Genomic DNA, 144,179 nt, shown 5'->3' with positions numbered 1-144,179 from the left:
ATGGCTTACCAGTTAAGGTGCTTGCCTGCAAAGCCAAAGGACCCAGGTTCAATTCCTCAGGACCCATGTTAGCCAGATGCACAAGGGGTCGCACTTGTCTGGAGTTCATTTGCAGTGGCTGGAGGCCCTGGTGCGCGCTCTCTCCCTTCCTCTCTCTCTCTCTCTCTCTCTCTCTCTCTCAAATAAGTAAATAAGTAATATCAAAAAGTACTTTATTAATCTGCCCAAATGAAGCAGCGCTATAGCTTTAAGAATGGAAGAGGAGCATGGTGGTGCACGCCTTTAATCCCAGTACTCGGGAGGCAGAGGTAGGAGGATCACCATGAGTTCGAGGCCACCCTGAGACTACATAGTGAATTCCAGGTCAGCCTGGACTAGAATGAAAACCTACCTTGAAAAAAAAAAATTGGAACAGGAGGGAGTTCAGGAAGGAAGAGGAAGCTTGCTGCTGGCCTGGCCTGCAGGTGTACAATGTGGGTTGGAGGCTGCAGGTAAGAATGTTGATGTGTGAAGCGGGACCTGCGATCTGAGAAAGGAATTGGAGAAGAAAAGAGAGTATAAATGAGAGAAATGAAATAGAGAGGGGTGCACACATTAGCAGGGAGCAGAGATATACTCACCTGGAGCGGGGGTCAGAAGAAAGCAGAACAGAGACAGCAAAGCTGGTAGTGGAAAGGCTTTTATGCCCCTTGGGGCATGGGGGTGGGGGGGGGGCTGGCCAGTGGGAGCAGGCAGGGGGGCTGATGGAGATATGCTATGGGGCAGAAGAGGAGAGGATCCCTTGAAGGGACATTCCAGTTTCGAGTCGGGAGTGGGAGGGAGCTCTGAGACGGACAGCCAGGATCCATGCAGTGCAGGACAGCGCGCTACTCCAAAGGCAGGGCCCCACCCACCGGTGAGGTCTTCGGGCCAGCTGATGTCACAGCGGACAGGTCTCAGAAACAGAGGTGATGGATGTAATCTGAGCAGGAAGCCAGGCCTTGGCCCTGGAGGTCCCAGCTCAGCTCCTGCCAGGGGAGAGAAGAGCACACCCTGAAGAGCTAGTCAGATGTCAGGAAGTAGAGCTGGGTTTATGAGCAAAGCTGCGTTTATAAACCGCATAAGCTGGGCAAGGGTCATGGAGATTAGATGGCTAAGACCTGAGCGTTCATACCAGGCTGCTGGCAACAAGGCTAATTCTACAATCCAGCAGCCTGCCAAGACCCAGGGGCCACGCCTGGCTAAGACAGCCTACTCTGTGGGCCAGCACCGACAGCCAAGCATACTGAATAAGGAGAGATGGAGAATGACCCACAGAAGCCACCATCCACACTCAGTGGAGGACTGGGCTGTTGACAGCAAGGCAAAGCCATGTGGCTGTCTACAGTTTCCATGCAAGGAAGGGAAGGAAGGAAGACAGCAGGCTTTGGCATGACAGGTTTCATGGTAGCTGTGGTATCTTCTGTTATAAGAAGCCACAGTTCACACCGTGTAAGGACCATAGACACAAGGTAGATAATAGACAGGAAGACCTAGAGATGACCTGCCCCTGGTGCACATGTCCTGAGATATATATGATATGATATAGATAGATACATAGATAGATAGATGGAAAGAAAGAAAGAAAGAAAGAAAGAAAGAAAGAAAGAAAGAAAGAAAGAAAGAAAGATAGATATTGGCCTGGACAAGAGTGAAACCCTACCTTGAAAGACCAAAAATTAAAAATTTTTTTAAATTTATTTGTAAGCAGAGACAGAGAGAGAGAGAGAGAGAGAGAGAGAGAGAGAAAAGAGTGAGAGAACGGGCATGCCAGGGCATATTGCCACTGCAAACAAACTCCAGATGCACATGCCACTTTGTGCCTCCGCTTTACATGGGAACTGGGGAATCGAACCCAGGTCATTAAGCTCTGTAGGAAAACGCCTTAACCACTGAGCAATCTCCCCAGGCCTGTGCTGACTTTCGTGTGTCAGAGAAAGCATCCTTCAGATGAATCCCACAGAAGGGAGAGGAGCACCAAGACGAAAAGTCCAAGCCCCAGAGACTCTCCGAGTGCACAGGGCGCTTTGCACCAGGTTCTCAGCTCCAAACGCTCTGGCCTGGCTAACGCATTTCCTCCTGCAAATCAAGCGCCGTGCAGGGAGCACAGCCTCTGGACTAGCCCAGGGGGCCACACCACGATGACGGGGTGCTCTGCCAAGGCCACCCTGAAGCCACAGGGAACTCCAGGTCAGCCTGGGCTAGAGTAAAACCCTACCTCAAAAAAAAAAAAATTTTTTTTTTTCAGTATCCCAGCACTCATAAGGCAGAGGGAAAAGGATCGCCATGAGTTCAAGGCCACTGCGAGACTACCTAGTGAATTCCAGGTCAGCCTGGCCTAAAGGGTGAACCTACCTCAAAACACCAAAAAAGCCGGGTGTGGTGGCGCACGCCTTTAATCCCAGCACTCGGGAGGCAAAGGTAGAAGGATTGCCATGAGTTCAAGGCCACCCTGAGATGACAGAGTTAATTCCAGGTCAGCCTGGACCAGAGTGAGACCCTACCTCGAAAAAAAAAAAAAACACCAAAAAAAAAAAAAAGGTTAACTGTTATTAGTTGCATGGTTTTGCATGTGCACGTGCGCTGTGGTCCTCGTACGAGCGTGCACGTGTGTCTGCGGGGGCGGGGTGCCCTCGCGTATGGCCGTGTGCGTGCACGAGCGCACACGCATGCTCACTGTCTTTCTCACCCACTCTCTATTGTCTTTTCTGAGGCTGGTTGTCTCACCGAACCCGGGCCTTGCTGATCTGGCTAGTCTAGCTATCCCACTTATTCCAGGAACTCCCTGTCTGTTTCCTGACCACTGCAATTACATGTGACTCGCCATGCCCACCTGGCATTTTCATGGGTGCTTGGGGAGCCAAACTCCAGTCTTCATGCCTGCATCCATTAGTGCAGATAATTAACAGTTGACTTGATATTCTTTTTTTTCCGAGGTAAGGTTTCACTCTAGCTTAGGCTGACTTGGAATTCATTATGTAGTCTCAAGGTGGCCTCGAACTCATGGCGATCCTCCTACCTCTGCCTCCCCAGTGCTGGGATTAAAGGCATGCGCCACCACGCCCGGTCCCAATTTGATATTCTTAGCATAAAGGAAGAAAGAGCCATGCTTTGTTTGGGCTGACATTAAAATACCTCTTCATAAGCCTGTCTGCACATGTTAATTCACTCACACACTGGCGGACCAGACGCTGGGGTCAGAAGTGATCTGTAAGGAAAGAGGAGGGTGGAGAAGAAAGTGACATTTCTCTTCATTTTGCTTTTGAACATTTCCTTGACAACCTCCATACACGCAGACAATATACCATGATCATAACCCCTCCTGCCACCCTCACTTTCCCCTGCCTGAACCCCCCTCCTCTGAATCCCTTCTTCTTTCCAGTTGCTCTCTCTTCTGTTTTGACGTCATCATTTTCCCTTCCTATTATGCAGGTCTCGTAAAGATACCACCAGCCACTGCGAGGTCATGAACGCCACAGCCACAGCCACAGCCCTCCTCTCCTTCCTTTGGCTCTGACTTTCTTTCCACCACCTCTTCTTCAATGGTTCCTGAGCCTTGGGAGGTATGTTAGAGATTTGTCATTTAGTGCTGAACACTTCACTATCATGTCTACCTCTTAGACGTCTAGTACATGCCAACTACCAAGACCACTCAAGTAATGGCCACTCCGTGAGCCTGCTAAGACTCTCTCTCCTCATTCTATGGAGCTGGTACCGAGGCTCAGAGGTCACTTGCTCAAGGTCACACATTTGGTTGTTTATTTGGCTTGTTTTGTTGTTGTTTGTTTCTAAAATATTTAATTGATTTATATGGTAGGAGGCCCTGAATTTTCTTGCCTCATGCCAGATGCATGTCCCACGTTTTGGTTCTGGCTTTACATGTATGCTGGGGAATTGAGCCCAGGCCAGCAAACTTTACAAGCAAGCAAGCCATCTCCCCAACCCAACGTCACACATTTGACAGTGGTAGAGGATGACTACAAAACTTGGGTCTCTGGGCTGCAGAGATGGCTTAGCAGTTAAAGCGCTTGCCTGCAAAGCCAAAAGACCCCAGTTCAATTCCCTGGGATCCATGTAAAGCCAGATGCACAAGGTGATACATGTGTCTGGAGTTCATTTGCAGTGACTAGGGGCCCTGGCATGCCCATTCTCTCTTTATCTGCCTCTCTCTCACACACACACATATATATATATATCGTGTGTGTGTGTGTGTGTATGGTTTTTCAAGGTAGGATTTTCACTCTAGTCCAGGCTGACCTGGAATTCACTATGTAGTCTCCGGGTGACCTCTAACTCAAAGCGATCCTCCTACCTCTGCCTCCCAAGTGCTGAGATTAAATGCATGCACCCATCACACCCAGAAAATAAAATACTAAAAAATAAAAATAAAAATAAATCATGTCCCTTACTCCAAGCCTACCATACTGGCTCCTAGAAAAGATCTAAAAAACCCACTGGCATTAATAAAGTCCCCAGGCACCTTTCCAAGTCTGTCTTATACAAAACTTAAAGCCAGTCTCCTGTGTAGACAACCTTTCTTGCAGAAGTTCAGGCTCCCACGAACAGCAGAGGACCCCAGCCCCCAGACCCCATTGTGCAGTCATTGACAATAAGAGGCAGGCGTCCCCTTTCTTACCCACCACTTCCCTCCCCGCCCCATGGGGTCCTGCCAGTCCAGCACAATAGCACATTCTATGTCCAAGAGTCTCCACTGGCAGCCACAGACTTCTGCAAGTCTTGCAGACAATGGCAGGGCCCAAAAGTCCTGATAGCCGGTGACAAATGTATGTGAATGACCAGCTCACAGGAAGTGGCCTTCAATAGTCCGATAGCTTCCTGTATCCTGACATTGTGAAGGCCCACTTCCTGTGCTGTCTCTGAAAATACAGCCAAGCTAGGAGGGGGTAGGGACAGAGGCAGGGGTTCCCTGTTACCCCTGGCCCAGACTCCTACAGTAGTCAACTGTCCCCTAAGGACATCACCAGCCTCACCTTTTTGTGATTAGAGGGTAACTTCCTGCTGACCTCTGACCAAGAGCCGCCACCACCTCTTAGCCAATTCCCACCCAAGACAAGTTAGAACAAAATGACCTATTTTTAAAGATTTCACAGCCTTCTTTGGGCTCACATGCCACACCCCATCTTTCCAGGATCTCGGGCCTTTGGCTGCTGGGAAAGGCTTTTTCGTGTCCCCTCTGTGAGAGTGGCCTTCGAAACACATTTCCTGGTCACAGCTAGTCACTGCTTAGAATGGTAACCTTCCTAGGTTCGTGAAGTCTTCATGATGGCCCCGCATCTTCCTGGTGATCACCATCCCTTCAGCTTCCTGTGTGTTGCAAAAAGCAAGAGAGAAGCCAGAGATCCGAGCTGGGGGAGTAAGGAGCCCTCCTTTCTCTCCTAGCCCTAGCTGGGCCAGAGAAAAGGCTCTCCCCACTGTGTTCCCGTGCTGCACCGGGCCTCCTACAGAAGCTGGTCGAAAGCTCATGACCAGGGCTGGAGAGATGGCTCGGCAGTTCAGGCACTTGCCTGTGAAGCCTGAGGACCCAGGCTTGATTCCCCAGGACTCATGTAAAGCCAGATGTACAAGGTGATGCACGCATCTGGAGTTCGTTTGTAGTAGTTAGAGGCCCTGGTGTGCCCGTTCTCTCTCACTGTCTCTTTCTCTCTCAAAATAAATAAAGTTATTACAAAAAAAAAAAAAAAACCATAGCCGGGGGTATGGTGGCGCACGCCTTTAATCCCAGCACTCGGGAGGCAAAGGTAGGAGGATTGCCATGAGTTCGAGGACACCTTGAGACTACATAGTGAGTTCCAGGTCAGCCTGAGCTAGAGTGAGACTACCTTGAGAAACAAAACAAAAATATCATGACCAGCACCAACTGGCAGGAGCCACATTTTGTGAAGCCAGGCACTACGCCTAGGGCTTTCCCCACAACTAGTTGGTGAGGTAGGTGGCACATGTCCACACTAAAGGTGAGGACGGGTCTGGGCACGGTGCTTCATGCCTGCAATCCAAACACTGAGAAGGCGGAGGCAGGAGGAATGCCATGACTGCAAAGCCAGTCATGCAACCCACACTACTTACAGCTCTACTTGGCTCTGGGAGACAGATTCAGATAGAGGGAGTGAGGAAGCTGCCCTCCATCCCCTCCTCTCATACCCACTCTTGGGACCCTCAGCCCATGTTCCAGACTCTGAAAGTCGTCTCCCAACTTCCTGGTGCTGCAGAAACAGGCCTGGAGAGGGACAGGGCGGCTGTTCCCATTCCCTCCAGTAGCCTATCTCTAGGAGTATTGTTCGGAGCTTTCTAACACAGCAGACACTGAATCACCTTCAAGCCATTGTAGCTGGGGATGCAGCCAGGGTCAGTGGGGGAAATTGGACAGGTCAAGAGGAGAGGACCCTTTCAATCCCTCCCTCCAGGCCACGGGAACCTGATTGCTGCACAAGAGGGGTTCTAACAAAGGGGTCTCTGGAGACTGGCAACAGAAGGGGGGTGCTGGAGAGATGGCTTAATGGTTAAGGCATTTGCCTGCAAAGCCAAAGGATTCCGGTACGACTCTCCAGGACCCACATAAGCCAGATGTACAAGGTGGCGCATGCATCTGGAGTTCATTTGCAGTAGCTGGAGGCCCTGGTGTGTTCTCGCTCTCTCCATCTCTCAAATAAATAAATAAAATATATATTTAGAAAAAAAGAAGGAGAAGGAGGGAGCAGGTCTTCTCTGACTCGTCACCCTCACTGTCCAAGGAAAGGAGAGGCAGGGGGGTGCAGTGATGTCAGGAGGGACAGAAAGTTTTGCTGGGGGTGAAAGGGATATGCCATAATACGTAGTCCCCGAGCATCAGTTTCCTTTTCTTGAAAATAATCCCTGCCCTGCAGGGCTTTCAAATTGACTAAATATGATATAAAGTTTCCAGTCCAAACCTTAACTTAAATGAACCCAAAGAGTTTTCCTTCTTTTCTTTTCTGGCATTTGTTTGCCCCCACTTCCAGGCCAAAGAAGAAGAATGGCTACCATCTAGCTGTTTTCTTTCTTTTTTAATATATATTTTTATATATTTATTTAAGAGAGATAGTGAGAGAGAAAGAATGGGTGTGCCAGGGCCTTCGGCCACTGCAAACAAGCACCACCTTGTGCATCTGGCTTACATGGAGAATTGAACCTGGGTCCTTTGGCTTTGCAGGCAAGCGCCTTCACTGCTTAGCCATCTCTCCAGCCCCCTCTAGTCTTCCTCTAATGAGCAGGGAACCTCTATGATCAAGGGATCATGGTACTAGCAGCGAGTGCCTAACCTAAAGCATCCATCTTTCCTGTCCCTTCCAAGATCTTTGAACCAGAAGCCATATTAGACTCAGGGACTCTGATCTCAGGTGGTGACAGAGAGAGCTGGGGGAAGACAATGTCCCTTAGGTCACGTACTGTGGCTTTGTGAAAGAAACATGGGGAGCTGGGCGTGGTGGCGCATGCCTTTAATCCCAGCACTTGGGAGGCAGAGATAGGAGGATCACTATGAGTTCAAGGCCACCCTGAGACTACATAGTGAATTCCAGGTTAACCTGGGCCAGAGTGAGACCCTGTCTCGAAAAACCAAAAAAAGAAAGGAAGAAAGAAAGAAGCATGGAGAGATGGGCTCAAGGAGAAAGCAAAGTGCTTGCTGGTCATCTGTGGCCTCAGTCACTTCCCCCACATTGATCTCAGCTCTTACCCAAAAAACGTGGGTGCTCAAGGGGACATCTTTACTGTCAGTTAGAACCAACCTAATCAGATAGGTAAAATCTAGAGGGAAAAAAATAATAGAAGTGGTGTTTGTATTCTCTAAGCTGTTTCTACCCATCCCTCTCTATCTGGTGGGGTCCACAGAGAGTTGCGGAACTCAGCTAAAACAAATTTGTGGTGAGAGGAGGGGTTACCCTTCAAAATCAGCACGCCTCCACTAGGAAAGCCTTGGGGTCACAGCCTAGAAGCGGAAGGGCGTCAACGCTCTGATAAGTTAGGGGAAGGACAGAACTGTGCCTGCGGCCTGTTAACTGTTCCTTCACCCCAGAGACCACAGGGATAATCAGCTCACAGAGCCTTCTGGTCTTGGCCACATAGTTACCACCCTAAGGTCTCCTGGAGGTAGGAGGAGAACCAAGCACCAGCCAGCAGCCAGGCACCAGTGTGCTTGCTGCCTCTCCTGGGCAGGTTTCCCCCAAAGGTGCTACATAAGCCCTCCTGCCAGTGTTCTGGAATTTTGGGGTATCTTTGAGAGCATTAGAGCCTCTCTTGGGTGGACAGTAACTCAGGAGCTGAGGTGCCAGATGGTCCTGGCTACACAGAGCTTCCAGTGAGTCAGTGGCCTTTGGGATTCTTTTCCTGTGAATTTGATGAATGAATTTCATATACCATAGAAAGGTAAAATTTAGCTGGGTGTGGTGGCACACACCTTTAATCCCAGCACTCAGGAGGCAGAGATAAGAGGATCGCTGTGAGTTCGAGGCCACCCTGAGACTACATAGTGAATTCCATGTCAGCCTGGGCTAGAGCAACACTCTACCTCAAAACAACAACAACACCCGGCTAGTTTGGCCTCTTATGGGAAGGGGGATTCCTTCAGGGAAGGAAAAGCCAGGTCCACCAGGTTTCTAGATAATGGGTCTGGTTCCTGGGGTCTGGAACCTTCCAGGAGTCTTAATTCTCCCAGGAAATGATGTGATCTCCTCAGAAGGGGTAATTCTGGTTCAATCTTAATTGTCCAGGAAAGAAAGATAAGAGAAAAACCAAATTCTCTTTATAGGCTCAAAAACACTCCCTGTGTTTAACCACTCTGGGGGTCTGTTGCCCTAAGCTGCCTAGCCAGTTTCTCCTACCAAAAACTCCAAAACTGCTATGTTGAATCTCCAGGCGTCAAAAGCAGTCCAACTCCAGAGCTGACTTTCTTGGCGAGCTCCAAGGAAAGGCTGGGATTTGAGCCCATGGAGACCCTGGTACACTTCATCGAGGTGAGAGGTGGCCAAGGACAGAACTGTACAGGCAACAGCAGCAGAAGAGTCCCCCTGTCATCAATAGAGCGAATGATCGCACACAGGGTTCCCATCTGTGGAAAAGACTGAGACCTCCCACCGCCCCACACGTGGGGGAACAGCTTGGAGAGCATCAAAGGACCAGAGGTACCCCAAGAGTTGATCGTTAGTCTGCACTCTGGGAAACGAAAGCAGAGGGGATAGGAAAAAAAAAAAAACAAGCTACAGCCCACAGCAATGCTAAGTCAGGTCTGCCACCAGCCAAGGGGCTGCGGCAGTGACTGGCGGCCAGCAGGCGCTCCCGTGCATTTCCCCTCATCATCATGTTAAACACGCAGCAGGCCAGAAGCTGACCTTGGTTGGTCTGATGACAAGGGCAAGCTGGGAAGGGAGGGGGCCCAGCAGCAGCTCTGCCAAGAATCTCATGTTATCTTGGGTGAGCCACTTCCTGCTCCAGGCCTCAGGTCGTGTGTGTGTGTGTGTGTGTGTGTGTGTGTGGAGAGCCGGTGCCCCGCGTTCATGTGCAGTCCTCAGGGGTGAGGGACAAGTGAGAGTTTCATAAACACACAAGAAGTCGATCAGCTTGGGTTAGCGTTTAGTTGGGTTTTTGTTGCTGCTGCTATTTGCTTTCCTTTTGCCCTGGGGATTCCAACCAGGGCCTCCTGCGTGTATAGCAGGAGCTCTACCGCTGAGCCACCTTCCCAGTGAAAATGCAGATTGCACAGCCTTGCCCGTCCGTGTTTACTGAGTTAGAACCACTGAGGGGCGGCTGAGAAACCTGTCTCTATGCTGTCTTACCTGGGGCTGCGAATCTAAGCCAGTGCCTAATGGCAGCTTCTCCTCCACCTCCTCCATTTCTTCCTCCCCTTCCTCCTTTAACACAGGATCTCATATAACCAAGGCTGGCCTTGTATGCTGATCTCCTGCCTCCACCTCCGCGGTGTGCACAGCCGAGCCAGGCTGAACTTCAGCTTCCTGGCGCAATGAGGGAAACCTAAGCCTTTCCCTTGTCTTTGAGTCTCCCAGGACTCCCCGCCAGCACTCCTCACGTCTTGGGTCCTCAGCAAGGTGCGAAGGAGAAATCAAGGCCTTCCAGGTCAGCTCCCATCACCCTCCCCAGCCCGCCCTCCTGCCCGCATCCCTAGCTTTGCTTTCCTGGGGTTTCCTAGGAGGGCTGCAGGAGGCTGCTCCGCGCGCGCGCAGAAGGCGCCCCACCTGTTAAGTGCATTAAGTGGTTCCCTGGGCTGCGACCCAGAGCCTTGCTGGATTCCTTGGAGTTTCCCCATCCACCCTGCTGAGCTGCAGCAGGGCTTTGATCACTGCTACACGAAGGGCTTCCTGAATGTTTTCCTGAGGACATTGTTCCCCACTACAGAGTCATCAGGGTCAAATTCATCACGGGCTAAGCCGGCCCAGGTCTTACCCAGTGGGGAAACACAGCCCTCTGCCCAAAGCCCCAACTTCCCCTTGGAAAATTAGACCAGTAGTTTCTCTTAGAGAAAGCAAAGTGGTAACAAAACACGGCCACCCTTTGAGGTGCCATGCTGCCGGGTACCTCAAAACACAAACCTGTTGGCCCTGCTCCCTATCCTTCAGGAGAGCTTGTCTCCATGCCCAGCCCCGGTACCTGCCGCCCTACCAGAACCCCGCTTACGGGCCTCTTGATTCATCCGCCATTTATTCACAGTGCCTATGTGTGAGGCACTGCAAGGGACAGAGGTGAGACTTGGATCCTGCCCCTGGAGAAACTCATAGTCTCAGGTCACAGCTACCCACCAATCATGGCGCCTGGCAAAAAAAAAAAAAGGAAGGAAGAAAAGAAAAATGCTGTAGGAGAAGATTGAACACACACAGGGCTGAAGATGCTAAGAGGGAAGGTCCATCTCTGCTTGGGGGAGTGGGATGTGGTCCTATGTAATTTTCTTATTTTTAATGATTTATTTGCAAGCAGAGAAAGATAAAGAGAGGAGAGACAGACAGAGACAATGGGCGTTCCAGGGCCTCTAACCACTGCAAATAAACTCCAGAAGCATTTTTTAAATTTATTTATTTATTTATTTATTTGAGAGCGACAGACACAGAGAGAAAGACAGATAGAGGGAGAGAGAGAGAATGGGTGCGCCAGGGCTTCCAGCCTCTGCAAACGAACTCCAGACGCGTGCGCCCCCTTGTGCATCTGGCTAACGTGGGACCTGGGGAACCGAGCCTCAAACCGGGGTCCTTAGGCTTCACAGGCAAGCGCTTAACCGCTAAGCCATCTCTCCAGCCCTCCAGATGCATTTGTCACTTTGTGCATCTGGCTTTATGTGGGTACTGGGAATTGAACCCAGGTTATTAGGCTTTGCAGGCAAGTGCCTTTACCACTGAGCCATCTCTCCAGCCCTCATCTGCTAAATATTGTAGGATAACTAATTTAGCAGGTAGCCAGGGAGACCTAAAGCATGCCAAGGCCCCAAGGTTTGAATCAGATGGGAGTAATAATGTTTATTTTATTTTTAAAATTTATTCATTTGACAGAGAAAGAGTTAGTCTGAGCATGCCAGACTTCCTGCCACTGCAAGTGAACTCCAAACACATGCTACAAGTGAACTCCAGACACATGTGCCGCTTTATGCATCTGGCTTTATGTGATCACTGGGGAATCAAATCCGGGCCATCAGGCATTGCAAGCAATTGCCTTTAACCACAGAGCCGTCTCTCCAGCCTGTGTGCTGGCTGTTTATAAACACTATCTCAGCCTCACAGATCTGGAGGTAGACAGAATTAGTCCCACTTTGCAGATTTTGCTTAGAGAGTCTCAGTAACTTCTCTAGACACACAACTAGATTTCAGAGTTGGGTTTCACACCTAAGTCAACACATTTAACCATCATACCATATGGTAAGTGCAGGCACACATGTACGGGAAGGTGTTCTGATAATGTATACTAGGTTGTCACAGGGTGTAGAAGGACAGTCAGAACTAGATTCACATTTGGGAGTCATCACTGGGGGTAGCTTAAGCCACAGCTGAGAGGGAGACTGCCCAAGGAAGCAGCAGAGGCTGGAGAACACGCCCATTTAGAACAGGAGGCAGCCATTGTAGAGGAGAGCTGGAAAAGAACAGAGGTAGCCGGGCGTGGTGGTGCATGCCTTCAATCCCAGCACTTGGGAGGCAGAGGTAGGAGGACATGAGTTTGAGGCCACCCTGAGACTACATAGTGAAATTCAGGTCAGCCTGAGCTAGAGTGAGACACTTTACATTGAAAAAGAAAGAAAGAAAAGAACAGAGGTGGCGATATCAAGAGAGATGGTCACAAAGACAGTACCTCTTCAGAGGCCTAGATGTGACCAGGATCAAAACAAGGACACCAGGTTGCCACTGCAATAGCTTTTAGCCGAACCGTTTGGGCCCAGGAGCAATGGGGCAGGCAGTAAGCAGCAAAGGGCTGAGGGCGGGAGTGGCTATGGGGACTTCGGAGCTTTGTTTAAAAGAAGACCACCTCCAAGTCTCGCAGAAGGTGTCGCATCTGGAAGCCACAAACAGAGTGTCCGGCAATATGGTCAAGCTAACTGCTCCAGCCACACCTGGCTGCTCAGGCTCAGAAGCACACAGAGAGAACCCATGGTGCTGGAGGTGGATGTGGGGCACAGGGACAACGAGAGAGGGCATAAACCACACTTCCAAGACAGAAAAGCTGCCCTCACAGGGAGCCTACAGATTCATTAAAATCTCAATAATGTGCCTTAACTGCTAAGCCATCTCTCCAGCCCTTAACTCTCAATAATGTGGAGGGCTCATATGACTTTTTTCTCAAGCCATGGTTTACCTTTGTATTGTGTAAAAAGGATTTCACAAGCAGGTAAATAATGTTAACAGACTTAATTCAAAAAGAATGAACTGTTTCTAAGTAGATGAGAGGTGCTGCTGGAACAGGATGGAAACCGATCTAACAATTACTATTTATTCCTTATTCTACAGCGAACCCCCCAAAGACAGCTATTTAGCAAACACTTCTCAAAGAGAAATCAAAGGCCATTTCTTTATATTTTATTGTTCAGTCTGGCTGCCATCCCATTCAGATATAAGGGAGGCTTTCCTGGGTCATAACATCTAACACATGTCTTCAAAGGACCTGAAACTGATCCTCACTCCTTCCACACTACCAACAAGGAGTTATGTTAGCTTTCCCATTTTGCAGGTGGGGAAACCCCAGGCCACCTAGCTGTCTTGCCTCCAGGTCCAAGGTTCTGTCCTCCATCCATTCTTCTGACTTGTGACCTCTTTAGCATTCCCACCTCTAATTTACTATAGTCAGAAGACTATCTATATAGTCAGACTTAGTCTATACTCAGTCTATAGTCAGACTATAGTCTATAGTCAGAAGCCTATGGCCCACTGGCCAGCCTCTAGTCTACAAAGTATTAAGAAACCCTGGGGTTGGAGAGATGGCTTAGTGGTTAAGGCATTTGCCTACAAAGCCTAAGGAGCCAGGTCTGCTCTCTCTCCAGATCTCAGATCTCACCTAAGCCAGACACGCAAAGGTGAGGCAAGCGCAAGGTCACACATGCCCACTAGGTGGCGGTAGTACCTGGAGTTCAGTTGTGGTGACTGAGGCCCTGGCACGCTCTCTTGCTCTCCTCTCTCTTTTTTTTTTTTTTTAAATATTTTATTTATTTATTTGAGAGCGACAGACACAGAGAGAAAGACAGATAGAGGGAGAGAGAGAGAATGGGCGCGCCAGGGCTTCCAGCCTCTGCAAACGAACTCCAGACGCGTGCGCCCCCTTGTGCATCTGGCTAACGTGGGACCTGGGGAACCGAGCCTCAAACCGGGGTCCTTAGGCTTCACAGGCAAGCGCTTAACCGCTAAGCCATCTCTCCAGCCCGCTCTCCTCTCTCTTAAAAGGAAGGAAAGAAAGAAAGAGAGAGAGAGAAGAAATAAAGGGAGGGAGGGGGAGGGAAGAAAGGAAGAAAGAAGGAAAGCAAGCAAGCCTCAACCAACCACCAGGCTCATAAGGGACCCTGCTGTTGCCCTGCCAAAACTGCTCTTGCCTCTTGTTCCTGGCTCACTCACAGGGATCACATACAACTATTACAGGAAATGTAGGCTCTTCCTGCAATAAAATCACAGCAGCACACATATCTTCATCACCTGCTTGCCATAGATGCTCAAAGTTTCACAGACACTACCTTCTCTTGGTAACAACCCAGCAAAAAATCTTATCTGGCTCACACACAAGTACACCAAGTTTCAGAAAATCTCAGCGACTTGGCAAGATCACTCACTTGCTCAGGAAGCCTGCTAACCTCCAGATCCACTTGCTTTCCACTCTGCTGCACAGCCTGGCTCAACAGTCAGAGTATGAAGCATGAGCGTCCCAGAGCCCTCCTCCCTATCTCTCTCCCTTCCAACCTGGCCAGTCCGTAATTGAGACTTCAAAGGTTTCATTTCTCCAAAAGCGCTCATCAGGGGCTCCAGCCAGCCTGGCTTCTTCCTGGACCACCAGCCCACACCTCCACCCTTTCTTTGCAAGTTTCTCCTTGCCCCTTCCATTTGAGCTCACTCTATTTCTTTGGCTTCTTCCCGACCTATGGAGTATGGTCTGCCTCTCTTTCTCTCTCCCTTCTATTTATTCTCTCTTGTCCCCCATTCCCTCTCAGTTTCAGAGCGCCCCCCCCCCCACTACCATTCCATTCCCCAGCTGTGCTGGACAGTGGTGCTGGTCCGAACCTCACAGTATGGACCAGCCCAGGGTGGCAGAGGACAAGTGAAACAAGAACAGAGCCTTTCACTGTAGCTGCCTGGCTCCCAGCTGCCTCACGCCACTGATGGATGGTCCCGCCAGCCCTGAGCCTTGGGAGGCTGACAAGAGTCAAAGGGCGCTCTGGCAGGCTTGTTCTGGCTGCTGCCCAGCTGACTTGGGTGAACGCAGCAACAGGCACAGGAAAGGGTCTAGAGAGAGTGGAAAAGCACCAGACAGTGTGCCGCTGAGGGGACCTGAGTTGAGTGCTGCTGTGTTTGGACAGGATAACCCTGTCTGAAGCCGCCCCATCATGGGACCAGCAAAAGACCCAGAGAGGGCAAGGGACAAGCCAAGAGCCCCATGCACCCCCACTTCATGATGTGTTACAGTGAACTGTGACTGCTGGCCCAAAGAGAGGGTCACATGCCTTCAAGGTGAATCAGCAAGTGTGGAAGAAAACCAGTTTAGGTCCCGCTCGTCCCCGCAGCCCTGACCTGTCTTTGGCCACATGCACATAAGCCCGGCTACCTAACATCACCTGCGCAGAGCCAAGACCCTAGGCACCATCTTACAGCCGCTGCAGCCACCACAGACCCCAGCCACTGAGCAGGAATGAAAGGCCTAGCTGAGAATATTAATAGACTCACTGAAGGCAGAAATTCAGGGAAGACATGCCCTAGGAAACAAAATAACTTAAAAGGGACACAATCAAAGTGAGTCTGGAAGAAAGAAACCACTTGGATTTCCAAAAATAGGTCCTCACCGGCCAGGACCCGGTGGGAAGTAAACCAGTAGAGACAGGCTTATTCTAATATATCTAAAAATGGCCGTGGGAAAACGTTTTTGGTATTGTTTTTGCAGCTTTCTGTCTTCAAATGTTTTGCTTAGGTTGATATTAAGTTGTACATGTGCAATATAGCCTAAAGCTTTTTGTTTTTTTTGTTTTGTTTTGTTTTGCTTTTAGATTATTTTTAGTTTTTTGAGGTAGGGTCTCATGCTAGCCCAGGCTGACCTGGAATTCACTATGTAGTCTCAGGCTGGCCTTGAACTCATAGCGACCCTCCTACCTCTGCCTTCCACGTGCTGGGATTAAAGGTGTGTGCCGCCTCGTTCAGCTTTTTTTTTTTTTTTTTTTTTTTTGAAACGGGGTCCCACTGTGTACTCAGTGTAGACCCTGGGCTGTAGATGTGACTTAGCAGTTAAGGCATTTGCCTGTGAAGCCTAAAGATCCAGGTTCAACTCCCCCACAACCCAAGTAAGCCAGAAGCACATGTGCAACATGCATTTGGAGTTTGTTTGCAGTGGCTAGAGAGACCCTGATGCACCCATTCTCTCTCTCTCTAATAAGTAATAAAATAAATAATAATAATAATAATAACTGTTTTTAAAAAAGAAAAAGAAAAACCCCATCAAATTTCTAGTACCTTAAAGGAAAAGTTGGAAAATCTTGTGCTATTGGTGAACAGTATAAATGGAAAATTGAATCTCTACTGCCCCCTATTGGCAGGCCTGTGTTTTTTACTTTCCAGCCAGGCCAGTCTGGTGGCTCATTGGTCACCTGACTGCTTCCTGTAGGCACCAAGGTTGATGACTCCTGGTTTTAGCCTAAAGGAGCTATCCCAGGTCCAGTATGCTCAAGACTGCCACAAGGTGGCAGCACCAGTCTGTCACGAAGCGTGCCACTAGCTAAGAGCCTGTAACCAGAAGCTCTGCTCATCAAAAGCTGTCAAACCCAGAAATCTTTTCATCCTTACTTGATTGGTAGACTCTTGCGCCCAACAAGCCCCATCAGAGAAGACCCGTGCCTCAGCAGCAGTGGCTCAGCTCAACATCCCCCCTAAGCACAGGACTTGTTCCCTCCTCCAGCCCACCACCTTCCTCATCCTCCCAGCACCACCCCCCACTGGGCACCCGCCATCTCCACCCTTCAGGAATCCTGCCCTCACCCACTTGCTGCCACCCATCAGCTGCCAGGGCTACGAGTCCCTGAGACAGCAGGACAGGAGCCCTGACCCCTTTTCAAGGCCAATTCACTCCTGCATCCAATGCTCACTAACTCTTCCCTGTGCAGTTAGGTTCAACGCCAGGGTGCCTTGGGCAGCAGGCTCTGCCCCTCTTACAGCCAGCCCTCTGCTCTTGTTACCTTTATGATCTCATCAACACATCCTAGGAGGCAACGTGTAGCTCACACGACAGCCCTTTTGGAAAGATTTTTGTATCATGTAGGGAGACCCATTTCATCCAAATACCATTTGCTGTTCTACTACTGACTCCTGAAGGCAGGAAAACTTCCTGTGTCATTGCAGGGGCTGGGGACACTGCTGTCGGTAAAATGTTTGCTGCACAAACATAAGGATTTGAATTCAGAACCACAGCACCCACATAAAATGTCAGACATGGGGGTTCACACCTGTGATCCCAGCACTGGGGAGGTGGAAACACAAGACCAATCCCTACCCTAAGTCCCAGCTGGCTCTTGTCTAGCCCGATCATGAGTGAACTCGGGGAGACCCTCCTACCTCCGCCTTCCCGGTGCTGGGATTAAAGGCATGCCCCACCAAGCCTGGCCTAAGTGTTTTTGTTTTTGTTTTTGTTTTTTATTTACTTGCAAGGAAAGAGAGAGAGAGAGAGAGAATGGGTGTTCCAGGGCCTCTAGCCACTGCAAACAAACTCCAGACATATGAGCAACTTTGTGCATCTGGCTTTACATGGGTACTAAGGAATGAAACCCAGGCCATGAAGTTTTGCAATCAAGTGCCTTAACCACTGAACAATCTCTCCCACCCTCCAAAAGAAAAAACTTAGTATTTTATTTTTATTGAAAGAGAGAGAGAGAAAGGGAGGGAGAGAATGGGCGTGCTAGGGACTCCAGCCACTACAAATGAACTCCAGACACATGCATCACCTTGTGCATCTAGCTTACATGAGTCCTGGGGAATCAAACGTGTGTCCTTTGGCTTTGCAGGCAAACACCTTAACCACTAAGCCACCTCTCTAGCCCTAAAAGAAATTTTTGAGAGAGAGAGAGAGGCCTGGGAACTAGCTCAGAGGCAAAGTGCTTTTCTTGCATGCACAAGGCTCTGCTTCCATCCTCAGCAATCCCTCCGAAAAAAAACGATGGCAACCACATGGGAAGATGGAAAAATTATAAGAAATATGTGAAAAATAATATAAATATGAAATTATAGTAACTTTAGAGCTGCAGAGAGGTCAGTGAAACAAATGCGGACAAATGCTGGTGTTGGATTCGAGTCCTGGGGGCACGGGCCACCTTTCCTCACTCCCACCAAGTTTTCTCTAAGGTGCAAACATTGTCTTTCTTGTTTGTTGTTGTTGTTTGAGATAGGGTTTCGCTCGAGTCTAGGCTGACCAGGAATTCACTGTTCTCAGGGTGGCCTCAAATTAACAGTGATCCTCCCACCTCTGCCTCCCAAGTACTAGGATTAAAGGCGTGCGCCACCATGCCTGGCTCCCAAATACTGCTTTTTTAAGGGAGTGTGTGTGTGTGTGTGTGTGTGTGTGTGTACATGTGTGTGCCATGCCCCAATTTAGACTCTGGAGGTGCTACACCCTTATTGGAGTTATCTTCTCATTGCCAGCACAGAACATCTGACCAAAAGCAGCTTATGGGAGGAAAGAGTTTCTTTTGGGTTATAGGCTCCAGGAGAAACTCCATGATGGCAGGGGAAATGTGGCATGAGCAGAGGCTGGACTTCACCTCCTGACCAACATCAGGTGGACACCAGCAACAGGACAGTGTGCCAAACACTGGGAAGGGGAAGCTGGTTATCACCCATAAGCCCACCCCCAACAACACACCTCTAACAAGGTTCCAATTCCCAAGCTGCCATCAGCTGGGGGGTCCGGCATTTGGAGTACACAGGCTTGTGGTGGACACCTGAATCAAGCCACCACGAGCCTCCTGCCCGTTATCCTGGTGTAGGCACTCTTGGCCGCTACGGTCACTCACTCCAACTCACACACACATCTAAACTTCAAAGCCAGGCTCTGCACATGAGAGGACACGCAGCCAGGAAGCTGGAGAGGGGCTGTGGTGAGGGGCAGAAAGAAGGCTAAAGAGGTTTTAAAGGGGGAAAGGGGCTGGAGAAATGGCCTAGTGGTTAAGGAGCTTGCCGGCAAAGCCAAAGGACCCAGGTTAAATTCCTCAGTACCCACATAAGGCCAGATGCACCAGGTGGCACATGTATCTAGAGTTCGTTTGCAGTGGCTGGAAGGCCCTGGTGGGCCCATTCTCTATCTGCCTCTTTCTCTCTCTCTCTCTCTCAACTGAATAAACTATTTAAAGGAGGGATAAAACACATGTGATATGAAAGTAGAGGGCAGGAATAGTGAAGGGAAAGGTTTAAGCAAGGCCGGGTGGAAGAAAGGAGGCGGCAGGGAGGTAAGGCTAACCAAAACTAAGGATGTATAAAAACCCTACGAAAACTTACTACTTTATAAGCTAATTAAAAAATATAATTTAGGGGGCTGAAGAGATGGCTTAGTGGTTAAGGTGCTTCCCTGCAAACCAAAAGACCCAGGTTTGATTCCCTAGGACCCACGTAAGCCAGATGCACAAGGTGGCACATGCAACTGGAGTTTGTTTGCAATGGCTAAGGGCCCTGGCATACCCATTTTCTCTCGTAATAAGTAAATAAACAAATAAAACATGTATAATTTGGGGCTGGGTGTGGTGACACATGCCTTTAATCCCAGTACTCAGGAGGCAGAGATAGGGGGACCTTTGTGAGTTTGAGGCCAGCCTTGGACTATGGAGTGAGTTCCAGGTCAGCCTGGGCTAGAGTGAGACCCTACCTCAAAATACACACACACACACACACACAAACACACACACACACACACACACACAATCGAGGGCTGGGGAAATGGTTCAGTGGTTAAGTGCACCTTCTATGCAAGCATGAAGACCTGAAGGGACAGCCTGAGTTGGAATGCCCAGAACCCACATAAACAGCTGGGCATGGCCACACGTGCCTGGAACCCCCAGCCCGCAGAGGAGTAGAGCCCCAGGCATTGCCAGACTTGTCGAAAGAACAGCAAGCTCGCCGCTCAGTAAGACTCCAGCTCAAGCAAGAACGGGCAGAAGAGGGATGAAGCAGGACACCCAGGCTTCTGCTATGGTCACCGCAGGCAAGTGCACCCTGCCACCGGTGAGCACGTGGGGTGCTGCACGGACACATACATGTGCGCTTACATATACATACCACACATGCAAAGCACATACATACAAGCAAACACACTTTTTTTTTGAGGTAGGGTTTCACTCTAGCCCAGGCTGACCTGGAACTTCATCTGTATTCCCAGGCTAGCCTCAAACTCACAGCGATCCTCCTACCTCTGTCTCTGTAGTACTGGGAAGGGCATGTGCCACCATGCTTTTTTTTTTTTTAAGAATTTAAACAAGGGCTGGAGAGATGGCTTGGCAGTTCAAACATTTACCTGCAAAGCCAAAGGACCCAGATCAGATTCCCCAGAACCCATGTAAGCCAGATGCACAAGGTGCTGCATGTGTCTGCAATTTGTTTGCAAGGGCTGGAGGCCCTGGCACACCTATTCTCTCTCTCTCAAATAAATCTTTTTTTTTTTTTTTGGTTTTTCAAGGTAGGGTCTCACTCTGGTCCAGGCTGACCTGGAATTAACTCTGTAGTCTCAGGGTGGCCTTGAACTCACGGCGATCCTCCTACCTCTGCCTCCCGAGTGCTGGGATTAAAGGCGTGCGCCACCACGCCCAGCTCAAATAAATAATTCTTTTTGTTGTTGTTTTGGCGATGGGGTGGGGGGGTTGTTTCAAGGTAGGCTCTTTTTGCTCAGGCTGACCTGGAATTCACTATGTAGTCTGAGGGTGGCATTGAACTCATGGTGATCCTTCTACCTCTGCCTCCCAAGTGCTGGGATTAAAGACATGCACCACCACACTGGTTTATAAATAAAAAAAAAAATTAATGTTATAAAAAAATTGGAGGCAGGCACCCCACATGATTAAGTAAAGCTGCTACCAGTAGCCACAGGGTGTTAAGCAAAAATCTGTGCTGGGTGATAGCTCCCCAGGAGTTGTTGTCATGGAGGTCCTGAAGCCACACAGGTTGCTGTTACTGCTCTGGTTACCCCCTTATTGCTGAAGATGTGCTTTAGTTGCAGGACACAGGGAAGTCAGGCTGGAACTTCCTCCCCGCTGGCTGGCTTCCATAATGCCAGGCTACGCAGGCTGGTGGGGGGAGAAACCACCAACAAAAACCTTACCCAGCTGTGGAGTCTGCATGCTCTGCGGGTGACTGGGCAAGATAAACCCAGTCAGGAGACATGACTGTTATGGGACAGCCAGCCACTTTCTGGTTGGGTTTGAGATCCACTCTACAGGAGTGAATTCATGCCAGGTACTGTAAACCTGGTCAGAAACTCATGGCTGGGGAGGTCATAGGTGTTAGGAGGGAAACAATTGTTCTTATGCTAAGTGAACAGGTTGCCAAATTGCTTTCTAAAGATTTGCATTGGCCAGGCATGGTGGCTCCCGCCTTTAATCCCAGCACTCCACTCAAGGGAGGCCAAGGTAGGAGGATCACCCGAGATTTTGAGGCCAGCCTGAGACTACATAGTGAATTCCAGGTCAGCCTGGGCTAGAGTGAGATCCTATCTCAAAAGAACAAAAACAAAAAATAAAGATTTGCATTTATGCCCACAAATTAGCCCTACATTCAGAACCTATCACAGAAATTTCTTTTTGCAGTGGGCAGAGGTTAATGCAGATGCATTGCTGGTTGAAGTGCTGAGAGTGATTACTGAGTTCTCAGCCCTAATCGGGGCATCTAAACCAACCCTCTAATGATGAAGGAACCTCCTGGAAGAAAAGGCAAAAAAGAATGTCAGAGCCAGGCTGGGGCATGGTAACATACACCTCTAATCCCAGCACCCTGGGAGGCAAAGGTAGGAAGACTGAGGCCACTGACAGAACACAGTGAATTCCAGGTCAGCCTGGGCTAGAGAGAGACACCCCACCTCAAAACAAACTGAAGTAACAGCCAGAGAAGGGGGAAAGAATTAAGAATGCTGTGGAGTGCTGTCCTGTGCACCCAACACGGCCATTACACTCATGAATTTACACCAGCTATACATTCCTGAGCAAGACTGAGCCATCAACATTTCATCATGGAATGCATGGGGAAGGGGCTCATGGGGACCCATCCTTCCCCGAGTCGCTATTGGTGGTTAATGGCTGCTAGAGGAGAGGGGATCATGTTCCGTAGTTTAGCCACCAGTAAGCTGCCCATAGTCCAGTAAGTAAGTCCCACCCATCTTCATGCAGGCAACCCTAATTAAATTCCATGCAACACACACACACAGAGAGAGAGACATGAAACAGATTGGAGAGATGGCTCAGTGGTTAAAGGTACTTACTCGTAAAGCCTGATGGCCCAGGTTCAGTTTTCCAGTACCCATGTAAAACCAGATGCACAAAGTGTAGCATGTGTCTGGAAATTGTTTGCACTGGCCAGAGGCCCTGGTGTGCCTATTCATTCTCATTCTCTCATAGAATTTTTTTTAAATATTTTATTTATTTATTTGACAGACAGAGAGGGAGCGAGAGAGAATGGGCATGCCAGGGCCTCCAGCCACTGCAAACAAACTCCAGACGTGTGTGCCCCCTTGTGTATCTGGCTAACGTGGGTCTTGGGGAATTGAACCTAGGTCCTTTGGTTTTGCAGGCAAATGCCTTAACCACTAAGCCATCCCTCCAGCCCAGAAATATTTTGTATTTGTTTACTGAGGTAAGGTTTCACTCTAGCTCAGACTGACCTGGAATTCAGTATGTAGTCTTAGGGTGGCCTCATGGTGATCCTCCTACCTTTGCCTCCTGAGTGCTGGGATTAGAGACATGCGCCACCACACCCAGAAATACTTTTTATATTTATTTGAAAGAGGCACTGGGTGTGGTAGTACATGCCTTTAATCCTAGCACTTCAGAGATTGAGGTAGGATTGCTGTAAACTTGATGCCAGCTTGAGACTAATTCCAGGCCAGCCTGAGTTAGAACAAGACACTACCTCTAAAGACCCAAAAAAAAAAAAAAAAAAAAAAAGGCAGAGAGAAAAAAGAGAGAGAATGGGCATGCCAGGGCCTCCAGCCACTAGAAATGAACTCCAGACACATGCGCTGCCTTGTGCATCTGGCTCATGTGAGTCTTGGGGGAATCAAACCTGGGACCTTTAGTTTTGCAGGCAAGCACCTTAACCATTAAGCCACCTCTCCAGCCCAAATAATTTTAAAATATATTGTATTTATTTATTTGAGAGAGAAAGAGGCAGAGAGAGAGAAAGGAAGAGAATGGGCACACCAGAGCCTCTAGCCACTGTAGACGAACTCTAGAGGCTTGTGCCCCTGTGCATCCAGCTTACGTGGGTCCCCGACAGTCAAACCAGGATCCTTTAACTTTGCAGGCAAATGCCTCAACCACTAAGCCATCTCTCTAGCCCCCAGCCCCGAATAATATTTTAAAGACCTGAAATAGGACTAGAGAGATAGCTTAGCAGTTAAGACGCTTGCATGCGAAGCCTAAGGACTCATGTTTGACTCCCCAGAGCCAACATAAGCCAGATGAATATGGTGGTACATACATCTAAAGTTCGCTTGCAGTGGGTGGAAGCCCTGGTGTGCCCTTTCTCTCTCTTTCTCTTTTCTCTCCCTCTCAATAAATAAGTGAAAAATATTTAAAAATAAATAAATGAAAACAAATGAAAGTCCTAGCACTTGGGAGGCAGAGGTAGGATTGCTATGAGTTTGAGGCCAGCCTGAGACTACAAAGTGAATTTCAGGTCAGCCTGGGCTAGAGCAAGACTGTACCTTGAAAAACTGGGGGTGGGGGACCCAAAAACATGAAAGTAAGAAAGAGACTGATTGGGAAGAAGATATTTAGCAGGAGTGGAGGGGGCTAAGAGAGGGAAAGAGGGGGGTAAATATGATTAGAACACATTATATACATGTATGAAACTGTCAAAAAGAAAATTTAGCCAGGCATGGTGGTGCACGCCTTTAATCCCAGCACTTGGGAGGCAGAGGTAGGAGGATCAGCGTGAGTTCAAGGCCACTCTGAGACTACGTAGTGAATTCCAGGTCAGCCTGGACTAGAATGAGACCTACCTTGAAAAATAAAAACAAAAAAGAAAAAGAAAATTTGAAAAGTTTTGGGAATCTGGCCCTCTAGGAGCTTCAGTAAAGCAAAGTTTCCAGCTTCCCAGAAAGCCCTCAACACTGTGGGGTGTCCTACCCCAGACCACCCCTATGCCGTCTGGAGACAGGATTGGGTCGGTAAGGTTCTCACATGCCACTTTAATGGAGGTTTTCACTACACAGCGAGGAGGTGGGAGGCCGGAGCAGTTTCCAAGTGCAGCCCCTCCTGCCCCACGGTGGGCGGCCTGGGCTTCCCGCAGCAGAAGCGTGCTGCCCTTCCCTGAAATCCCCTTCCTGAGCCGACAGCGGGAAGAATGAGCGCCGAGAGGACAAACCAGTTGAGGAAGCCGGGGAGATCTCTGAATTCTTCCCAGTGCAAACGTGAACCAACAATGTGGGTGCCCTTCCTAATGGCAACACCCACATCCCGAGGACGAAGCTAGGGAGGCTGATAGCCCTCCTCCCTGCGGGCATCCGGGTGAGCCGCAGGGTCCGGGCAGGGACGGACGGAGCCCACCCACGGACGCAGCCTGCCCGGGCGGCTCTCCATGCTGCCCGGCCGTGCGTGCCCGCGGGGTGCAGGGGCGCCGGGGTAAGCAGCAAAAAATCAGGTAAGGCATCTGTTATGGGGCTGTGTGGACTTGGGGCGAGGGCTGCTCAAAGTCCCGTGGCCAGAGGGCCCTGGCTCCTCAGTTAATTCTTCTCTGGACGGTTTCTGTTGAGAACTGCTTTAGGGGCAAATTCCAGCTTGTCCTTCAGGCTCACCACCTGGGTGTGGTCTTTGCCCAGCAGCTCGTTCAGCTTGCGATCCTCCCGCCGCTCGGAGATGCTCTTCTCTTCCTCCACAGGCTGCGGCTCTTTGCCCCTGATGAACCATTCCAGGTGGTAGCCCACAGCCCCGACCACAAAGGCCACAGGAAAGGTGACGTAGGGAGCATAGTTACGCACGATGGTCCAAAACACAGGCCACATGACATCTGCAGAGGAGCACAAGGGGGTGGAGGGAGGGCGTTAGGAAGAAATGAACCTCCCTCCCCACCAAATGGACAACCCACAGGCCACTCGACTCCCCAGCCCACACGGAGCAGACCAAGAGGATGCTACGCTCTGTACAACTGTCGGGTCCCTGAAACACTGGAAAACTTTGAAGGATTCCACTGTTGGGTGGGGAAGGAAGTCTGTACTCATCTTCCTCCACAACTGTGCCCCAGTGTTCCCCACAAGGGAGCTCTGAGCCTTGGAAGAGAAAAGAGACTGAAATTTCACACGCAATCCCACTGTGAATTCTGGCTCTCCAGCCTGACCCACAGGTTTTGAGGCCAGATCCCTCCAACCTCAGAGCCTGTGCTTTCTCTAGTGGAAAGGACATCTGGCAGATGTGTGCGTGGTTTCTGCCCAAGCCCTGCACAGAGGGAGATCCTCCAGCAGTCCTTCCTCTTTATGTTAACACTTCATCTTGAAGCGTTCCCTTCTTGCAAATTCAAGATTATACCAAGAGGTTTGGGAAAATCCAAGATGTACACATTGTCAAAAGAGGAACCCGAGAAGAATCCCAAACCTAATATGTCTCCACCGTATTTCCTATTGCTTAAGTTGTGTCTTATGAATACCTTTCCTAAGTAGCAACTCAGCATTCAGATTTCCAGTTTGGGCTAGAGAGATGGCTTAGTGGTTAAGGTATTTGCCAGCAAAGTCAAAGGACCCAGGTTCAATTCCCCAGTAACCACATAAAGCCAGATGCTGCATGTGTCTGAAGTTTGTTTGCAGTGGCTGGAGGCCCTTCAGTGCCCATTCTCTCTCTCTCTCTCAAATAAATATTTAAAATTTTGCCAATTTGTTTTAAAATGTATCAAGCACAAATTCTCAACTAAATTCCCCTTCAAACATACAACCCTGCTCATATTCTAATCACTCTGAAACAATTCATTTTATTCATCTAGGGCAGACACCTTCTCTGTGGTGGGCGCTACGCTGGCTTATTCTACTTGTCTATATTTCTCAACACCTTCATGCCAGATGTGGTGGCGCACACCTTTAATCCCAGCACTCAGGATGCAGAGGTAGGATGAACACTGATCTTAAGGCTAGCCTGAGACTACATAATGAATTCCATCCAGGTCAGCCTGGGCTAGAGCGAGACCCTACCTCAAAAACAAAACAAAACAAAAAAGATCTTCAAGGGCTGGAGAGATGGCTTAGCAGTTACGCGCTTGCCTGTGAAGCCTAAGGACCCTGGTTCGAGGCTCAGTTCCCCAGGACCCACATTAGCCAGATGCACAAGGGGGCGCACGCGTCTGGAGTTCCTTTGCAATGGCTGGAGGCCCTGGCGCGCCCATTCTCTCTTTCTCTCTCTACCTGCCTCTTTCTTTCTCTGTGCCTGTCGCTTTCAAATAAATAAAAATAAACAACAACAACAAAAAAAAAAAAGACCTTCAAGTTCTAGGCAACTAAGGACGAAAGTTGTCCGGGCTATTCTATACCCTCTGCCCCGACTACTGCTTCTACCATCCCCGGCACAAAAAGCGTAAAGAAAAATTGCTGAACGAATGAATGACAGGCAGCTCAAGCAATTAATTCACTACTGTAAAACCACAGCACTTTTCCACCCACCCTCCAAAAGTGGCAGATACACAGCAGATGTCCCAAACAGCGCAAGACTCAAGTCATCCCCAGGATATCCAAATGAAAATAGCATTAGTGCCTCTAAGACCCTAGACGCCTATTTCCGGCCCAGCATGCAGGGGACCCGCCAAAGTGTTTGGTGCGAGTCAACTTGGCTGCCGTAAATCTGTCCTGGTGCCTGGGCCCGAGAGGCCCGGTGACATCAGCAGCTACCCTCCCGAATCCGAGAATTGCTAACAAGGACGGAAGTGGCCCAAGGCGGTGGAAGAACCGGCCTTGACAGTTACTCCAGGTCCGTCCCGGGCATGGGGGACATCGTGAGGTCAAGGTGCCCTGCCCCATCCCACCGTAGTGATGGCCTCGTCAACGTCCGGCCTCACTCGGGGGCCAGAGGCCGAGCGGTCCCGGCCGCAGCCCAGAATCGATAACGGGGCACCGGGAAAGGGGAGCACCATCCGAGCTGACCAGGGCCGGGACGGACACTGGTGACCACCCTCCCCGAAGTCAGAAGACCCGGGCCAGGCGCCGTCTCCGTGGGACCGGCTGCCGCTCCGGGGAAGGGAACCGCCCGCCGCTCCGCAAGCTCTCACCTGCGGCGCAACCCGCACTGCCCGGTGCCGCGCCGCCCTCGCCCCCTAAGCCTGGCGCCCGGCCAGCCGCCCGCGGGGCGTTACCCGGCCCCGCCCCCGGGCCGCCGGCGCCCTCGCAGCGCAGGGATTGGCTGAGCTCCGGCCCGGAGCCCGGACGAAGCGAGGCGTCTGCGCTCCGGCTGGCCGAGCCGAGGGGCCAAGCGCGCCCCCTGGTGGCCGGGCGGTGTCCCACCGGCGTCCCCGCGGGCTTGTTCTCGTGGAGGAAAGGGGAAGGTCGTTCGTGCGCAGATTCAGCCTGCGCTCAGCTGGCGTTTTCTGAGTTCTAGGTGAAGTATACAAAAACATAAGACAGCATCCCTGACTTCAAGAAGCTCCCCTTGCTGGACGTGGTGGCGCACACCTTTAATCCCAGCACTAGGGAGACAGAGGTGGGAGGATCGCCGTGAGTTTAAAGCCACCTTGAGGGCTGGAGAGATGGCTTAGCGGTTAAGCGCTGGCCTGTGAAGCCTTAAGGACCCCGGTTCAAGGCTCGGTTCCCCAGGTCCCACGTTAGCCAGATGCACAAGGGGGCGCATGCGTCTGGAGTTCGTTTGCAGAGGCTGGAAGCCCTGGCGCGCCCATTCTCTCTCTCTCCCTCTATCTGTCTTTCTCTCTGAGTCTGTTGCTCTCAAATAAATAAATAAATAAAATAAAATAAAAAAAAAAGCCACCTTGAGACTACAATAGTGAATTCCAGGTCAGTTTGGGCTAGAGTGAGACCCTTCCTCGAAAGAACAAAACAAAACAACAACAAAAAAAGCTCACCCTAAACCAGGCGTGGTGGCGCGCACCTTTAATCCCAGCACTCGGAAGGCAGCAGTACGAGGAACTCCGTGAGTTCAAGGCCACCCTGAGGCTAAAGAGTGAATTCCAGGTCAGCCTGAGCTAGAGTGAAACCCTACTTCAGAAAGCCAAAAAAAAAAAATAAAAAAATAAAAAGAAAGAAACTTAGCATGGATCTGAATCCCAAGTGCTGGGACTGCGGGCGTGTTCCACCACACCAGGCCTAATTTTCTTTTTTAAAAAATTTGTTTGAGAGAGAATGAGTACACCAAGGCTTCTTGCCACTGCAAACAAACTCTAGATGCATGGGCCACCTTGTGCATCTGTCTTACATGGGTACAGGGGAATCGAACCTGGGTCCTTAGGCCTCACAGGCCTTAACTGCTAAGCCATCTCTCCAGCCCTGTGTTAACTAACTTTCTAGCTGTGTGACTTTTCTGGTGCACAGAGTAAACACATTTTGCAGAGATGCTGTGAGGATATGGACTCACGTGTTGTGCTAGGCACAGGGAAAGTAGGGCGATAGTAACTATAACTGAACTGTAATGAAACTTCTCTACATGCAAGACCCCTTAGGTGGAGTGCCCACTCCCTCCTCTCTTTCCAGTTCCTGAACAGAAACTGGAAGCTTACAGATAAGAAGTCCTTGCCAAGCCTTTAATTCCTACACACAGGAAGCTGAGGTGAAAGGCCAGCCTGAGGTGTAGGATGAATTTCAGGTCAGTGGGGCTAGAGTAAGACCCTGTGGGGGCGGGGAGATCCCCAATTCCCAAGCCCCTTAATGTCCCCACATGGCCCTGCCTTCCCAACCCTATCCCAATCTTTGATCCCAGCCTGATTAGTCACAAAGAACCCAAAGCCAAGCTCAGCAGTGAAGACAGAAACTCTTAAGAAATATTTAGGAGGAACTAAGGAGATGTCTCAGTAAAGTGCTCACCTCACAAGTACAAAGGCCTGAGTTCAGTCCCCAGCGCCATGTAAAAATGCCACATGTGGGCTGGAGAGATGGCTTAGCAGTTAAGGCATTTGCCTGCAAAGCCAAAGGACCTCGGTTGATCCCCCAGGACCCACTTTAGCTGGATGCACAAGGTGCCGCATGTATCTGGAGTTCATTTGCAGTGGCTGGCGGCCCTGGCATGCCCATTCTCTCTCTCTCTCCCTCTCAAATAAGTAAATAAATAAATAAAGATGATGATTTTTTAAAAGTGCCCCATGTGGTGGGATGCATCTGTAATCCCAGCACTAGGGAGGCAGAGACAAGAGGGTTCCTAGCGTGGTGTGTTTCAGGCTAGTGAGAGAACCTGTCTCAAAGGCAGTAGATCCTGTTCCTGAGGATGATACCCAAGGTTGTCCTCTGGCATTCACATGCAAGCGCACGTGGACGTACACACACACACAAACATGCATATACACATGCACAATCATGTGTGCAAAAAATATTTAGGAGACCATAATTAGCAGAACTTGTTTACTTGTACATTGAAAATGTAGAGAAGGAGCCAGGCGTGGTGGCGCACACCTTTAATCCCAGCACTCGGGAGGCAGAGGTAGGAGGATTGCCGTGAGTTCAAGGCCACCCTGAGACTACAGAGTTAATTCCAGGTCAGCCTGGACCAGAGTGAGACCCTACCTCAAAAAACCAAAAAAAAAAAGAAAGAAAAGAAAATATAGAGAAGAAAAGGGGTCAGATTGTCCAGAGTACTGGTTTACATTCTGTCAGCTAGTCTGTCCTCAGGAGTTCTCTTACTCTCGAAATGGGTCTACAAAATGTCAACAATAAAATGTAATAACATAAGCGCATCAGTCCATCCAGGAAGAATCAGAGGAGGCTCCCTGGAGGTGCAGGTCCCAAGCTGTGTCTTCAGTATCGACTAGCAACTCTCTCAGGCAGAACTGAGTGAGCAGAAGAGCCCACACTTAACTTGTGACCCCAGCACTTTTTGACTCTGAGGCAGGAGCAGTACATTCCAGCCTGGGCTACATAGCAAGACTCTGTCTCAAGAAGACAAAAACAAAGCCCCAAACTTTGAATTCAGATTACCCATGAGTTCAAATCCTGCCTGTGCTATTTGCTAATCTCAGAAAAGATACTTAAACTGGATGTGGTGGTGCCTTAAATCCCAGCACTCAGGAGGCAAAGGATACAACAGCAGTGAGTTTGACACCACCCTGAGACTACATAGTGAATTCCAAGTCAGCCTGGGCTAGAGCGAGACCCTTCCTAAAAAAAAGAAAGAAAGAGAAAAAAAAACATGTAAAGATATTTATATTCTTTGTTTTTTTTTTAATTAGAAAAAAAAAGACATAGGGCTGGGGATGTAGTTCAGTGCTATAGTGTTTGCCTGGCACACATGAGGCCCTTGGTTTTACACTCAGCATCATCAAAAGCTAAAAATAAACCAGGCGTGGTGGCACATGCCTTTAATTCCAACACTTGGGAGGCAGAGGTAGAAGGATTGCAGTGAGTTCAAGGCTAGCCTGAGACTACATAGTGAATTCCAGGTCAGCCTGGGCTAGAGCAAGACCCTACCTTGGAAAAACAAAAAATAATAAATAAATAAATAAAAAGATAATTCCACAACTGTGAAATTTTTTCAGTTGCATAATCCAGACAAAGACAAATTATTTTAAAAAGTAGGGTTTCTGAGTATTAAGTCTTTTTTAAAAGTTTATTCACATATTTGAAAGAAACATATATAGAGAGAAAGAATGGGCGTGTCAAGGCCTCCAGCCAGTGCAAACAAACTCCAGACACGAGCCACCTGGCTTATGTGGGTCCTGAGGAATCAAACCTTTGTCCTTATGCTTCACAGGCAAATGCCTTAACCTCCAAACCATCTCTCCAGTCCTTAAATCATTTTAATATGCATAAAGTACTAGACACAGTACCTGGCACTTCCTCAATGAGTGCTCCGTAAATGGCTATTGACAGGTAACGTATCCCAGTCTGTGGAAGTTCCAAGTCCGTTCTGGACATCACTCATTCATTAAGCCCAAAACCCGAGAACCATCTTGTCATCACTTGCCAGCCTCAGCTTGGGCACCTAAGCCTCCCAACTGTCTCAGGGTCAGGCTGTTTGTGGACTCTTTGATCACCAGTCTGCTTTCCATTGCCCCTCCCCACCCTTTCCCATCCTTTGCCCAAAGGGACCCTCAAAAACCTCAGTGAAACCACAGAATCTCCAGTTTAACCCCTGCTCCACAGGTCTCTTCTGGCCAAGTCTCCTCTGTGCCTGCCACACCCAGTCCTAGCCTTTGCTCTTCTCATTCCCAATATGCACACACCCTTCATGCCTCTGGCCCCTTTGCCTAAAATGAAGGATCTCCCTTCTCTTTCTCATTTGCAAATTTATTCCCCGCCCCCTCCATCCTATGGGGGTCTTGCTCTAGCCCAAGCTGACTTGGAATTCACTATGTAGTCCTCAGGGTGGCCTCAAACTCACAGTGATCCTCCTACCTCTGCCTGGGATTAAAGTGCTGGGGTTAAAGGCAAGTGCCACTAAGCCTGGCTTCTAACTCAGCCAGCAAGACAGTTCACAAGCTTTTCCTGGATGTCTAGAGTAATGGTTCACCTTTCAGTGTGGGATGATTAACTAAATGCATGTTTTTTTGGTTTTTGTTTTGTTTTAATGTGTCTTTTCTTTCCTTTTCCTTTTCCCCCTTCCTTCCTTCTTCTGCCCCTCCTTTCCTTCCTTCCTTCTTCTTTCTTTCTGACAAGGTTTCTGTAGCCCAGTCTATATAGTCCTGAATGGCCTTGAAGTCCTGATCTTCCAGTCTCCACCTCCTGAGTGCTAGGATCACAGGCATGCATCATCATGACCAGTTAGCATCTTTTAATGTAATCATTTATTTTATTTTATTTTTTAAAATATTTTATTTATTTATTTGACAGAGAAAGAAGGAGGGAGAGAGAGAGACAATGGGCGTACCAGGGCCTCCAGCCACTGCAAACAACCTTCAGATGCATATACCCCCTTGTGCATCTGGCTAATGTGGGTCCTGGGGAATCAGACCTGGGTCCTTTGGCTTTGCAGGAAAATGCCTTAGCCACTAAGCCATCCCTCCAGCCCTAATCATTTATTTTAATTTAACTACTTATTTACTGGATTTATTATTTTTTTTTTTTTGAGACAAGACCCAGATTATGTGGCTGGGAATGACCTTAAATTCAGAAAAAATTCTCCTGCCTCAACCTCTAGAGTGCTGGGATTATAGGAATGTTTTATTTATTGGCATGACTATTTTGGGTTTTTTTTTTGTTTTTTTTACAAGGTAGGATCTCAGTCTAGCCCAGGCTAACCTGGAAATCACTATGTAATCTCTAGCTGGCCTGAAACTCACTGGGCTCCTCCTACCTTGACCTTCCAAGTGGTGGAATTGGAATTAAGGACATGTGCCACCATGCCCAGCCTAGTTATTTATTTATTTTTTCTTTTTCTATTTATTGTTTTAGACGGGGCCTTGCTATGTTGACTAAACTGAACTAGGCTCAAATAATCCTCCCGTCCAGGCTTCCAAGTAGCTAGGACTATAGGCTCTGCACCACTCTGCCCTGCTTCTCTCTTTGTCTCTCATTTCTGAAACAGGATCTCTCTCTCTCTCTTTCTCTGTTTTCTGAAGCAGGCCCACATATGTCCACATAGACCAGGATGGTCTCCAACTTGCTCAGTAGCTGAGGATGACCTTGAATTCCTACTCCTCCTGCCTCTCCAGTGATGAGATTACCTGTGTGCCAGCATGCTCAGCTTGTTAGGCCTCTTGGAATCAGAATCTTCCAGCCTTCAGAACTGCAAGCCAATTAATTTCTTCTGCTCACCATAAATCAGCCAGCATCAAGTATTCCATTGTACCTGTTCACGTACATCCTCAGACCCTCTGCAAGAACTCCCTTTGTACCATAACCTTCTGCTCAAAAGCCTGGTATGGGCAGACTAGAAGCCACCCATACAGGGGGATGGGATTTCATCTTTCACATGCATGCAGGACTCAGCACAACCACCTATGTTACTACCACCAACAGAGATTGAGCCATATCAGCACTCCCCAGGGTGGCTTTTAGCTTATGACCACAGCAGGATGGCCAGAGCCGCAGACGCTGACCTGCTTCTTCATGCCCACTCGAATCTACCTTGTGATGCCAGGAAACTTGTCCCTGTTTCTGAGGAAAAATGCAGACCCCATTACAAACTGTATCATGACGTAAGAGGTGTGGTGGTACGTGCCTGCAATCCCAACACTAAGAAGGTAGAGGCAGGAGAATCTGAAGTTCAGGGTTATCCTTAGATGCATAGGGAGTTCCAGGCTGCCTTGAGCTAGAGATTGTCTCAAAAACCAAAAACAAAACAAAACAAAACAAACAAACAAACCTTGGGCTGGAGAGATGGCTCAGCAGTTAAGGTGTTTGCCTGTAAAGCCAAAGGACCCAGGCTCGATTCACCAGTACCCATGTAAAGCCAGATGAGCAAGGTGGTGCATGAGTCTAGAGTTTGTTTGCAGTTACTAGAGGTCTTGGAACAGCCAATCTCTCTTTATCTGCCTTTCTCTCTCTCTCTCTCTCTCTCTCTCTCTCTCTCTCCCCCTCTCTCATAAATAAATTAAAAAATTAAAAAAATTAAAAAATTAAAAGCCTGAATAATGTAGGTTTAACTCAAGACTCACAACTCCCTACCCTCAGAATTGGGGGCAATGAACCTTTCTAAGCTTCAGTTTCCTCATCTGAAAATAATACCTGCATCATAGGATTACTCTGAGTATTGTCTCATTCAAAATTCACTCATATCCAAATTTAAGGTTTGGGAAAATAATCTCAGACAAGCCCAGTTTGACCTAGCATGTCCATAGGCAATAGATAAGCATTTGTAGAGAATACTGGTATCCTCTGATCTAAGTGTTTCCAAGCCTCCCCATGCATCACAATCACCTGGAACACCTGCTTTAAAAAGCTGAGTGTGGTGGCATATGTCTGTCATCCCAGCACTTGAGAGGTGGAGGAGGAGGATCTGGAGTTCAAGAATGGTCTCCAATACAGAGGGAACTTGAAACCAGCCTAGGATACCTGAGGCTATATCTCAAAAAAAAAAAACTAAAATAAAGCCAGGCACAGTGGTGCACGCCTTTAATCCCAGCACTCAGGAGCCAGAGGCAGAAGGATCACCATGAGTTCAAGGCCACCCTGAGACTACATAATGAATTCCAGGTCTTCCTAGGCTAGAGTTAAACCCTATCTCAAAAAAAACAAAACTAAACTAAAATAAGGAGAGATGGGTCAGCAGTTAAGACCTGCAAATTCTAACAACCTGGGTTCAATTCCCCAGTACCCATGGAAAGCCAGATGCACAAAGTGGCACATCCATCTGGAGTTTGTTTGCAGTGGTTGGAGGCTCTGGTGTACCCACTCTCTTTCTCTGCTTGAAAATAAGTAAATAAATAAAACTCATTCAAGAACACAGTCTATTCACGAAGCCTTGGATTCTGTATGGGTTCATCTCCAAAATGATTTGCTTTGGGGAACTCCCCCACACAGGAGACCCCCACCACCACCCCATCATGTGAGTGCATACATATGTCATCATCTTTTGCTTTCCAGAAGTATCCTCACAAATGAACCTGGGGAAAATATCTACAGCTTCTGTGGTGCCCAGGACCCAGACCCATTCTCCTCAACTGAACCAGAAGCTGATGTCACCAAGTCCCGGTGCTCCCAAAGGGCTCTTTCTCCTCCAGGCCTTTGCACAGTGGTTCCCTGATCTCAGAACACTGTCCCCAGCCCCAGTCCTCTCAGTGGCTTCCTCCTAGTTATTCTTGACATCCCCATATTCTACCTGTCTGTTTGCTTGTCTGTTTCCCCTACCCTTCCTCCCCCCAACAAGACCACAAGCTCCCTGAGAACAGAAATTACATTGCTCAGGGCTATCTCCGTGGCACCTGGAAGTGACAAACATTTGCTGAATAAATGAATAAGAATTGGCATGTCTGCCTGGGCTGCAAGGTCACTGAGAAATCAAACTAGGGCTGAGCAGAAAACCTTTTCCTGTAAGTAGACCAGCTGACAGAAAGTTGGAAAAAAATGTACTGTATGCAGCCTTATGGGAGACAGAAGCCATCAGTGGTGAAAACAGTGGACACTGCAAGCCTCAAGTTTGGCCAGCCAGGCCAAAAGAGCCAAAGGGTGCAATAGTGGCATGTCTGTTATGGGGGAAACCATCTGCTTTCTAATTAGACTGAAGACCCACTCTATAGGAGTGAATACATGCCTGGTACTGAAAACCTAATCAAAAGCTTTGGTAGGGGAGGTCATGAGCATTAGGAGTGTAATGTCTGCTCTTGTCTGGCTAAATGCATATATTTTGCTCATCAAACTGCCCTGTAAGCACTTTACTTTATATTCACACCCATCTGTTAATGCTCTCACTTTTGGTTAGAGAAGCTTTTCTTTTCAGATGGTGGTGACCACTGGGATGACCCAAAAGGCACCATAGTGCTCAGAAGACGTGACAGAGGAATGTTCAGCACTTAAACATCCCTATCACACCTTCCAAGGCTCAGGGACCATTGCGGAAGAGGTGGTGGGAAGAATGTAAGAGCCAAAGGAAGGGTAGGACTGCTTACCATGCAATTGACCAGACAGAAATTGGCCTTGACGTCCATGACCTCGCAGTGCCTAGCACTACCTTCACAAGACCCTCATAATAGGGGGAAAAGATGACATCAAAATAAAAGAGAGACTCATGGAGAGAGGGAGGGGATGTGACGGAGTGTAGATCTGTGAAGCAGAAAGTGGAGGAAGGGCCATGGTTTATTTTCTGTAAGTATGGAAGCTGTGGATAAAAAGGAAAAGAAAAAAGAATTGGCATTCTGGAACTGCTCCGAACACCAGCCATTCCCGTGGCAGCAGTCTCCTCAGCTCCCAGGGCCTAGAAACCGAGCTTTCTGGATGGGAGCTACCATCTAACCCTTTGCGAGCTGGGAACCCCGTAGAGCTGAAAGCCCGTGACTTGACCTTAGGTCGCTGAGCACTGCTTCTAGCTTTAGACTCTGTCCCGAACTTCAGCTTTTCTTACCCATCAAGAGGAACTCGACATTCAAGTGAAGAGCCCACCCTGGAGCTGATGTCCGGGATGCCTTCAATAAACACCAGCCATCCCCCACTAGCTTTGGGTTAGCTTCCCAGCAAGTTCTGATCTTCATACCCCTTCCCCGAAGGGGAAGTTTTTCCAACTTTCTGTCAGCTGGTCTACTTACAGGAAAAGGTTTTCTGCTCAGCCCTAGTTTGATTTCTCAGTGACCTTGCAGCCCAGGGGTATGTCCACCCACAGGAGCAGAGGAGCCCTGATCTGCAGCTCGCTGCTCGCGGGGGTCACTGGAGCAAGAGGGAGCGCTTGGCCTTCGTGCAAGGCACGCATCTGCTGATACCTGGTAATAAACAGGCCCCTCGCTTACTGAACACACGTTGGGTGCCAGGCACCGGACCCAGTGCTGCCCCACCCTGGGGGAACTCCAGGACGGTTAGGAGGCAAAGAAACCAGGAGTGAAGGTTGACGTCTTCCTTCCTGTTTGCACAGCATCAGGACCCTCCCAAGAAGGCCCCAAGTTCTTATTGTGACCACCAAGAGGGCTGAATCCACCCCCCTTTCTCCTAGTTGGCCCGTGCCCCGAGGAGCCCAGGGCAGCCCCTGCTGTGTCCAAACAAAGAGGCTCAAGTCCTGGCCCCTTCTCTAGCCCCCCGGCCCCCTACACACACAGGCAGAGGTGGTCTCTTCTGCAGAGAGAGCGGTTCCAGTGCAGTTCTGCGGTTTTATTTTTCCTGGGTTACTCAAAGGGGTGTGGGAACAGCCACAGGAGTGGTGAGGGGAAGCCCCTGTCTCCCCTCCCCAGCAATGGGAAAGGGGGGGGCGGCCCAGGCGCCTTGGTCCTGGGTTGGTCCAGCCACTGTGGTCCCTGGGCCCTGTGGGTCAAGGGCTTGAGGATGGAGCCCCGGGAAGATGATGGGGGGAGGGCTCCTAGGCGGGTGGTTTTTTTTTTTTTTTTTTTCGGGATTCTCTTCATAAAAAGCCACGAAGCTTGATCCCCACGAAGCCCAGCCCCGCGGGGGTGGGAATTGGGACGCACAGCCCAGATGGGGGACCTGGCCCGGCCTGGCCCGTGGTGGTGGTGGTGGTGGTGGTGGTGGTGGTGTGGGGGGGGAAATATATGATGGCAGAGATGGTGAAGAAGAAGAAAAGGTGAGGGCAAAAAGCGTCGGACCAGGAAGATGGGAGTTCCGAGAGTGAGGGGCACAAGGGCGGAGAGGCACGGCCCCCGACCCCCCTAGCCCGGGCGCCTTCGTGTGGGGTCAGGAAGGTTAAAAGCCCCCCCACGAGGGTGCGCCGGGCAGGAGGAGCCGGGGCGTGCGGTGCCGGTGCCGGGGCGGGCGCCCGGGGCGGCCCGCGTTCACAGTGACCTCGACGCTGGGTGTAATACAGTACGGGTACGAAAACCCACGGGGCGCCCCCACCCCCGGGGCCCGGGCTGGGCGGGCCGGAGGGGGGCGGGGAGGCGGGTCACAGCCTGGTCTGGGCCTCGGGGATGTAGATCTCGATGCTGTCCGCGCTCTCGGTGGCCGAGCTGTGTCGGAAGGAGGCGGCGCGCTTGGCCGCCAGGAGCCGCTTGCGCGCTTCCTGCCGCTGCCGGTCCACCGAGTCCAGGGAGCGCTCCTTCACCGGCACGCCCCGGCCCCGCGACGGCTTCTTTGGTATCGGCGGAGGGACCTTCTTCTCCTCCTGGGGGGACAGGCGCGCCCAGGATGAGCAGGGAGGGCGGGGACCACCGCGGCATCGCGTCCTCAGCATCCCGGCTCCCCCACTCCCCGTCCTCCAAGGATGGACACCCAGGACCACCTCCTCCCCGTCCCCCAAGAACTGGCATCCCAGGACCACCTCCTCCCCGTCCCCCAAGGACGGGCATCCCAGGACCACCTCCTCCCCGTCCCCCAAGGACGGGCATCCCAGGACCACCTCCTCCCCATCCCCTCACCACCCCCACCACCCCTACACCCGCCTCTAAAGCGTGATGGGTTCGCGCGCGCCCTCTGGTGGAGAAGCTCTGAGCAGATGGCATCAGAATGCGGGCAGAGGAGGGCTTTTGGCAAAACCTCCGGCGTGCCAAAGGACGGCAGTTTCCCTGCCCAGCCCATCCAGGAGGAGGGGTGAGGGTGGGGGGAGGCAGTTCACCCACCTCACCTCTGATACTCATGGCAGGTTAGTTCTAGTATGGGGAATGTTTCAGGCTGCGCCCTTAGCCGAAGGTCACTTTCTAGAAAGAGCTCTTTCTACTTCCCAAATTTGCCCCCTGGTAGCCCAAGCAGTTCTAGAAGTTTAGACAGTGACCAGGACGGTGGCTTTTCTGGAAGCGGGTGGACACCCATCACTTGTTCAGAGCTGCCCCTGGGTCTCTTCCCCAGTGACCTCCCATACACGCCTTTCCAGAGCGTAGCCCCTTGGACTAGACATCCCCCCCCCCCGCAGTATCTCTATGCAAGGTCATCTTCATCTTGACCTGAAGGGACCCACAAACACACCTTGGGCTCCAGGAGTTTCCAGCTGTTGGCCTTGAGTTGTTGTAGCTCCAGGAACTTGAGGGTCACATCCTCAATGGAGAGCTGCAGGAGGTCCCAGAAACCCGCCAGGTCCTGGAAGGTGGGCACGGGGAATGCAGTGGGGTCCTGCCAAGATAAGACACAGAGGGGATGCAGCCAGTCATGGAGGGCTGACCTTGTCCAGCTTCACTGTCAGGAAACTCAACCCAAGAGAGTGGGGAGGAAAGATGGGGAACAGGGACAAGTTAAAAAAAAAAAAACCCAGGCTCCTTCTTCCCGGGGTACAAACCCCCACATCACCTCCAGGTTCGACACTCTGAACTAGCCCCGCAGGCAGGCACCGAGACCTGGTCCCACCTACCAGTCACACCAAGTCGCCTTCCAGATCCACACAGCCACTTACTCTACCCTTGCAGGTACTCACCATGCTCTGCTGACACAGCCGGAAGAACTGCTGGACCTTCTGGGACAGGAGAAGCTGTGTACTGCCCACAGCACTGCGGATCTTCTCCAGGACTGGAGAGCAGAAAAGAGCTCAAGCGAGGGGAAGGAGGCCTCTCCTTCCACAGCCTTCTGTCCCAAGTGACTCCATCCCAGTTTATTTGCAGGGATCCAGCCATCTCCTCCAGCCCCTTCCTCTCCCCATCCTCATGTTCCTGACAGTATCTCCTATCCAAGCTCGCCGAGAAGACTGCATCTTCCTGATCTGAGGCTACTTCCTTCACTCCGCCTGCGGTTACCAGGTTCTGGTCCTCCTGTCCATGTCCCCAGCCCTAGTCTTAGCCTTGGCCAGAGCACTAGCTCAATGGTCACTCAGTGGCTGAACTGTGTCACCCATCAGATGCTTCCTCGGCTCATTAAGAATTATAAAGTGGGCTGGGGAGATGGCCTAGTGGTTAAGGAATTTGCCTGCAAAGCTAAAGGATCAGGGCTCGATTCTCTGGGACCCACATAGGTCAGATGCACAAGGGGGCGCACACATCTGGAGTTCGTTTGCAGTGGCTAGCGGCCCTGGTGTGCCCATTCTCTCTCTCTCTTTTTCTCTCTCTCTCATAAGTAAATAAATAAAATATATTTAAAAAATAATTATGAAATGGGGCTGGGGAGATGCCTCAGCTGTTAAAAGCACTTGCTGGCAAAGCCTGACACCTGGGTTTGAGTCCCCAGTACCCACTTCAAAAAGCAGTGCATGTGTCTAGAGATCGTTGCAGTTAGGAGGAGTCCCTGGTGCGCCCATACTCTTTCCTGCTCTCTGAATGCCCCCCCCCCCGTTTCTGACTCAAATATGACAAACGACAGTGATCTTTATAGTCACCACCCCATCAACTTGGGGATCCTGTGGGAAAACTGTGGCTCCCCTCAGACTGCACTCAGGGGACAAGTCATGCTCTCCCTCCTGACAAGAGTTCAACCTCCATCTCTGCCATATCTCACTGCCCCTCGGTCTTTTGCAGAGGAATTTGTACTTCCCCTGGTGGAGCCCTTCTCAGCAGCTCACTCCAAAATGCCTTGAGGTTTCAACACTTGTCCAGCTCTGAAGAGTCCAGATCCAGCCTTCTTTTTTTGGAGGGGGGGGAGGGGGCTTGGTTTTTAGTTTTTCGAGGTAGGGTCTCACTCTATCCCAGGCTGACCTGACACTTACTCTGTAGTCCCAGGCTGGCCTCGAACTCACAGCGATCCTCCTACCTCTGCCTTCCCACTGCTGGGATTAAAAACCATGTGACGCCACGCCCAGCCCTTTTGCCTTGTCACGGTCCCCAATTAGCCCTGGCCTTCGAAAGCAGGTCCCTTCCCGGAAGCTCCCCGCACGCACGTCCTGCTTTGTAAAGTGGAGGAGCCAGCCCCCACGTCCCAGTACGGAAGGACCAGTGGGGGCCAGCCCGCGCCTGACCAGAGGGGCCTCCCGGGGTGCTGCATTCCCCCACACCCCAGGGTGCCCGGTGCACGCGGGAGGCCGGGGACCCGGAGGACTCACTCTCCTCGGGCAGCTCGTAGGCCTCCGCCTCGCGCTCCATCTGCTGGCACCAGTGCTCCAGCTTCTCCACCTCGGCTCGCAGCATCTTGATGAACCACTCGCCGTCCCGCGGGCAGGGCGACGTGCGGCCCGAGTCGGGGAGGCTGCGGGAGCCGCGCTCCATCCACGAGTCGCGGCGGCCGGACCCGGGGCCCGGGGCGGGGGTGGGGGCGGGGCCGGGCGACCCGTCGGTGGCCTGCGGCTCGTACGGCAGTGGGTAGCCCTCGCGGTAGGCCCACTGGCCCTGCGTGTGGACCGTGCGGAAGACTGAGTAGGTGGGGGCCCGGGGTCCGGGCTGGGGCTCAGAGGCGTGCCTCTGGAAGGAGCGTCCGAACTGCAGGGCCTTGTCTTCGGTGGCCACCGTGGCCAGGCCGGCCAGGCCCTCCAGCTCCAGGTCGGCCTGCACGCCGGCCGTCACGCTGTTGGAGCGCTTGAACCTCGCCCGCCTGTGGACAGAGACGCCTGTACCCCCACTGCTCCTGCCCAGTCCCCCCCAGCCCTCAACCCCACCCTGGCCCAAAACGGGAGGCCCAGGAAGAACCCAGAAAGCAGCGGCCACTAATCCAAGCGCTTGAAATCCATCGGTCCTTGCAGCTGGCGGACACCTAATCTATCTACACATAGCACCGGCTCTAAGTAGCACTGACAGTCAAAATGTTTAACAACCTGTACTCCGTGGCCAGGAGCAGATGTGGGCACACATCTAGCAGACACTAAATGCGCTGGAGTGGCACCTGCAGAGCCAGATTGTAGGGTAGACCAGTGAGCTCTGGGGTGGTGATGGCTCTCAAATGAACGCAGAAGCAATTTTTGTATTTCTGTGTTGTTGGCCTTTTTTTGTTGTTATTGTTTTTTTTTTTTTCAAGGTAAGGTCTCACTCTAGCCCAGACCGCCCTGGAATTCACTATGTAGTCTCTCAGGGTGGCCTTGAACTCTTTGAAATCTTCCTACCTCGAACTCCAGAGTGCTAGGATTGAAGGTGTGTGGCACCACGCCCGGCTGATCGTCATTTTTTTGTTTGTTTGTTTGTTCTAAATATTTTTCTTTATTTGCAAGCAGAAAGACACGAGAGAGAGAATGGGCACACTTGCTACTGCAAAGGAACTCCAGATGCATTTGCCACTTTGTACTGCTGGCTTTATGTGGGTAGTGGGGATTTGAACTTGGCTGCCAGGCTTTGCAAGCAAGTGCCTTTAACTGCTGCGACATCTCTCCAGCCCTGTTGTTATTATGAGACAGGGTCTCACCTGTGGCCCAGGTTGGCCTGGAATTCACAATGTATGTAGCCCAGGTTAAATTCAAGCTGGCATTAATCCTCCTGCCTCAAACCTCCAGAATGCCAGATTCCAGGTCTGTGTCACCACATCCCCCTTACATTTTGGTACTTTCCCAAAGGTATTTCTGTGTTGGTTTACACTGGCTATACAGGGTGTTCTCAGCCCTGCAGAGAATAAATTAAGACCCACATAGGTTCCAGGTCACCCAGCTGCACAGTAGCAGAGCCAGGATTTGGACCCAGGGCTATACTGTCTGCAGAGCCAGTTGCTAGAAGCTCATGGGAAGAAATTTCTGGGAGCTGCTGGGGGTGGAGGGGCCTGCTGCAGGTCAGACTTTTCCCCTGGGATGGAGGGGCCTGCAGCGGGGAGGACTTTCCCCTAGGGATCCTGCCAGCTCAGCCCAGAGCCGGGCCAGACACAGTCTGCCACAGCCAGTGGAGCTGAATTAAGTTGTTGGCAGGAATGACACAGGGCCTGGAAATTTCATGTCTTTGAGCTAATTATATGCAAATCCTATGCAAAACAGAAAGTCAATTGGCCTTGTTCACCCCCCCCACCACCAGTTCAGAATAGGAGCTCTTTTCTGTAAAGAAGTCAATGAACCCCTAAGAAGCATGAGGCTGGGGCCAGATACTCCTTTAAGAAGTGGAAGTCAAGAGATGTGGGGGGGGGGGCATCAGTGACCAGAAGTTGAAGGTCTGGGAATTCAAAAGAAATGTCTATGGGTGCTGAGCTACCTCCACCATCACATGTTCAGAAAAGAAGAGGGTCTTGCTGCACTAGCTTCAGGGTCCCATCCAGCTTCCCAGGAGACCCTCCCAACCCCTGCAACTTCAGCCTTCCTCACGCTGCCCAGGCCTTGTCTCCTTGCCTGCCTGCCTGCCTGCTTCCCTCCAGCTGGCGGGCTGCCTGCTGGGAGCCTGTTGCCATAGAAACCAGGCCCAGAAGGATGCTGCAGGACCCAGGAAAGATGCACTGATGTGCAGTCTCCAACGAGACCGATGTCTCCACCCCCACCCAGGGAAAGGAGGAGAAAGCACATATCTTCATTGTCTTCCACATGGCCTTCACGTTGGGCACTACCTGCCATGGCTACTGAACTGGCCTCCATCCAGATACCTCTGTATCCACTCACTACAGCGCCGAGCAAGGGCGCTGGGCCTGGAGGCAGGCCTGAGTTCTAATGCTGCTTTGTGACTGCATGCCTTCAGGAAGATCTGCATCCAGGCCATCTAACGTGTGAGGGTGTATGTAAAATACAGTCTATGATATATGGCTATATATTATATGTAACTACATGCACATGTGTCTAAAATTCACATGTAAAATTATAGAAATGGGCTAGTAATTGCTAAGGTACTTCCTCTGCCTAAGATTATACCTTGTGTATTTTAAGCTCTGGAGCCCAAAAATCCCTCCCCAGCCTACCCCAAGACTGGAGTAGTCTTCCTAAAGCTGCATTCTGCTAAGTGATTTTCCTGCTCCAAACCTTCCTGTGGCTCTACACTGACATCAAGGGAAGGCTCAAAGTTCTATGCTAACTTTGTCTTTAAAAAAAAATAATTTATTTGAGAAAGAGAATGGGTACACCAGGGCCTCTAGCCACTGCAAACGAGCTCCAGATGCTTGTACCACCTGGCGCACCTGGCTTTACGTGGGCTCCAGGGCATAAAAACTGGGTCCTTTGGCTTTGCAGGAAAGCACCTTAACTGCTGTGCCATCTCTCCAGCCTTTTCATGCTAACTTTTCCCTGAGGACTTCACTCTGTCCTTCTCTTCAACATGATCTCACTCACATTTTCCCTGTTCCCCAACAGATTAAACATGACTCTCGGCCTGTGCACGCGCTAGTCCCCTAACTGAAATGGCTTTCCTTCTCTTCACCTCCTGTCTGTTTCCTGCTCAATACCCTCTTTGTCTCCAAGTGTCCTGACTACTCCCCAAATCATTCCTCGGTTCCATGCCCCGCTCCACATTCTTCCTTCATTCAAAGGCAGTCCTACCATTTGGGCAGCAAATGCCTTTAACCACTGAGCCATCTCTCCAAACCCCACTGTCCCACTATTTTGGTTAATCGCTGTCACTTTCGTGTGAGGGGTACTGTCAGGTCACACGTTGGCTCTCTACAAATATTTTTGTGCCTTTGAGCTGCAGTTGGCCTGTGGCTCCTTCAAAACCCCAGCAGTCACAAGCCCCCGAGGTCAAGGTAGGGCTTCTGAAGTGCTACTCTCCTTTCCTGCTGCCCTGTTGTAAGGGCTTTGAGTCCTAAATGTCCCCCACAGGCTCATGTGTTTGAGGAATTAATCCCCAGCAGGTGAAAATGCTTGGGACATTGCGGAACCTTAGTGCGGTGGTCTAGCGGAAGCGGGTCACTTGATGGTCACAGCGTAGGCTTGAGCCCTCTGCTTCCTGACCTGCCAAGACATGAACAAGCCACGCCACAAGCTCAGGCAAACGTGGACAGAATCTCGCCAGTCAGCATGCCTTCTCCACCGCATGGACGATCTACCCCTAGAAACGGTGAGTCAGATCTCTCTCTTCGAGGTTATGCTCGTCAAAAAGTCTTCTAAATGTCTTTGGTCCTCTCTGCTCCCGCTCTCGGCTAGAGAATCTGCTTTGTGCAGATGGCAGCAAATACCGGGGAGACCCAAGACACATCAGAGTGACAAGAAAAGAAAACCAACTGCCTCGCACGAGACAAGTCATGTCTATCTCATCTGCCAGGGTCTAGGAAACAGTACAGAGGACGTGCCAGATAAAATATAAGTGCCGGGGCTGGAGAGATGGCTCAGCGGTTAGGGCGCTTGCCTGCAAAGCCTAATGACCTGGGTTTGATTCACCAGTGCCCACATAAAGCTAGATGCACAAGGTGGCACGTGCATCTGAAGATCGTTTGCAGCAACTGGATGCCCTGGCGTGCCCATTCTCTCTGTGTGTGTCTCTTCTTTCTCTGCTTACAAATAAATAAATAAATTTTTTATAAAGTTATTTTGGGGCTGGAGATATGGCTTAGCAGTTAAGTGCTTGCCTGTAAAGCCTAAGGACCCCAGTTCGAGGCTCCATTCCCCAGGACCCACGTTAGCCAGATGCACAAGGGGGTGCATGCATCTGGAGTTCATTTGCAGTGGCTGGAGGCCCTGGTGTGCCCATTCTCTCTTTCTCTATCTGCCTCTTTCTCTCTCTCTCTGTCACTCTCAAATAAATAAATTAAAATAAACAAAAATTTTTTTAAAGTTATTTTGGCTAGGTGTGGTGGCACATGCCTTTAATCCCAGCACTCAAGAGCCAGAGGTTGGAGGATCACCATGAGTTCAAGGTCACCCTGAGACTACATAGCGAATTCCAGGTCAGCCTGAACTAGAGTGAGACCCTATCTCAAAAAAAAAGTGTCTTTTTTTGGCAGGGGGAGATTTGAGATAGCGTCTCACTCTGGTCCAAGCTGACCTGGAATAACTATGTAGTCTCAGGATGGCCTCGAAGTCACCACGATCCTCCTGTCTCTACCTCCTGAGTGCTGGAATTAAAGGCATGTGCCACCACACCTGGCTTTTGCTGTTGTTGTTTGTTTGTTTTCCATGCCCGGCTTGTTTTTTTTTGTTAAATCTAAGCACTGCTCTTACAGCTAGCCAGGGACCCTCCTCCAGGGTGATGGCAGCGGACAGTGGAGTGACTCAACACTCATCCAAGCAGAAAACTGGAGACTTTGGAGAGCCCAACACCAACGACTTAGAACATGTCCGCCAAGGCTTAGGAAACACTGCAGAAGAGTGGGGGGAAGAACGTAAGAGCCACAAGGCAGGAAGGCGTGTTCTGAGACACTGTCTCCCCCATAGACGGCTGGCACATTCATGACCCCACAGCGATTACCAGCGACCACACTGAAGGGACCCTCAGTGGAATGGGGGCTGGGGAGAGGCAACATAAGACTATAACCCAGTGGAAATACAACCTATTTGCAGTATGTTCATATATTGCAGTTCCCAATAAAAGTAAAGCAAAGGCATCCCTCCTCCACTAGGTTGCTCCTGTCAAGTATTTTGTCACGGTCGCATGCAAAACAATCCAGCTGTCACCATCCTCACTAAATGGATCTGTCCTTTGGCACCAGTGGGTCTGCTGCCTTTTCACCTGACCCTTGGGAGGATCCTGACAGGATCCCACTCATCCAATGGGAAGCAGCCACACCCCACTGTCTAGGACAGAAGCACCAAATGTCCCAGGCTTTCTGGTTCTGAGTCCCTACCTCCGTGAGCTCCCTCGATGCATGTGCCCCAAGCAAGGTTGAGGGAGCTGAGAAACTGCTGGGCTTGTGGCAGCAAGATCCTCACCATCACTCTCAGCCAGAAGGCCAAGACTCACACACCACAGGCAGAAGTCAGCCATCCTTATACAAACAACATTGCAAACTAGTCGTTACTATGTGACAAGATCACCTCAGAAAAGAGCACTGGGGCTGAGAGATGGCTTAGTGGTTAAGGCGCTTGCCTGCAAAGCCTAAGGACCCAGGTTCAGTTCTCCAGGACCCATGGAAGCCAGATGCACAAGGTGGTGCACGCATCTGGAGTTCATTTGCAGTGGTTGGAGGCCCTGGTGCGCCCATTCTCTCTCTCTGTCACTCTCAAATAAGTAATTTTTTTTTTTTTAAAGAAAAGAGCACTGGATCAAAGGTCCAAAGCCACAGGGACACAGGACATTTCACAGGTAGGTAAAGGCAGTGTAGCATACAGAAGAGAGGACAGAACAGAAGGAAAGCCAGGAGGAGGATGTGAAGGCACACATGGGTGGAGGAGGGGTCAAGAAGGGCCCAGCAAACAACACAGACAAGCAGCTTATTAGGACTGAAAGGCAGCCTCAGCTCTGCTCTTGTTGACCAGAGCGAGAGCAGTCTTGGTGAGATGTGGGAGCCGACACAAGATGAAGTGCTCTGTCAAGAGGTGGGGAAAACTAGTCAAGGACACAGTATCAAAAAAAAAAAAATCATGCCTTCAATCCTAGCACTCAGGAAACAGGAAGGAAGATAGCTGAGAGTTCAAGGCCAGCCTGAGACTATGTAGTGAATTCTAACTCAGTCTGGACTACAGAGAGACCCTACCTCCAAAAAAAAAAATCATTTAAAAAAGTGTCTGGCCGGGCGTGGTGACACAGGCCTTTAATCCCAGGACTCGGGAGGCAGAGGTAGGAGGATCACTGTGAGTTCGAGGCCACCCTGAGATCCCATAGTGAATTCCAGGTCAGCCTGGGCTAGAGTGAGACCCTACCTTGAAAAAGAAAAAAAAAAAGTGTCTGACAAAATGGCCTGGCTATCCATGACCTCACAGTGCCTGACACTATCACACAAGACCATCATAACAGGAGGAAAAGATCATGACATCAAAATAAAAGAGACTGATTGAGAAGTGGGGGGGGGGATGATGGAGAATGGAATTTCAAAGGGGAAAGTGGGGGAGAGAGGGAATTACCATGGGATATTGTTTACAATCATGGAAGTTGTCAATAATAAACAAACAAATAAATAAGTGTCTGAGCTGGGTGTGGTGGTACAGACCTTTAATTCCAGCACTCAGGAGGCTGAGATAGTAGGATCGCTGTGAGTTTGAGGCCAGCTTAAGTTACAGAGTGAATTCTGGGTCACCTGAGCTAGAGTGAGACCCTGTTTCAAACAAACATGACATCCAAAAATGTCCCCATCATAATCTGTGAATCCTTTGAATATGCTATTTAATGGCAACACAGACTTTGTGACTATGGTCAAATTAAGGATTCTGAGATGAGACATATCCTGGATTATCCAGATGTGATGGTTAGTCACACTGTCACCTCGACTGGATTTTATAGAACCACCTATTAGCCACACCTCAGGACATGTCTGTGAGGCCATTTACAGAGAGGACTAACTGAGAAGAGAAGACCCACCCTGATCGTGGGCTGGGTGTCCAGACTGACACCCAGATGAGGAGCAGGAAGGCCTGATTATCACCACCATTCACCTCTGTGGCCTGATGTGGCCAGCCACCTGACACCCCTGCCATGCATGCCCCAGCATGAGGGACTATGTCCCCCTCAACTGTATTGAGAAGAAACTCCTCCTTCCTTTCTTCTGTTGCTCTTGCCAGTTACTCTGTCACAGCGATGAAAAAAAATTCAAGTAAGATGAGAATAATGTAATGCATCAGATGTGGAAAACCGGGCTCCTTGTAAGAAACAGAGACAAGGAAGCCAGAGGGGGAAAGGAAATGGGACAAGGGAAGCAAAGTTGGAGTGCTGCAGCATATGCATGCAACTCAGCATGACTGGCCGGGCAGTCAGAAGTGGTCCAAGGCAAGGAATGCAGGCAGCCTCTATAAACTAGAGAAATCCTGCAGGCGTGGGGCACGGGTCTGTAAGCAATCCCAGGTACTCAGGAAGCTAACACAGGAGGGTCACACTTGCAAGGTCTGCCTGGGCTAGAGAACAAGTTCTAGGCAGTCTGGGTAATTTAGCAAGAGCCAATCTCAAAATTAAAAAAATAAATAAATAATTAACAGGAGAGCTATGCATGTAGCTCAGGGGAAGAATGCTTGCCTAGCATGCTTGTAGCCCTGGGTTTAATCCCCAGTATTGCAAAAATAAAATAAAAGGGGGAGAATAAATAGGAAAAAGCGACAAAGTAGATTCTTCCCACAGCCTCCAAAAGGCAGTCAGTCCTCCCAACACCTTAATGTCAGTCAGTGACGTCCAATGTGAATGTCTGAGCCCCAGAAGTGTAAGACAATATGCGTACTTCACACCAACCGCCTGGCACTCATTTCTTCATGGTAAGAATGGAAAACAAAGATGAATTCATTGAAAATGGAGAAGAGAAAGCCAACAATCCAAGAGGATAAAAAAACAAAAATGGGGCCCAGGCATGGTGACACACACCTTTAATCCCAGCACTCAGGAGGCAGAGGTAGGAGGACTGCTGTGAGTGTGAGGTCAGCCTGAGACTACATAGTGAATTCCAGGTCAGCCTGGGCTAGAGTGAAACCCTACCTCAAAAAAAAAAAAAAAAAAATGCATATTGCTAAGAGTTTGGAGTTGAGGCTGCAAGCTGGCCAATAAACTTGAAATTGTAGGTAGTGTGCGACATGAGTGACAAGTTTCCACTAATGCTCCACTCTGGCCCAGTGAATGGAGTTTGATAGTAAGTTGTGCTACAAGGGAAAAAAAAATACAGTGAGGCTTAGCCAGGTGAAGTGACTTCTTTAGAAGAGACAGCCACCTGATCCTCACAGAGGCCACCCTAAGCCACTGCAAGCCATGGCTCTAGATGGAGGGAGAGTGACAGCTCTCATCAGGATGACAGTCACCAGATGGCTGAGGCAGGGCCGACGGCAGGGGAAAGGGAAAAGACGCAGGCAAGTTGGAAGCCAATGCTCACACGCAGCGAAGTCCCCACAGATGGCCACAATCACCACAGGGCAGTGGCTGGGGAGGCTGCCCACCGGTGAGGCGCAGAGGTCAGGGGAGGAAGGAGAATAAGCCACTAGGGTCAACAGAGTAGAGGAGTTAAGCTCACATACTCCGGAAGCCCCCAAGCCAGCTGGACGGTTCATGTGGCTCGTGTCTGGTGTCCTCATCTTTTAGTGAGAAAGATAATGCTACCAGCCCCAGAGTGTTGGGAGATAATATGTATGTAAGGAACTCGGGCCAACACCTGGCCTGCCATTGTGCTAGCTAGCTATTGTGGAGAAGTAAGAAAGTTTGTGGCTCTCTCACTGCAAAGAAAGGAAATAGAACAAACCCAACAGCGCCCGTGTAGCTCCGAGAAGCCAGTTGGGGCATTGTAGTCATTAATTATTTTGATTGCCTCTGATCATCTCCATCTGTGTTCTTCCACAGCTCTCAGAACAAAACCTCCTTTATACTCCACATCCCTCTGCATTGTGGCGAGTTATTTGCATATCCGTCTCTCTCACTAAATAGGGCAGTTCCTCAAACATAAGTGGTAGCTGGGTGGTTGATTGGTTGGTTGGCTAGAAGGACAGTGGAGGGCACTAATTATCTCCAATACTCATTCTTCCTTTCTTCCTCGGCCACAGCGTCCCATAATTGCAGGCTGGACAGGTGGCCACTTTGGATCAAGATTCTTTCCCCAAACTTCTCTAGAAGTAGGTATAACCAAGTGGCCTGCCACCGTGCTAGCTACTGTGGAGAAGTAAGGAAGTTTACAGCTCTCATTGTGAAGAAAGGAAATCGGACAGACACAACAGTCCCAAATGTAGGGTGTAAGCAGAAGTGGTGGCCTAGGAGGATAAGCAGAGCTCTTGCTTAGCATGCACAAGGCCCCAAATTCAATGTCTAAACAGTAATTAAAGTATTAATGGAGGTTAAGCCCTTTTGTCCCTTCCTCCTCCTTGACAACCACAAGATGGACAGGATGGCCAGACCGCAAGCAGCCGATCCCGAACGTGAGACAGTAGGCAAGCATCATGGGTGGCGGAGCGACATGACATTGTCGAACACCTACCAGCCCCTGGGCTTGTTCTAGGCAAGCAAGAAAGAAACGCCAACTATATTTAAGTCACTGTCCTTCGCGAGTTTTCTGTAACTCACAACCAAATCTAATCCTAACTATAACAGGTGAACTGTCAAGGTCGTCCAGAGCTTATGTCCCTGTTTCCTTTTGGATTTGGCTGCCGCTGCTGTGGTCATCACTAACAGCTGTAAACACTGGCTTCTGGTGTGAATTAACCGCTAGATGTGTAACAACAAGTCATTACATCTTCTCCCCGGGCCTTTCCAGTAGACTGCGGAGGCCTCCTCCTCTCCAGTTCTTCCTGGTGACAGTGGTCACATTCCTGGTGGTTCTGGAAGCTGTTAATCGTGGCTACTACAGGGAGATGTTCCTTCTGTGACTCTCCAGAGACTAGCACAGAGGCCTTTGGGGGGAAACTGGCTTGTCCCAAGAGACAGTATCCAAGCAATGTTCAGTACCCAGAAACTGTCAAGGGGTTTTGCCAGGAGTGTTTGGCACCAGACAGTGTGGGTGGGAGAGAACTGGGCAAGGGGGAAGGGCAGGGATACGTGAGCCAGGCACAGCCATTGTATCAGTTTCTATAGAGGCTGCACTCTGAAAAAGCAGCTAAGATGCCAAACTGGGATCCCACGATTATTTAAGACTGAGGCAATGACAGCAAGATCAAGATGAGCCTGAGGCAACAGAGTCAGGGTCATGAAGGTAGCTAAGAACTCCCTTGGGGCCTCTTATGGGGGCTCATTCCTGTAATCCCAGCATTCAGAAAACTGATGGAAGAGAGTCATGGTGAGTTCAAGGACAGCCTGAGCCGAGTGAGTTCCAAGTCATCCTGGATTAGAGTGAGACCCTGCCTCAAGCCTTTCCTCCCCCCACAACAAAACTTCCCTTAGCCATAAAGAATGAAATTATGTCATTTACAGAAAAATGGATGGGGCTGGAAGATCATCATATTAAGCAGAATGTGCCACTTAGAAAGAAAATACTCTTATTCTCAAATATGCATAATCTAGATTTATATATGTGACGTAACTGTAGAAAGGAGACTGTGGGGAGGAAGGGGCCTGCAAGGAGGGGGAGGAGAGCAAGAGAAGGTAATAGAAAGGAAAAAGGAGAGACAACCTATGTTCTCTCTCATAAGCAAAGTTTGGATTCAAATACACACACCCACACACCTAATACAGGACATGAAAGCAAAGGGGAACTATTTGAAGGAAGAAGGGGGCCAATGGGAAGAGGGACGAGGGAGAGCAATGGGGGGGAGGACAAATATGAGCAAAACATAATGATAAATGAAAAAGTTGTAATGCAACCCGTTGTTCTGTAAGCTTACTAAAACAATTAATCGGGGCTGGGGAGATGGATCAGTAGTTAAAGATATTTGCTTGCAAAGCCTGCTGGCCCAGGTTCACAAAAAAATTATTTTAGGGCTGGGAGATGGATTAATGGTTAAGGTGGGTAAGATACTTGCCTTCAGAGTCTAAGGATCCAGGTTTGATTCCCCAGTATCCACATAAGCCAGATGCACAAGGTAGTATGTAAGCCTGGAGTTCATTTGCAGTGGCTGGAGGCCCCTGGTGTGCCCATTCTCTCTCTCTTTCTATCTGCCTCTCCCTCTCTCTCTGAATATATATGTTTTTATTTTGCAAGATAGGGTCTCACTCTAGCCCAGGCTGACTATGTAGTCTCAGGGTGGCCTCAAACTCATGGTGATCCTCCTACCTCTGCCTCCCCAGTGCTGGGATTAAAGGTGTGCGCCACCACACCCGGCTCCAAATAAATATTTTTTTAAAAAAATTGGGGGCTGGAGAGATGGCTTAGCAGTTAAGCGCTTGCCTGAGAAGCCTAAGGACCCCGGTTCGAGGCTCAATTCCCCAGGACCCATGTTAGCCAGATGCACAAGGGGGCACACGCATCTGGAGTTCATTTACAGAGGCTGGAAGCTCTGGCGCGCCCATTCTCTCTCTCTCTCTCTCTCTCTCTCTCTCTCTCTCTCTCTCTCTCTCTCTCTCTGTCTCTCTCTCTGCCTCCTTCTCTCTGTTGCTCTCAAATAAATAACCAAAAAAAAAAAAAATTGGGACTGAGGAGATGGCTCAGCTGTTAAAGGCACTTGATTGCAAAGCCTGCTGGCCCAGTACCCACATAAAAGCCAAATACACAAAGTGGTGCATGCACTGAGTTCATCTGCAGTGGTAAGAGGCCCTTGTATGTGCCTATTCTCTCTCTCTCTCTCTCTCTCTCTCTCTCTCTCTCTCTCTCTCTCCCCTTCTCTCTCTGCTTGCAACTAAATAAATAAAATTAAGATAAGCCATGTTTGACGGCGCTTCGGGAGGCAGAGGCTGAAGCACGGGAATATCTGCAGCTTCCAGGCCAGCCAGGGCTACCGAACAAGACCCTGACTCAAAAAAGAAAAGAAAGGGAAAGAAGAGGGTAAGAACTAGCCTGGTGCTGAGGCTGAGGACTGGTGTCATGACCGTCAGAGCTGCTCAGCGCCTCATGGCTCACCCAGGACAGTGGTTGGAGTGTAACTTCCCAAGGATGGAAGACTTCTTCCCACAGACCAAAGGGCTTGTTCTTCAGTGCATGCCGTTCCTAAGGGCTAAAGGCCCAAGTGACTATAGTGCTAAGAAAGGGGTGGGCAGTTTCCCAGGGGGCCCCAAGTGGGCACAAGTATGTTTAAGTAGAGTTGTCAGGTACATTTAAATTTTAGACAGGTGAAAGATTTTAATTATGTCCATCAAGGGTGTCCAACCCATGGCCCACAGACTCCATGCAGCCCAGGACAGCTATAAATGCAGCCTAACACAAAATTATAAACTTACTTAGAACGTTATGAGACTCCCCCCCACCACCGCCAATTTTTCTTGTAATTCAATTGTGCAGTTCTCAAATATGAACTTTGAAGATGACAGTTTTGTATTGTAATGTCACATGAGATAAGCATATGCACGGTCTTGAAACCTGCGGGCCACAGGTTGGACACCCTGTAACTTGTAAGGGACATGCTCATACAAAAACATACTTGTTAAAAAAAATTCTTTAAAAAATGGGCACAAAAGGGCCCCACCCACTGCAAACGAATTCCACACACATGCGCCACCTTGTGCATCTGGCTTATGTGGGCACTGGAGAATTGAACCCGGGTCCTTAGGCTTTACAGGCAAGTGCCTTAATCGCTAAGCCATCTCTCCAGCCCCATATTCATTTTTATTTGATAATCAAATTGAGAATCCTGATATATTTTATTTATTTTGGCAGTGGCAGTTTTGTGTTCATTTTTGCTAAATATGGAATTTAAGGTAAGGTTTTAGGCAGGGTGTGGTGTCCCATGCCTGTAATGTAATCCCAGCACTTGGGAGGTAAAGACAGCAGGATCATGAGTTTAAAGTCATCGTCAGCTACATAGTAAGTTGAGCTGAGCATGGACTATATGCACCAACAAACAAACCAGGCCTGGGGATGTAGTACAGTTGGCAAAGTGCTTGCTTGACATGCATGAAGCCTTGGGTTGGGTTTAGTTCTCAGCACCACATACAATGGACATAGTTGCCCACGCCTGTAATCCTAGCACTTAGTAGGTGGAGGCTAAAGGGTCAGTAGCTTAAGGTCATCTTTGGCTACATAGTGAGCTTGAGACAAGCTTGGGCTACATAAGACCCTGTTTAAAAAAAAAATAGAAAAAGATAAAGTCTTGGGGAAAAGATATAGAGCTAGAAGATACAAGAAGATCCCCATAGTTACAAACAGGTGGAAGTAAAAATCACATTGTCTTCCTCTCTCTCTCTCCCTCCCTCCCTTCCTTTCTTTCTTTCTTTCTTTCTTTTTTGAAATACCTAGTGCCTGGGATTTGTTTGTTTATTTGGTCTACTTATTTGAGAGAGAAAAAGAGAACAGGCACACCAGGGCCTCCAGCCACTGCAAATTCCAGACTCATGTGCCACCTCATGCATCTGACTTATGTGGGTCCTGGGGATAATTGAACCTGGGTCCTTTGGCTTTGCAGGCAAGCGCCTTAAGTGCTAAGCCATTCCTCCAGCCCATATTTTCTTTTTAAAAATATATTTATTTGTTTGAGAAGTAGAGACAGACAAAAGAGAAAGAGAGGAAATATGGTGTGCCAGGATCTCTTGCTGCTGCAAACAAATTCCAAAGATGAATGTGCCACTCTGAATCCAGCTTTATGTGGACGCTTGGGAATTGAACCTGGGCCAGCAGGATTTGCAAGCAAGTGCTCTTAACCTCTGAACCATCTCCCCAGGCAAAAGAAATCACATTTTTTATGGGCCCTAGGAACAGTCTTCACTTGTTTAGCAAGAAAGTTTGATGTACACTTTGATCGTGGTCTAAGGGGTACCAGGTCTGGGAAGACGGGTGCAATAAGACCTCATGACTCTATGTTGTCTGTGAGAGTCATGGATGACCGTTGTCCTGGTTTCAAAGGGTAGGGGCTGCATCTGCTCATGCTCATCCCTATGACCTCAGTACCCCCATACAGTACTTGACAGGAAATGGAGATCCAACAGACCTGTGGGCAAATGAGCCTGGGCAGGGGTGAGGGTCACTGGGACATAGAACTTCAGGGACCCAGCCCTCACCCTGTGCATTTCTAAGCCATCATCCCTGATGTTGGACAACTAGAAGTATCTACAAATAAGTCCAGCAAAGACGGACAATAATCTGAACTCCATCCAAGGGGTTAGCAAGCGTACACTGAAGGTGGAATGGTGAGATAGTTCTTGCTCTGTAGGTTTTTGTTTCTTTTGGTTTTTTGAGGTAGGGTCTCACTCTAGCCTAGGATGACCTGGAATTCACTGTGTAGTCTCAGGGTGGCCTCGAACTCATGGTGATCCTCCTACCTCTGCCTCCTGAGTGCTGGGACTAAAGCCATGTGCTACTGTGTCCAGGGATCAGTAGCTTTTAAAACCAAAACACATTAAGCTGGGGTGAGTGTCATTAGTAGCCAGGAGATAGAGAGGGAAGTGGGAGAAGAGGAAGTAGATGTTTTGGAGAGGTTAGATTAGTAGGGCATATGTGATATGAAAGTGTGAGGAATAGTGAGGGGGTAAGGTTTAGGCAGAGATGGGGGCAGGGAGTAGAGAAGAGGAGAAATATCTAAAACTAAGGATGTGTACAAAAGCCACATGGAAACCTACTACTTTGTAATTCTACATAGGTGAATAAAGCTACTCCCAGAGGTCACAGGTTATTCATCAAAAGTCCTATTGGCCAGGTGTGGTGGTGCACACCGTTAGTCCAAGCACTTGGGAGGCAGAGGCAAGAGGATCTCCATGAGTTTGAGGCCACCCTGAGACGACAGAGTGAATTCCAGGTCAGCCAGGGTTAGAGTAAGACCCTAACTTGGGGGGGGCGGGGAAGTCCTAGTGCAAGAAGTAAGATACCTCTTTAAGAGTTGTTGGTGAGGGAGGCCACAGAGGCCCCTAAGATGAGATAGGATATTACCATTCCTCTTGGATGCCCCAAACTAGATAGTAAATCCCTATTGCTTCACTTGCACAAGACCGAGAAGTCAAGCAGGAACTGAGCCGAAACCTTCCTGTCCACTGGCTAGCTTTCATAACACCAGAGGTGCTATGTGAGCTGCTGGGGGATAAAAGTCATCAACAGGCTTACTTAGCTGTGGACCATGTGGGCTACACACTCAACTTGCCAGGTAAGATGTGCCCACTGATATGACAGTGGCATGACTGTGCTGGAGTAACCAACTACTTTCTGAATGCATTTCAGGACCATTCCCAGAAGGAATTCACGCCTGGTGCTGTAATTCTGGTCAAAATCCCATGGCTGGGGAGGCCACAGACCCTAGTGGAGAATCTACTACGGTTGTTATGCTAAATGGACAGGTCGTCTAAGTGCCTCCTAAATACTTACACATGTGTCCATAGGTCACAGTGCTGCTCTCAGCCTCCATCACTGAAGTCTTCCGTAGTGGGTAGAGATTAATGCAAGGGTACCTAGCTGGCTGAAGTGCTAAGAATAAGTGACTATTTTGTGCTCAACCTAAAACGGTCTCTTCCAAGGGGAAGAGGAAGCAAGAGATAGGGCTGGAGGAAGGGAGGGTGCTTTGGTATGCTATCTTCTAGATATGATATGGGGCTGGAGAAATGGCTCAGCAGTTAAGGTACTTGCCTGCAAAGCCTAACAACCTGGGTTCGATTCTGCAGTATCCACCTAAAGGCAGACGCACAAAGTGGCGTATGCATCTGGAGTTTGCAGACAGCTAGATGCTGTGCGCGCCCATTCTCTCTCTTTCTCTATCCCTCTCTGTGCTTGCAAATGTAAAAATAATAGATAAGGGGCTGGAGAGATGGCTTAGCAGTTAAGCACTTGCCTGTGAAGCCTAAGGATGCTGGTTCGAGGCCTGATTCCCCAGGACCCACGTTAGCCAGATGCACAAGGGGGCGCATGCGTCTGGAGCTCGTTTGCAGTGGCTGGAAGCCCTGGCACGCCCATTCTCTCTCTGTCTCTCTATCTGCCTCTTTCTCTCTCTCTCTGTCACTCTCAAATAAATAAAATAAAAATGAACAAAAAAAATTTTAAATAACAATAAATAAATAAGTAAATAGATATAACATGGCCATTACATTCATGAACTCAAAGCAGCTGTGGTTTCCTGAACAAGATTGCCAAGCCCATCGACATTCTATAATGGACAGGTGTGGTGGCTTGAATGCAAATGTAAACCCACATAGATTTGAACACTTTTTGTTTTGTTTCTCAAGGTAGGGTCTCAGTCTAGCCCAGGCCGAGCTGGAGTTCACTATGTAGTTGCAGGGGGGCCTCGACCTCATGGTGATCCACCTACCTCTGCCTCCTGAGTGCTGAGATTAAAGGCATGTGTCACCATGCCCAGCTTAGATTCGGCACTATTGACTAAACTTCCAGCACAGCTCTGCTGAAGAAGGCACGTCCCCGGGGGTGGATCTTGAGTCCAGCCCCGGAGAGCCGTCTGAGCTCTGGCTGTTTGTGCTAGCTTGGTATTAGCTTCTCGCTGTGCCGTGGATGCCGAAGTGAGCCAGCCCTTTCCGCCATGGGGAAACTTCCCTGTAAGCCAAAATAAATCCCTTTTCCTCCCACAAGCTGCTTTTGGCCAGGTGCTTTGTGCCAGCAAGTTGAAGGTGAGCACAGCAGTGGAGGAATATATGAGGTGCCACCCTTAATTAATGATTAAGGGTTAATGATTGTTGGGGAGACAGGCATGGTCTTTGGTGGTGTAGCCACTGACAACTTGTTCCTACTTCCGTAAATACCTATTCCCCCCCCACCCATATTCATGCATGCAACCCTAATTAAACCCAGTGGGTCACAGAAAAGAAGTATGAAGCCGGGCGCGGTGGTGCACACCTTTAATGCCAGCACTCAGGTGGCAGAAGTAGGAGGATGTGAGTTCGAGGCCACCCTGAGACTACATAGTGAATTCCTGGTCAGCCTGGGTTAGAGCGAGACCCTACCTCGAAAAATCAAAAATTAAGTTAAGTTAGAAGTTTAATACAGGGGCTGGAGAGATGGCTTAGTGGTTAAGATGCTTGCCTGCAAAGCCTAAGGACTCAGGCTCAATATCTCAGAGCCCAATACACATGGTGGCACATACATCTGGAGTTCGTTTGCAGTGGCTGGAGGCCCTGGCATGCCCATTCTCTCTCTCAAATAACTAAATAAAATAAAATATTTTTTTTCTTTGTTTTTTGTTTTTTGTTTTTCGAGGTAGGGGCTCACTCTAGTCCAGGCTGACCTGGAATTCACTATGGAGTCTCAGGGTGGCCTCAAACTCACGGCAATCCTCCTACCTCTGCCTCCCAAGTGCTGGGATTAAAGGCATGAGCCACCACACCTGGCATGAAAAATATTTTTAAGAAGTTAAATACAAAGCACAGATCAGCATGACAGAAGAAAGGACAAGAGTCCAGGAAAATGAGTGGCATTAGGTAGGGCCAGGCCTGGATGTTTGCCAGGCAAGGCTGCTGGACTCTGTGGCTTGATTCTGTGTACCATTTGGGGCATGGTGTGTGGTGAGTCAGATCTAAAATGCCAGAGACAGAAGGGACAGCAAAGACTGTGCAGGTGTGTAACAAAGGATGCCTTCGGCAGATAAGCAAGGGAAGCTGGCCAGAGAGATGAGCCAGGTCTGCCTTGCCCCACCTGTCACTCCCTCCACATGCCCAGTGTGATCACCTGTGTCAAGGATTCGGCGCTTCAGACTTGTTTTCAACACCATCCCTCTTCCACCCACACCATCAAGACCTCTCCAGGCTTTTCAAATTCCCAGCCTGTCTGTCCTGCCTCACCCTGCCCTGGGCTACCCTCCAAAATGCTTGTCCATTTGGTCCGCTTCTCCCTGTATATGCTACCATTAGCCTCACCAATAATACAGTGGACAAGCCAATGGAGGCGGCTCTCACCCATGCCCCAAACACACAGAAATGCTGGATAAAATGAAATCCAAGACTTGTTTTTGCTCCAATGCGAAGCCTAGGAACAGGAAAGAGTCAGCTCAGGTACCAGCAACAAAAAGAATCAAAACCTGTATAGTGAGAGGGTTTCTAAGCCAAGAGAGCCACAGGAGCATGAAGCCAGACATATGCTAGAGGCTGGATGGGGATACCGCGGGAGGGCAAGAAGAGAGACCCAAACAAGCAAGAGCATTGTGGGGAGGTGGGAAGCCACTTTGTGCACGAGCCAACAGGAAAGAAGGTCTGCTTCATTTATAAATGTGAACTTAAAAAAAAATAAATAACTCGTGCCAGTGATTCAGGAATGCAGTCTGGAAAGAGGATGCTGGGAAATCCAAACATGGAGGCTGCTTTGTGGGGCACAGGGTTGCAGTGTGTTCTACCAGACAACCACAGAAACTTCAAGCTGAGATATTGACTTTCAAATGGGTCCCAAGCTCTAGCAGTAAGTACCTCAGCACAAAGGAAACAGAGCCTCCAGGGAAGGAGGGAGCAGGAAAACGAGCACATAAACTGTTCAAACATGTCTGTACATCGACACTAGTAAGCCATAAAACAGTAACAGCTGAGTCAGCAGGGCCTGTTAGAAAAGTGTAACTGGGCTGGAGAGATGGCTTAGCGGTTAAGGCGTTTGCCTGCAAAGCCAAAGGACCCAGGTTCAATTCCCCGGGACCCACTTAAGCTAAATGCACAAGGTAGCACATGTGTCCAGAGTTCATGTGCAGTGGCTTTTCTACCCCTCTCTCAAATAAATAAAATAAAATAAAAAAATGAAAGTTATAACCAAAACAGTATATAAATAGATCATAGAAGATGGGGTTAAAAAGAAAATTAAGAGGGCTGGAGAGATGGTTTAGAGGTTAAGGCACTTGTGTATGAGCCTAAGGACCCAGGTTTAATTCTCTAGTACCCACATAAGCCAGATATGCACGCACACACACACACACATATACATACATACATACATACATACATACATACATACATACATACGTTTGTATGTATGATAGAGGAAGCCTCAATAGTCTAAAGAATAAGTATCAGACAGAACATAGAGTGTGACCACATATAGCAAATTCAGAAATTAATAATAAAGGCACAGGCCCACTCCAAAAAAGAAATACATTTGGGGCTGGAGAGGTGGCTCAGCAGTTAAGGCGCTTGCCTGCCAAAACTAATAACCTGGGTTTGATTCTCCAGTACCCACATAAAGCCAGATGCACAAAGTGGCACATGCAGGCCGAGTTCACTTGTAGTGGCTAGAGGCCCTGGTGCTCCCATTCTTTCCCTCTCCCCACTTCTCTCTCTCTCTCTCTCTCTCTGCTTGCAAATAAATAATAAATAAATAAAATACATTTGGAAAATAAAAAGGGAAAAAAACTAATTTCTTTCTAAACAATTCATTGGCTAAAAATGAAATTACAGCTGGGTGTGGTGGTGTACCCCTTCAATCCCAGCACTTGGGAGGTAGAGGTAGGAGGACTGCCGTGAGTTGGAGGCTACCCTGAGACAATGTAGTGAATTCCAGGTCACCCTGAGCTAGAACAAAACCCTACCTCAAAAAAACAAAAACAGGGCTGGAGAGATGGCTTAGCAGTTAAGTGCTTGCCTGTGAAGCCCAAGGACCCCGGTTCGAGGCTCGACTCCCCAGGACCCACATTAGTCAGATGCATAAGGGGCACACACATCTGGAGTTCGTCCACAGTGCCTAGAGGCCCTGGCGTGCCCATTCTCTCCCTCCCTCTCTCTGCCCCTTTCTCTCTCTCTCTCTGTCACTCTCAAATAAATAAAAATAAATAATTTTTTAAAAGTAAAAACAAAAAAGAGGAAATTATGATGAAAGTTATAAACTATTTGGAATTGAACAGTAAAAAATAGTAAATCTCACAATTTATGAGATGCAACTATAGCAGTATAGCTAGATGGAATTTTTTGTTCTTTTTTTTTGAAATAGGGTCTCACTCTAGCCCAGGCTAACCTAGAATTCACTATGGAGTCTCAGGGTGGCCTCAAACTCACAGCAATCCTCCTACCTATGCCTCCCAAGTGCTGGGATTAAAGGAGTGTGCCACCACACCCGGCTGCTTAGATGGAGATTTTATATTCCCAAAAGCACATGCTAGAAGCTGGGTATGATGGCACATGCCTAAAATTGGAGGCAGGAGGGTTCAAGGTTATTCTCAGCTACATACAGAATTTGAGGCCAGAATGAGCTACATGAGACTCTCTCAAAAAAAAAAAAAAAAAAAAAAAGTTAGAAAGTGGCAATAATTGCTTACCAAAGCCAAAAGTGGGCTGGAGAGATGGTCAAGAGATTGAGGCACTTACCTGCAAAGCCTAAGGACCCGCGTTTGATTCCTCAGTACCTACATAAAGCCAGATGCTCAGGGTGGCACATGCATCTGGAATTTGCTTAAGATTAGAGGCCCTGGTATGCCCATTCTCTCCCTGTCTCTCTCTCTCTGACTCACTCTCAAATAAATAAATAAAATATTTTTATAAAAACCCAAAAGCTGCTAGGAATTAATAGAAGAAAAAAATCTAGTGATAGAGTAAGCATTTATAACACTACTAAGATGCAGAATAATTTGTGCCAATTTTTTTCAAACTGTCATTTTTATAAAATGGAAAATAAAATAGAAAAATGTAATTCACCAAAACTGACTCAAGAAAAACAAAGCCAGAATAGATCGATAACCACTCTAGGAACTGAAGATGTAGTTTTAAAAACTTCTCCAATCCCCCAAAGGCATCTAGAGAAGCAGCTTTATAGGCAATCTTTCCTAACCCTTGGAATAGATCATCCCTGCTTTACACAAATTGCTCAAAAAAAAAAAGAAAAAAAAAAAGAAAAGAAACACAAAGGAAGCTACAAAATTCATTTTAGAAGTCTAACATTAGCTTAATACCTAAACTGAATAAAAACACAAAATTATAATAGGGCATAGTGGTACACCATGCAATCCCAACATTTAGGAAATGGAAACAGGAGGATCAGGAGTTCAAGGCCAGCCTCAGCTGCATAGTGAGTTCAAGGTCAGTCTGGGTACCATGTGATCCCATCTCAAAAAAAAAAAAAAAAATTAGGAGCCACTATCACTTGTGAACACACACACACACAGAGAGACACACACAATAAATATTTCAAAACATAAACAATGTATATGAAAATAACAAAACTGTGATTTTAAAAAATGATTGAGGGCTGAAGAGATGGCTCAGCAGTTAAGACACTTGCAAAGCCTAATGACAAAATCCAATTCCCCAGGACCCACGTAAGCCAGATGCACAAGGTGGCACATGTGTCTGGAGCTTGTTTTGTCGTGGCTGGAGGTCCTGGCTCACCCATTCTCTCTCTTGCTCTCTCTCTGTATCTGCTTCTCTCTTTCTCTCAAATAAATAAGTGAAAATAAAATAGTTTTTAAAATGATTGATGCTCCATATATTCGTTCTTTGCCTCTTTTGCCATAAGAACGCTGACTGTTAGCTGTGGACTTCCTGCCTCGCACTTCCCAGCTAAGACTGCATGCACTGCACAGCCGACCTTGCGGCCAGTGCCCGGGGCGACGTCCGTGAAAGCATTGTGTGTAACGTTCATAAAAGTCATTAGAAAGGAACTTCTGTATCCATCTTCCTCCCTCCTTTCCATTGCTCAGAATGTAGATATGACAAGGATACCCTGAACCTCAGCTCTTGGTTATGGTGATACACCAAAGGTAGAGGCACAGTAAACGAGAAGCCTGGGGGCCCCGGCAGTGTACCTCTATATCCACACTGGCTTTCAGATAATATATATTATCAGCCAGGCATGGTGGCACATGTCTTTAATCCCGGCACTCAGGAGGCAGAGGTAGGAAGATGGCTGTGAGTTCAAGGCCACCCTGAGACTACCAAGTGAATTCCAGGTCAGCCTGGGCTACAGCAAAACCCTACCTCAAAAAACAAACAAAAAAGTATTGATTTACCTGTGTGTGTGTGTGTGTGTGTGTGTGTGTGTGTGTGCACGTGCGCGCGCACACACACACACACACATACACGGGCATAGCAGGGTCTCTTGCTGTTGGAAACAGATGCTAGCCCAGCTTTACTTGGCTGGCTGGGGTATTGAATCTGGCCCTACAGGCTTTGCAAGCAAGTAACCTCTAATCACTGAGCAATCTCCTCAGCCCTACATTGGCTTTCTTTTTCTTTTCTTTCTTTCTTTTGTTTTTCTTTTTCTTTACTTTCTTTCTTTCTTTCTTCTGTGGTCAAACCATTTTATTAGAAGGGAAGGCAGAAAGAGGTTGAAGACATCCATGGAGTTCCACGTCCTTCACAGCGTTCCCCTTGTCACTCTGGCTTTCTTTTTGAAGTGAGAAATACACTTGTTTAAGACACCATTGAAGCTGTGTTACAACCAAATTTAAACTGAACACACAAACAGAGATTATATCAGGACTAAAATGAGAGATGAACATGGAAAATTCCTTCATATAATGCACCACATTCAACATGGGAGAAGATTTAGGCTTATCTCAGTAGATTCTGAGCAGCTAATAAAAGTCAATTTGCATTTTCTATCATGAAGAATGAAGATAGGGATTGTAGCTCAGGGTAGAGTGCTTGTCTAGCAAACACAAGGTCCCATGTTCAAATCCCAGTGCCAAAGAAGGAAAATAAATAAAAATAAAATTCTTAGTCAACTTTGAATACAAAGCTATTCCTTAATTCCCTTCTAAACTTATAGCAAACATCATCTTAAAAAAATGTTTCTGGGGCTGCAGAAATAGCTTAGTGGTTAAGGCGCATGCCTGCAAAGCCAAAGGATCGATTCCCCAGGTTCGATTCCCCAGGACCCACTTAAGCCAGATGCACAAGGGGCACATGCATCTGGAGTTCGTTTGCAGTGGCTAGAGGCCCTGGCATGTCCATTTTCTCTCTCTCTTTCTGTCCTTGCAAATAAATAAATAAAAAATTTTTAAAGTTTCTAGAGCCAGGTGTGGTGACACATTCCTTTAATCCCAGTACTTGAAAGGCACAGGTAGAAGGATTGCTGTGAGTTCGAGGCCATCCTAAGACTACATAGTGAGTTCCAGGGCAGCCTGGGCTACAGCGAGACCTTACCTCAAGAAACCAAAATAAATAAATAAAAATGAGCCGGACATGGTGGCACACGCCTTTAATCCCAGCACTCCGAAGGCAGAGGTAGGAGGATCGTCATGAGTTTGAGGTCACCCTGAAACTACATAGTGAATTCCAGGACAGTCTGAGCTAGAGTGAGACTCTACCTCAAAAGACCAAAAAGTAAATAAATAAATAAAAATGTTTCTGGGCTAGGAAGATGCCTCAGCAGCTAACGGTGCTTGCTTGAAATGGCCACTAACCTGGATTCAGCTCCCCAAAACCTACATAAAGCCAGATGCACCAAGTGTTACATGCATATGGAAATGATTTGCAACAGCAAGAGGCCCTGGTGTGCCTATTCTTTCTCTCTCTCCTTCTCTTTCCAAGATTAAACAAATAAAAATATTTTGAAAATGTTTCTACTAAAATGAGGAATGGGATAAGCACACTACTTAACAGTGAACTGGAAGTCTCATTCAATGTATTATTGTAATAAAATTCAAAGTATAGATTTGAAAGAGATACCCTCATTTGCAGAAAAAATTGAATATATAAAAAAAAACCCATCATGTTTTCCAGATAACCTGAGATTTGATAAGAGACTAGCAAGGCTGCTAAATACAAAATCAATATAAAAAACATAACAGCTCCCATACACAACAATGTCTGATTACAATAGAAGAAAGATCCCAAATGTATTAACCACCAGGGTTTCAAACACTGTCATCCTTCTGCATTATGAAAATTGTCTTTACTAGCCTTATTTCCAATATTATGTTCCTCAGATTCATTCCCCCATTTAAAGCCATGCACAGTGACACACACTTGGAATCCTAGAACTTGGAAAGTGGGGCAACAGTTCACAGCAAGTTCAAGGCCAGCCTGGGCTACAGGAGACCCTATCTCAAAAAAAGAAAAATTCCCCATTCAGCAGCGAATGCTCCTTTGTAAACTTAACTTAGAGCAGGTTACACTCTTCCTTAACCTTTTAGTAGCTACACATTACTTAAAATTAGATTCCAATTTTTCAGCATGCCCATGTTTTGCATGACCTGGTGTACTGGTTTGAATAGCCTCATGTGTTTTGAATACTTGGTCCCCAGCTGGTGGTAATTTGGGAAAGTTATGGAACTATTGGGAGGCAGAGCCTTGCTTGAGGAGGTGTGACATTGAGGGCGGAGCTTGAGGTTCCCCGACAACTTCCTTCCTGTTGCTATGGAGAGGGGTGACTCAAGCTTCCTGCTCAGGCCTGTCATGCTTTCCCCACCATGATGAAATCACCCCTCAAAACTGTAAGCCAGATGCCAGGTGTGGTGGTGCATGCCTTTAATCCTGGCACTCAGGAAGCAGAGGTAGGAGGAGTATTGCCATGAGTTCAAGGCCACTCTGAGGCTACATAGTGAATTCCAACATTTTGTCCCAGCAAGAAGGAGCTAACAGCTATATCCGAGAATTCCCCAATTCACTCTCTTGACACTGCTCCTCCACAGTGGCCACAGGAACCTTCTTGCAAATCCTGATGCATGTCACATTCTTTCCTGTCCTGCCATCTCCCCAGATGCTGTTTCTTCCCCATAGAATGCTGGACCCTAACCGTAACTCCAGGGTTCTGAAGTCTACCTTCAAATGTCTCCTGCATGGTCTAAAGAGGTTCCCTTATCTCCCCATTTTCCTTTCGTACACATGGCGTGCAATAACATCTGATTACATAGTGTATCGTAATGTGCAACCCTACTTTTATGAACAGATGATTCATTCGTTGCCTTCATTTTCCTCTAGACTATAACTTCTATGAGGACAAGAGTCATATCTTTGATGTCTCTCTGAACATTTAACACATGCACAAGAGTTATCATAGAGCAAATGCTCAGTATTTGCTGAATGAAAGAATCAATGAATGGGAGGCAATTGCTCAGCTAAAAGGCCTTTTATATTAGTTCCCAGGGCTGACTTGTTAAAAGAAATGGCACTCTCTCAGCCTACCTCCAGGGATCTATCTAAATAAGGAGCCAGAAAGTCACACAAAGAATCATTGAGGACACATAAGCTTGGTTTAGGGTTCATGGCTGCACCCGAGTCAGGAGGAGGTGCAGGATTGCAAGCGCAGGGCTGTATCCATCCATAACACATACACCCTCTCTCTCTCACTCCGTGTGATTTGAAAATTGCCTTTGTCATTAAGTGCCACTTTTCCGTAATCTTTCTTTTCTAATTTTTATTTATGAGAGACAGTGTGAGACAGAGAGAGAGAATGGGCACACCAGGGCCCGCAGCCACTGCAAATGAACTTCAGATACATGCATCACCTTGTACATCTGGCTTACATGAGTCCTGGGGAATCAAACCTGGGTCCTTTGGCTTTGCAGGCAAGTGCCTTAACCACTAAGCCATCTCTCCAGTCCTGTAATCTTTTTTTAAAAATTAGTTTAAATTTATTTATTTGCAAGCAGAGAGAAATAAAGAGAGACAGAGAATGGGCGTGTCAGGGCCTCCAGCCGCTGCAAACAAACTCCAGATGTATGTGCCACTGTGCGTCTCATTTTATATTGGTATTGGAGACTCGAACTTGGGTCTTAAGGCTTTGTAGGCAAACATCTTAACCACTGAGCCATCTCTCCAGCCCAATTTTTCTGTAATCTTAATAGCATATTAAGAATTTGGAGGACAGGCTGGGCAAGGTGACACACACCTTTAATCCCAACCCTAAGAAGATTGCTGTTTGAGACCACCCTGAAACTACATAGTAAATTCCAGATCAGCCTGGGCTAGAGCAAGACCCTACGTTGAAACAGCCCTCAAAAGAAAAGATTTAGGGCTGGAGAGATGGCTTAGCGGTTAAGCGCTTGCCTGAGAAGCCTAAGGACCCCAGTTCGAGGCTCGGTTCCCCAGGTCCCACGTTAGCCAGATGCACAAAGGGGGCGCACGCGTCTGGAGTTCGTTTGCAGAGGCTGGAAGCCCTGGCGCGCCCATTCTCTCTCTCTCCCTCTATCTGTCTTTCTCTCTGTGTCTGTCGCTCTCAAATAAATAAATAAAATTTTTTTTTTAAAAAAGAAAAGATTTAGAGAACAGCAACTTTAAGAGTGAGAATAGCTTTCTGCCACCCTTGATGCCTTAGATTTTTAAAATTAATTAATTTATTTTTATTTGAAACAGAGAGAAAGGCTGGCAGGGGGGGAGGAGAATGCACACACCAGGGTTTCTAGCCACTGCAAATGAACTCCAGACGCATACATCACCTTGTGCATCTGGCTTACATGGGACCTGGTGAATCAAACCTGGGTCCTTAGGCTTCTCAAGCAAGTGCCCTAACTGCTAAGCCATCTCTCCAGCCCCCTTGAAGCCTTAGGAACATACTTCATTTCATGGAGTTAGATTAGGAGTGGACAGAAATGGAGACTTCTCCCAAGAAGATTTGGCCAGGAACACAAATAAAGCGATCTCATGGGTTACCAGAAGTTGTGGAAACTGGGCAGATAGGGAGGCCCAGCAAGGCCCCTGGAAACAGCTTTGAGGGATGAGTGTGATTCTTGCAACGGATATGAACTAGGCAAGATTACCATGAAGCCTTCAGAGCCAATGCCAAGAAGGTTCCCACGCACCAACCCCAGAGCCACTGGCCTGGTATTACTTCAGTTCAGAGAGCAGATGGGCCACAGAGGCAATGTGACATGGTCATGAGAGAAAGTATCTCCCCACAGGCACCCGACAGCAGACAGGACCCTTTCCAGTATCTCCTCCAGAGCTTGCAGTGCTAATTCTTCAGCTGGAAATTACAGAAGCAATGTTTCTAAGGCCACCTAATGCCAGCCTAGTGGCTGCTGGTAATTCCACTATCTCTGATTCACCACCAACTCAGGCAGATAATAGGTACCCCCGACTGGTTTAAATGCCTGTGTGAGCCAAGAGAGGAGGAGTGTTATATCTGCCGGGGACCCGGGAGAGGCAATCTTCCTGTTTGTTTGCTTCATTTTGCGCTCACATGCTTGTACACCACAGGATGTAACAAGGAACTGGCAGAATCCCGTTATTCCCCGGAAAGAATAACTATTGGGGGGACTTCTGCTCGGCACCTACCCATTACCTTTCCTTGCCTCTCTTTCCCCCAACCACCTCACCTCATCCACAGACTCTAAACACCTGAGATAGGCATGTGTTCAAAGATGACTACCCTGGCGACAGCCCCATGGACAACCTGTATCTATGCCTATAGCATACGCGGGGGCCAGCAAGGACGTCACACATTACAGAGCCCTGGCTCCTCTTCTCCCCCGGAGATGCTCTGGCTGCGACCTACCTCTTGTCCTCTTCCACCTGGACGCCAATGGAGTGGAACTCTCTTCGGCTCCTGTTCTCAGTGTCCGAATCTGAGATCGTCTCCACCTGGTGGCAGGGAGGAGGTGATCAGTAGCTGGGGGACTCGCCAAGGGGATACAGACCCTTCCCAGGGAGATTGGCCAGTACTGGCGATACCCCAACCCAGCAAGCAAATCCTGCAGAGACAATCTTCCCAATCAAGAGGGGAAAACAGAGGCCTCAAGGTGGTACCAACTGGGCACCGCTCTGCACTCTCCAGGAGGGGCAATGGTATCAGGAACCAGCTGATTCGAGCAGACGGTCCATCAATGGATGGCACGGGCTCTACTTACAGCTGGCTTAGGGAAAGTTTTGTTTTGTTTTGTTTTGTTTTTCAAAGAAAGGTCTGTATATCCCAAAGGTCCCTTCGATTCCCTCCATGCGTCCCTAACCAGGCAGAGGCCTGAGCCTTTAGAAAGTGTCTCCTCTTGTGCTGGAGAAATGGCTTAGCGGTTAGGTGCTTGCCTGTAAGGCCTAAGAACACGGGTTCAAGGCTCGATTCCCCAAGTCCCATGTTAGCCAGATGCACAAGGGGGCGCACACATCTGGAATTCGTTTGCAGTGGCTGGAGGCCCTGGCGCGCCCATTCTCTCCCTCTCCCTCTCTCTCTCTCTCTCTCTCACTCACTCTCAAATTCTCTCAAATAAATAAAAAGTGAACAACAACAAAAAAGTGTCTCCTCTTTTCTATACCTGCACCCCAATGGACGGCCGCCACTTCCGCTGCCGAGCCAGACTCCGCAGCTCTTCCCGGCCTGGGATGGTCTTGATGATGAGCGTGGGGGGCTTGGGGCTGGCCCGGGGTGGCACCGGCGCCAACTCGAGGGTGCGCGCGCCCATGCTGGGGCCGTCCAGGCCGTCAGCGGAGCTGCAGCGCCGGGCGGGACCCTCGGGGGCCGTGAAGCTCTCGTGGGCGGAGTCGGTGCTGCTCTGGGCGGTGATGGAGATGCGGGGCGGGGCCTGGCTTCCCGTGGGGATGGGGGGCGGGGCCTTTCTGAAGTTGAAGGCTAGGGCGGCAGACACCGGGGATGCGGCGAGTGAGGAGCCGGGGGGCCGGGCACAGATAGAGCGCCCTGCCCATCCCGACCCCCCGACCCCCCGAGCTGCCCAGCGCCCCGCAGCGCAGCCCCGGGATGGATGCACCCGCGGAGCCCCGGGCGTGGGTACTCACAGGAGCCGGGCCTCCCTGAGACAGAGGCGGGGCCGGCCAGGAGCGGGAGGCAGTCGTCGTCTTGGGAGCAGCCGGCCTGGATGGCCCGGAGGTAGCTGTGGCTCCGCATGCGGAAGCAGCCGGGCAGGTCCAGGGCGTCCACGGCCTGGGACTCAAGCTCCCCAAACACGGACCCGCACACGGCCTCCAGCTGCTGGTTCAACTCCTCGTTGAGCTGGGGAGGGGGCCCGGAGGACAGTTTCTTGAGACCCTGAGATGAGGGGTAGGGGTGGTAGGGGGGGTCTCCCATATAGGCTTGGAGTAGGATCTGAAAGATGGGGACACCTCGGTCCTGTGCTAACTCCTCAGGCCTTGCCTCGGAGACGCTCAGTCTTCCCCTAAAACTTCTCTCATCTCCAAGCCTCACCTCTGCCCAGGGTGGCTGTACCCCAAACTCCACCTTTCGCCTCTAGTCTCACTTTTCTCTGGCAGAGGACCAGCGACTGCCACCTCCCTTCTGCCCAGTATCTAGGTGGAAACTTCAGGGGTGAACACTTCCCTGACGCTTTGTTGAATCAGTCTCTCTCCCAATCTCTCGTTCTTGTAGCCCAAGCTGGCCTAGATCTTATTATGTAGCCGAGGATCGCCTTGAACTCTTGATCTTCTGGCCTCAACTTCCTTCGTGCTGGGATTACAAGTATGCCCCACCATGCCTGGTTTATGCTGGGTTTGTTTGTTTGTTTTTTGAGATAGGGCCTCACTCTAGCTGACCTGGAACTCACTCTGTAGTCCCAGGCTGGCATCAAACTCACAGTGATCCTCCTACAGACTGCTGTAATTAAAAGCATGTGCCACCACACCCGGCCAGGATTTTTTTTTAATTTGCACACTCACACCCATGTGGGGGAGGAACACTAAGGTCTCTTTCTCCTGCAAACTCAAAGATGACATGTGAGGCATGTGGTACAAATACTAGCACATCATAAGACCATGATGGAATGTGGAAGTCTCATATTTTATGGTGCTTAATCTCTATTGTCAATTTGATGGGATAAAATCACCATGGCAACAAATCTCAGGGCATGATTGTGAGGGATTTTTCTAGATTAGGTTAACTTTTCTAGATTAGGTTAACTGAGGTGGGAAGACCGACCTTAAATGGGTGGCACCACCTCAAAGTCTGGGGTCCTAGAGTGCATAAAAAGGATAAAAAGGAGAAAGCTAGTTGAACACCAGCTTTAATTGCTCTCTGCTTCCTGACTGCAGATGCAACATGAGCAGCTGCTCCATACTCCCATCACTATACCTACCCTGTATGATGCCATGTGACCAGCTGCTCTATACTCCCGTCACTATACCTACCCTGTATGATGCCATGTGACCAGCTGCTCTATGCTCCCGTCACTATACCTACCCTGTATGATGCCATGTGACCAGCTGCTCTATACTCCCGTCACTATACCTACCCTGTATGATGCCATGTGACCAGCTGCTCTATACTCCCATCACTATACCTACCCTGTATGATGCCATGTGACCAGCTGCTCTATGCTGCCGTCACTATACCTACCCTGTATGATGCCATGTGACCAGCTGCTCTATGCTCCCATCACTATACCTACCCTGTATGATGCCATGTGACCAGCTGCTCTATGCTCCCGTCACTATACCTACCCTGTATGATGCCATGTGACCAGCTGCTCTATGCTCCCGTCACTATACCTACCCTGTATGATGCCATGTGACCAGCTGCTCTATGCTCCCGTCACTATACCTACCCTGTATGATGCCATGTGACCAGCTGCTCTATGCTCCCGTCACTATACCTACCCTGTATGATGCCATGTGACCAGCTGCTCCATACTCCCGTCACTATACCTACCCTGTATGATGCCATGTGACCAGCTGCTCTATACTCCCGTCACTATACCTACCCTGTATGATGCCATGTGACCAGCTGCTCTATGCTCCCGTCACTATACCTACCCTGTATGATGCCATGTGACCAGCTGCTCTATACTCCCATCACTATACCTACCCTGTATGATGCCATGTGACCAGCTGCTCTATGCTCCCGTCACTATACCTACCCTGTATGATGCCATGTGACCAGCTGCTCTATGCTGCCGTCACTATACCTACCCTGTATAATGCCGTGTGACCAGCTGCTCTATGCTCCCGTCACTATACCTACCCTGTATGATGCCATGTGACCAGCTGCTCTATACTCCCATCACTATACCTACCCTGTATGATGCCGTGTGACCAGCTGCTCTATGCTCCCGTCACTATACCTACCCTGTATGATGCCATGTGACCAGCTGCTCTATGCTACCGTCACTATACCTACCCTGTATGATGCCGTGTGACCAGCTGCTCTATGCTGCCGTCACTATACCTACCCTGTATGATGCCATGTGACCAGCTGCTCTATGCTGCCGTCACTATACCTACCCTGTATGATGCCGTGTGACCAGCTGCTCTATGCTGCCGTCACTATACCTACCCTGTATGATGCCGTGTGACCAGCTGCTCTATGCTCCCATCACTATACCTACCCTGTATGATGCCATGTGACCAGCTGCTCTATGCTCCCGTCACTATACCTACCCTGTATGATGCCATGTGACCAGCTGCTCTATGCTCCCGTCACTATACCTACCCTGTATGATGCCATGTGACCAGCTGCTCTATGCTCCCGTCACTATACCTACCCTGTATGATGCCATGTGACCAGCTGCTCTATGCTCCCGTCACTATACCTACCCTGTATGATGCCATGTGACCAGCTGCTCCATACTCCCGTCACTATACCTACCCTGTATGATGCCATGTGACCAGCTGCTCCATACTCCCGTCACTATACCTACCCTGTATGATGCCATGTGACCAGCTGCTCTATGCTCCCGTCACTATACCTACCCTGTATGATGCCATGTGACCAGCTGCTCTATACTCCCATCACTATACCTACCCTGTATGATGCCATGTGACCAGCTGCTCTATGCTCCCGTCACTATACCTACCCTGTATGATGCCATGTGACCAGCTGCTCTATGCTGCCGTCACTATACCTACCCTGTATAATGCCGTGTGACCAGCTGCTCTATGCTGCCGTCACTATACCTACCCTGTATGATGCCATGTGACCAGCTGCTCTATACTCCCATCACTATACCTACCCTGTATGATGCCGTGTGACCAGCTGCTCTATGCTCCCGTCACTATACCTACCCTGTATGATGCCATGTGACCAGCTGCTCTATGCTACCGTCACTATACCTACCCTGTATGATGCCGTGTGACCAGCTGCTCTATGCTGCCGTCACTATACCTACCCTGTATGATGCCATGTGACCAGCTGCTCTATGCTGCCGTCACTATACCTACCCTGTATGATGCCGTGTGACCAGCTGCTCTATGCTCCCGTCACTATACCTACCCTGTATGATGCCGTGTGACCAGCTGCTCTATGCTCCCATCACTATACCTACCCTGTATGATGCCATGTGACCAGCTGCTCTATGCTGCCGTCACTATACCTACCCTGTATGATGCCATGTGACCAGCTGCTCTATACTCCCGTCACTATACCTACCCTGTATGATGCCATGTGACCAGCTGCTCTATACTCCCGTCACTATACCTACCCTGTATGATGCCATGTGACCAGCTGCTCTATGCTCCCGTCACTATACCTACCCTGTATGATGCCATGTGACCAGCTGCTCTATGCTGCCGTCACTATACCTACCCTGTATGATGCCGTGTGACCAGCTGCTCTATGCTCCCGTCACTATACCTACCCTGTATGATGCCATGTGACCAGCTGCTCTATGCTCCCGTCACTATACCTACCCTGTATGATGCCATGTGACCAGCTGCTCTATACTCCCGTCACTATACCTACCCTGTATGATGCCATGTGACCAGCTGCTCTATGCTGCCATCACTATACCTACCCTGTATGATGCCATGTGACCAGCTGCTCCATACTCCCGTCACTATACCTACCCTGTATGATGCCATGTGACCAGCTGCTCTATGCTCCCGTCACTATACCTACCCTGTATGATGCCATGTGACCAGCTGCTCTATGCTGCCGTCACTATACCTACCCTGTATGATGCCATGTGACCAGCTGCTCTATGCTGCCGTCACTATACCTACCCTGTATGATGCCATGTGACCAGCTGCTCTATGCTCCCGTCACTATACCTACCCTGTATGATGCCATGTGACCAGCTGCTCTATGCTCCCGTCACTATACCTACCCTGTATGATGCCATGTGACCAGCTGCTCTATACTCCCGTCACTATACCTACCCTGTATGATGCCATGTGACCAGCTGCTCTATGCTCCCGTCACTATACCTACCCTGTATGATGCCATGTGACCAGCTGCTCCATACTCCCGTCACTATACCTACCCTGTATGATGCCATGTGACCAGCTGCTCTATGCTCCCGTCACTATACCTACCCTGTATGATGCCATGTGACCAGCTGCTCTATGCTGCCGTCACTATACCTACCCTGTATGATGCCATGTGACCAGCTGCTCTATGCTGCCGTCACTATACCTACCCTGTATGATGCCGTGTGACCAGCTGCTCTATGCTCCCGTCACTATACCTACCCTGTATGATGCCATGTGACCAGCTGCTCTATACTCCCGTCACTATACCTACCCTGTATGATGCCATGTGACCAGCTGCTCTATGCTCCCGTCACTATACCTACCCTGTATGATGCCATGTGACCAGCTGCTCTATGCTGCCGTCACTATACCTACCCTGTATGATGCCATGTGACCAGCTGCTCTATGCTCCCGTCACTATACCTACCCTGTATGATGCCATGTGACCAGCTGCTCTATACTCCCGTCACTATACCTACCCTGTATGATGCCGTGTGACCAGCTGCTCTATGCTCCCGTCACTATACCTACCCTGTATGATGCCGTGTGACCAGCTGCTCTATGCTCCCATCACTATACCTACCCTGTATGATGCCATGTGACCAGCTGCTCTATGCTCCCGTCACTATACCTACCCTGTATGATGCCATGTGACCAGCTGCTCTATACTCCCGTCACTATACCTACCCTGTATGATGCCATGTGACCAGCTGCTCCATACTCCCGTCACTATACCTACCCTGTATGATGCCATGTGACCAGCTGCTCTATACTCCCATCACTATACCTACCCTGTATGATGCCATGTGACCAGCTGCTCTATACTCCCGTCACTATACCTACCCTGTATGATGCCATGTGACCAGCTGCTCCATACTCCCGTCACTATACCTACCCTGTATGATGCCATGTGACCAGCTGCTCCATACTCCCGTCACTATACCTACCCTGTATGATGCCATGTGACCAGCTGCTCTATGCTCCCGTCACTATACCTACCCTGTATGATGCCATGTGACCAGCTGCTCTATACTCCCATCACTATACCTACCCTGTATAATGCCGTGTGACCAGCTGCTCTATGCTCCCGTCACTATACCTACCCTGTATGATGCCATGTGACCAGCTGCTCTATACTCCCATCACTATACCTACCCTGTATGATGCCGTGTGACCAGCTGCTCTATGCTGCCGTCACTATACCTACCCTGTATGATGCCATGTGACCAGCTGCTCTATGCTCCCATCACTATACCTACCCTGTATGATGCCATGTGACCAGCTGTTCCATGTTCCTGTCGCTGTACCTTCCCTGATATGATGGACTATATTCCTTCAAACTGTAAGCCTAACTAAACACTCCTTCCTTAAACTTGCTCTCCCCCCCCCACCCCCAAGGCTGACCTGAAATTCACTATGTAATCTCAGGCTGGCCTCAAACTCACAGCGATCCTCCTACGTCTGCCTCCATAGCGCTGAAATTAAAGGCATGCACCACCATGTCTGGCTAAGCTGCTTTTTAAATTAATTCATTAGTGAATTAATTTATTTGTTTGCTTGGGGGCGTGGCACCAGGGTCTCTTGCTACTGCAAAAGAATGCCTGCCTGGCTTTACATGGGTGACTAGCAAATTGATGGCTCAGTGGCTGGTAAGCTTTGCAAGCAAGTGCATTTAACCACCGAGCCCTACATTGCTTTTGCACATATTTTATCACAGTCGTAATGAAAGTAACTAATACAAGGATCAGGTGTCCATGTGGACAACATTCCTGTGGCTGAGCCCAAGAGCAAACCCCCATGGATGATGATGTAGATGCCACTGGATGGCGTCATGGACAAGGGTCTCAAGAGCATCTCCAGGAGAATGTAACACCAAGTATCCTTTGGCTGCATCCCATGACTTCTCCTCAGAAAGCTTCATGGTTTCAGTCAATGCCGGCGCAGAGAGCATGTAAAATGCAGCTCAGAGTTTGCCTAACTGGGCCTCCCCAGCATCACAGGATTTCTCTAGACTCCATCTCAACTACCACAGGAATCTCCAGCCCACTCTACTAGTGGGCAAACTAAGGGTACCCAGCTGGTAAGTGGTAAGACTGGCTTTCCTATAAGATTGGCTGAGCACCATGATCTCCTCGTGAAACTTGTTTTAACTCAGGCTCTCAAACTAGATACCACACCCTCCTCCCGTTAGGCTGCTTGGATGGTCAGTGCCAACTCTGCTGAAGACAGACACTCAATGGCTCTAATGGAGGCCCAGGAATGACATGGGACTGTTTGGACTTCTTTCTATAGCCTTTTCTTTTATTATTATTTTTTATTTCTGTTTATCTATGTAGGTTTGATGTGTGGGTGCCCACATTCCATGACATACATGTGGAGGTCAGAGGACAACTTTAGGGTGTGGGTCCCCTCCTTCCATTTTGTTTCACACAGTGTCTCTTGTTTACCACTGGGAAGGCCAGAGGAGGTGACCCACAAGCTCTGGGATTCTCCTGACCTCACCTCCCATTGCCACAGGCCTATTGAATTACAGATGTGTGCACCATTTTTGTGTCTGGCTTTACGTGGGTGCTGGGACTATGAATTTGAATCAGCAGGCAGTGCAGAGCAAGTGTCTTTAACAACTGAGTAATCTCCCCAGAGATTATCTCAAATAAATAAAAATTAATTATTTGATTTAATGCCAGCACTCGGTAGGCAGAGGTAGGAGGATCGCTGTGAGTTTGAGGCCACCCTGAGACTACATAGTTAATTCCAGGTCAGCCTGGACCAGAGTGAGAACCTACTTCAAAAAAAAAAATTAATTATTTGAGCCAGGCATCGTGGTGCACACCTTTAATCCCAGCACTCAGGAGGCAGAGGATCACCATGAACGAGTTCAAGGCCACCCTGAGACCACATAGTGAATTCCCAGTCAGCCTGGGCTGGAGTCAGACTCTACCTTGGAAAAGAAAATGACTTTTATTTGTTTGTGTGCGCATGTATGTATGTGTGTGGGCTCATGTGCCACAGCACATGTGAGGGTCAGAGGACACCTGCTTTGACACAGAGTCTCTCCTCTGTGCAAGCTATCAGACTGCAAGGAAACCTCCGCCTGTCTGGCCAGCGAGCTATGGAGTCTCCTGGTTCCCCCTCCCATTACCGTGGGTGCCACTGGCATCACAGATGCATGTTTCACTTTGCATTCAGCTGTACAGGAGGAACTGGAACTGGGCCAGGAGACTTTGCAAGCCAGTGCCTTTAACCACTGAGCCACCTCCCCAGCCCTTCTGTGGCCCCTCTCAAGCCATTTCATGACAAGAGTAAAGAAATCACAGAACATGGCAAAACCATTGTCAGATCTAGCAGAAGTTCTCAGCTGTGACACTCACATGACTCTTGCCTATGGCCCTTTGGGGCACCAAGGACAGCAGCTGCCAGAGTGCTTCCTGAACCTCAGGACCAATGAAGTCCTACGATTTCTGGGTTAGGCTTAAGGCACTCCCCCACTTGAACCTATCCACCTCAGAGAAGCTAGTCTAACCTTAGCCAAGAAGAGTCCAGGCTCACAGGCTCACACAGTCTGACCTCAGGGATGGAAGGAACCTCTCTCTGCAGTTCTCTTCAGCCCTCTTCTGTGTGGAAAGTATGAGATACACAGTAGATGCTCCATGAATTCTGCTACTACCATAAGAGCAATGAGAGGTTCTCTTTTATTTCTGGTTTTTCGAGATAGGGTGTCACTGTAGTCCAGGACGACTTAGAATTCACTATGTGGTCTCAGGCTGGCCTCAAACTTGCAGCCATTCTCCTACCTCTGCCTCCTGAGTGCTGGGATCAGGATTAAAGGCGTGCACCACCACGTCTGGTTTAAGATTCTTAAATTACAGTGACTGTATCACTCAGAATGAGAGACCCTCTATCTCAGATGTTGTAAGGTCTTGAAATCCTGCCCATAGTCTATACTCACAGCCAACTCTACCCACGGCAAACAAAAGTTGCAAACAGAGGGAGAATGAACAACCACCACCTTCCAGCTGGGCTGGGCAACATACACGAGTTGATCTATGCTATTTTTGACTACCAAAAGGTAACGTTTTACTGTGACGACTCCTATTTTCCCTCCATGGACTCCCACCCCACTGCTCCCCAACTCTATTTGCAGGGGAGTCAAAAAGAATCCTCTTGGAGGGTGGGGAGATGGCTCAGCAGGTAAGAGTGCTCATTGCACAAGCCCATCCCCAGGACCCACGTAAACAAAAAAGCTGTGTGTGGCCATACGTGTCTGGAACCCCAGCACTGAAGGGCGTAGAGGTAGGAGGGGCTTGCTGGGCAGCCAGTCTAATTGATAAAACAGCAAGCCCCACGCTCAGTGACAAAGCCTGTCTTAAGGAAACGAGACAGAAGAGTGTTAGAAAGAAACACCCAATTCTTTCCTCTGGCCTCCGCACACATGCACACAGACCACATACTAAATATATACACACACACAAACCCCAATGAAAGGGTCTCTTGGGAAGTGAGATCCTTAGCCTGTCTCCAAACCAGACTCAGATTCAGTAGCCATTTCCAAGCAGATGGAATACTGAGAGGAAAAGACTTTGTCTGAATCTAATTGGAAATTGTCCACGCTAGAGTTGTTGATTGCAGCTGGGGGCCAAGCAACATCCGGTACACTTTAAGGATGCAATTTGGTTTAGCTAATAACCTTTGGAAACACCTCCCATTTCAAACCACTCCGCAACACTGGATGAAACATAAGCAATGTCATTTTATATGCATAGCTGAGCTCCCAAGAAAGCAAGATCAGTCCCGGGGGGGGGGGGGGGGGGGGGAACAAAGGTGAGGCCTGGAAATCAGAATAGGAACTGTATGCGCCAATGCTGCAGACAGCCCAGTGGGGGCAGGAGGTGGGGACAGGGGCTGCTGGTCCCAGAAACCAAAAGGCTTAGGTGTGAACACCCACTCATGAGGCCTTGGATGGATGTGAAGCCCAAATGAGAGGCAGAAATGCAAACCTTCATAAACTTTCGATGATAATGTAGACTAGAAAAAAAATCAGTCATCACCAACGACAATGACAAGGAAGTCATTCCATAACTCAAACAATGCCGGGAGAAGAGGGGGGAAAACGCCCTAAGAATCAATCCTCACAAGCCAGCCCTCCCACAGACACAAGGCTTGTGTGTCTACATGGGCTTGCATGGCCCAGATTAAAACTTAACATAAAGAAGTCCCAGACTATTCTAACAGAAGCCACTGCAAAATGTTTCCTAGGGAGGGAGCGGAGCAGGAATCCCGCCTCACACAGGCTGCTCTGGCCTGTCTTTTTTTTTAAAGGTTGTACTCTTTTTTATTTTTTTTTTATTATTTATTTATTTATTTATTTGAGAGCGACAGACACAGAGAGAAAGACAGATAGAGGGAGAGAGAGAATGGGCGCGCCAGGGCTTCCACCCTCTGCAAACGAACTCCAGATGTGTGCGCCCCCTTGTGCATCTGGCTAACGTGGGACCTGGGGAACCGAGCCTTGAACCGGGGTCCTTAGGCTTCACAGGCAAGCGCTCAACGGCTAAGCCATCTCTCCAGCCCTCTGGCCTGTCTTAAAGGGAGCTCCGCTGAGGAAGAGCAGACACTGTCTCCCTGTGCGCAGCATCTCTGATGCTGCTCCCAAATGTCTCCAGCCCCCGGCCAAGCAATGCTTCCATGGGAGCATAAACTGGACTTAGTGGCCCACTGCGAATGAATAAAATGTGGCAGATAACATGGCTTCTCTCTTAGTCTCTCTCTCTCTCTCTCTCTCCCCTTTTGCTATGAGGGAAACAAAACTGATATCATGGACAATAGCCATCAAGGATGTGAGGCCTACCCATAGCCATGTGGATAAAAGCAGATCTTCCTTGAGGCAGGCCTTGAGATGGCTATAGCCTGGCCACCACCTTGACTTCAGCCTTAAGAGACTCCCGACCCACATGTACTCAACTCAGCTGCACTCAGATTCCTGGTCCCAGAAAACAGGAGATAACAAATATTTGTTCTTTTAAGACTGGGCATTTCGGCTTCCTTGCAAACATGAGGACCAGAGTTTGATCCCCAGAACCCATATACAAATAAATAAATAAATAGAAAGAAAGAAAGAAAAAGAAAAGAAAATCCAGGGTAGTGACATATGCTTGTAATCCCAGTACTGGAGAAGAGGCATAGACATAAACCTGCCAGGTTAACCTATTTGGCAAGTACCAGACCACTGAGGGCTCTGTCTTACAAAACACGGATGGTACCTGAGGAAAAAGACTCAAGGTTGTCCTCTGACTTGCACATACACACGCGTGCACACACACTTGCAAACAATAAACCTGCCCACACTAATGTACACACACAAAGACGACATTTGAATAATTTATTATATAGTAATATATAACTAATAAGAGCTAATAAATGAGCTCTAAATTGTCACTCAGTTAAGTCATTGAGAATTCCTTTGTTACAGTAGCTAATGTTACTTTAACTATAACAAAAATCTCTTTCAGGCTGGGAAGATGGCTCAGCAATTCAAGGCACTTGCTTGCAAAAGTCTGAAAGCCTAATGACCCAGGTTGGACTCTCCAGTACCCATGTAAAGCCAGATGTAAAAAGTGGCACATGCATCTGTAGTTCATTTGCAGTGGCAGGAAGCCATGGTGTGCCCATACTTGCTCTCTTTCTGTCTGCCTCTTTCTCTCTTCCAAGATATATATTTAAAAATCTCTTTCAGGGCTGGAGACATGGGCTAGTGGTTAAGGCGTTTGCCTGCAAAGCCAAAGGACTCAGGTTCAATTCCCCAGTACGCACGTAACTCAGATGCACAAGAGGGCACATGCATCTGGAATTCGTTTGCAATGGTTGGAGGCTCTGGTGTGTCATTTTCTACGTGCCTCTTTCTCTCTTATTCTCACTCTCTCTCTCAAATGAAAAAATTTAAAAAACATTTTTCAACCCTTTGTTTTTTAAAATTTGTTTGCTTAGGGAGTTGTTTTGATTTTGGTTGTTTTGAGGTGACTGAGACAGGATCTCATGTAACCCAGGCCAACCTTGAACTTGCTATTGTAGCTGAGCATGACTTTGTATTTTTTAAAAATATTTTATTTATTTATTTGAGAGAGAAAGAAAGAGGCAGACAGAGAGGGAGGGAGGGAAAGAATGGGCATGCCAGGGCCCCTAGCCACCGCAATGAACTCTAGATGTATTCACCACCTTGTGCATCTGGCTTATGTGGATACTGGGGAATCAACCCTGGGTCCTTAGGCTTCATAGGCAAGTGCCTTAACTGCTAAGCCAGCTAAATCCAGCCCCAACTTTGTATTCTTGGTCCTCCTGCCTCCACCTCCCAAGTGCTGGACTTATAAGCAAGTGCCACCATGCCTAGTTAAACTGTGTTCAACTTCTTTTGAATCATGTAATCTGATTTTACACAGGCTAGCCTCAAACTCCTAGACTCAAATAAATGATCCTTCTGGTTTAGCCTCCCAAATAGCCCAAATAGCTGGGACTATTTTTTTTTAGACAGTATCAAACTATGTTTAAAAGTTTTAAAATTAGGCTGGAGAGATGGCTTAGTGGTTAAGGTGTTTGCCTGTGTAGCCTAAGGACCCAGGTTCAATTCTCCAGTACTCATGTAAGCCAGATGCACAAGGTGGCGCATGTGTCTGGAGTTCATTTGCAGTGGTTGGAGGCCCTGGCTCATCCATTATCTCCCTCACACACACTCTCACTCTCATAAAAATAAATAAAGTTAAGGGCTGGAGAAATGGCTGCGCAGTTAAAGCGCTTGTTTGTGAAGCCTAAGGACTCAGGTTCAATTCCCAGTACCCATGTAAACCAGATGCACAAGGTGCACATGGATCTGGAGTTTGTTAGTAGTGGCTAGGGGTTGTGGTCTACACATTCTTTCTCTCTCTGCTTCTCTCTCTCTCTGTCTCAAATAAAAGTTGAATAAAATAAAAGTTTTAAAATCAGGCCAGGCATGGTGATGCATGCCTTTAATCCCAGAACTCAGGAGGATGAGGTAGGAGGATTGCTGTGAATTCAAGGCCAACTTGGGACTATGGAAAGAATTTCAGGTCAGCCTGGGATACAGTGAAACCATACCTCAAAAAAAAAAAAAAAAAAAGAAAGAAAGAAAGAAAAAGAAATAAAGACAGAAAAGAAAAGGGGCTGGAGAGATGGGTTAGCAGTTAAGGCACTTGCCTGCGATGCCTAAGGACCCAGGTTCAATTCCCTAGTACCTACATAAGCCAGATTCACAAGGTGGCACATACATCTGGAGTTCATATGCAATGGCTGGAGGCCCTGGCATGCTCATTCTCTCTCCCTCTCCCTCTCTTTCTCCCTGTTTCTCTCTGTCAAATAAATAAATAAAAGTAAAGTATTTTTTAATTCCGAAAAAATACAAAAAGATAAAATTAAAAATATGGGCTGGGCATGGTGGCGCACGCCTTCAATCCCAGCATTCATGAGGCAGAGGTAGGAGAATCACCATGAGTTTGAGGCCACCCTGAGACTACAGAGTAAATTCCAGGTTAGCCTAGACTACCTTGAAAAACAGAACAAAACAATATATATACATATATGAGGGCTGGGTGTGGTGGCATATGCTTTTAATCCCAGCATTCAGGAGGCAGAGGTAGGAGGACTGTTGTGAGTTCAAGACCACCCTGAGACTACATAGTGAATTTCAGGTCAGCCTGGGCTAGAGCGAGACCCTACCTCAAAAAACCAAAATATACACATAACTACACACGTGCATGCACACACACACACACACACACACATACACACAGGAGCTGGGGAGATGGCTTTGTGGTTAAAGATGCTTGTTTGCAAAGCCTGCTGCCATTCCCACTTCCCTTCTTCGGTACTCACGTCAAAGCCAGATGCACAATGTGGCACATGTGTCTGGAGATCATTTGCAGTGGCAAGAGGCCCTGGCACACCCATATTTTTTCTCTCTCAAATAAATAAGTTAAAGTATTTATTCTTCTTATTATTATTTTATTTATTTGACAGAGAAAGAGGGAGGGGGAGAGAGAGAATGGGCACCCCAGAGCCTCCAGCCACTACAAACAAACTCCAGACACATGTGCCCCTTGTGCATCTGGCTTACATGGATCCTGGGGAATCAAACCTGGGTCCTTTGGCTTTGCAGGCAAGCACCTTAACAGCTAATCCATCCCTCTAGCCCTAAAATATTTTTTTCTTTTTTTAAAGGGCTGGAGAGATGGCTTAGCAGTTAAGGTGCTTGTTTGTGAAGCCTAAGGACTTAGGTTTGATTCTCCACGTCCCATGTAAGCCAGATACACATGGTGGTGTATGTGTCTGGGGTTCGTTTGCAGTGGCTAGGGGCCCTGGCATACCCATTCTCTCTCACTCTCTCCCCCTCTCCTTCCCGCCCTCTCTCTGTCTCAAATAAAGACAAATGTTTAAAAAATTTAAATGGAGAAAAATATATGAAAAAATGAGGACAAAAAAAAAAAAGACAAGAGACAATATGTCTAACAATTTAAAAAGGAACCAGAAGAGATTTCTAGAAATAAGAAAAGGTCAGTGAAATTAAAAACACCCTTTATGAGTTAATAGTATAGTTGAAACAATAAGATTAAAAATGAATGAACTGGAAGATAACAATGGAGGAACACACCAGGAGGGCAGCACAGGGAGACAGAGATGTGAATGAGAAGAGGAAGACCCCACATACAACTAGCTCCAGATGGAGAGAGTAGGCAGGCTGTGGGAGAGGCAGGTTCTAATGAGATAATGACACTGGCAGGGACTTTTTCAGACTTCATCTTGACTTTAGAGAAGGCAGACTGAGGAAGACAACAGATCCTATCTCCCAAGACAACTGTAAAGCCCGACTAAACACCAGAAACAGCCATTTTGTTAGTCTGAAAATTGATCAAAGCACACAAAAAGAGGCATCTTTCATGAAAATGACTAAGCTTTGGATAAGAACATGACTGTGGTAGCTTGCCTGAGCCTGGTCTCATTCCCCAGTGTCCTGAGCCCTCCTGGTTGCTGCAAAGATTCACACAGGGTGGTGCAGACAGTGAAAAACAGCTGCCCCCCAGCCTCAGTCAGGGTCTCTGTTTAATTTAAAGTATTAACACAAGACAGCTAGCAGTGCTTGGAGGCTGTGGGACAAGCAGTGGACTGGCAGACAAGCCAGAGGATTCTATGAATGAGACAGAGCAGAGTTTGAGAACTTCTCCTACCTTGGGGTAAGTGGAGGTTAGGGGAAAGCACAGCACAGACCAGAGAGAACCCAAGTCCCACACGTCCCTCACTGGGGGAATTGTGCTCATATGCACAGGAAACACAGAGAGTCTGGTTGGTCTGAAAACAAACTAATGTTTTACCTCCACAGAGAAAGGGGGCCATAATAGCTCAGCGTATTTTTAAAAATTAATTAAATGTATTTTCTTTTCAGTTGAAACATTGTATGGATATGTGGACACATCAAGAATTGGTACCACCATTCCTCTGCTCTCTGTCCCCACACTACTGAGGGCTATTTTTTTTTTAATTTTTATTAACATTTTCCATGACTATAAAATATATCCCATGGTAATTCCCTCCCTCCCCACCCCCACTGAGGGCTATTTTTGAAATATTGTTGCAGTCAGGTTTGCATTACTAGCAGAAACCACCCGACCAAGAGCAGCTTGTGGGAAAAAAAGGTTTATTTTGGCTTACAGACTCAAGGGGAAGCTCCATGATGGCATGGAAAATGATGGCATGAGCAGAAGCGGCCATCACCCCCTGGCCAACACAAGATGGACAATAACAACAGGAGAGTGTGCCAAACACTGGCAAGGGTACCCTGGCTATAATACCCATAATCCCACCCCCACTGCCTCCAGAAGGCTTTAATTTCCAATTGCTATTAGCTGGGGAGACTAGCATTCAGAATACTTACATTTATGAGGAACACCTGAACCAAACCACCACATTCCACCCCTGGCCCCCATAAACTGATGACCATCGATGATGTAAAATGAAATGCATTCAGTATGACTTTAAGAATCCCCATAGCTTTTATCCATCCTAATGATGTTCAAACATCCCCATAATCCAAAGTCTTTTAACTGAGCCATAATACCAAAAAAATCCCCCCAAAAAACATAATGGCACAGAATACGCATTCATACTGCAAAAGATGGCATTGGGCATAGCAAAGTAACACTCAGGCAATACAAGATTTAAACAGGGCAAACACCAAATTCTGTAGCTCCAAGTCCAGCAACTCTAGTCAATGACAAATCTCCAAGACCAATAATTCTAACTAGCAACAAGTCTCTGGAGTTCCAATTCCGCCCCTCCAGCTAGGCTACTCACAGTCCTGGAAAACTTAACCAGGGCCCTGCAGCTCTCCTTAGCAGCCATCTTGTGGTCCCAGCACCTCCACCAAGTCTCTACTGAAACCCACGGTCCATCCTCATGGCTCCATGGGATTTCCATACAGGCATCCAGCAAATCCACTTCAAACTGCCCATGGCCATTTCCAAAACACAAGACTGTATTGCAAATTCAGTGACTCTCTCCTGCATTTCTTATACTCCATAATACCAGGTAGGGTGACAATTTGTTAATGGGGGGGGGTAATAAAGCAGAAGAACAGGATATTCCTTAAGCACTCAGCCCCTTCAAAAGAGTCTACATTCTTCCTGTTGCCCCAGTGCAGGTCAGCTGGCCCGATCTTAATGGTCGTAATCTCTCATATAATTGCAACTGAATAGGCAGCAGTTGCGGCCCAACGATTTCTTTCTGTGCCATATCCCTTTGCACACACCAGTCTGTTTTTACACAGTACAACCCTGCACAAGTTCTCAGGACATGGGCATAACAGCAAGTCTCTCACACAAACTGCTTTTAGCCCAGTCCAGGCAAAGCTCTTTCTCACCCTTACAAGCCAAACCTCACAGTCCATAGTTCTTACTGCATTCAGGTCTTTCAACTCTGACCAGAATAGTCCATCAAGCTGTACTTACAGCACTTCCAGGCGTCTCTTAAACCAAGGCTTCAAATTCATCCACATTCCTCTTGAAAATCAGCTCCAAAAGGCCAAAGCCACACAGTCAGGTGTCTAGCAGCAAATGACACCACTTCTCAGTACCAACATTACTGTTGTAGTCAGGTTTACATTGCTGACAGAAATCACCTGACCAAGTGCAGCTTTTGGGGAAAAAAAAAAGTTTATTTTGGCTTATAGACTTGATGGGAAGCTCCATGATGGCAGGGGAAAATAATGGCATAAGCAGAGGGTGGACATCACCCCCTGGCCCACATAAGGTGGACCATAGCAAAAGGACTGTGCCAAACACTGGCAAGGGGACACTGACTGTAACACCCATAAGCCCACCCCCAACACTACATTGGCTCTAGGAGGCTTTAATTTCCAATTGCCATCAGCTGGGGAGACTAGCATTCAGGATAATTAAGTTTGTGGGGTATACCTGAATCAAAGTGCCACAAAAATATTAACCCATTTATCTATCTGAACACATGTGGGGGGTACACCAGGGTCCCTCGCCACTGCAAATGAATGCCACACACTTGCACCACTTTTGTGTCCAGCTCTGTATGTGTGGCTAGGGAATTAAACCCAGGCTGGCAGGCTGTGCAAGCAAGCACCTGTAGCCAACGTGGCTTGAGGTTTTTGAGAATACCTCCTGCCCAGTATTACACAAGGTTTTTAAATGAAGAAAGAAAAAAAATTAAATGCAGACATCGGAGTTTACATGTTGTAGGGAAGACTGATTTCACAGATTTAGTCCAAGAATTAGCTTACAAATGAGCAAAGCAATCACAATCCTGAGGAGGTAAAAATAAGAGTCCAAAGGTGCTGCAATATATCACTGAAAAAAAGCTTAGCATTAGCCGGGCATCATGGCACACACCTTTAATCCCAGCACTCGGAAGGCAGAAGTAGGATTGCCAGGAGTTCAAGGCCACCCTGAGACTACATAGTGAATTCAACACAAATATCATGTCATGCAAATAAAGAAAGCACAAATGGTCCCAAAATGTTGGATTTATCACACAAAGTAGCTATTATAATCAAATTCAAAGAGCTGAAGAAAACCATGTTTAAAAATGTAAAGGTGAGGGCTGGAGAGATGGCTTAGCGGTTAACCGCTTGCCTGTGAAGCCTAAGGACCCCGGTTCGAGGCTCGGTTCCCCAGGTCCCACGTTAGCCAGATGCACAAGGGGGCGCACGCATCTGGAGTTCGTTTGCAGAGGCTGGAAGCCCTGACGCGCCCATTCTCTCTCTCTCTCCCTCTATCTGTCCTTCTCTCTGTGTCTGTCACTCTCAAATAAATAAATAAATAAAAATTTAAAAAAAAATGTAAAGGTGAGAGCTGGAGAGATGGCTTAGCAGTTAAGGCGCTTGCCTGCCAAGCCTAAGAACTTCTCTGTTTGAATCTCCAGATCCCACATAGCCAGACACGCAAGTGATGCAAGCGCGCAATGTAGCCCATGTGCCATGGGTGGGGCCACATGCAGCTGGAGCTCATTCACAGTGGCTGAAAGGCTCTGACTCTCCCATTCTCTCTCTCTCTCTCTCTCTCTCTCTCTCTATCTATCTATCTATCTCTGCCCCTTTCTCTGTGTCTCTGTCCCAAAAGTAAAAAAAACAAAAAAGATGTAAGGGTGAGGCCTCAGTATGTAGCTCATTGGTAGAGTGTTCACTTAGCATGCACAAAGCCCTAGGTTCAACCCTCAGTACTACATAAACTGGTACACATGGTGGCACATGCCTGTAATTCCAGTACTTGTGAGGTGGAAGCAGCAAGATCAGAAGAAGTTCAAGGCTACAGAGTGGCTTTGAGGCCATGCTAGGTTACATAACACCCTGCCTTAAGAAAAAAAAAAAAAAACTTTAAAAAGGCATGACACAGGGCTGGAGAGATGGCTTAGGGGTTAATCCTTTGCCTATGAAGCCTAAGGTCCCTGGTTCGAGGCTTGCTTCTCCAGGACCCACATAAGCCAGATGCATAAGGTGCTACATGCGTCTGGAGTTCACTTGCAATGGCTGGAGGCCCTGGCGAGCCCATTCTCTCTATATATGCCTCTTTCTCTCTCTGTCTGTCACTCTCAAATTAATAAAAAATTTGCAAAAGGCATGACATGAATAAAATATCACAACATAGTAGCCTTCAATTCATGTATGTTGCCCAGATTGACCTTGAACTCAAGATCCTCCTGCCTTACCTTCTTAGTGCTAGGACTTCATGCATACATTAACACATCAAGCTTATTTTTTGTTACTAAAGAAACGTTGGGAATTCTGGAGCCTAAATGTATAATAACAAATAAAAAATTCAGTCAAAGCCAGGCGTGGTGGTGCACGTCTTTAATCCCAGCACTCGCGAGGCAGACGTAGGAGGAGCACCATGAATTTGAGGTCAGCCAGAGAGTACATGGTGAATTCCAGGTCAGCCTGGGCTAGAGTGAGACCCTACCTCAAAAAACCAAAAACAAAACTAAAATTCAGTCAAACAGTTCAACATAAGCCATCACCAATAAACTTGACCCTGATAATAGACCAATATAAATAAATCAATGCAAGGAATGTAGGAAAAAATGATTAAAATGAACAAAGCCTCAGAGACATGTAGGACAATACCAAGCATAACATAACGGAAGCTCCAGAAAGTAGAAGAACAAGAGGAGGAAGAAGAGGAAAGAAACAGGGACATAAAAAATGTATTTGAAACAACAACAAAAAATAATGAAGCCTTTAATCCCAGCACTCAGGAAGCAGAGGTAGGAGGATCACCGTGAGTTTGAGGCCACCCTGAGACTAATTCCAGGTCAGCCTGGACCAGAGGGAGACCCTACCTCAAAAAAAAAAAAAATGTATTTGAGGGGCTGGAGAAATGGCTCAGCTCTTTTTTGTTGTTGTTGTTTGTTTGTTTTACATAGGAGGTAATTTATATGACAGTAATATTACAAAGGGAAATAGATTGGATAAATGCTTCTATATTTTACCAAAATAACTATATTTTCAAAAGCTAATATATACATGATAATTCCTAAGAAAACCACTAAGAAAATTACTCAAATAATGTAGCAAAAAATTTACAAAGGAACTTAAAATAATACACTAAAAATATTTACTACAAAAAAGGCAATAAAGGAGGAAGAGATTTAAAAAATATATATGAGACAATTGGGCTGGAGAGATAGCTTAGTAGTTAAACACTTGCCTGTGAAGCCTAAGGACCCTGGTTCAAGGCATGATTCCCCAGTATCCACGTAAACCAGATGCACGTGCATCTGGAGTTTGTTTGCAGTGGCTGGAGGTCCTGGTGAGCCCATTCTCTCTCTCTCTGCCTCTTGCTCTCTCTGTCTGTCTGTCCCTCTCAGATACATAAATAAATAAACAAACAAAAAAGTACAGACAAATGTCACAATAACTATTAAAAATATGAGACAATCAAACCATATTAGTATTGCATTAGATAAGAGAAATTGATTTGGTTGTTATTATTATTATTATTAATATTTTTGTTTTTCAAGGTAGGATCTCTCTCTAGCCCAGGCCGACCTGGAACTCACTAGTAGTCTCAGGGTGGTCTTGAACTCACATTGATCATCCTACCTCTGCCTCCCGACTGCTGGGATTAAAGGTGTGTACTGCCATGGCCAGCTGAAAGTTGTTTTTTAAAAGGATATTTTTTATTCATTTATTGGCAATGAGAGAGATTAAAGATAGAGAAAGAAAGAGAGGAAAGAGAGAGTAAATGGGCATGCCGGGGCCCTAGTCACTACAAATGAACTCCAGATGCATGTGCCACTTTGTATATCTGGCTTTAAGTGGGTCCTGGGGAATCGAACCTGGGTCATTAGGCTTTGCAGACAAATGCCTTAACTAAGCATTGAACCATCTCTCCAGCCCCTCAAAAAAATTTGTTTAAAGACTTGAAGCTATAGCTCCATGACAGAGCACTTGCCTAACATATGCAAAGTCATAGTTTCAATCCTCAGAATTAGAAACAAAAGGATGTAGCATACATGCAATAATCAGGAGAATTTTCTACAATTGATGAAAAACACAAATGTTCAGATTACGGGAGCACACATGAAAAGATGCCATTGTGGAACCAAAGCACACCAGAATCACAGCAACAGTAATTTGAAAATCCCTACAAAGACAACTATGCGGTAATAGACTTCTTAAGAGCAACACAATGACAAAGGAGAAAGGAATGCCTTCAAAACACAGAGGGAGAGTAAAGTTGACTCGGAATTCCTCAAATAGGATAAACTACACCAAATAGTGAGGGCAAAAATATTTTTACTAGAATTTGCTTCTTAATAGTTCTTCACTGAAAAATTAACTGAAGAATATACTTTAAGAGAAAGGAATGTGGTCAGGCACGCCTTTGATCCCAGCACTCAGGAGGCTGAGCTAGGAAGATTGCTATGAGTTCAAAGCCAGCCTGGGCTGTCAAGTGAATTCCAGGTTAGTCTGGGCTAGAATAAAATCCTGCCTCCAAAAAAAAAAAAAAGAAAAAGAAAAGAAAGAAGAGAAGAGAAGTGAAAAAAAAAGCAAGTATGCATAAAGAAGCTACAGTGATTAAAAAAAAGATAAAGATGTGAGCATATATAATTTAATAAAGACTAATCTGAAAAATTAAAAGATGTAACTAGGGCTGGAGACATGGCTCAGCAGTTAAGACACTTGCCTTCAAAGTCTAAGAACCCAGGTTCAATTCCCCTCTATCCATGTAAATCAAATACACATGGTGGCACATGTATCTGGAGTTTGTTTGCAGTGGCTGGAGGCCCTAGCACACTCACTCTCTTTATTAGCTACCTACCTACCTACCTACCTACCTACCTACCTACCTATCTACCTATCTATCTACCTACCTATCCATCCATCCATCCATCTATCTATCTCTTTCTCTCTCTCTCTCAAATAAATAAATAAATAATTAAAAAATTTAAAAAAGATGTAACTAACAACACATACTTGTAATGAGATCACTGGTTCAATGCCAGCCTGAGCTGTATAGTGAATTTAAAGCCTGGCTACATAGGGAGAGTACCTCAAAAACAGCAATTAAATCGTTAATTTTAAAATTTTTATTTCTTTTGTACCTGCATGTGCACGCATATGCATGTCTGTCTGTGTGTACACACGCATGCCAGGGCCTGTGCCTCTATAAATGAGCATCAGATGCTTGTGCCACTTTTTTCGCATCTGGCTTACATGGATGGTTTGAGAACTGAACCTTGGCTGCTGGCTGGTAGGCTTTGCAAGCAAGTGCCTTTAACCTCTGAGCCATCTTCCCAACCCCTAACTAATTAATTTTCAAACCAGCAGAATTGAAGTACTGGCCAGCAAGTATGTAACAGAAGGGAAGAAGTCATCAAAATTAAGTAGATTAATGTTACTTAAGTATTTGAAGTGACATGATTAATTACTCCACATTGTGCTTATATATCAAAACATTATTTTGTACCCTATAAACATATAAAACTTGTCAATTTATAATTAAAACAAATTTTATGTGTTTTCGTATGTGTATATGGGTGCATGCACACCATGGCAAGCATGTGGGGGTCAGAGAACAACTTTGGGTGCTGCTCCTCTCCATCCACCTTGTTTGAGAAGGTCTATCTCTCATACTGTTTGCCACTAGGAAGACTGGACTAGCTGGTCTGCAGCTTTAGGGTCCTTCTAACTCTGTCTCTCATTGCCTTATGTGTATTAGGATTACTGGTGCATGGGCCACTGTGTGTCTGGCTTTATTTAGTTTATGAGGTAGTATCCCTTATAGCCCAGGCTGACCTGGAATTTACTCTGTAGTCTCAGGATGGCCTTGGACTCAGAGCAATTCTCCTACCTCTGCCTCCTGAATGCCAGGATTAAAGTAAAAAACAGTTTTATTTATTTGTTTGCAAGCAAAGAGAGGGACAGAGAGAACATGGCTGTGCCTGGGGCCTCTAGCCACTGCAAATGAACTCCAGACACATGAGGCACCACTTTCTGCATCTGGCTTACATGGGTACTAGGGAATAGAACTCAGGTCATTAGGCTTTGCAGGCAAGCACCTTAACTGCTGAGCCATCTCTCCAGCCATAAAATAACCCTTTTAAATGCTGAAAGAAATTAAGGAAATACTTGAAAGGAAAAAATCACTCTGTAGTCCCTGTATGGCCTCAAACTCACAGTGATCCTATCTCAGCCTTCTGGGTGCTGGGATTAAAGGTGTGTGAACCGCCATGCCCATACTGACATACATACATACATATATACATATACATATATATATGTATATATATATTTATACATGCCCAGCTCTAAATATTTATATATATTTAAATATGTATTTGAGAAAGAGAGAGAGAGACAGAGAGAATGGGCACACCAGGGCCTTCAGCCACTGCAAACGACCTCCAGACACATGTGCTACCTTGTGCATCTGGCTTATGTTGGTACTGGGGAATAAAATCCTAATCGTTAGACTTTGCAGGCAAGTGCCTTAACTGCTGAGCTATCTCTTCAGCCCCAAATACAAATTTCTATTGCTTAAAAATGGGTAGGGAGCCAGGTGTGGTGGCGCACACCTTTAATCCTAGCACTTGAGAGGCAGAGGTAGGAGGACAGCTGTAAATTTGAGGCTACCCTGAGACTACATAGTGAATTCCAGGTCAGCCTGAGCTAGACTGAGACCCTACCTCAAACAATCAAAAAACAGTAGGGGTTGGAGAGATGGGTTAGTGGTTAAGGCACTTGGCTATAAAGCCAATAGACACAGGTTCAAGTCCCCAGTACCTAAGTAAGCCAGATGTACAAAGTGGCTCATGTGCCTGGAGTTTGTCTACAGTGGCTAGAGGCCCTGGTGCACCCATTCTCTCTCTCTCTCAAGTAGATAAATAAAAAATATTTTTAAAAAGGGGCCTTAGGACTTTGCATTTGTGAGAACAAGAGAAGAAAAAATTGCCAGACCTTAGACTAAGTCAACTATGCACATTAAAATTATAAGGGTGACCATAAAGAACAAAATAGAAGATGCAACTGTCAATCCATTGTAGGATTTGGCAGGGAGAAAAATAAAGAAAATTGAATCAATCCAAAAGAAGATAGCCAAAGAACAGAAACCATCACCCTGCCAGATGTGGTGACATAAACCTGTAATCCCAGCTCTCGGGAGGCTGAGGCAGAAGGATCATCACAAGTTGAGGCCACCCTGAGCTACACAGCAAGTTATAGGCCAGCCTGAGCTATAGAATAAGTCCCTATCTTAACAGCTAAGAAAGGGAGTGAGGGAGGGATGGTAAAGGAGGAGGGAGGAAAGAAAGGAGGGAAAAAGAAGGAAAGGGAGGGGAAGGGAGGAACATAGGAAGAGAGAAAGGGGGAAGGGAGGATGGAGAATCATCCAAACAGCAGGATTAATGGCACAAAATGACAGAAATGAATCTAAGCATATCAGCAATCACAATAAATATAAATGTATGAAAGTCTCAGGCAATTAGCAAATGGATATTTAAGATCGATATAGCTCTAAACTATTTACAAAATACATACCTGAAACATAGGAGACAAAAAGCTTTAATGCCAAGGGTAGAAAAAGGTGTTCTAGGAAAACATTAAACAAAAAAAAAAAATACACTTAAGAGGAAAAGGATGATTAAAGATAATAGCGTAGCAACTCTGCTGCTTTCAGCCTCTTTCCTCTTCTTAAAGCAAGCATTCTAAGTCCCGCCTCCAGGAGAAATATGCCAAGTATACATGCTGTTAGATAATGTAAAGTGGGAGGAGAAACGAGGAGGAGGAGAAAGGAGAGGAATAGGAAATGTTTGGGGAGGTTGAATTAAAATTTTAGAACATTTGAGGAAAAAAAAAAACTGAACAAAGCAAAGAAGTTGGGAATGGAAGATTCTGGGAAGAAGCATGCAGGGAGAAACAATAGCAAAGGCCCAGGTCCTGAGGCTGGAGCCCACCTGAGATGTCCCAAGAGCAGCCCAGGTCTAGTGCCATGGGAGGGGACGAGAACAGCGGCGGAATAGGGACTTAAGGTAGCCCTGGCCCGCTCATGCAGACCCTTACAAATCACAGTGAGTCCTTGATGGTTACTCCGAACAAGGTGAGGGCTCCAAGCAGAAAGGTGAGGAGCTGTAGTTGTGTTTTAAAAAGACCGCTCTGGCTCTACTGACAGAATATAGCTAAGCCTGGACAAGACAGCAGACCAACCAGAGAGCAGCACAATGACAGACAACCCGTGGTGACGTGCAGCGTGGTAGTGAAGGGTAGACGGATCCCGGCCCTGCCCATCCTCTGAAGGCGAGACTAACAGGTTTGCTGAAGGACGTGGGAGAAAGAGAATAGTCAGATTGAGTTCATGGGCTGAGGGAGTACACCATGCTCGAGAGTGGTACTCAGCATTGGCAAGGGGCTGGGCTCGATTCCAGGGAGGGAGGGAGGGAGGGAGGGACGGGAAAAGAAAGGAAGGAGGAAAGAAAGCAGGAAAGAAAGGGTGAGACAAAGCAGGAGGGAGAGGAAAGGGAAGGGAAGGGAACGGAAAAAACAAAGACTGACTTTGGTCTTTCAGAACAGAATTCAAGCTGGGCATGGTGGCACATGCCTTTAATCTCAGTACTTGGAAGACAGAGGTAGGAGGATCGCTGTAAATTTAAGACCAGCCTGGGACTAGAGTGAGTTCTATTTCAACCAGGCTAGAGTGAGACCTTATCTTGAAAAAACAAAACAAACAAACAAAAAAGATTAGAATTCATAGAAAAGTAAAACCGCTATTATGTGAAAAGGAGAAGAGAATGCTACGGAGCAGTGATTTGAGGCAGCGGAGGAGGCGGAAGGATCAGCTTCACGTGCTCCTGTACATCCAAGTGAGTTCCACAAACATGCTGGTGTCTCTAGGAGACACTGGGCTGGAGTTTAGCATCTGGGAGTCATCGGGCTCCCAATAATATTCAAAGCCGTGAGCCGGGATGAGATCACTTAAGGAATGGGTGTGGAGAACCATGCAGGACCGACGACGGAGCCCTGGAAAACTCCAGTGGTGACCTCCTGAGACACAGCCTAGGCTAGGCAGGCAGAGTGGGGGTGGGGAGGAACTAAGGCGTGTGGAGTCCTCACAGCTGCCCGAGAGGAGTGCTTCCGGAAGGAGAGGCATCAGCAGATGTTGCCGATGGGCCAAGGAACATGAAGACTGGGCACCCTCCAGCGCGTTTAGGAAAACAGACTAGCCTGATGCGGAAAGACAGCTGTGCCCGTCAGATTCCCTGATTCAGGAAATGGAACAAAGGCACACTAAGGAATGCTGCTGTGAACAATAGGAGCCAATATGGACAGTCTTCTGCACAGCTTTTTGCATTTTGCTTCCCTACCCCACCCCCCAAGCACACAGTAAAAATAGCTAACCTTTATTTAAGTACTGGCTATGTGCCAGGAATGCTATTATGATGCCTGTTTTTAAATAGGGGAAAACAGGGGCTCAAAAGAAGTCAGGGAACTTGCCCCAGGTCACTCAGCTGGTAAGTACTTGAGAAGGTTTATCCAACCCCATCCCTTGCATTTAACTACTAAACTGGGGCTGAAGAGATGGCTTAGTGGTTAAGGCATTTGCCTGTGAAGCCTAATGATCCAGGTTCGATTCCCCAGTACCCACATAAGCCAGATGCACATGGTAGCACATGTGTCTAGTGGCTAGAGACCCTAGCACAACCATTGTCTCTCTCTCTCTCTCTCTCTCTCTCTCTCTCTCTCTCTGTCTCTCTCTCTCTCTCTCTCAAATAACCAAATATTTTTGTTGTTGTTGTTTTTGTTTTTCAAGGTAAGGTATCACTGGTCCAGGCTGACCTGGAATTAACTATGTAGTCTCAGGGTGGCCTCGAACCTATGGTAATCCTCCTACCTCTGCCTCCCAAGTGCTGGGATTAAAGGCGTGTGCCACCACACCCAGCTAAAATTATTTTTATTACTAACCAGTCACAGCCTTCATATAATCAAGGGGGGGAGATCTATGCTGAGGTAGGAAACTCACTTTTATAAAGCATCAACTTTGGTCCAGATTTCTTGGATTTGAATGCAATGTTCTCCTGAACTCCCGTAGATCTTTGGAGGGGTATCTATCACTACCATTGTCTTTTACATTGTTTGTTTAAGATTAATGTCTTACTATGTATCCCGGGTTGGCCTTGAACTCATGATCCTCCTGCCTCCACCTCTCAAGTGCTGGATCTAAAGAGTGCTAGGATTACAGGTGTGTATCACCACTCCTGGTTTAGTGTTGTCCTTTCACAGATGAGAAAGAAGTCTCTTGCTGGTGGGAAATCCAGGTAGTGGAAGCAGCTGTGTCAGAATTCAGCCCAGAAGTTTGGGGAGACCTCTGGCCACCTGTACCAACCAACCTGACCTGATGCGTACGGTGGGTGGGCTGGGGGGCCCTGAGAACCAGTGTTACCCTTCCTCACAGGCTTGTCACTTTGAGCACACTTGGTGGCTTCCAAGGGTGTGATGCTTAGAGATTCCCAACTGGGGTCAGTTCCAGCAGTCCTAAGACATGTTTCTGGGCCTCCCCACAACCAGACCTGCTTTCCAGCCATAGACACTGATTTTAAGGCTTACACTGAGCACAAACCAGAACAGCCTTACCCAGCCTGCCCTCTTGGTATACACGGCCTCTGCCTACCTGTCCAGTGGTGAGGGAGCGGCTATAGCCAGGGATGGAGCTCCGGGGGTGGATCCGGGGTGGGACACAGCAACTGGAAAAGGACCAAACAGCAGAGTCAGGATGAGTATTTTTGGGGGGAGGCTGAGAACAATCAATGACGTATTGGGGCTTCTGCCCAGACTCTATGCCCCAGAACTCCTGAAAGGGATCTCTCAAGGGACACTGAGCAAATGGACCCCCCAAATAGAAGCACTCCATCAGAGACCATGACCAGAGACCACCACTCCCTTTATATGGCACAGGGCAAGGCGGCACCTCAACTGAAGCAGAATTCTGCACACACCTCCTGCAGGAAGCCAGCATCTGTCCCTTGACCCCACCCCGCCCGGCCCCGGCCTCCCAGTCCTTACTTGATCCGGGCGGTGTCCACACTGGAGGAGCGGCGGGAGGCAAAGCGTCTGGCCAGTGCTTTGGGAGACGTCTTGGGGCTACCGTCTGAGTCTCCGCTTTCCTCGTCCCCCATGGCTTTGATGTAGCTGCCGCTCCGCATCCTGCGGCAGGGGATCTCCCCATCCTTGCCACCCGTGGGGTAACCCCCCCAGTCATCTTGCGGCACCTGCAAGGATAAGGGCCTCTATCTCTCACACATGTCCCTGGTCAGTCTAGATAAAGGAGCCTCTTCCACCCATGGCCAGTGGGTGGCGCTCTACCAGGCCAGGGGGGCAGATCTGCACAGAAGGACCTGGAGGGGTGGTCTCAGGCTGTTCCCTCACCCTTATAGGAGATGCCAGATCGACCTCCACTTAACTGAGGGCCACCTACAGTATCTAAGGATGTGACATACCGGCAGTCAAGAGACTGAAGATCAAAGTCCCGAGTGACCTGTCAATTGCATCCCCATCAGTGAAGTATCAGTGACCATGATCACCTTTCACCCCTGTCTCATCCATCCTTTTCTCCTGTTTCCCTTTCACATGCTCCCACTCTCTCCCAGCCCTTGAAGAGCCACGGAGAGTGTTAGGCAGGAAGTAGATCAGACCCGTGTGGGGAGGGAGCTCTCAACAGTCCAAACCGAGGCCGGGTGGTAAAGGACCAGGAGTGGGGCAGCAGCTCAAGTGGCAGGAGGGAGACCAATTAGGAGGCTGCGGCTGTTATCCAGGCAAGAGATGATGAAGCCTAAATTAAGGCAATGACAATGAGGGGGAAGAGAAGGAGATGGAGATGAGAGGTGTTAAGGAGCCTCCGTGAGCCTGATTAGTCCTGGGGGAGGGAAGAGGAGGTGGGGAAGGAGTTGAGCATGACTTGCGAAGGCTGATGGCTGAGGACCTGGGGAGGTGCTGTAGGCCACCCAGCCACAGAACCCCCACAGAAACAGGTTTGGGCAGAGGTGACAGGCTCAGCGTGGAACACCCAGAGTTTGACATAGAACAGCTGAGAAGATGGCCGGGTATTTAGTTCTGAGGCTTCTTGGGGAGATCAGCTGGAGGTATATCTGTGGAAGCTGAGGTTGGCAGCTAGGTCCCCCAGAGTGAAAGAGACCCCCAGGGGGATAAGGAAAAGAGAACTGAGGGAGACCCACTGACATTTAAAGACGGCGGGGGGGGGCGCTGCAAAAAAACGAAGAGAAGTCTGCGAGGTCACCTGAGAAGGAGTGGGCAGAGGGGTAGGAGGCAAGTCAGGAGAAAGCCACGTCACAGAAACAGGAGACATTTCGAGAAAGGGAGTCGATTATGTCAAATGCCACAGTGCATTCGGAGGTTAGTAACTTTGGCTCCAGAGTCAGGAAAGCCACGTACCAATTCTGACCCATCGCTTGCCAGCTAGGTGAACTCGACAGAGCCAAGCAGATCAAGCTGTAAGCCATCAGTCTCCTCGTCTGTGAACTGGGAATAGTCATTAGACCTGCATCAGAAGATTGCTGGGAAAGACAAATGAGCCAATATAGGGTTCCCAGAACATAGTGAGCGCTCCATAAATGCTGGCTGGTCCTCTAGGTGCTGGAGGCACCGTTGGGGGACAGCTGCCAGAGAACACTGGTGACTTCTGCCAGGACACTTCCAAGGACAGGGCGTGGCAGTCTGGTGACAGGGAGAACTAAAGGAAAATGAGTCTGTGCTCTGAGAAATCAGCAAAGAAAAACAGGAAATGGAAGGGGATAAGGTTGAGGAGAATTCTTGGTTTCTTTTTCTTTCTCTCTCTCCCCATCTCTCTCTCTCTCTCTTTTGTTTTCTTTTTCAAGGTAGGGACTTGCCAGGCATGGTGGTGTACAACTTTAATCCCAGCACTCGGGAGGCAAAGATAGGAGGACTGCCATGAGTTTGAAGCCACCCTGAGACTACATAGTGAATTCCAGGTCAGCCTGAGCTAGAGTGAGACCTTACTTCCAAAAACCAAACCAAAACAAACAAACAAACAAAAACCCAACAACAAAAGGTAGGGTCATGCTCTAGTCCAGGCTGACCTGGAATTCACTATGTAGTCTCAGGGTGGCCTTGAACTCATGGCGATCCTCCTACCTCTGCCTCCCGAGTGCTGGGATTAAACGTGTGTGCTGCCATGCCCAGCAAGAATTTTTCTTAAGGGTAAAAGTAACTTTGGGACATGTATATCACCCCTCCCCAAGGCTTAGCAAATATATCAGGAGGAGGAGCAGAAGGAATACTAGAGTTGGGAAGGGGTAGTGGTGTGGAATGCTGACCATAGGGAATGATCTGGCTGCCAGTCCACTCTTGAACCCACACAGCATGAGATCTGCACAAGACCGGACCACTCAACATGGGTCATGGAAGGGAGACAGGCACATGGGTCTCACTTCTCCCTGAGGATTTTATACACAGTTAATGACTGATGAGGGAGGGACATTTTCTTTAGTGGTGCAGCCACTGGTTAGGTGCCCAGACACTTGTAAACAAAACCTCACCCATGCTCCTGTAAACAATCCTAATAAAAACCACTAAGACAAAAGTAAAAAAGATAGGAAAGCTATGAGGAGGGGAGTTAGCAGGAAGTGGGCAAGAGGGGGTAATAGGGATGAATATGATTGAAATATATTATGTACATATATGAAAATGTCATAATGGAAACTACTATTGTGTATAATTAATATGTGCTAATTAAAAATAACTTTATCTTTGTGGTTCTTTTAATGGGTGCACCAGGGCCTCTAGCTGCTGCAAAATGAACCCCAGACATATCTATCACCTTGTGCATCTGGCTTACTTGGGTCCTGGAGAATTGAACCTGGGTCCTTGGTTTTTGCAGGCAAGCACCTTAGCTGCCAAGCCATCTCTCCAGCCACCCACCCACCCCAAGAAAAACCTAAGAGCTGAGCATGGTGGCACACACCTTAAACCCCAGCACTCAGGAGGCAGAGGTAGGAGGATTGCCATGAGTTTGAGGCCACCCTAAGACTATGTAGTGAATTTTAGGTCAGCCCGGGCTAGAGCGAGACCCTACCTCAAAAAAAAAAAAAAAAGACTGGATGAGGACTGGGGATGTGGCTCAGTTGCTAGCATGAGCAAAGCCCTGGGTTCAATCCCCAGCACCCTATAACACAGGTGTAGTCAAACATGCCTGTAATTTCCGGAAGTGGGAAAAGCAGGAGAATCAGAAGTTAAAGGTCTTTCTCAACTACATAGTGAATTTAAGGGCTACATGGGATCCTGTCTCAAACAAACAAACAAATAAAAAAAGGCTGGGCGTGGTGGTATGCACACCTTTAATCCCAGCACTTGGGAAGCAGAGGTAGGAGGATCGCCGTGAGTTCGAGGCCACCCTGAGACTACATGGTGAATTTCAGGTCAGTCTGGGCCAGAGTGAGACCCTACCTTGGGGGGCTGGGGGGAAAGGCTCAGTAGGTAAATGCTTGCTGCACAAGCCTCCGCACCTAATTTCAGACCCGGGGCCCGCGGCGGCACTCACATAAAAAGCTGGATGTGGGGCTGGAGAGATGGCTTAGCGGCTAAGCGCTTGCCTGTGAAGCCTAAGGACCCCGGTTCGAGGCTCAGTTCCCCAGGTCCCACGTTAGCCAGATGCACAGGGGGCACACACATCTGGAGTTCGTTTGCAGAGGCTGGAAGCCCTGGCGCGCCCATTCTCTCTCTCTCCCTCTATCTGTCTTTCTCTCTGTGTCTGTCTCTCTCAAATAAATAAAAATTAAAAAAAAAATTATAAAAAGCTGGATGTGACCGGGCGTGGTGGCGCACGTCTTTAATCCCAGCACTCGGGAGGCAGAGGTAGGAGGATCGCCATGAGTTCAAGGCCACCCTGAGACTACAGAGTTAATTCCAGGTCAGCCTGGACCAGAGTGAGACCCTACCTCGAAAAACCAAAAAAAAAAAAAAAAAAAAATGCTGGATGTGGTGTGGTAGCGAGTGTACGCCTGCAGTAAGACAGGAGGCAGAGACATGAACATGAGAATCCCTGGAAGCTCAACAAGAGACCCAGACTCCGAGACGGAAGGTGAGAACTGGCATTCAATGGTGTGGATAGTGGAGGACTGATCTTCAAACGTAAAGGAGGTGTCATTGAAGACAAGGGGAGAGGGCTAGAGAGGGCCCAGGCAGACAGCAAGGATTTAAGAACACTTTTTTTTTTGAGGAAGAGTTTCAAGCTGACCTGAAATTCACTATGTAGTCCCAGGGTGGCCTTGAACTCACTGCAATCCACCTACCTCTGCCTCCCCAGTGCTGGGATTAAAGGCGTGCGCCACCATGCTCGGCTAAGAACACTTTTAAGAAGAGGTTAAACAGGGGAAGAATGAGAGCTCCGAGGAGAAACGAGCGCTCACAGAGAGCATGGGGTTCAAAGGGAGGGTGAGGAGAGTGAGGGGACAGGGACGCATATGAGAGCCAGAAGGTTGCCTCAGGAAGGAACACGCGCAGGGAGGGACTAGGGTTCCCTCGGAAGCAAAGAGATGAGTCTCCACAAAGGGATGAGGGCTCAGGGTAGAAACAGAGGATACAGAAAAATATTTGAGGGCAGGCTGGTGTCCAGCTATAGAAGCTGGGCTTCAGGAATGGGGTGAGGAGGGCTGGAGAGATGGCTTAGCGGTAAAGGTGCTTGCCTGCAAAGCCTAAAGGACCCAGGTTCGATTCCCCAGGACCCACGTAAGGCAGATACACATGGAGGCACATATGTCTGAAGTTTGCAGTAGCTGGAAGCCCTGGTGTGCCCATTCTCTCTCTCTTTCTCTTTCTGGTTCTCAAATAAATAAAGAAAATGAAAAAGAATGGGGTGAGGAGTCCAGTGAAGATATCTGGTCTGATGAGGACAGCCTCCCTTGCTGTTACAGCAGAATAGCTACCAGGCTATGTGGAACCCCCCCCCCCCATGGGCTCTGACTCCCCAGTGCTAAAATGCTCCCAGGACCATTCTCCCCATGCTTGACAGAGAGCAGTGGCAGGAGGCCAGCAGATGGGCTGGCCAGAACACACTCTGTCACACTGCAGGGATCCCACTCCACAGCCACTGCAGAGCTCCTGGCTCCTCTGCAGGACACTGTGAGGTGCATGTTAACAAGGAAGCCCCCAGGGAGGTCAGGACAGCCCCGGAGAAGCAGCAGGGAACAGCAAAAATGGTGGCCAAGACTCCAACGTTCGGCTATGAGAGACGAAGGGTGAGTGTTCCCTCCAAGCACCCTTCAAATCTCAGCTGAGAGCACCGCCTAACCCAGGGAGGGGCAAACTCAAGCCAACCTACCACCTCCAATCCCAAGAAGCCTCTTCTTGCCTCTGCTACGGCCTTATTTGCTCTCACCGGCTCTCGTGAGGTTCCCCCGAGAGAGCACTAACATGTGACCCCACTTACCAGCAAGGCCAATGTCACCCAAAAGACCCATGCAGCCTCGCTTCTCCATAATGCCCCATTCTTCCTAGAATACTTTTAATCCGACTAACTCCAACCTCTCCATGGAGATTCAGCCCAGGGGAGCCAGAAGCCTCCCCAAGCCCCTCCTGGTCACCACCACCAGGTGGGCCAGAGGCCTCCTCTGGATTTCCTTGGTGCCCGAGCTTCTCTTCCATCCCACTCTACCATATTATATTCTGTGCACTTTCTGGTCTCTCCCCTGGGAACTGTGCGCTCTCAGCAGCATCTCTGTCTGCACCTCTGCATCTGCAGCACCCAGGCACGCTCACTGTGGGTTAACGACCCAGGATGAGCGCAGGTTTGGGAGGTAACCCTAAACCGGCCAGACCTCCAGAACTTGTGTTGACTTTTCCTCCTAACACGACAAGGAGAGCTTATGAAAACAATGTGGGCTGGGCGAGACTGGGACGAAGGGCTCATGAGAAGGGGGTCAGAGCTCCTAGCCTCCATGTCAGGGGCCACAGAAGCTGTAGGACAAAACAGAATAACATCCCAACTCTGGACTGCACGGTCCATTGTCGGGAAGCCTTGCCTGGCATGACCACAGGGCTCGGACTCCAGTGTGCTCCAACCTAAGTAAAACACCCCAAGGTGGAGCCCTCAGAGTAGCTCCATGGTTTCCCAGGCTGTCCAACCACAGGTAGGGAGAACCCCCAACAACATCTGGACCACCAAGATTTGAGCAGAAAAAGGTCTAGCGATAAGCTTGGGGCAGAAGAACTGTTTTCCAACTGCCCAGTTCCAAGCTCAAGGGCAGTGAAGCCAGAGGGCACCACACTGCCTTCCTTTCATTCCCTTCACCTTATGCTGCCTCTAAACTCAGAAGACAGAGGTCAGCACATGTCATCCAAAACAAGTCAAGGAGAAGTCCTCCTGACACTGACATATGCCATTAGAATAGAAGAGCCCCTTAATTGCACAGACCGGGAAATTGAGGTCCCAAAGGGGGCTCAAGGTGTCACATCGAGGCAGAGCCCCCTTCCCTCCAGGCTCTCCTTCATAGGAACAGCTTGCTCCCATCCAACTGTGTCCACTCTTCCCCTAAATGACCAGATTGGTGAGGACTCAGAACCCTGTTTCCCCCAAACCCAAAGCCTCACCTGCAGATAGTGATAAGTCCTGGCTTTAGCCTTTGTCTCTGGACCCAGGAGCCCTTTGCCTGGCCCGGCCCCTGGGTATCCATCCCGACCCTGGCTGACCATCATGGTATGCCAGGCACTTCGCTTGACCGACTGTCCATCCAGTGACATGGACATGCCAGTGCAGGCAAGACAGCGGCCTTCTGACCCACCCGAGCGCCCCTTGAAACTCAAGTCCCGGTAAGACCCATCTGGAGCGTCCAGACAAAAGGGACCACCAGGCTCCCCAGGGGGCCTCCCGCCCACCAGGAAGCCACTGTCACTGTCCAGATTGTCATCAGAGCTCCACCAGCCTGTGGCCTTGGTCTGGTGCCGCCCATCCCCCTTGCGGTCCTTGCTCTTGCTTCTCTTGCCATGCCGGGATTGGTGGTGGTGGTGGTGGTGATGGTGGTGGTGGTGGTGGGAGGTCTGGGGGCCTCCAGAACCCGGACCAGAGTAACTGTCTCCGGCAGAACCGCTTCTTCCTTCAGCCTTGGGCCCATTGTAGTCCCGCTTCCCCGGTGCCTCCAGAGAGTGAGACTTGGCAAAGAGCTTCTGCACGGAGTGCACCAGGTGCCGGATGCGGCTAGGGCTTTCACTGCGGGCCTCGGGGGCAGCTCCAGACCCCGGACCTGGCCCAGGCCCAGCCCCCGCTGGGCCTCGCTGGTATGGGAGCGTGTGGAAGCCATCTTGCTGAACTGGTAACTGCTTTTCAAACTGATCCAGGAGTGTGGGAGGCAGGCGGGTGGCACCCTTGCCCTGTGGATGGCCCACACAGTCTTCACAGGTGTCGAAGGGACCCTGGCCAGGGTACATCCTGGGGAAGGTGCTGCTGCCTCCCCCAGCCCCGGCCCCCCCTGGCCCTCCCTCAGGGCCTACTGATGGCCCCTCACTCAGGCTCAAGGGCCCTTCGGGAGAAAGATGCCCCAAGCCAGCTCTCGGGGTACAGAAGCGGGGCTCGGTGGAAAAGGCCTCCCTGGAGCCCAGCAGGTATGGGGCCCTGGCAGCTGGGCCCACGTCCATATGCTGCTGGTCAGCAAAGCGGGCTGGGCGGGGATGGCTGCCTCGGTCGCCATGGTAACCCCTCATGGCCTCAGCAAAGGCTCTTCATAGTGTTGGGGGCCAGGCCCCAGGAACCTCCTGGGGAAATAGGGAGAAAAGGGATTCGAACTGAACAACAGGCCATTTCAGCTAAAATCGTCTTTCATTAGGCATTGTGGTGTCCCTGGTAGGTGATGCATATCAATTTATTATGATTAAGCGTACTCTTTCCACACATGGGCTGAAAAGTCCTTAAAACAGTCATAGTCATAATAGACAAGACACAAGGGCACACAATTCAATCATTCATCAAATGCTACAAATTTGATAAATACTTACAAGAGAAAACACTTTCAGCCAAATGGGGTTTTTAATATCCTTAGATTATCAAAAACAAAAGGAGGCCCAAGCAAACATACAACAGATTCAAAGAAACCAGTCATTAAGTGAACTAGCCTGTAACAAGCTGGGTTTTAACAAACTGATGCAGAGTCAGCTCCCAGCCTCAGCCCACTGCCAGCAGGTGCCAGGCCTCAGGTTACATAGCCCAGCCTTGGGATGCAAGAGAACACTGGATCCAATCTACATGTCCACACCATTCCACAGAACCCTTCCTCCGTCCCCTCCCCCCACCACCGCCGTCCTTCCACACCCAGGTCCTTCTCTCCAGCTACAGGCTCCTTCCCCTTTCCTCCCCTCAGGACTGAACAAGGAAGGAAAAATTGAGGTGACACCTCCTCCTTCCTTTGCTGGGTTCCAAATACTCCCAAATGAAATTTCATCTTCTGCTTATCACCCCCCCCCAACTCCATCTCCATGGGAGGGGAAGCACCGGAAGAGGAAACATCCCAGAGGAGGAATGCTGGCTATATACGGCAACCTAGGAATCCTGGACTGAGAGTGGAACCCAGGAGTTCCTCCTCCCAGGAATAGTGGGCTGGTGAGTCGGGGAGCCAGTGGAGAAGCAGCTCTGGAACCAGTGTCCCTGGCCTCCGTCCCAGGCTTGCCAAGGCTACAGGACAAGAGAGGTCAGCTCTCAGCAAGAGCTGCCTCCAATCAGAGCTCCAGGAGCTGCCAGGACAGGAGCTATGGCAGGAGGAGGTGACAGCAGGGGGGGACAGGGATGGAGGATCTGGCAGACGGAGCCCTCCCTCATCCCAGACCAGCTCCTGGGCCATCTGCTGACAAGGAGAAGATGACAGCCTCGAAGAGTCCAGACAGAAACACCTCTAAGAGTCGATCTCCTTCCCCCAGCACTCCCCCGCCCCCAATGTCAAAAGCTTCTTCCAGACCTCATCCACAAGAGCTCCTACTGCAGCCTATTTCCCCAGCACTTACGATATACCAAGTACCATGCAGGCTTCACATTCTCCAAGCCCACTGAAATCCTGTAATGTAGATATATTATCCACACTTACTTACCATAAGAAAATGGAGCTCACAATGGTGAGGTCACAAAGCCAGTAAGTAGATGAGTCACTTTGAACCAAGATTTAAGCCCAACTATTCAGGCTGAGAATGTGAATCTAACTCCCACCCTCCACCCAGTCAACCAGAGCGCCTCCCACTCACCATCCAGTGTGTCCCATCCTTGTTGTCAGGACCCCCACCACCAGGCAGAATCCTAACTCCAGCAGGCTCAGGACCACTGGCTCCTGATGGAAAAAAAGAGGAATGATCAACCAAGAGGAAGGCAAATTCTCCTGAAGTCCTTAGGATGAGGCCCTGATAAGTCTCCTTGCCCATCCTCCCCATCCCCCCCACCCCAAACCAGGACTGATTGGATCCCCCACGAAGCAGAGCCTTCAGACCCTCAGGGAAATGTAGTTGGCTTCATTATGCAAATATATGCAAATGAGCTCACAGGTTGGACTACCTCCAACTGCAGGTGGCTGTGTGATCTGTCCGTGGTGCTGAGCCACAGCATTTTCATTGCTCTTAAAGATAGCGGCCTTCCATAGACATTTGTTGAGAAGTACATATAAGTAATTTAAGTGTGATCCTGTTCTTAAAGAATCTAGACTCTAACTAGAGCAACCTCTCACATGGTACAGTTGCTTTGGAGAATATATATATATATATATATATACATATTTTAAATTTTTTTGCGGTAGGGTCTCACTCTAGCCCAGGCTGACCTGGAATTCACTATGTAGTCTCAGGGTGGCCTCGAACTCATGGCGATTCTCCTACCTCTGCCTCCCTAGGGCTGGGATTAAAGGCATGCGCCACCACGCCCAGATCTAGCTTATATATATTTTAGATAGTTTTATTTATTTATTTGCAAGCAGAGAGAGATAGAGAGAACAGATGAAAACATAACGAATGGGTGCACCAGGGCTTCTAGCCACTGAAAACAAATTCCACATGCATGTGCCACTTTGTGCGTGTGGCTTTACATGGGCACTGGGGAATTAAACCTAGGTTGTTAGGTTTTTCCGGCAAAAGGTTTAACTGCTGAGTCATCTATCCAGCCCTGGGTCCTTATATTTTTGGCCAAGCTATTCCTACTTCCTAGAGTCTCCTTTCATCCACCCTCAAGCTCTCCTCCTGGCTAGCACTCACATAAAGCCCCACCTTCCCCCAGAGACTTTCTGCGCTCTTTATTCTCAGTTATGCCTCTCAACTGGGCTCTTATAACAACCAGAATACCCCCATGGAGGGAGCTATCACACTGCATTGAAACGACTTTTGTCTTTATCTGTACCATTACCATGTAGTCCTCAGAAGGATGGCACACTGTGCCCGATTCATCTCTGCGTCTCTATCACCTAACCTAGGGCTTCGCCCAAAGCTGTCCTTAGTAAGTGGGCGAGTGAATGACTATGCTGGAGAAATACTCCAGGTCCGTTCCAGTGAGAGCAAGGCCAGACTCATTAAGGGAAAATCAAGGAAAACTTCCCAGAGAAGAGGGGATTTGAAGTACAAGATGGCTATGTGCTCCACAGACACAAGCTGGGGATGGGATAATTCCCAGTGGAGAAACCAGCCTGGTACAAGGCAGATAAGGAATCCTGAGGAGTGGGCTGGGAAAGTTCCAGAAGACAGTTAGGGTCTGGCAAATACCAGGACGTTGAAAGAGACGGAAAGGAAGATGACTGTGAAGTCCGCAGCAGCCGTGACTGGAAGACTAATGATGCCATTATTAGACACAGGGATGTCAGGAAGGAGAGCTAGCTTTGCAAGCCATGATTAATAACAGTGAAAGAGACACAGTCAGACATCAGGAAGAACTTCCTGACCCTGAGGGATTAGACAATGAAGAAGATTCTAGAAACCCCTGGGAATATTCCACAGAGACGAGGGTGAGATATATCCATCTCCCAGGCCACCCTAGGGCCTGGACCAGGGTAATTGTTGGTTATTTTGCCCACAGGGACACTAGGATGGCTTTGTTGATCTCTCGTGCCTATCTGCAAGAAAATTTTCTGGGATAAAAGCGGAGAATTCAGACCAAGATGGCTGCCTCTCAAAATCATGGAAAAGTATTTGAAATCACCTTCCCACCTGGGGTAGAAGCTTTGCTATCCTGGTCCTTCACCCACCCATGCGTGTTCCTCTCCCTGCCTCAGGCAAAACACACGTGTTAGTCTCACAGCACAAAGGGTATTTTGGCTGAACCATCCCGCTGGGCACCATCCCATTGACTCTGTGGTTACATCAAGACAGAAACCTGCACTGAACTTCCCAATGGTGGATGCACTCAGGGGCTCCTTGTTCCCAGCATTGTACAGGTGCTGTTGCGAAGCTGCTGAGCTATCATCAGGATCTTTGAGATCATGTACCCCAAGCTGGCCTCAAAATTGTTATGGACCCAAGGATGACCTTGAACTCCTGATCATCCCGCCTCCACCTCCCCAATGCTGAGATGACAGCTGTGTGCCACTACGCCCAGCTTGTCATCAAGATCTTACCAAACTTCAGTCTCACTAACACCTGTCAGTGTTTTCTAGCTCTGGCCTCAGGGATGAGCTCTGTAGTCGCTCCTCTCCACACACACACCTATTGGGTTTCCTTACTTGGGACTTATGGGGAAGTACCATCTGGGGTGAAAGCCAGACCCAAGACCAAAGAGTATATGACACTAGCCAAGTGACCTAACTCATCTAAACCCAATGACATCTGCTTACCTATCACCCAAGACTCTAATGAAAACCAAAATGACACCATGCATTAACACTCTACATGTTTGGGCTGGGGAGATGGATCAGTGGTTAGAGATGTTTGCTGTGCATGACTGGTGACTGGAGCTTGGATCCCCAGCGCCTACAATAAAGCCATACATGTCTACAGACCCAATGAACCTACGGCAGTGAGGTGGAGTCAGAAGAAGCCCAAAGCTCAGGCTAGGGAAATGGCTCCTCAGTTAAGCACACTTTGTACACAAGTATGGCGGCCTCAGACTACCCCAGTTCAACTCTCCAGTACACACACAAGCAGTTGGGTATGACCACACACATCTATAACCCCAATCCCATAGGGTAGCAGAGACCTGGGAATTGTCAGGGCTCAAATATATATATAACCTCCAAGATTGGAAAGAGACTTTAGCTCAAACAAGAGCAGGCAGAAGAGCAATAGAGTGGGACACCTTAGGTTTTGCTCAGGCCTTTGTAGGGAGCACGTCCTGCTGCAGGTGAGTGCATAAGGTGCCGCAAGGGCACATACACGTGCACACACCACATGCATGCGCACACATTAAAAAAGAGAAAATGAGGGGCTGGAGAGATGGCTTAGCGGTTGAGTGCTTGCCTACGAAGCCTAAGGACCCCGGTTCAAGGCTCGATTCCCCAGGACCCACGTTAGCCAGATGCACAAGGGAGCGCATGCGTCTGGAGTTCGTTTGCAGTGGCTGGAGGTTCTGGCGTGCCCATTCTCTCTCTCTCTCTCTGCCTCTTTCTCTCTGACTGTCACTCTCAAATAAATAAATGAAAATAAACAAAAAATTTTTAAAAAAAGAAAGAGAAAATAAGCCAGGCATGGTGGGGCACACCTTTAATCCCTGCACTTGGGAGGCAGAGGTAGGAGGATTTCTGAGAGTTCAAGACCACCCGGAGACTACATAGTGAATTCCAGGTCAGCCTAGGCTACCGTAATGCCCTACCTCAAAAAAAAAAAAAAAAAAAAAAAAAAAAAAAAAAACCAGAAAAAGAAAATGAAAAGAAAAAAAAAGAAGATATCAAAACTCAAGGACCAGTCATTGGTAGTGGTGAGAGAGAGAAACACTATCTCAAACAAGATGGAAGATGAGAATTGACATTCTGAGGTTATCCTCTGACCTCCATGTGCACGTGGCCAAACATAAACACACATACAAATGCATACACCAAAAAATATATAAATTAATTTTTAAAAAACTGTAAAATTTTACACAATGCAATCACTCATATGACATCTTTATTTATTTGTTTACTTATTTATTTGAGTATTCTTTTTTTGTTTTGTTTTTCTGAGGTAGGGTCTTACTCTAGCCCATGCTGACCTTGAACTTACTCTGTACTCCCAGGCTGGCCTCAAACTCATGGCGATCCTCCTACCTCTGCCTCCCGAATGCTGGGGTTAAAGGTGTGAGTCACCATGCCTGGTTTATTTGGGTGTTTGTTTGTTTGTTTGTTTGTTTAAGACAAGATCTTGCTATGTAACCCAGATTGGCCTCAGACTCATGGTGTCCCTCCTGCCTCAGCTTCTCAGGGGCTGGTATATTCCAGCACACCCCACCAAAAACCTTTATTTTGAATTTCCAGAACTCCCAATGTCTGGACAGCAAACAATTAAATCCAAGCTAATGGGGGAGAAGAGATCCCCATTTATGGATTTTCTCAAGAAAGGATTTCTTTCATGACTGGTTTCCTCCTACATACTGTGCTTAGGACCCCATCCCTCCACCCTCAGCCCCATCCTGCTCGTAAACAGAATCGGTGAGAAGGCAAGGCCAGTGAGAAGGGGACTCGCTGTTCAATCCATCACATGTTCTATGGGTTTTGCTGCCTATAAATAGATGGGCCCACTTATTTCCATACGCACCACTCACTTTGGCTGACAAGCTAAGATTGATCCCAAGCTCTTTTTCTCTCTCCTCACCTCCCTTGTAACCAGAGGCCACATGATTCCATGTTGCCTAATGATTTATTTAATTAATTAATTAATTTTACTTTTGGTTTTTCCAGTTAGGGTCTCACTCTAGCTCAGGCTGACCTGAAATTCACTATTCAGTCTCGTGATGACCTCAAAATCATAACAATCTTTCTACCTCTGCCTCCCAAGCACTGGGAATAAAGGTGTGTTCCAGTACGCCCAGCTCAATTTACTTATGTGCATGTGTGCATGCGTGTGTAAGGGCACACCAGAGTCTTTTGCAGCTGCAAATGAACACCTTACACTTGTACCACTTTTTTTGCATCTGGCTTTATGTAGGTACTGGCAAATCAAACCTGGGCAATCAGACTTTGCAAGCAAATCCCTTTAACGACTGAGCCATAACTCCAGACCCTGGCCAATGATTTATATTCAAAAATATGCCTAGGGTTTCTGAGAAACATTTTGCCTTTTTGACAAAAGGAGTGGGGCTTGCCAATGCCATTCTTCCTCCCCTGCTTTTTGGCTGGAATGATTTCATGATGGCCAGAGGTTGGGCAGCTACTTTGCCACCATGAGAGAGATGCCTAAGGAATTACGAAGATGTTAGCTGTGGCACCATCCAGCCAAGGAACCAACACAAGCAGTTGCCTTTCTCTAGGCTCATAAATGATAAGGCATGAACTCACTATTTTAAACCACTTTGAGCCAGATTGTCTGCATTTGCAGCAACAGGAAGCAGGGCTAACAAATCCAACTAAACCTCTGAACATCACCTTCTGCCGGGACATGTGCAAAAGTCTCCTAACTGGTCTCCCCGCTTCGCTTCTTACCCTGCTCTAACCCAAATGATCATCTGGAAATGCAAACGTAATCATGTCACTTCTCTGCTCCCAAATCTTCACTGGCTCGCGGACATCCTTGGATTAAAGCATCTTAAGTTGGTCAGCCAGGCCTGCAGCCTCTGGCCCTTCCTGTCTTTCCAACATCCTCTCCGCACATGCTCCCCCTTGCCCTCTCTGCTTCAGCCAAGACGGTCTTTTTTCAGTCCCATGATCCTCCACATCACGGGGCCTATTCCCCATCCAGAGAGCTTTCCCCACCCACCTCTGCTTTGCCAACTCCTGCCTGCCCTTCAGATCTCAGCCCGGTGGCTGCTTCTTCGGGAAGCGTTCTCTGGCCTCTCTGACTAGGTCAGATCCCCCTGCTGTTTGCTCTCCAGGCACCATGTACCTTGCTCTTACACAGTTACCATTTTAAGTCTATGTGATTCTGTGGTTGTCAGTCTCTCCCACTGGAATGGATGTTGCATACAGGAATTTTGACCATCTTGTTCAGTGCCTTTCCCCCACCCTCCCACTGCAGCCCCAGGCACGACGCTAGGTCTGTGGCGGGTATCTGCTGAGTGAACGTGAGCCCGCGGAGAACAAGCACCTTCCACTTAGGACATTTTGAGTCTCCAAATCATTCCAAGATATGATAAGATCCCCCTAGTCCCATTTAATTCTTTTTAAAAATATTTTATTTGTTAGAGAGAGAGAGAGCACCAGGGCCTCTAGCCACTGCAAACAAACTTCAGACACATGCACCACCTTACGCATCTGGTTTTACATAAGTACTGGGGTATCGAACCAGGGTCCTTAAGCTCTGCAGGCAAGCTGCTTAGATGCTAAGCCACCTCTCCAGCCCCCTACTCTCATTAAAGAAAAAGAAACTGAGGAGGATGAAGAGATGGCTTGGCTGTTAAGGCACTTGCCTGTGAAGTCTAAGGAATCAGGTTTGATTCCCCGTGACCCACGTAAGCCAGCTGCACAAGGTGGCACCTGAGTCTGGAGTTCATTTGCATTGGCTGTATGCCCTGGCATGTCCATTCTCTCTCTCCTCCTCTCTCTCCCTCTCTCTGACTCTTTCTCTCTCTCAAATAAATAAATAATTTTAAAAATAAAAGAAAGAAACCAAAGCTTGGCCTGCCCAAGATCACACTGACCATTGGTGGCAAAGCCAGGAATCAAAAGCCCACATGTCCCAACTCCAAAGCCTTATCTTTTCTCCTGCCCATGCTGCTAGATCAGAGAAGTCAAGTTTCATAAATGTCATTTTGAAATAACACAGTAATAAGCAACCAACCAAATAAATGGACCTCACAGATACCACAAACTTCAGAACTAACCAGAGCCTCATTTACCCTTCTCCTCTGTGTGGTGAGCATGAGTTTATACCAAATCCAAGGTCACATGATAAAGCAAGCTTCCAAGCACTGTGACAATTTGTATACTACTGTCACTTGCCCCATTTCTTTCTTTTGTGAGACAGGGTCTCATGTAGCTCAGGATGGCCTCAAACTCCCCATGTAGCCAAAGATGACCTTGAACTTCTGAGCCTTCTGCCTCCACCTCAAGTGCTGGTATTACACAGGTGCATCTGACCACTCCCAAATCACGCATTGCTGGGGATTAAACGCCAGGATTTTGTGCATACTAGGCAAGCATTCTATCAACAGAGCTACATCCCCAGCTCTGTTTCTTCATTGTACTGCATTGAGTCATGTCTCTACTATCCCAAGACACAGAGCACTGCTCACATGGGAACCTCGGGCTGAGGCTGCGATGACTTCTGCAATTCCCCATGGCAGGCTGGGAAGTGGGAAACAGAGGAGTCTGGGAGGTTGCCGTGTGTGACAGCTCCTTCTGTGATGTAGCTTGAATCTATCTGGGAATGGAAGAAGTGGCACAGATGCCGTCACCAAGAAATTACCCAATTTAGCACCAACTACACAATCCAGCAATTAGTTTCTTAAACCGGAACTTGCGGGGGGCTGCCAGGCTGGCGGGGTTGTTGTTACAAATCTCACTGGGAAACCAGCTGTGTAATTCGCCAGGAGGTTGTCACTGCCCCAAGCAATTACCTTCCAGAAAAAGAATGAAAAATGGGGGAAGGAAAAGGACTGCAGAGGAAAGAGTAGCAACAGCGTTTTCTCTTCCTCTCCCCCGGGGGGCCCTGCCCAGCCAAATCAGTTGGTTTTCCTTACCGGAGACCTAGTTGACTCACAAACTCCCTGGATCAAAGCAGTTTATTTCTGTGGTTCTGCCACCTGGCTATCTAGGCTTGAATCCCCTTCCACTCACTCACTAGCTGTGTGCACAGGAGGCAGGTGATTCACCTCTCACCACCCATCTTCTCATCTGTAAAATGTGGACATCGTGGCCGCCATCAACGTGCTAAAGATGTACTTAATAACATAAAGTATATAAACCCTTAGCCCTGCAGCCAGCACACAGTAAATACTCAATAAAGGTGGCTCTCTAGAGGTGTCATTTCAGGCTGGAGAGACGGCTTAGCAGTTAAGCACTTGTGCCCGTGAAGCCTAAGGACCCTGGTTCGAGGCCCGATTCTTCAGGATCCACGTTAGCCAGATGCACAAGGGGGCACACGCGGCTGGAGTTCATTTGCTGTGGCTGGAAGCCCTGGTGTACCCATTCTCTCTCTCTCTCTCTCTCTCTCTCTTTCTCTCTCTCTCTCTCTGTCACTCTCAAATACATAAATAAAAATGAACAAAAAAAATTTTTTTTAAAGATGTGTCATTTCATTTTTTTTTTCTTGCTTGCTCCATGGTTTCCAGTGTGACCCTGAGTTGATCACTTCATCTCTCTGGAATAACCACCTAAGGCTAAAGGTGCTCTGTTGGTGTAAAGAGAAGTTGTGTTCACATCTGGGAACCTAGGGGTGTAGGTGTGCTTCACAGAGACAGCAGCTCAGAGGCCACTACAAAGTAATGCTTTGGGCAAAGATGGAGATTAAAAAAAAAAAAAAAAGTATTAGCTCATTCACCACTTCCCTCGGGAAGCTTCGTGGAGAACTACAGGCTGGGTATAATGGTCACTGGGTATAAGTGTCACTGCTTTCTCACTGGGGTGATCAGCCTTATCCGACCCCCTCCCATAGAGACCAAGAGATCACCCTACCCTCACCACTGTCAGTTTCCACATAGCTGAACTCCCAGCAAGTGAAACCTGGGATTCATTTTGTTGCTGGGAACCTGGGTTCCTCCTCGACATCGATGGGTGAGCCACATGTGCCCTCAAGACCTCCAGTTTCAGGCTTTGTCTAACCACACCCCTCTTTTCCCTGTGTTGACCTGACCACCCTGGCTGGGAGCGTGTGTGTGTTTCCCTTGCAGCCCTGGAACTGACAGCAGCTCAGGTGGCTGGGGCAGCGCGTCCACTGGGAAAGGGGGGGCCTCAGGGAGCCCTCACATACAGCCTCTGGCTCGCAGCGCTCATGACTGTCCTTGCCTTTGGATTCCTCCCGAGCCCCACACCTAGTCCTGCATCCACTTCGTCCTGAGCCCCTTTACCAGTCTGTCTCTGGTTTTGCTCAAATTCCTTGGGCAGCATCTCTGTGGAAGGGCTGGTGCTGGTCCCCGACTTCTCTAACTACCCAGCTCCATGGCCCAACCATAGCTTTTAGACTCCAAGGAAAATCCTCCTGCCACCTCCCCTGCCACAGAACCTGAAGGAGGGACAGAAGGGAAGGAGGGAGGGTGGCTTGCAGGCTCACTCCCTCGCCTCCATTACTTTCATCAACTCTTCCCAGGCGCTTAGGGCAGTATGGCTGTAGAAAATGGGTTTACTTTGCCTGAACACTCAAGACATTTCGGCAGATCTGAGCTTAAACGCATCTGCTGACCCATCGGACGGTGCTCAGCCTGTGAATAACCCACACTACCTAGAAACTCTTTGAAAATCCCACCTCAGGGGGCTCTGCACTTGATGTTCTCTCTGCTGGAACACTCTGCCCCAGATATTCCCATGGCTTCCTGTGTCTCATCTTTCGGGGCCCAGCTCAGAGAGGCCTTCCCTGACCACTCACTCTGAGCCTGAGCCTCATCCCTCTGGGTTCACTCTACATCGCCCCATTTCGCTGCCCTCATACCACTTATTGCTCTTTGAAATTGCTTTCTTCCTCCATTATGTTTTTATAGTATGTCTTCTCGTGATGGAGCACAAGCTCCAGAGAGCAGGGGCTGGGTCCGCCTCCTGTACTGTGAGATTCTGCTTGTCAAGAAGGATACCTGCCACTAACAGGCAAGAACAAATGAGCTCCCTTGCAGCCCACAGCAAGGGACTCCGTATCTCCCCCTCCCCAAAGCCCTCAGAATGCTCAGGAGGATCAGTATGCAAAAATCCTGCCTCTTGAGGCTGAAGAGATGGCTTAGTGGTTAAGGTGCTTGCTGGCAAAGCCAAAGAACCCAGGTTCGATTCCCCAGTACCCACAGAAAGCCAGCTGCAATAGGTGGCTCACACATCTGGCAGCACATGTGTCTGGAGTTCGTTTGCAATGGATAGAGGCTCTGGCGTGCTCTTTCTCTACCTGATTTTTTTTCTTTCTCTCTCAAACAAATAAATAAAAACACATTATAAAAGAATCTGGAGCCAGGCATGGGGGCACACCCCTTTAATCCCAGCACCCAGGATGCAGAGGTAAGAGAACTGCTGTGAGTTCAAGACCACTCTGAGACTACACAGTGAATTCCAGGTCAGTCTGGGCTAGAGTAAAACTCGACCTCAAAAAACCACACACCACACACACACACACACACACACACACACAAATCCAGGCTGGAGAGATGGCTTAATGGTTAAGGCACTTGCCTGAGAAGGCTAAGGATACAGGTATGTTTCCCCAGTTCCCACATAAACCAGATACACAAGGTGGAGCATGTGTCTGGAGTTTATTTTCAGTGGCTAGAGGCCCTGGCATGCCCTTTTTTTCTATACACCTGTCTGTCTATCTCTGTCTCTGTCTCTCTCTCTCTGTAAAAATAAATAAATAAAAAGAAAATTATGGTGCTGGAGAGATGGCTCAGCAGTTAAGGTGTTTGCCTGCAAAGCCTAATGATCTGGGTTTGATTCCCCAGTATGTGTCTGCAGTATGTTTACAGCAGCTAGAGACAGTGGTGGGCCCATTCTCTCCAAGTCTCTTCTCTTTGTCTCTCTCTGTTTGCAAATAAATAAATATATTTTTTAAAACAAAATATTTTTTTTAAGTCTGTCTCCAAACACAGCCCTGCTTCCCATTCACCTACAGTCTCCCCCAGATATGCTCTTCTGTTCAAGGAAGGTAATGGGGGAGGAGTAAAAAAGGGTGACCCTCTCAACACCACAGACAAAGAACTTGGGAGGAGACTCTCAGGGCTGAGACGCAGGAGTAAGGCTTAGCACCCGTCATGAACCCTGGGTAGATCTTTTCACTCAGGTTTGCTGGGCCCCGGCTCCTTCTCCAGCTGGAACCATGTAGTCAAGAGGCCCCAGAAGCAAGTCTGTGCTTCCTTCTCCAGAACTTCCAACAGCCCCCGAAACACAACGAGCTGATCCATCTCACTTCTCATGGCCAGCCACTTCCAGTCCACCCTCAGCTGTCAGCTGAATCTATCAGAACCACAAGCTGCTGAACTTCACTCCTCATAGCCAGCCACTTCCTGCCCGTTCTCAGCTGCTAGCTGAATCTATTCTTAGTCATGTCCACCCCTGCCCTCCTGAAGGTCTCCAGGAACACTCTCTGGAGAGTTACCCCATGCTGACAGGGAAGAGTTCAAGGATCAGAACTCCTCTGAGACCCTGGCCAGGGGCGGCTACTGAGAGAGACTGTTGGTTCTGGGTCTTAAGCTAAATTGTTTGGGCTCATATGCAAGGTCCATCAGTTATTAAACATGACACTTAAGAATTACCTTCCCATCTTTCTCAAGTTTCCCATTTTCAAAAGAAAGCAAGAATAGTCCCTTCTGGGACTAGGGATATGGTTCAGTAGAACAGTGGAGAAAGTGTATGAGAACCAGAGTTCAGACACCCAGCACATATGCAAATGCCAGGTGAGCATGACAGCCTGCCTGTAAACCCAATGCTTGGAAGACAGAAATAGGAGACCCCTGCAGCAAGCTGCCGAGCTAGACTAGCCGAGTGGGTGAGCTCTGAGTTCAAGTGAGAGCCCTGCCTGAGTAAATAAAGTGGAAATCAATCAAGGAGTACACTCAATGTCAACCTCTGCTTTCCACATGCAAATCCACATGCACGTGCACCCACACTCATAAGAACATGCATACACACATGCACCCACAATGCATGTAAGATGCTTGGCATAGAGCTGAGGGTTAAGCTTTTGACCAGAAAGAAGCCATTCAATGTGTGAGAACTAGACCCAGGGCCTCTAGAGGATTTCTCAGACAGCTTTGGGCAGAAACTGTAGCCATGCCTGATGGGTTTGTACTAGAAATGGGTACTCTGAAAACTCCTTCATTTTGTGAGTCTAGGAATTTGTTTGAAGACCTCCCACATCTTGAGCGTGCAAAAGACAGTAGAGCAGCCCTAGTGGCCAAAGACAATGGCATCTCAAGGAATTACAGGTTCTTGGGTCACAGACCCCCAAAGACCTGTGTGGCCAGAGATGATGATCTCTTTTCCCATTCCAGGGATCAAGGACAGTAAGTCTTCTGGGTGAGGTGGTGCACACCTTTAATCCCAGCACTTGGGAGGCAGAAGTAGGAGGATCATCATGAGTCCGAGGCCACCCTGAGACTACATAGTAAATTTCAGGTCAGCCTGAGCTAGAGTGAGACCCTACCTCAAAAACCAAAAAAAAAAAAAACAAAAAAAGAATTCAGCATAGCAACCCTGTAGCTGGGAACTGGAACAACTATCACCCACCTCCACCTGTGCTACTGCCAGTGATCATAAACAACCCATTTTCTCTGCCTGAGCCTTAATGTTCCCATCTGTAAAATAGGGATCATGGTAGCTGCTTCCTTGGGTTGCACAATGAGTAACTGACTGATCAGTTCAAAGCACTAGCACATTGGCCTCCATATGTTGACTTCTGACATAAGCATCCTAGCATTTTCTTCTATTGATGTGTGACTTGCCCTGGTCTCCAGGGGGCTGCCAGATCGGAGCCTGCCAGGGCCACCAAAGAACAACAGGTTATAGCCCAAGTCCATGACCAAGTTTGGTGGACATGAACTACTGAGCCAGACTAGACAAATGGCTTTTCTTCCTCTAACCTAGCCTCCTGATCTCTGCATGGAGTCTACAGTTTAGGGCCACCTCTAGAGTTTGCACATTGTCCTGAAAGCTCCCTGTGTGAATTGGGACAGGGACTACAGTATGAGGGTCTGACTGCTCCACTGGAGAGTCAAGCATGGGGTTCCTTCTTGGCGCATCATTGGTGGATTCCCTTGGCTCACTAACCCCTAAAGACCTCAACAACCAGAGATGTGGTCTCTTATCCCATTCCAGCTCCCATCACTTAGCTCTACCTGAAACTCTGCTGACCTTGCTCCAGCTGCAGGGGTATGTAAGCCCCTGCTCTCTTTGAGATCTCTGGGCTTAGAAGAGAACAAACAGGGAGGGGACACAGTAGTAGTATGTGAGAAGCAGCAAGCAGCACAAACAGTAACATTCCTCCACAGAACAGAACTGTCCTGTCAGATGTACTTCTCTTTCAAATAGTGGTCCACAGGCCCAGGACACCTCTTTAGTCTGTTACCTCTTACTCAACACAGTAGGATAAACATAATGTTTGCAAGCCATGAACTCCCCAAAGCCCAGAATTCACATGATCTATCTCTGTCCAGACAAGTGAAGTGTATAGTAGATGTGCAGAGAGTTTACTGGTAGTGCATGAGCTATCAAGGAGTAGTACCCCACCAACAATGCATGGAAGAGTAGGACCTTACAGAAGATGTATGGAGAAGTAGCACCCACAGCTGATGCATGGAGAAGTCAGGCACACAGATGAAGCATGGACAGTAGCACCCCACAGATGAGGTATGGAGTAGCTGTACCCACAAATGATGCATAGAGAAATAGTACCCCACAGATCATGCATGGAGAAGTAGTACCCAGAGATGATGCATGGAGAAGGAGTACCCACAAATGATGCATGCAGAAGTAGTAACCACAGATGACGCCTGGAGAAGGAGTACCCACAGATGATGCAAGGAGAAGGAGTACCCACAAATGATGCATGGAAAGGAGTACCCACAGACGATGCATGGAGAAGGAGTACCCACAGATGACACAAGGAGAAAGAGTACCCACAGACGACGCATGGAGAAGGAGTACCCACAGACGACTCATGGAGAAGGAGTACCCACAGATGACGCATGGAGAAGGAGTACCCACAGACGACGCATGGAGAAGGAGTACCCACAGACGACGCATGGAGAAGGAGTACCCACAGACGACGCATGGAGAAGGAGTACCCACAGATGACTCAAGGAGAAGGAGTACCCACAGACGATGCATGGAGAAGGAGTACCCACAGATGACGCATGGAGAAGGAGTACCCACAGACAACGCAGGGAGAAGTACTACTAACAAATCATGCATGGAGAGGTAGTATCCTATAGACCATGCATGGAGAATTAGTGCCCCACAGATGACACATGGAGAAGGAGTACCCACAGACGACACATGGAGAAGGAGTACCCACAGACGACGCATGGAGAAGGAGTACCCACAGACGATGCATGGAAAAGGAGTACCCACAGACGACGCAAGGAGAAGGAGTACCCACAGACGATGCATGGAGAAGGAGTACCCACAGACAATGCATGGAGAAGGAGTACCCACAGATGACGCAAGGAGAAGGAGTACCCACAGATGATGCAAGGAGAAGGAGTACCCACAGATGATGCATGGAGGAGTACCCACAGACGACGCATGGAGAAGGAGTACCCACAGACGACGCAAGGAGAAAAAGTACCCACAGACAATGCATGGAGGAGTACCCACAGACGACGCAAGGAGAAGGAGTACCCACAGACGACGCATGGAGAAGGAGTACCCACAGACGACGCATGGAGAAGGAGTACCCACAGACGACGCATGGAGAAGGAGTACCCACAGACGACGCATGGAGAAGGAGTACCCACAGACGACGCATGGAGAAGGAGTACCCACAGACGACGCATGGAGAAGGAGTACCCACAGACGACGCAAGGAGAAGGAGTACCCACAGACGACGCATGGAGAAGGAGTACCCACAGATGACGCAAGGAGAAAAAGTACCCACAGACAATGCATGGAGAAGGAGTACCCACAGACGACGCATGGAGAAGGAGTACCCACAGACGACGCAAGGAGAAAAAGTACCCACAGACAATGCATGGAGAAGGAGTACCCACAGACGACGCATGGAGAAGGAGTACCCACAGACGACGCAAGGAGAAGGAGTACCCACAGACGACGCATGGAGAAGGAGTACCCACAGACGACGCATGGAGAAGGAGTACCCACAGACGACGCATGGAGAAGGAGTACCCACAGACGACGCATGGAGAAGGAGTACCCACAGACGACGCATGGAGAAGGAGTACCCACAGGCGACGCATGGAGAAGGAGTACCCACAGGCGACGCAAGGAGAAGGAGTACCCACAGACGACGCATGGAGAAGGAGTACCCACAGATGACGCAAGGAGAAAAAGTACCCACAGACAATGCATGGAGAAGGAGTACCCACAGACGACGCATGGAGAAGGAGTACCCACAGACGACGCAAGGAGAAGGAGTACCCACAGATGACGCATGGAGGAGTACCCACAGACGACGCATGGAGAAGGAGTACCCACAGACGACGCAAGGAGAAAAAGTACCCACAGACAATGCATGGAGAAGGAGTACCCACAGACGATGCAAGGAGAAGGAGTACCCACAGACGACGCATGGAGAAGGAGTACCCACAGACGACGCATGGAGAAGGAGTACCCACAGACGACGCATGGAGAAGGAGTACCCACAGATGACACATGGAGAAGGAGTACCCACAGACGACGCATGGAGAAGGAGTACCCACAGACGACGCAAGGAGAAGGAGTACCCACAGACGACGCATGGAGAAGGAGTACCCACAGATGACGCAAGGAGAAAAAGTACCCACAGACAATGCATGGAGAAGGAGTACCCACAGACGACGCATGGAGAAGGAGTACCCACAGACGACGCAAGGAGAAAAAGTACCCACAGACAATGCATGGAGAAGGAGTACCCACAGACGACGCATGGAGAAGGAGTACCCACAGGCGACGCAAGGAGAAGGAGTACCCACAGACGACGCATGGAGAAGGAGTACCCACAGATGACGCAAGGAGAAAGAGTACCCACAGACAATGCATGGAGAAGGAGTACCCACAGACGACGCATGGAGAAGGAGTACCCACAGACGACGCAAGGAGAAAAAGTACCCACAGACAATGCATGGAGAAGGAGTACCCACAGACGACGCATGGAGAAGGAGTACCCACAGACGACGCAAGGAGAAGGAGTACCCACAGACGACACATGGAGAAGGAGTACCCACAGACGACGCATGGAGAAGGAGTACCCATAGATGACACAAGGAGAAAGAGTACCCACAGATGATGCATGGAGAAGGAGTACCCACAGACGACGCAAGGAGAAGGAGTACCCACAGACGACGCAAGGAGAAGGAGTACCCACAGACGACGCAAGGAGAAGGAGTACACACAGACGACGCATGGAGAAGGAGTACCCACAGATGACGCATGGAGAAGGAGTACCCACAGACGACGCAAGGAGAAGGAGTACCCACAGATGATGCAAGGAGAAGGAGTACCCACAGATGATGCATGGAGAAGGAGTACCCACAGATGACGCAAGGAGAAGGAGTACCCGCAGACGACTCAAGGAGAAGGAGTACCCACAGACGATGCAAGGAGAAGGAGTACCCACAGACGACGCATGGAGAAGGAGTACCCACAGATGATGCAAGCAGAAGGGGTACCTTCAGATGACGCATGGAGAAGGAGTACCCACAGACAATGCACAGGTAGAAGGAGAAAATGCTCCTTTTAAAGACAGGGTCTTACATAGTTCATGTTGTCTTCAAATTCAATATATTATTGTGGATGACCTTGAACTTTTGACCTTCTGAGTTCACTTCCAGAGTGCTAGGGTTACAGGTGTATGTCACCATGTGTGTTTTTGTTGTTGTTGTTGTTTTCAAGGTAGAGTCTCACTCCAGCCCAGGCTGACCTGGAGTTCATTATGTAGTCTCAGGCTGACCTTGAACTCACAGCAATCACCTACTTCTGCTTTCCATGTGTTGGGATTAAAGGTGTGTGCCACCATGCCTGACCCAGGCACATGCATGGTTTTTTGTGGTATTGGGAATTGAAGTTAAATCTTTGTGCATGCTAGGCAAACACTCTAGCAACTGAACTACATCTTCAGACATTTGTTTTGCTTTTTTGTTGTTTTGTTTTGTTTTGTTTTGTTTTGTTTTTCAAGGTAAGGTCTCACTCTAGCCCATGTTGACCTGAAATTCACTATGTAGTCTCAGTCTGTCCTTGAACTCACACAATCCTCATACTTCTGCCTCCCAAGTGCTGGGATTAAAGATATGCCTCGCCACACTTGGCCTCAACCTTTTTTTTTTTTTTTTTTAAGACAGGGTCTCACTATGCAGCTCTCACTGCGACACAGACACACATCTCATCCCCACAAAGGTTCCTCTGCATGTGCATTTTCATCCAAGAGACACTGACATCAGGGGGCACAGAGGCACATCTGACATATATGTCCACATATCTGCTTATCTCCACAAGACAGCTCTGTGTGTTCACTCCACAGCTCATAGGCATCCATATCTGCTCAATGTCATACACCAGATCCTCCCCCAACAAGAACTTTATCCATTGTTCCCAGATCTAATACTAGGCCCAGGTGAGCAATGATGTTCCCTTCCTCTGGGGTTGGCCAGGCAGCCCAGAGAGGGGGAGAAGGCGGCTCGATCTGCCTCTGATGGATGGAATTAATCTACTGAGCTGGAGAAACTAAATAATTAAATCCCTAATCACCCCTCAAGCCAGCCCAGGCCAATATAGTTGAGGGACGGAGGGGGCTCTGAGGCCCAGACCAATATCTTAGATGGGGGTGGGGCTTGAAAAGAGAGGCCCAGGTGGAGCCCTTCTTGAGAGGGTCTCTGGAAGGAGCTCTGGATAGACAGACAGACATGGTGCTCCATTGCCACAGGCTTTCCATTTCCACGTGGAAGCATTGCGGCCTGGGAAGCCAGTCCCCCCGAACCCCCATCACCACCCACCAAGATGGGTCACAGTCTTCTGACCCTTCCCAGAGCTCTTTCTTCCACTCCATGAAATGTGAGGTGTATCCTGGGAATGAACATCGGGGGCTGGCAAACAGGATACCCAAAGGGCCAAGGACTGAGGCAGTCAAGGACATTTGCCCAAACTGGGGCTGATAGTTTTGACCCACCCCTATGCCTCACTCCAAGAAAGATCCCTCCCTGAGCTGGCACAGACAGCAGGAGAAGACCCCCTCCTCACGGGTGCACCTGCTTCCCCAGGAAGTGGGTCCAGCACGTGGCTAAGAGGCTGAGGATGGGGCAGAAGCCTGGGCAGGGGGGCTCGGAGAATCAGCCTGGGAACAGATCCCAGTCCAATTGGCTGAAAAGTGGGTCATTTTCCTTTTGAAAAATAGTGAGAAAATGGAGAAGTAGGTCGGGCTCTCATCCCCTCAGCCCCAGGCACCATCCCCGACTTACAGGATGGAGAGAGACGGAGAGGCCTGCACGTGCTCAAACCCTACGTCCTCCAGACCCCCCAACCAAGGCTCCACAGTGTTTCAGGCCAAGGTCATCATTACTCAGGACACTCAAGGACATCCACATTCTGAAGACAGGACTGGAACATAACCCCTCCCCGCCCTGGGGGGAGCATCTAGGGGGAAAGAAGCTAAGGTTGGGAGCCAAGCTGGAGGATTGGGGACTTCAGCACAAGGGACTCTGAGAAGCCCCCCTCCCATGCCCACATTGGTCTGTCGTGATGCCTCTCCTCTCTTCTCCTCCCTTTCCTCTTCGTCCACGTGGGCAGAGTCGTTGCCATGACACCGCGGGCAGGTGGGCGGCTCTGGCGGCTGTTTCTGCCCAACCCCCATGCTCATAGCCAAGGTGGGAGGGGAGCAGCTGCAGTGCCCGGCCCCTGGCCCAGATGACAGAGGCAGGAGGACAGCCTTCACTCCGGGACCTGGGAGGGGCTCTAGCATTGGCCTCTGGGTTCCAAAGCAACCCAAACGGAAGTGTAGAGGTGTGGGAAGGAGCACTCAAAGAGGATCTTAAGCCTTGAGGACCCCCATCCCCCGCAGGTCAGGGAGTGACAGGGGGTGGAGCTAGAGCTGACCTGCGAGGACCACTCCTGTCTCTCCTTCTCGCCAGTTGTAACCACTACAGTCCCTTCCTGCTAGCAGCCTGCCTGAGATCTAGCCTCAGTCCCTCGATCTGCAATACAAGCTCAATTCCCCTGGCGCTCTTGAGAGAGAGGAAATAATCGGGAAGTCAAGACACAAAGAGACACTCCCTCCCCCTACTGCTAAACTTCAAGCTGTCCCACAGAAATTAGACCTGACTTCATTCACACCTCAGCTGCAGGGGCCAACAACTCCCAGGCCCTTCTGTGGCCCAGGCACTCATCCCACCAAGCAGGAGGGAGGGCCCGGGCTCAACAGAGAGGACGTGAAGTCCAGCTTCGGGAAGTCTGGGCCAGGCCCGAGCTCTCCCACTGAGGGCTCCTCACAGCCCCCCACCTCCTGCTTCTCTCTGTGTGCCTCCAAGACTCTGTGACTCTGGCTTGCTGAGATCACTTCCCAATGTTCAGGGCCCCGCTTGCTCCCAACCCTATTCCCTAAGGCAAGAGCGCCACTGAGCAGCCCTCAGCACCCTGGCTGGCAGGGGTGGGTGGGTGGGTTAGCTATGACAAAATCCACAAGGAAAGGAGAATGGCAGCCAAGGTTAGCTGGAGGAAGCCCAGCTTCTCATGGGGTACTGTTCATGACAGACACATGACATCCACACGTATGGATGTTTTTACTTCCCCCCAAGCCTTCCTTCTTCCAGGAGGGCAGGGGTATGACTGGCACATGCACACGTATGCATATGCTGTATCTCCACCTCCGTGGCTGATCTTATACATCACATTGGGCTTCCTTCATGCGAACGACTCGCCGGCGCTGTCACGACGGGTTCCTAACTGGTTCCTGGGCCTCTCGCTTTGTCCCACCTGGGTCCAGTCACCTCAACAGTATGCAGTGTGATCCATCCTTTATGCGACAGAAAGGAAACCCATGCGGAGCCAGGGAGACAGTTTCTTACAAGAGGATTGAAGGCCCCAAATCCCAGCCAGATACTCTTGTGGTCACAGTAGATTCAGCAATGAACACAACCAGATAAAGCTGTCATTCGCATGAAGTCTGTAGTCCAGTAAGGAAAGTGGGATGACAAACCAACATGTGAGGTAGTGGTGGTGGCAAGTGAAAATTTAAAATATATATAAACTGAGGTGAGGGGGAAGAGTGACAAGAGGCTATTTAAGTTAGACTGTTGGGGAGGCCTCTGCAGAAAAAAAAGAGAGAGAGAGAGAGAGACTTTTGAGCCAAGACTTGAACAAAGTGAGGGAGTGAGCTATATGCATGTCAGAAGAAAGAGCACTTCAGGCTGAAGGAAAAGGCAAGCACAAGAGCCTCCAAGTGTGACTGTGCTCAGCATCAGGGTTGGGTTTTTTGGGGGTTTTTTTGGTTTTTGTTTTTTTTTTGGTTTTTTGTTTTGTTTTTTTTTTTTTGGTTTTTCAAGGTAGGGTCTCACTCTAGCTCAGGCTGACCTGGAATTCACTATGTAGTCTCAGGGTGGCCTTGAACTCATGGAGTCCTCCCACCTCTGCCTCCCGAGTGCTGGGATTAAAGGCATGCACCACCACATCTGGCTAGCGTCATTTTTCAATTTTTATTAGTGTTTATTTTTAAAATATTTTTAATTTAAATTTATTTACTTATTTATTTATTAGAGAGAAGGGGGAGAGAGAAAGAAAGAATGGACACACCAAGGCCTCTAGCCACTGCAAACAAACTCTAGACATGTGCATCTGGCTTATGTGAGTACTGGGGAATTGAACCCGGGTCCTTCGGCTTCACAGGCGAGCACCTGAACCACTAAGCCAGCTCTCCAGCCTTATAATTTTTTTTAATATTTTATTTATTTATTTATAAGAGAATGAGTGAGAGAAAGAAGCAGGCAGACAGAGAGAAAGAAAATCGGCACACCAGGGCCTCCAGCCACTACAAATGTACTCCAGACGCGTGCACTACCTTGTGCATTTGGCTTTACATGGCTACTGGGGAATGAAACTTGGGTCCTTAGGCTTTGCAGGCAAACACCTTAACCACTGAGCCATCTCTCCAGCTCTCATTTTTTTTATTTGTGTGTATGTGTTTGTATGATGTGGGGGGGGTGAGCACATGCCATAGAATACATGTGATGGTCAGAGGACACCCCAGGGCGTCGGTCTTCTGTTTCCACTTTATTTGAGACAGGCTCTCTCTTGTTGCTTGCCACAGGGGCGGCCAGAGTAGCTGGACTGTGAGCTTTGGGATGCTCATGAGCCTATCTTTTCCTGCCAGTTGGCATACTGGGAATCCAAATTCTGGTCAGTAGGACTGCGGAGCAAGAGCCTTACCTACTGAGCTATCTCCCGGTCCCCTGTGCTCAGTCAGTACCTTTAAGGGACAGAAATGAAGCCCATGTGGAACCAGGGAGGCAACAGGTGACTATTTTACACACTTATGTCACTCAGGGCCCCACTACACACTGAATGTCACTCCAAGTAAGACCAAGTGCGATAGAAAGCCATTGTAAAGGCAGGACCAGGGCTAGGGAGGTGGTTCAGTTAGTAAAGTGCTTGCCTGGCATGCATGAAGTCCCGGGTTCAATCCCCAGCATTGTATAAACTAGGTGTGGTGCCACACGCCTGTAATTCTAGCACTCAGAAGGTGGAGACAGGAGGATCAGAAGTTCAAGGTCATCCTAGGCTATATAGGTAGTTCAAGGCCACCCTGGGGCTACTTGAGACTCTGTCTTAAAAAGAAAGAAAGAAGGAAAGGCATGATCTCGTCTTATTCCAACTGCCTCTGGAGAGAGTTCAAGGAGGTCCTTGGTACAGTGGAAGGATGGAGACTCTTGGGGCACTTTCTGCCCTGTAATGCCTTTTCCTTCAGATATCCACCTGGAAAACAACCGCCAGGTATTTTTAAGCTTCAGCTCAAAAGCCTCCCTCTTACAGATTCTTTACCAAACTCTCCTGTCCAGCTCCAGGGCTGACCAACCCTCCAGGTCTGTGGTGCACACATGCCTCTCCTTTACAGAGCACACGCCTCGCTCGGCTCCAAGCCTTTTACCTGCTCTAGTTGGGTACCTGAGGCTAAGAACTGTACCTGGTATCTAGCAGTCCAAGGCATACTACCAGTGTAAAATAAGCATTGGTTGAATGAATGGATGTCCTACATGAGGTATGAGTGATAGGGAAGGAAATATTGATAGACTAATGTCAACCTAGGCGAGCCACGTATAGAACCAGCATTCGGGAGGCTGAGACAGAGGGATTGCTGTGAGTCTTAGGTCATCATGGTCTACATAAGGAATTCCAGGCCAGCCTGGGCTACAGAGTGAACTTCTGTTCCCCACCCTACCTCACAAAAACCTGGGTGGATAAGGCATACAGGTATAATACAATCAGGCCAGTGTTAGCATATGCCCAGATATTTCAGATTTCTCTGTCCATGTGAGTTTGTATGTTAACCTGGCATAAATACTACAGTATAATTGTTCATATATGTAAGTTAGTATGTAAGCACACCTACACTGATACACACACATCACAGCATAAACAAGCAGTATAAAGATGTGTAGACACGGATTGCCATATATGCGGGCCTCCTCGACCCCCCTGCCCCTAAGCCCAACTCACCCTTAATTCATGAACTTCTGCAGAAGCGCTGATGCTTCTCCTCCCACGCTCTTTCCCCACACGCACCCCTGAACACCTCAGCATTTGGACCGCGCCAAACCTGCATCCCAGTTAAAGGCCTGCCTTCTACAAACTCACTTCATCTGGATGTGACTGGGCCATGGGAATTGGTTCCCTAGGACATGAGAATTTGAGAGGATTGCTTTCTAGAAAAGTGCCACAGGCATCTGGGTGGATCAACTTTAAGCTAATAGGAAAAGAACTTTTAGCCTATGCCAATGTTTAATCAAAGTCAGCACATCAGCCTCTTCATGTGCATCAATCATCTTGTGCATGAATAATATTCATTGTTGCTAATGTACACACACATACAGATTCCAACATCCATACTCACATACAAGCTGACACATTCATGAATCCCAGAGTGAGCACCCCCCAACACACACTCTGATTTAATTGCCTTCAAAGTCACATATCTATCTATCTATCTATCTATCTATCTATCTATCTATCTATACACATACATACATATGCCCATACATACATGCATAAACATAGTACACATACACAGTCACAGGCCCACTCACAGGATATGTGGCTCCTCCCCAGTCTAAACAGCCAGAAGTTCTCAGGTAAGCAGATATACTCTTGGACTCCTGGACACATCCCATTCAAAGAGAGATAAGGATGACAGAGAAAGAGACTTCATGCCTGGAGAAACTAGTGTTTGCTCAGACAACTTGGTTGGAGATAACGACAAAGCTGAAAGATCTTTCCCATCCAAGAGGCAGTTCCCCTCCCAAATAAAACCCTTTCATTCTAAAGAGAGAGATGAGAGCTGGAGAGATGGCTTAGCAGTTAAGGTGTTTGCCTGCAAAGCCAAAGGACCTTGGGTTGATTCCCTAGGACCCACGTAAGCCAGATACACAAGGCGGCACATGCATCTAGTGTTCATTTTCAGTGGCTGGAGGCTCTAGTGCACCCATTCTCTGTGTGTGTGTGTGTGTGTGTGTGTGTGTGTGTCTACCTCTTTCTCTCTTTTTTGCTCTCTCAAATAAACAAATAAATTTTTTAAAAAAGAAATAAAAAAGAGCTCGGCATGGTGGCACATGCCTTTAATCCCAGCACTCTGGAGGCAGAGGTAGAAGGACCATTGTGAGTTTGATGCCACCCTGAGAATACAGAGTGAATTCTAGGTCAGTATGGGCTAGAGTGAGACCCTACCTCAAAAAAAAAAAAAAAAAGAAAGAAAGAAAGAAAGAAAAAAGAGAGAGAGATAAAGAAAGAAAAATAGAAATGAGGGCTGGAGAGATGGTTTAGTGGTTAAGGTGCTTTCCTGTGAAGCCTAAGAACCCTGGTTCAATTCCCCAGAATCCACATAAGCCAGATACACAAGGTGGTGCATGTGTCTGGGGTTTGTAGTGACTAGAGGCCCTGACATGCCCATTCTCCCCCCCCCCCCCGTCTTTCTCTCTCTCTTTCTGTAAATAAATAAATAAATAAAATATTTTTTAAATTTTATTTATTTATTTATTTGAGAGCAACAGACACAGAGAGAAAGACAGAGAGAGGGAGAGAGAGAGAATGGGCACGCCAGGGCTTCCAGACTCTGCAAACGAACTCCAGACGCGTGTGCCCCCCTGTGCATCTGGCTAATGTGGGTCCTGGGGAACCGAGCCTCGAACCGGGGTCCTTAGGCTTCACAGGCAAGCGCTTAACCACTAAGCCATCTCTCCAGCCCAAAATAAAATATTTTTTAAAAAATAAAATAAAAAGAAAGGTGAAGAGAACTTCTTTCCAGTACTTCTGGGTGCATTCCACTGCTCCCAGACTCTAAGGCAGATACAAAGCAGAGGAAGGGCAGTCAGGGAACTAGATCGAGTCCTAAAGCCTCCTGGATGTTCCTCTTCTTTCCCCTCTTCTTCTATAGGAAACATGTCGCATTTCCCAGGGCAGCCTGTGGGCCTTCACAAGAGAGAGGGTGGACCAGGAGCTTCACCAATGTAAAGGTAGTGACCCGGTCTCAGGATAAAATAGAAGCAAGTATTTAAAAGCAAGAACCAGTCAGGGAACAGGGAGGCAAGCCGAAGATACTTCCTGGCAGGGAAGCAGCTGCCGGAACACTGGATCATGAATAGCAGGACTCTCCAAGGGGCCAGGGAGAAGGGGGTGGACATCTAGCCTTCCATGTGGGGGTGGAGGGGTGACTGCTTCAGGCAGTAGCAGCAGCTCCAAAGTCAAGTCTTATCAAAGCTGTTATGTAACCAAGGGAGCAGAGTGGAGCACAAACACCTCCCCTCCCCAAACAGGCACCCACACCCACACCCACCACCTCCCAGCACCACAGCATAATGAAAACTCCGCTCCTCTCAAGCAGCTCAAGGAGGAGGAATCATCTTGATGAGTTACATCAGAAACATGATGGGTGATGGCTCCTTGTTAACCAGAAGTCGTATCTGAGAAGGGAGGCATTGGTTTGGCGTGAGGTCTCTAAATTTCTCCCCCTTGTCTTGAGCTACATGCCACACCCAGTGTCTGCCCAGACATCTGGAAACCCTTTCTTTCCCCTCCCCACCCCCCAAGAAGGTTGCCATCTGAATATCTGATTGTGCTCCTGGGGATAGGAGGTGAGCTGCCATCAACTCCTCCTGCCTGTGGCTCCCCCACAGTCTCATCTGCATGTCCTGACATTTGGCTTTCATCCCCCTGAGATGTCAAGGGAAGGAACCTAGAGAAATGACTCCTTGCTCTGTCCCCTTTACAGTTACAAAAGCAAAGTAGAAGAGCCCAGATAACTGGCATGACCCTGACCACAGGTCAATAAGCAAAAGCTATCCAGAGAAACTAAAGATTGAAATCCAGACTTCATCACTCAGTTTCAACATTTTTAACTCCTCCACGTCTTCTTATTTTCCCACTGCCCTGTCTCCAGTAGCCTCCTCCTCCTCTTCCCCGTGGTACTGAACAACCCCACCCACTCCTTGAATCCTCTGCTTAGAAATCTTCCTCCCCAGCAAAAGTCTCTCCCAAATGCTGCTCTGAGCTAAGGTTGGGGATGGGCAGAGCACAAGACAGGTTTGTAAAACACTTCAGTGGCCCTGTTCTGAAATCTAAGGGACAGTCAGCAAGGGGTGCCAAGTGGTCATTCAAACTATCCTGAACTCCATCCATCCAGGCCTAACTGGCAAGAAGCAAGCTCTCTCAACTCAGGAATGTCTTAAACTAGAACTTCTGGGACCCAGCAGAAGAAAAGCTGGTGACAGTGTCCCTAAGCTTGTTGCACTAACGAAGATGACCCCAGGAGAAGAAAGCTCAGAGTCACAATTTCATTACACATCCCCACCCCTAACACTAACAGTAGGGTGGCTTTGGAAAGAGGCAGGTAGGTTGAAACAGGAAAAAGGAAGTCGCTTTTGGAAATACCACTAATAACTAGAAGGCCAAAACCCATAAGGAGAACCCCAGAATTTATATTTCTATCCAAGGACAGTCCTTGGAAAGTGGGTCATCTGGGAGAATTTTTCTAGTAAGACTTCAGTCCTGCCCAGCCTTTCCATCTTCCACCTAAACTCTGCCCCGTTCAGCACTTGGGACAGCTCCAACGACACAAATCCCCTCCGAGTCCCATTCAGCACCGCGGACAGCTCCTAGGGACCCTCTGGCCCAGTTGTCAGACACCCTGAAAGCCAGAAAGCAGCGGGTTTACCCCATGGTGCCCCCTTTCTATAACAGAAGCCCCTCTCCTCTTGCCTCTCCCACCCTCGCTTCCATCCACAGTGGCACCTGTCACCCCGCGCTCCCTTCCCTATACATCCTAAAAGAGGAAAGAAACCCAGACCCCCAAGCTTCCTAAGGAAGCCTAGAGATAGGACCCCACCCACCTTCTTTCAACCCTAAGCCTCTTAAAGCCACTCACAGCTGGTTCTACAAAACACTTTTCTTTTTAACCGCCCCTCCAAATAAAAGAAAATACTCACGTGGGGGCTCTCAGCCCTGTAGGCAGATGTGCTGGGGGGTAGGCAGAGAGAGGTAGCTCCCCACACCCTGTTCTGAACCCCCTTTCTGAAGGAGCCAGCTCCCATCTGGACTGGGGGAGGAGAGAGACTTGTGGAAGCACTGAGTGAGGGGAGGGGAGAGGGAAAGAAGTAGGAGTGGGGGAACTGTGGGACGGGGGTGTCGGGATGGGGGTGAGGGAATCCTTTTTAATTTCATTCTCTCCCCATGTCTACATCAGCCCCGCAGGCGCAGCTCTTTAATATTTACACACACAGGAAGAAGACAGGATGAGAAAGAACAGAGAGTGAAGGGGGGCCAGGGGCTACCTGAGCTCAAAGGGCACAGAGGCCTTTGACAGCTGAGGTCTTGGACCCCCCACACCATCGCCAGCCTACTTCCATCCTGAGCGCTTGACTGGAGGGAAGGAGGAGGATCCCTGGGACCATTCTGTCCCTTTGTTAACAAGACACTTTGAAGCTGCATCAGGAAAAAAGATCAGATCCCCACCCACATACCTGGACACCCCCACAAACCCAGATTTCTTGGGTGCCTTCTGTGCAGATGGCAGAGGCAGTGCTCATTTGCAAGCATGTTATGATGCCTGGAAGCATGCTTGCCTGGGGGGTTGCTGTGCACATGCACAAGGGCATGTCAGCCAGCATGTCCAAGTTTATACAAGCATGTTCAGAGTGTATTCCTATGCTAACAGCCAAGCGATCAAGCTCAAGTCTGTGCAACTTTATGTGGAAACCAGTCCCCAGCAACCTCCCCTTTCTTCCCCTGGTGCTCCAACGACATGCGTCCCAGGGAAAAGGCCACAGAACCTCCTCAGACATCCTTCTTCCCAGGACCCTCCCTCACAGCCTCACTTTTTCTCTCTGTAACATGGGAAGAAAGGGCCGGTGGGAAGAGATGCTACGTGGAGCCCAGGGGCCTGACAAGTTATTAGCAAGGATGAGCTGGCAGCTCGTTACCATAACGATGGTGCCACCGCCTCACCCCAGCTCAAACTCAGACTCCCCAGACGGCAGGAGGCTCGCTGAGCCAGCAGCCTCCAGACTGAAGGGGGGGTAGATAAAAGGGGAATTGAGATGTAATGCTTGCAGAGTGGAGGGTACACATGTGTTCTTACATACAACACACACACACACACACACACACACACCCATGCCCCGAGTTGAAGCTTTTAACTCCATCGAGTGGGACTGAAACCAGAACCCAGAAAGGCTTCCTGACCATGGTGATGCGAAGATACTGGAAAAGACTTTGAAAGTCCACCTCCACAAAAGCTTCTAGTGCCCTTTCTCCCTTCACTCCAACCACCGAAACATCAAGCATATAGGAGACCCCATGCCTGTAAAAATGGGGACAGTTGTGTTTCCTGTTTTCCATTTGCTCTAAATTCCTGGACAATTTCCTCACAAGGGACTCAGGTAGATACACACCCTTCCAAAATCAAACAAGACCCACAAGTTTCCTTACCCACCAGAATCCCCAGTAAGGAAGAAACTGTAGCCCAACTAGAGGCAAAAACGCGTCCGAGACTGGGTGGAAAGAAAGAAAATTAGCTCAGGCCACTTGAGCTCCAACATCAGCTAGAAGAGAAGTGAGATGCCAGGCAGCTGCTGAAAGCAGGCACTGGAAGAAGAAAGTCTGGAGTCAGGCCTGCAGCAGCACCGGCCCCTCACTAGCTGGAAGTAAGACGCGGCCATGGCTTACCTCTCCAGGGGGCCTGCCAGCTATCCCCACCCCCCAGGGATATCTGTAGCTTCCTCTCTTCGGAAAGGAGTTCCAGGTTGAAGGATGTAGAAGTCTTAGACATAGAGCCTTTATTTCTTCTCCCCACATCTCCTATATTCAGCTCTAACAGGGGTGGAGAGTTCAGGAATAGAACATGAAAGGCTGGGAAGTTCCTGTTAGAAGACTGGCCTAGGAACCCATGAGTTCATTGTGTGACCTTGAGCAAGTCCCCTCCCTCCCTTCTCTGGCCTTCAGTCTCCAGTGTGTAATTAAGAGCTTGGACCAAGTCAACTGTCAGGTTCTTCCTCTGGCTATCATTCTGTAGTTTCATGCAAGCCCATCCCTTGGATGTGAGCCCCCTGGCACAAAATGCAGTGGGCACTGGCTGGCAGATCAGTAGGGCAGTGGGGAGAATGTGGGGGCTGTATCTGAGGCTGTTCATTCTATGTTCACGTTCCTTTTAGAAACACCTGCCACCCTGGCCCTCCCAGCTCTCTTTTTAGACCCTGATTCACTGCCAACTCACGAAGCTCTCTCCCCTCCCTCCTCTCATCCCCCCACCACCACCCATCTCTCTCTTACAGGCATTGACAGCTGGGTGCAAAAGTAACCCTAACATTCAGGAGACAGTGGACAGAAGTGGGAGCCAGTGACTTAGGGCCAGAAGGAGTACTCTAGGGGGCATGCTCCCATTCTCTAACCTTAACCCAGCCAGGTTCCCTAGGTCACCTGAAGACTCACCTGAAGACCTGAGTGGGTTTTTATTTTTTTTCAAATACCATTGCCAGTCAATGTGTGATTGTGGGAAATGCAAATCTTTTCTCAGGCCTCAATACCCTCATCTGGAAACTGTCATTCTATTAGGTTGAACCAGGTGAGGTGACAGATATTTCAGGGTTTTGTTGTTTTTTGGTTTTTCGAGGTAGGGTCTCACTCTAGCTCAGGCTGACCTGTATTTCACTTTGTAGTCTCAGGGTGGCCTCGAACTTACAGTGATCCTCCTACCTCTGCCTCCGAGCGCTGAGAAGAAAGGCGTGTGCCACCACGCCCGGCTCTGGCTTTTTTTTTTTTTTTTAACAAAAAAGGAACAACTGAATAATGTCAGTTTCATGTGGCTTACCCTGACAGCTGCCCTGCCTGTTTCTGAGGCCTTTAAAGAGGAAAAAAAAAAAAAAAAGTTGAAAAGGCGCAGTTTCAAAAGTCCTGGACTGATACAGGGGTATAGTTTATGACTACTCCTTCAAGACTCTTAGTACAGACCCACCTGGCACCAGCAGGCTCAACCAATAACCCAGAAACTTAGAAATTTAGGGGCTGGAACTCTGGGAGAATGACACCTGTTCCAATGACTAACAAGGCGGATGCTTCCTCCAGGCCTCCTCAGCGCCCAAAGGGCCTTTGGTGAAACATTCCTGAGATGCCACAAACTCCGAGGCCCCGGAGCAGCAGCAGCTCCCTTCAGGCTCACCACCAGCAGGGACCCCACCACTGGCATCACAGAGGGTACCCTGGGAGGTAGGTGAAGGAACAGAGTGCTCTGATGCTCTTGTCTGGTCCACGACTAGGAGTCCCTGGGGAGAGGAACTGACCTCTGAAAAGTGTGATCTCGCTTTCCTACGTCCCACCAGGAATGGGGGTGGGGCAGAGCCCAGGTGTTCGTGAACCCAGCTCAGACACATTCTCACACAGCCAACACACACGGGCACACAGCACACGGATACCTACGCTCATTCAGAGACAATCACACAGGCACATACACACACACAGGTCCATTCATACACACACACACACACACACACACACACACACATCGCGGCCACACAGTGACAACACACACTCATTCTCTCTCTGACACACACACACACACACACACACACACGTCGACATCTTCATGCACAGTAAACACCCCGCACACTCGCTTGCATGCACTCACGGAACGCACACACAGTGACACGTTCATCACAGACACACAGTGACACGCAGTGACACACCTGCAGAGGAAAACTTCTCTCTGGATCTCCCTGACTCCCCCCTACCCACACCCCTCCCCAGACCCAAGGCTCCAGCCGGGCTAGATCTGGGCAAGGGGGACTGGTCAGCCTCCCACGGCCCTGGCTGGCTGGGACTGCGGGGCGCACGGTCTCCTGCCCGGTGCCTCCTCGGGTCGGGCCGCGGGCCTCCAGGCTGGGGCGAGGGCGGGAGGCGGGGGTCGGCCGAGGAGGCTCAGCCCCTCCCAGCCCCTGGGGCGGCCCGAGCCGAGGCCGCGGGAGCTCTCCTCCTCCCCCCACCCGCCCCGCCGCACCTCGGGGCGTGGGCGGCGCCGGGGCCCGCAGCCGGGCCGAGGCTGGGGGGCGCTGCGGAGGGCGCGGCTAGCACGGGCACCCCCACACACACCCCAGTCTCCACCCCACCGGGCGGCTTACCTGGCCCGGCTCGGGCTCCGGCCGGGGTTACATGGTGCTGGCGGGCCGGGCCGGGGGGGTGCGCTGCGGCGGGCGCGCGCGCGCGGGCGGGCGGGCTCCGGGACCCGGCACTGCGGAGCCCCCAGCAGCGGAGGGGCCGCGCCGGCTGCGGAGCCCCGAGCGAGAGCCGAGCGGCAGGGGGAGCGGGAGGCGGCCAAGCCACGGAGGCTGGATTTCCCGGGGACCGGGAAGGGGAGGCGGGGGGATCCCGCCCGCGCGCTCCGCCCCCGCCCCCGCCCCCGCGCAGGGCGGCCGAGCCGGGAGCCCGGCACAGGGAGGGGGGGGACCGAGCTCCTCACCCCGCCCCCGCCGCGGGGTGGAGGTGGGGGGTCCCCGAGGAGCTCCCGCCTCGCGGAGCGACAGCGCGGGGGAGGCCCGGCTCGGGGCTGCGAGTACGGTCCCCCTGGCCGGGAGCACCCCCTCCCTCCCCACGGGGGTCAACGTCGGCCGGGAACCCTGGGACGGACGCCTACGGTGTCACGGCCGCACGCGGGGAACCGGAGCCCCGGGGAGCTGGAGGCTGGGGAGATGCATAGGCTCGCTGGCCAAGTCCCCTGGCCCTCCGTGGCACAGTCACGCCCTGAATGTCACACACGCAGCTCCCCCCCCCCCACTCCCAGGCACGTCCCCTTAGGAGACTGTGCTCAGGGCTTTCCAGGTCTTGGCCTGGGTTCTGGGAATGTACCCCCCACCCACTCTCTCTCTCTCTCTCCTGCCCCACCCCTGATAAAATGGGGCGCTGTGCCCGGCCTCGGAGTCACTTGACACGTGTCCCTCACCCCACAGAGGCGATCCTCAGCTGTGGAAGAGAGAACCCCGCTATACCTGCCGTCTTTGCTGGGGACCCCACCCGTGCCCACTACGCCCGCCCACCTCTGGGCCCCGAACTAGGGATTGTGCCACGGCGGGGGCGGGTGGAGGAGGGAAAGGGGACTGTCCGAAGGAAGCCCAGCGCCAGGCTGCAGAGCCAGGAGGACACACGCTGCGGGAGAGGGAGAGAGAAAGAGAGAGCAGCAGAGAGCTGACTGCAGCATTCCCTGGCTGGAATCCGTCTTGGCGCCTAGAGCGATGCTGTAATGGGGTGGAGGGGGGCGCGTGGGGGAAGCCGCAGGGGGAGGGGTTGGGGAAGGGGGAGGGCTGGCTCTGGGTACTGACTTTCAGGGGTGGTCGTGAGGGCAAGCTGAAAGTTGGGGTGGAGAAGATGGGCGTCCTTCAAGCCTTCTTCCTTCTTCCTCTATCTTGCTGGCAACTGAAAACTTGAGGTGGTGGGTTTGGGAGGCTTGGGGGACAGGCCACCTCTCTAGGAACAGACCTGTGCGGTGTTCTGATTCAAATGCACCCCTCCCACCCACACACACACAATTCAACAACTAACTCCTTTCTCCGGCTCATCCCTTTGGGATCACCGGCTCTCCTTCATGATTAAAGGAGAAACTGAGGCACAGAGAGTAGAAGCCACAGGCTCCCCAAAGAGCTAGAATCGGGGTCTCAAGCCCGCACCCTTTGCCCAAAGAGAGGTTTAAAGATACCACATTACAGAAATGACACAAAGGGTCTTGGAGAGCCCTTCTCCAAAAGGAAAACGGAGAAGTCTAGCAGATTGGCCAACTATCTTGCGGCCCGTGAGAACACTTCGTTGTCCATTCAATAAAGCTTGCAGACAATTCCCAGCCCAGCATTCCTTCACCCCAGAGCAGATGTCAGAGAAAATAAGATAGAAAGTTGGCTCAGGAACCCCCTTTAGAACAAAAAAGAAGAGTTCACTTCCTATGGCACTTAAGAATAGCTATCACACAGAAAGCTAAAAAGGTACCATGAGGCTGGAGAGGTTGCTTAGCTGTTAAGGCGCTTGCCTGTGAAGCTAAGGACCTAGGTTCAATTCCCTAGTACTCATATAAGCCAGATGCATATAGTGGCACATGCACCTGGAGTTTGTTTGGGGTGGCTCGCGCTCATGTGCGCGTGCTCTCTCTCTCTCAAATAATTAAAAATTATTTATTTATTTATTTATTTGAGAGCAACAGACACAGAGAGAAAGACAGATGGAGAGAGAGAAAATGGGCGTGCCAGGGCTTCCAGTCTCTGCAAACGAACTCCAGACGCGTGCGCCCCCTTGTGCATCTGGCTAACGTGGGACCTGGGGAACCGAGCCTCAAACTAGAGTCCTTAGGCTTCACAGGCAAGCGCTTAACCACTAAGCCATCTCTCCAACCCTAAAATAATTTTTAAATAAATAAGTAAATAAAAAGGTACCATAGTGCCTCATCAGTTCTGAGATGTGTTTTTTATTTGTTTGTTTGTTTTGTTTTGTTTTGTTTTTTCAAGGTAGGGTCTCACTCTAGCCCAGGCTGACCTGGAATTCACTATGGACTCTTAGGGTGGCCTCAAACTCACAGCAATCCTCCTTCCTACCTCTGCCTCCCGAGTGCTGGGATTAAAGACGTGTCGGACCATGCCAGGCCTGAGATGTGTTTTAAAAACCATTCTGAAACTGGAAGGCATCTTACAAAGTATGAGGACATCTAGTCTATGGGTTTTCCACTTTTCTCTTAAAGCCATTACCAACAAAGCTGTGGGGTTTTTGTTTGTTTTTTCGAGGTAGGGTCTCACTCTAGCTCTGGCTGACCTGGAATTCACTATGAAATCTCAGGGTGGCCTCGAACTCACAGCGATCCTCCTTCCTCTGCCTCCCTAGTGCTGGGATTAAAGGCGTTAGCTACCATACCCAATTTTAAAAAGCTGTGTTTAAAATTTTTTTTTTTTGAGGTAGAGTCTCACTCCAGCCCAGGCTGGCCTATATTCACCATGAAGTCTTAGGCTGACCTCTAACTCACAGTGATCTTTCTACCTCTGCCTCCCAAGGCATAAGCCACCACACCCAGCTGCCTTAAATATTTTTATTGTATTAATTTGCAAGCAGAGAAAGATAGAGAGACAGAGAGAATGGGTGTGACAGGGCCTCCAGCTGCTGCAAACAAACTCTAAACACATGGGCCACTTCGTGCATCTGGCTTTACATGGGTACTGGGGAATTAAACCCAGGTCCTTAGGCTTTGCAAGCAAGTGCCTTAACTGCTGAGCCATCTCTCCAACCCCAAAGCTGTTTTCATTTGTTCATTCAACAACTATTTGCTGACTGGACCTGGTACCTTGTTAGCCTCTTGGGACTTTATGATTAATCACAAGGGTTTACCTTAAACAGAGAGCACTCATCCAGTGATTAATGAAGGCAGTGACGGTGTAAAGCAATAATGACTCGCTGAGCCAGTGTCATGGGAATTTGACATGTGCAGTCTGACAGTCCCACACAGAGAAGAACCTCACTCTCCCTTCAAAGCTCTACTGTCATTGAAACTTTTAATAATTTTTGAACAAGGAGCCTTGCACTGTGTAAACCATGACTGCTATGTTAGGAATTTCATGCTTAACAGAGGCACAGCGTGAATTTGGACACAATAGCCTGTTTAGGTGAAAGGAAGGAAGGAAGTTCAAGGAAAGTTAAGAAAGCATAAAGGTCAGGGAAGCATAAAAGAAACATTTGAGGCTCAAAGAGAGAGAGAAAGAGAAAATTTCTGCTTGAGACACATTTCTCAAAGACAGGGAGACTCATCAAAATGTCAATCAATTAGAACATGTTGGTGCATGGCTGGAACCTCAGCACCCCAGACTGGGTCATTTCGTGATTTCACGGCCATCCTGAGATACAGACTAAAACCCCATCTCAAAAACCAAAAGAAAAAAAACAAGTAAATCAAGTAATATGGCACACTAGGCACCTTGGTTAATCCTTTCACTAAAAATATGATAAATGATTTTAAAGAATACGTAAGATTTTTTAATCTTCTTAAATACATCGATGTGCTGGCAAGAAAAATAAGAATCTCAAATCCAGCACAAATCTAAATGAAGGAAGAACCAAAGAAGAAAGTAGAGAACTGAAGCCAGCGCTTGCATTGGGAGCTATGCTAGGTCTGGTGCAAACAGAGCGGGCATTGAAGTGGGAGAGCTCTGCCACGGTGGAGGGCACCTAGGAATTCACTTTCAGTAGAGTGGCTGGTGCTTGGCACACAGGAGCTGACCTGTGGGTCCTGTGGGCCCTGGTCTTCTTTGGTGGGTATGGCTCAGGCTTTCCAGTATGGATGAGAGTAACAGAACACTATGAATTTTTTTTTTTTTTCATTGTAACAACCTAGATCAGGAGATGAAAATGTGCTTGGAAGATGAGTAGCTGGGAGAAAAAAGAGGGCAGGGAGGGGGGAAGGCTCCAGGAGCAAGGAGCACAAGAATGAGATGAAAAAGAGAAGTTCTGGTCTTCCAGGGAAATTTTCAGAGGACTGTGGAATATATATATATGTTCTATTTTTTTCTCTGGATATCATGGTTGAGAGATCTCAAGAACTCTGGATGGTTAATCTCTAGTTGTCAACTTGACAGAATCTAGAATCACCATGGAAATAAATCTCTGATAAATTCTGTGAGGGATTTTCTAGATTAGGTTAGTTGAGGTGGAAGAACCCACTCTGACTGTAGGCAGCACTTTCTCTGGGCTGGGGTCCCAGACTGGATAAAAAGGAGAAAGCCAGCTAAGCCCCCAGCAGTCATTGCTCTCTACTTCCTCCCTGCTGATGTAATGATGTGACACCAGCTCTCTGCTCCTGCTGCTGTGACTTCCCAGCCATGAGGGACTGTAACCTGGAGCTATAACCTGGGATAAGCCCTCCTCCCTTAAATCGATTTGTGTCAGATATTCTGTCTCAGCCATGAGAAAGTGACAGATGCAGATGATTAGTTGGTAAGTGCAGAAGATTCATTCTCTTTCGGTCTCCAGAACCCTGTGAACAGAAGCCCTGAGCATGGAGACCAGGAAAACCTGGGTCCTGAATCTTTGTCGAACGCATCCTTTAGCACTGTCAAGTCCACCACAAGCATGACCCCCCCCCACCTGCTGCTTCCTTTCCTTTACAGCCACTTGGTATTCCACTCATTTATCTCCTTCAATAATGGTTCAAGTTACAGACTTTTTTGTTTGTTTGTTTGGTTGGTTTTTCAAGGTAGGGTCTCACTCTGGCCCAGGCTGACCTGGAATTCACTATGTAGTCTCAGGCTGGCCTTGAACTCATGGCAATCCTCCTACCTCTGCCTGATTAAAGGCGTGCGCCACCAAACCCGGCTAAATTACAAACATTTTTTTTTAATTATTTATTTATTTATTTATTTATTTGAGAGCGACAGACACAGAGAGAAAGACAGATAGAGGGAGACAGAGAGAATGGCCGCGCCAGGGCTTCCAGCCTCTGCAAACGAACTCCAGACGCGTGCGCCCCCTTGTGCATCTGGCTAACGTGGGACCTGGGGAACCGAGCCTCGAACCGGGGTCCTTAGGCTTCAAAGGCAAGCGCTTAACCGCTAAGCCATCTCTCCAGCCCTACAAACATTTTTAATGGCCAGGTGTGGCTGAGCGTAGCAGCACACACCTTTGATCCCAGCACTTGGGACGCAGAGGTAGGAGGATCGCCGTGAGTTGGAGGCCAGCCTGGTCTACATCCTGGTCAGCCTTGGCTAGAGTGAGACCCTACCTTGGAAAAATAAACAAACAAAGCTAGGTGTGGTGGCATATGCATGTAATCCCAGCACTGAGCACTTGGCAGGTGGAGGCAGGAAGATTAGGAGTTCAAGGGCAGACTCAGCTACATAATGAGCTCAAAGTCAACCTGGACTACATAGGAAAACCCTGTGTTAAAAAAAAAAAAAACCTGACCAGGCATGGTGTACACCTTTAACCATAGCACCTGAGAGGCAGAGGTAGAAAGGTAGAAAGATCACCATGATTTCAAGGCCACCCTGAGACAAAATAGTGAATTCCAGGTCAGCCTGAGCTAGACCAAGACCCTACCTCAATAAACCAAAAAAAAAAAAGCCTAATTGGGGAGATGGCTCAGCACCATTAAAGGTGTTTGCTTGCAAAGCCTACAGGCCCATGTTCCCCTTCCAAGGGTCTCATAAAGCCAGATGCACAAAGTAGTGCATGCATCTGGAGTTTGTTTGTAGTAGCAAGAGGCTCTTCTCCCTTTCTCTCTCTCTCTCTCTCCCTCTCTTCACTTTTTCTCTCTGCTTGCAAATAATTAAATAAAAAATATTTTTTAACTCACTTTGGCTGGACTTAGTGGCACATGCCTTAAATCTCAGCACTCGGGAGGCAGAGGCAGGAGGATCACTGTGAGTTCGAGGCCACCCTGAGACTACATAGTGAATTCCAGGTCAGCCTGGGCTACAGAGAGACCCTACCTTGTAAAAACAAATGAAACAAAGAAAAAAAGAAGAAAAAACACCCTACTACAAAAGTTAATTCTTTTATGTCAACTTGACTGAATTAAGGAATGCCCTGATAGCTGGTTATGGAAAGACAGAGGTGGCGTGGGGGAAGGGAGAAAGCTTGCAGTCTGCATTCAAAGCTTGAGATTTCAGGAGGGCTAGTGGTGTAAGCCTCAGTCTGAAGCTGAAGGCCTGAGAAACATGAGCCCCAATATCCAAGTGCTCAAGTCAGCTCACGGGAGAAGCCTTTCCTCAACCTCTTTGTTTTAAAATAGTTTTATTTACTTACTTGAAAGAGACAGAAAGAAAGAGGAAGAGAGCGAGAATGGGCACACCAGGACCTATAGCCACTGCAAACTCCACATGCATGTGCCACTTTGTGCATCTGGCTTTATGTGGGAACTGGGAAATTGAACCCTGGTCATTAAACTTTGTAAGCAAGTGCCTTAACCTCTGACCTATCTATCTCTCCATCTCCCATCCCCTCGATTTTTTTTTTTTTTTTCTGGATTTTCAAGGTAGGGTCTCACTCTAGCCCATGCTGACCTGGAATTCACTATGTAGTCCCAGGGAGGTCTTGAACTCACAGCACTCCTCCTACCTCTGCCTCCCAAGTGCTGGGATTAAAGGCATGAGCTATCATGCTGGGCTCTCAACCTCTTTTTTTTGTTGTTGTTGTTTTTTGTTTTTCAAGGTAGGGTCTCACTCTAGCCCAGGCTGACCTGGAATTCACTATGGAGCCTCAGGGTGGCCTCAACCTTACAGCAATCCTCCTACCTCTTCCTCACTGTGCTGGGATTAAAGGCATGCACCACTACGCCTGGCTCAACCTCTTTTTTTTCCTACTAGACCCTCAATGTAATTGATGATATCCACCAACAGGGACAAATGTAGCTCATTTTTATGCACTCTACGAATTCTGCCAGACTATTCTGGAAACACACTTTAAAATACCTCTTTTTTGGGGGAGAGGTCGAGTTAGGATCTCTTTTTATTTATTTATTTGACAGAAAGAAAGGGGGAAAGAGAGAGAGGGAGGGAGAATGGGTGCACCAGGGAAACTCCAGATGCATGCGCCCCCTTGTGTTCTGGTTTATGTGGGTACTGGGGAATAGAACCAAAGTCCGTCCTTAGGCCTTGAAGGCAGGTGCCTTAACCCTAAACCATCTCTCCAGACCCTAGGGTCTCACTCTAGCTCAAGCTGACCTGGAAGTCACTATGTATTCTCAGGGTGGCTTCGAACTCATGGTGATCCTCCTAC

The 144,179-nt window shown here is 48.8% G+C and overlaps 2 protein-coding genes and 1 non-coding gene across 3 annotated transcripts; 1 reads left to right on the top strand and 2 right to left on the bottom strand.

The window, feature by feature from the left end:
- Positions 1–24,070: 24,070 nt before the first annotated feature.
- Smim12 (small integral membrane protein 12) lies at positions 24,071–27,223 on the bottom strand. The gene is made up of 2 exons (XM_045150340.1): positions 27,144–27,223; positions 24,071–24,908 (listed from the first exon to the last, which is right to left on the bottom strand). Exon 2 carries the CDS (start codon positions 24,901–24,903, stop codon positions 24,625–24,627), a length of 279 nt encoding a protein of 92 aa, XP_045006275.1. The 5' UTR covers positions 24,904–24,908; positions 27,144–27,223; the 3' UTR covers positions 24,071–24,624.
- Positions 27,224–37,496: 10,273 nt separating this feature from the next.
- On the bottom strand, positions 37,497–136,634 carry Dlgap3 (DLG associated protein 3). Its single transcript, XM_045151378.1, has 12 exons — positions 136,568–136,634; positions 106,081–106,163; positions 103,450–104,607; positions 96,892–97,097; positions 96,500–96,572; positions 69,417–69,630; positions 68,939–69,252; positions 68,188–68,273; positions 40,514–40,998; positions 38,963–39,054; positions 38,521–38,664; positions 37,497–37,723 (listed from the first exon to the last, which is right to left on the bottom strand). Exons 3-12 carry the CDS (start codon positions 104,554–104,556, stop codon positions 37,505–37,507), a joined length of 2,940 nt encoding a protein of 979 aa, XP_045007313.1. The 5' UTR covers positions 104,557–104,607; positions 106,081–106,163; positions 136,568–136,634; the 3' UTR covers positions 37,497–37,504.
- Positions 48,860–49,008, top strand: LOC123461257. The gene has a single exon (XR_006637546.1). It is a non-coding gene; the product is annotated as a small nucleolar RNA SNORA62/SNORA6 family (small nucleolar RNA).
- Positions 136,635–144,179: the final 7,545 nt, after the last annotated feature.

This window comes from Jaculus jaculus, chromosome 5 (genome assembly GCF_020740685.1).
Source record: "Jaculus jaculus isolate mJacJac1 chromosome 5, mJacJac1.mat.Y.cur, whole genome shotgun sequence".
Lineage (NCBI taxonomy): Eukaryota > Metazoa > Chordata > Mammalia > Rodentia > Dipodidae > Jaculus > Jaculus jaculus.
Note: the sequence above shows the minus strand (reverse complement) of the source record. Positions and strands in the feature narration are given on the sequence as shown.

Excerpts from the sequence above, each read along its gene's own strand:
- Smim12 (XM_045150340.1), bottom strand. The coding sequence starts at position 24,903 with ATGTGGCCTGTGTTTTGGACCATCGTGCGTAACTATGCTCCCTACGTC.
- Dlgap3 (XM_045151378.1), bottom strand. The coding sequence starts at position 104,556 with ATGAGGGGTTACCATGGCGACCGAGGCAGCCATCCCCGCCCAGCCCGC. Across the intron at positions 69,253-69,416 it reads CTCAGGGAGGCCCGGCTCCT|CCTTCAACTTCAGAAAGGCC; the intron begins GTGAGTACCCAC and ends CTGCCGCCCTAG. Across the intron at positions 39,055-40,513 it reads CTACGAGCTGCCCGAGGAGA|TCCTGGAGAAGATCCGCAGT; the intron begins GTGAGTCCTCCG and ends TCTGCTCTCCAG.